The sequence below is a fragment of the Pleurodeles waltl genome, chromosome 1_2 (assembly GCF_031143425.1).
Source record: "Pleurodeles waltl isolate 20211129_DDA chromosome 1_2, aPleWal1.hap1.20221129, whole genome shotgun sequence".
Lineage (NCBI taxonomy): Eukaryota > Metazoa > Chordata > Amphibia > Caudata > Salamandridae > Pleurodeles > Pleurodeles waltl.
Window position 1 is genome coordinate 531,797,859 of NC_090437.1, and position 144,179 is coordinate 531,942,037.

A 144,179-nucleotide genomic window follows, 5' to 3' on the forward strand; every position below is an offset into this window, starting at 1 on the left:
CAGCCACAGACAATAGGAGCTTAGTTGTGATTTGATGGACCATCCTGGGGGATTTGGAGGGAGAAGCTGGGCACAACCTCACTTACACCTGAATGGGCTGCATCCTTCCGTACCCCAAGGTCTACATAGCCCCCTGTAGTGAGTCTGGAGGGATGGCAGGGTCTCCATGTGCTTCAAAGGCTTCTCTTGGTATAAATACTGGACCTCTGACACCACCAACTCAGTACACATCTGGACCTGTGACAACTCTGCCAGGACGAATGCCTGCTGTACTGCTGAAGGATTGTCACTCTGCTGGATTGCTGTTTTGTTGGGCTCCTGCTTTGCTGAGCTGCCCTGATGTCTGCTGTTCTGATTACTAGATGAAGGCTGGACATGCATAATTAGAACCCACAGTGATTCCAAGAGAAATCTGTCTAGCCTCCTGATCTGAAGTCTCAAGGACATAAAAGACTCCCAACTATCCTGTTCCTGCACCTTGACCCTTCCATCTGTGAGTCTGATCTGCAATGTGGTGCTACCTCAGTCCTGGACCCTTGGAAGTGGGCATATGGTGTTTGCTTCAGCAGAAGCGACATATCCACTGCTGTGTGAGCAGATTTGATGCATTGCTGCTTCTTCAAGGAATTGAACAGACACATCACCTGAATGAGTTGCAACCAATGCAACCAGACTTGCATTGCCACTGCACTTTACATCTTGGGACCGGTGCATCACTTTCAGAACCACCACTGCAAGGCTTTTCAATGCACATGGTCCTCACATCTCCTTTGATGGCAGCCTAAATGACGATGACAAAACTCTGCATCGCAGCTTCTGCATCATCGTAATCAATGCATTGCCTTGACTGCACAATCCATCGACTCTTGTCTTCGCATTGCAAGCTGCGGTGACTGGATCCTCGGCATAGACACAGCAGGAACTCACACCCTAGCCTTGCCGCATCTCTGAACTGACACGGTTCCACTGCTGCATGGAGCAGAACAGATGCATCACATGTACTGAGAGGTTTGGAACAGGCGCAACACTCCGCACCAGAGTTTAAGGTACTTTGGTTCAGCAGGCCTAACTTGGTCCCTGTAGCTGGTCCTGCACTCAGTCACTGTTGACCTGAACTTTTGACTTTGTTCTGAGCAGCACAATCACACATTGGTGGTCATTACAACCCTGGCGGACAGTGTTAAAGTGGCGGTAAGACCGCCAACAAGCCGGCGGTAAAAATTTTGCAATTACGACTGTGGCGGAAACCGCCAACAAAGACAGCCACTTTAACACTCCAACGGCCACGGCGGTCCAGACCAACAGCTTGGCGGTCACCACCAACAGACAGGCGGGAGAAAATGTACTGCCCACACTATTATGACAGGCCAATCTGCCCCTTTTTCCGGGGTGGATTCACCGCAGATAAAAACACGGCGAAAACAGGCATTTCGAAGGAAAAACGCTCACCTCTACACACTCCACGAGGAAGGAGGACAGCATGGAGCCGGAACTTCAAATTCTTCCAGCGCTAGTCTTCCTGCTCTTCTACGAGGATCACCAATGCCGGCAGCGAAGAGCACAGTGAGTACTGCACCTACGACATAGGGGAGGCAAAAAACAGGGACACACACACTCAACACCCCAAACCCCACCCCGACCCTCAACAACTACAACACACACACCAATGCTTATCTATACATTACAGTAACACCCTCCAACCCCCCCGGAAAAATGCAAAGACAAAAGAAAATTAGTGTAACTATTGTAATATATCATAAATCAGTAAGCAAAAATATACATATATATATATATATACACTATAAACAAAATATATACCACAATTATTAGTGCAGGTTTTGCATCATTCACAGTCCGTGGACCACTGGGCCCAAAATGCATGGGTGAGGACCACACAAGATACCTGAACATGACGGAGAGAACACTGCTGGGGCATCAGATAGAAATACAACAGGCACCTCAGGGGGAAGGGAAGGGGGGCACCTCAGCCGGATGAGTGCACGACGCCAGATCCACGAGGGGGCTCCATGCCCACTGTTCAATCCTGGGGAGTGCAAGGCCACAGTCTCACAAGTCTCTACAGTGGGTGGGTTGCCCACTGTACCATCCTGGGGAGTTCAAAGCTACAGTCTCACAAGTCTCTATAGTGGGTGGTTTGTCCACTGTACCATCCTGGGGAGTGCAAAGCCACAGTCTCTCAAGTCTCTACAGTGGGTGGTTTGCCCACTGTTCCATCCTGAGGAGTGCAAAGCCACAGTCTCTCAAGTCTCTACAGTGGGTGGCTTGCCCACTGCCATATCCTGGGGAGTGCAAAGCCACAGTCTCACAAGTCTCTACAGTGGGTGTGTTGCCTACTGTTCAATCCTGGGGAGTACAAAGCCACAGTCTCACAAGTGGATGACAGTATCCACTGGTTCTGGAGGGGGCATGGTGCCCAGAGTGCTTCATCCTGTTAAGGACAGAGGTAGTGGATGACAGTCTCCACTGGTTCTGGAGGGGGACTGGTGCCCAGAGTGCTTCATCCTGTTAAGGACAGAGGGAGTGGATGACAGTCTCCACTGGTTCTGGAGGGGGACTGGTGCCCAGAGTGCAGCACTCACCCCGTGACGGTCACAGTTGCGTCACTGCCCCTGCCCCTGCCCCTGCCGCAAATGTGCTAGCGGTGTTTCCCATGGCAGTCTTTGCCCTGTTCAGCGGTGCTTGCCCTGTTCAGCGGTGCTTGACTTGGCAGTTTCTGACCTGTTCAGTGGTGCTTGCCCTGTTCAGCGGTGCTTGACTTGGCAGTTTCTGACCTGTTCAGCGGTGCTTGCCATGTTCAGCAGTGCTTGCCATGGCGGTCTTTGATCTGTTCAGCGGTCTTTGCCCTGTTCAGCGGTGCTTGCCCTGTTCAGCAGTGCTTGACTTGGCAGTTTCTTACCTGTTCAGCGGTGCTTGCCCTGTTCAGCGGTGCTTGACTTGGCAGTTTCTGACCTGTTCAGCGGTGCTTGCCATGTTCAGCGGTGCTTGCCATGGCGGCCTTTGACCTGTTCAGCGGTCCTTGCCCTGTTCAGCGGTGCTTGCCCTTTTCAGCGGTGCTTGACTTGGCGGTTTCTGACCTGTTCAGCGGTGCTTGCCCTGTTCAGCGGTGCTTGACTTGGCAGTTTCTGACCTGTTCAGCGGTGCTTGCCATGTTCAGCGGTGCTTGCCATGGCGGTCTTTGACTTGTTCAGCAGTCTTTGCCCTGTTCAGCGGTGCTTGACTTGGCAGTTTCTGACCTGTTCAGCGGTGCTTGCCCTGTTCAGCGGTGCTTGCCATGGCGGTCCGTCATTGCCGAGCTGGCCTGTGGCTGGCGGTCCTTCATGGGTCAGATGGGCTGTGGCTTGCGGGCCCTCTTGGGCAGTGACGATGGGGCTGGCGGCCTCTTCCTGGGCAGTGACGATAGGGCTGGCAGTGGCCTCCTCCTGGGCAGTGACGATGGGGCTGGCATGGCCTCTTCCTAGGCAGTGACAATGGGGCTGGCGGTGGCCTCCTCCTGGGCAGTGACTACGGGGCTGGCGGTGGCCTCTTCCTGGGCAGTGACGATGCGGCTGGTGGTGGCCTCATGGGCAGTGACGATGGGGCTGGCGGTGGCCTCCTGGGCAGTGACGATGGGGCTGGCGGTGGCCTCCTGGGCAGTGACGATGGGGCTGGCGGCGGCCTCCTGGGCAGTGACGATGGGGCTGGTGGTGGCCTCCTGGGCAGTGATGATGGGGCTGGCGGTGGCCTCCTGGCCGGCGGGGATGATGGCGGGCTTCTCCGCCGTGCTGCTCCTCCCAGACTTTGCAGGTTTCCTCTGCCCCTTCCCCACCTTGGGAGGAGTCACAGCTGAGTCCACACTCCCCCCGGGACCCCTGTGAGCGGCTTGGCTGGCTGGAGTCTTCCCCCTCTCCTGCCGGGCACTGTCCAACTTCTGGTGCTTCACGGGGGAGGACTGGCTGTGCTGTGGCTCCGTGCCACACTGGCTGCCCTGGTGGCCGGTGCACTCCACATACCTGTAACAACAGGCACCACTGGTCCCGGAGATTTTTAGGCTGAGGTGCTAGTACGGGACCTATGAGTTGGGGGGGGGAATAGGTTAGGGGGGACAGGAAAAGTTTTTGGGACACACTGGGACGGGTAGCTGGAGGGGGTTTGGGAGTGGAGGAAGAGGTTGTGGTTGTAGGAGGTGTAAGTTTTGTGGATTTGGGTGCAGGTGCATGCGCTGGAAGCTGTCGTGAGGTGGATGGCTATTGGGTGGGTGTGTGCCTGCGTTTGTGTATCTTCGGAGGGGGCGTCACAGACACACTGGGAGAGGACACAGGGGACGTGTAAATGGTATTGGGGGTGGTGAGTGCACGTGTGCGGGGTGTGGTGGTGGGTTTGCTGGTGCGGGACATAGTGGCTGTAGTGGTAGTGCATGCAGGTGGGTGTGTAAACAAGACTGGGAGGGAGGAGGGAGACGAGGAGGAGGGGGACACAGTGGAGGCAGTGGATGTTGGTGGTTGGTGTGTCTGTATATGTGTGATGCTTGCGTGAGTGCCTCTTGGATGTGTGGTGCTTATGTTTGCCTGAGCTTCCCTTGTGTGGTGAGGTGTGTGCAGGCAGGTCTGATGGTGTGCTTGGGATAGGCAGAGGTACAGGGGATTGGGTCTGGGTGGAGAAAGTTGGAGGGGGGAGGTTAGAAACAGGGACAATGGCTGCCATCAGTGCTGAGGCCAGAGTTTGAAGGGTTTGATGAAGGGCAGCCTGACCAGAATGAATGCCCTCCAGGAATGCATTTGTGTGTTGCAACTCCCTTTCTACACCCTGGATGGCAATCAAAATGGTAGACTGCCCAACAGTAAGTGACCTGAGGAAGTTAATGACCTCCTCACTGAGGGCAGCAGAGGTGACAGGGGCAGGGGCTGAGATGCCTGGGGGGAAGGTGATGCCCACCCTCCTGGGTGAGCGGGCACAGGGCGAAGGCTGAGGGGCTGCTGGTAGGGCAGTGCTGGTAGGGGTGGTGGCTGCTGTACCTGTAGTAGTGGGGGGCACAGATGTTGCCGCCACCACAAGGGAGCTCCCATCGGAGGACGAGTCCGTGTCGCTGGTTGAAGATCCTGTGACCGCTGTGGTGCTCCCCTCGCCCTCCGTCCCACTGGTGTATTGTGAGTCCATAGTGTGGGCCTCCGTGCCTATGTGGGATGCAGCTCCCTCGTGCTCCGGTGCCACAGTACCTCCACCTGATGATGCTATTGCACACAAGAACAGGGAGACCACAAAAAAAGGGGGGGACAGTAGAAAGACAGGTTGAGTGCATGGCTTACCGCTACCATTGGCGGACAATACAGACACAGCAGCCCCCTGCAATATGTTGCGCTGTTGGCCTCTACAGTGCAATTCCTGGGAAATGGCCTACAAGGCTATGGACGACATCTGCACACATAGATGATCCTGGGGCATGAATAGCAGTACTTGGCACTCTACAGAGGTGGGGTGGGGGACCACAGGGCCATGCCTTATGAATGGGCCTAGCCTACGGAACTCGCCCTGGCCTAGGGGAACCCACAGCCCTCCTCCCCCACCCAGACACCTTCACTGCGCGCACAGTCAGCTGAATTAGAGTGTATTCACCCCCTTGTTTCTGCTGTGTTGCCCTCAAGCGCCCATCCAACTCAGGGTAGGCCACCGCCAGCATCCGGAACATCAGGGGGGTCATGGTTCGACGGGCACCCCTCCCACGTTGGGAGGCCATCCCCAGCTGATTCTCCGCCGTCTTCTTGCTCCAACAGCGAATGTCCTCTCATCTCTTCTGGCAGTGGGTGCTCCGTCTTTGGTGGACCCCCAGGGTCCGGACGTCCTTGGCGATGGCACGCCAAATATCCTTCGTCTGGTGGACGCTGATCTACATGAAATGTCCAGGGGAAGAAGAGAATTCATTAACAACTGCACCGTCAATGTGAGTGGCCCCATCCCTACCCTTGCCATGTGGCACATGCATTCACCGTCTTTCATGCACTCAGAACTCTGCCCCCTTCCTTCTTACAACAAGCCCTCTCCACACAGGCATAGCCCATACAACATGCTCCCTGTGTACTTACATGTTGGTCTGGAGGACCGTAGAGTAGCGTGTACTGGGGGATGACCCCCTCGACGAGCTTCTCCAACTCCTCTGCAGTGAAGGCAAGGGCCCTTTCCCCAGACGCACGAGCCATTGTCTTTTCCAGACCGAGGTCACAGCAGCACTTGCAGTGTAGGTCCTCTCCTGTCGAAGATCAGGTATCGAGTGATTAAACAGTTTGAAAATGGCAGTCACGTCCGCGGCGGTGCGTACCATCACCGCCGGCGTACATCGTCATTGGCTCCTGGGACCCATAGGGTCCAATGTTAACCAATGCAGCATTGTGCCTCGGTCTTTGCCCGCCTACCATGACGGTGTACAACGCCAGCGCTGTTACCTCACATCCCATTGTCCCGCTTTAGAGGTCAGGCAGCCGCCATTTCAGGGGCCCACATGGCCTAATTACCAACTGCGTCACACATATCTAGGCCTACTCTCAACACACATAAAGGCAACATTTTGTGTATGATTGGTGTTCTGTGTAGACTGTGGGTACATACCTCTGAGTTGTTTGACTCTGTGGTCGCTGTTGTCCTTCATAGGCACCGTCCGCTGGGACATGTGAGGAGATGGCGGAATCTTCCGGTGTACCGACCGCTGGTGGACCTGTCGACAATGGAGGAAAGACATTTGATCATCACCTACAGGTTTGACCGTGCCACAATCCAGGAACTGTGTAGCCAGTTGGAGCCAGACCTGATGTCAGCTATCCACCATCCCACAGGAATCCCCCCTCAAGTGCAGTTGCTATCAGTGCTCCATTTCCTTGCAAGTGGGACTTTTCAAACAACAGTGGCCATAGCATCAGGGATGTCCCAACCTATGTTTTCCAATGTGTTGTCCAGAATGTTGTCTGCCTTTCTGAAACACATGCAGAGCTACATCGTTTTCCCTCAGGTGGAGGATTTGCCTACAGTGAAAGGTGATTTCTATGCCCTTGGACATATCCCCAACATCATAGGTGCCATTGATGGGACCCATGTGGCTTTGGTCCCCCCCCACAGGAGTGAACAGTTGTACAGAAACCGGAAGCGTTATCATTCGAAGAATGTACAGATGGTATGTTTGGCAGACCAGTACATCTCCCATGTGAATGCCATGTTCCCTGGCTCAGTGCATGACGCCTACATCCTGCGGAATAGCAGCATCCCTTATGTGATGGGTCAACTCCAGAGGCACCGGGTGTGGCTATTAGGGGACTCTGGTTACCCCAACCTGTCATGGCTACTGACCCCAGTGAGGAATCCCAGGACCAGGGCAGAGGAACGCTACAATGAGGCCAATGGGGGGACTAAGAGGGTGATCGAACGCACCTTCGGCCTCCTGAAGGTGAGGTTCAGGTGCCTCCATATGACAGGTGGATCCCTATTCTACTCACAAAGAAGGTGTGTCAGATCATCGTGGCCTGCTGTATGCTTCATAATTTGGCTTTGCGACGACAGGTGCCTTTTCAGCAGGAGGATGGTCCAGATGGTGGTGCTGTGGCAGCTGTGGAGCCTGTGAACAGTGATGAGGAGGAAGCAGAGGAAGAAGACATTGACAACTCAGTCATCCAGCAATATTTCCAGTGAAACAAAGGCGAGAATACATTCCTGCCTACTACATGTACTTTTACACTTCTACCTCTATCCTGTCTGTCGATTTCACCCAGTGTATGGTCACTGAGTTGTCACTTTCCCTTAAGGTTTCACAGGTGTGGGTCCCAACGTGTGTCATCTGCTTAGATTCCTCATGGACTAGAGCTGTGTGACATAGGTATGTTGACATTACTAATTTCATGAAAAAAATTGTCACTGTCATTGCAAATACACTATTTAAAAAATCACAGACAGACTCCTGATCTTGGTGCTTTAGGTGTGTTTATTTAAAAGCAAAATATTGGAGGGGGAAGTTAAATGGTGAGGGGTGATGGCGGAGGAGTGTCCATGGCAGAGTCCAGTCTATTTGTCTCATAGGTGCATTGCCCATATGGGCATAGGAAGTGGAGCTGGGGCAGTTTAAGTATCGACAGGGTGACAAAGTGGGACAGTGGGTTGACAATCAGGGTGGTCTCATTTCTTGGCGGGGGTCTTGGCATCGTGCTCTGTCTTGTTCCTGGATCTCAGGGACCTCTTGCGGGGTGGTTCTCCATCTGCAGGGGGTGGGGTGCTGGTTTTGTGGTCCTGTGGCGGTCCCTCCTGATCATTAGCAGTGCCACAGTGTCCCTCCTGGTGTTTAGTATTTCCTTCAGCACCCCTACGATGGTGCCCAGGGCGGAGCTGGGTCTCCTGAAACTTGGCCAAGACCGTTGCCATCGTTTCCTGGGAGTGGTGGTATGCTCCCATGATGGAGGAGAGGGCCTCGTGGAGAGTGGGTTCCCTTGGCCTGTCCGCCCCCTGCCGCACAGCAGCCCTCCCAGTTCCCCTGTGTTCCTGGGCCTCCATCCCCCTGGACCGTGTGCCCACTGCCACTGCCCCAAGGTCCCTGTTGTTGTTGGGGTGGTGGGTTATCCTGGGTTCCCTGTAGTGGTGGACACACTGCTGATTGACGTGTCCTGGGTACGGAGGTATTGGCCCACTGGGTGGGTGCTGTGCTGGTGTTACCAGAGGGTGGAAGGTTGTGGTGGCTTGTGCCTGTGGAGGGGTACCGACTGTCCCGAGGCCCACGATGGTCCGGGCTGGTCATCTGGATCCAGTTGGACAGAGCTGCTGTCATCACTGTGGGCCTCTTCTGTTGGTGGGGTGGAGATGTCTGGACCCTCCTGTCTGGTGACGTTGGGTAGTGGTCCTGCAGGGGTGTTAAAGCTTAATTATTGCATCTGTGTGTGTCATGGTGGGCAATGGGTGGGTGACCACTGTACCCCAGTGCTTGCATTCCTTTGTGGGGGCTTGTGTGATGATGGTTTAGGGGGTTGTATGGGTATGTGCAGTGGGCATGCTTTAGTGATGGGTGTCCATGCATTGGGGTTGCATGCAGGGCTTGGTGTTGGGATGGGTGGTTTGTGATAGTGGGGTATATGTGAGTTGGTGGAGTGCTGAGGGTGAGGGTACGGGTAGGGGTGTGTGATGGCATGCAGGAAGGGTGGGGGATATATTAGTAAAGATATGACTTACCAGAGTCCATTCCGCCACCGACTCCTGCGAGGCCCTCAGGATGCAGAATCGCCAAGACCTGCTCCTCCCATGTTGTTAGTTGTGGGGGAGGAGGTGGGGGTCCGCTGCCAGTCCCCTGAACCACCAGGTGGTGTCTTGAGACCACGGAACGCACCTTCCCCCGTAGGTCGTTCCACCACTTCCTGATGTTGTCCCGATTTCTTGGGTGTTGTCCCACTGCGCTGACCCTGTCGACTATTCTTCTCCATAGCTCCATCTTCCTTGCCATTGAGGTGTGCTGCACCAGTGCTCCAAATAGGTGTGGCTCTACCTGGACGATTTCCTCTACCATGACCCTGAGCTCCTCCTCCGAGAACCTGGGGTGTCTTTGCCGTGCCATGGGGTGGTGTAGGTGATGTGTGGGGTGGTGTGTGTGGTGATAAGTGTGGTGATATGAAGGGGTGTGTGGTGTTTTGTGCGTGGAAGTTGTGTGGGTAATGGTGTTGAGTTCCTGTGGCCACTAGTTTGTTGATGGTGGTGTCTCTCTCTGGCCTGCTCTCTGTAATAGTGGTAGTAGGGGTTTGTGGGTGATGTGGGTGTGTGTTTTATATAGTATTGGGTGTGTGGGAGTGGTGTGTGTATGTGTCTCAGGTGTGTGTATTTCGAATTGTCCAATGTGGCAGTGTTTTGTATGTGTGTGTGTATTTTGAGCGCAGTGGTGTGTACTGCCAATGGAATACCGCGGTTGAAAGACTGCCGCGTGGATTTGTGTGTCGTGATAGTGTGGGTGTATTTCTGTTGGTGTGACGGTGGAGGTTTTGTTTTCGCCAGTTTATCACTGACCTTTGGTGTGGCGGACTTGTGTGGGTGTCTGAATTTTGTCAGATTTTGAGATGTGGGCCATAATAGCTGTGGCGGAATTCCGCAGCCGCGGCGGTATGTTGGCGGTCTTCTGCACGGCGGTAAGCGGCTTTTACCGCCAAAGTTGTAATGACCCCCATTGTCTCTAAAATAGGGCTGACTGCTCTGTGCTGAGCTACCAGAGGGTGAGCACAGGTTATCTTACGGTTTGCTTCATACTTACCCTGACTATGATTGTGGTTGCGACTTGACCAGGGTTCATACCCAAGTCAACCAACAACCCAATTTCAAGCCCATATGCTCACATTTTCTTTTGATAGTCACCAGTTGAACGTTTGTGCTCAATGAGCAAAAACAGCATCTTTGTTTTATAAATGTTAATTACCAGCATGTTTGCTCTAAAATATTTGACCAATTTACAAAAGATGTGGCACAGAAATACAGATTGTGACACCGCCACAACCACCAGCTCCCCCACCGCAGTTGGGGCAAAGTCACCGGAGAACAGCTTCACACCACCCTCTCCCAGGACCCCCGAGCGAGCCCACCGACCCTGACGCCGCAGCCTACAACCTCAGACAGTGGATTAACAACTGCACCAACATCCTCGCCCAGCTGAGGAAACCCCCCAGCAACCACACCAGCAAGAAAGCCTCCTGGTTCACTGATGAACTCCTGGCTTCCAAACGCGCCTGCAGGAAACTGGAAAAGAAATGGCTCCAAGAACGCACACCGGACAACCATGCAACCCTCAAGGACGCCACCCGCCAACACCACCACCTCATCAGGACCGCCAAGAGAACCTCCTTCAAAGACCACCTAGACAACAACGCACACAACAGCAAAGAGCTCTTCCGCATCGTTAATGAACTGTCCACCCCCAGCGCCAACGTCAACGACATCCCGCCCTCACAGGAACTCTGCGACTCACTCGTCGCATTCTTCCACAGCAAGATCGCCAACATCCACAGCAGTTTCAACACCCTGACACGGCCACCACCATCACCACACCGAACCCAAGCACCACCAACCTCATCACTGCCTGGGCCAACGTCAACGACGATGAAACACACAAGACCATGAACTCCATCCACTCCGGATCACCGACCAACCCCTGCCCCCACCACATCTTCAACAAAGCCGACTCCATCATCGCGCCCCAGCTCCGCAAGATCATCAACATCTCCTTCGAAACGGGCACTTTCCCGGAATGCTGGAAGCATGCAGAGATCAATGCCCTCCTCAAAAAACCCAAAGCCGACCCCAAGGACCTTAAGAACTTTCGCCCCATCTCCCTCCTTCCCTACACAGCGACAGTTGCAGAAAAGATCATCAACCTTCAACTGACACGCCACATCGAAGACAACGACATCCTCGACCCATCGCAAACCGGAATCAGACGCAACCACAGCACCGAGACCGCCCTCATCGCCGCCACGGACGACATCAGACGCCAGCTCGACCATGGCGAAACCTCGGCCCTCATCCTCCTGGACCTCTCAGCAGCCTTTGACACAGTCTGCCATCGCACCCTATTGACACGCCTCCAAGAAGCCGGTATCCAGATAAAGCCCTAGCCTGGACCGCATCTTTCCTCTCCGGTAGAACCCAGACCATCCGCCTCCCACCTTTTCCCCCAGAAGCCAACAACGTCATCTGCGGCGTCCCCCAGGGCTCCTCCCTGAGCCCGACGCTGTTCAACATCTACATGGCCCCCCTTGCACAAGTGGCCCGCCGTCACGACCTCAACATCATCTCCTACGCCGACGACACCCAGCTCATCCTCTCCCTCACCAACGACCCCGCCACCGCCAAAGCCAACCTCCACAAAGGTATGAAAGCAGTCGCCGACTGGATGAGGAACAGCTGCCTGAAACTGAACACCGATAAGACGGAAATCCTCATCCTCAGAACATCCCCCTCCACCTGGGACAACTCATGGTGGCCCACCACCATTGGAACGGCACCGACACCCACCGACCACGCTCGCAACCTGGGATTCATCCTCGACTCCTCTCTCTCCATTGACAGACAAGTCAATGCCGTCACCTCCTCATGCTACAACACCCTCCACACCCTCCGCAGGATCTACAAATGAATCCTGACCGACACCAGGAAGACAGTGACCCACGCCCTCGTCAGCAGCAGATTGGACTACGGCAACGCACTCTATGCAGGAATCCCAGCAAAGCACCTCCGACGACTACAACGCATCCAAAACGCCTCCGCCTGACTCATCACCAGCGCCCCCCGCCACAGCCACATCACCCCACTCCTCAAAGAGCTCCACTGGCTTCCCGTCAACAAGAGGGTCACCTTCAAGCTCCTCACCCACGCACACAAGGCACTCCACAACACCGGCCCTACCTACCTGAACAGCAGACTCAACTTCTACACTCCGACCCGCCAGCTACGCTACGCAAGCCTCGCCCTCGCCACCGTCCCCCGCATCCAACGAACCACCTCCGGCGGCAGATCCTTCTCCTACCTCGCCGCCAAGACCTGGAACACGCTCCCTACCTACCTACGACAGACCCAAGACCTACTAGCCTTCAGAAGACTCCTCAAGACCTGGCTCTTCGAGCAGTAGCAGTCAACCCCCCCCCCCTTAGCGCCTTGGAACCCTAACGGGTAAGTAGCGTACTCTATAAATGTATGTGATTGATTGATTGATTGATTCCAATGTCATCACCTTTTTCTACACAATTAGTGCCTACCTCTGCGGTCCAACCACCACAAAAACACCTAAATAATCAATGGGCTTTTACCAGGAGAGGCACAAGCACGCACAGTTAGAACATCCCCTTTTTCTTGACAAAAGGTTCTAAACATAGCCTTAGTCATTTATTTCACATTTTTTGACGTGTTTTTTTAAAAAACAATTCTTGCATAATAAATTACACCATTAGTGAGCGTCTACACAGACTTTGTACACTTTATATTTGATTTGGATCAATCGGAAAATTTACATTTGCATGCAATGAGTTTTTTGAATGAATTCACTAAACGCTAAAGTATTTCGACTATATTCTTAGCAAAGCTGGCAAAGCAAAATAGCTTACCATAATTAGCCATGAAGAAGTTCAATTTGGAGGAATTAAATGCTTTGGCTGCTGCTAGATGTCTTTTTAGATGCCATAGGTGAGATTTGGTTATACTTTGTGTTGAGTTTGTGTTACGTTTTTAATGCAGACCTGACGCAAAGTACACTGGAGGGATTTACAATCCAACACAAATACTGATTTGTGTTGTATTGTACCCTAAAGTAATGCAACATGGGATTACTTTGCATCAAAGAGGCATTAAATTGGAGGGTGCATGACCAATCTCAGTCAAATACCAGAGATTTTGTCACAAATCCCGTCCCTCTGTGAGGAAGGCGTCACAAGGGGAAATGTTTTCATATCTACTCGTTTTCTCCTCTTTGCATCTGTGCTGGATTGTACAGCACACATACAAAGATGAAAATGCCATAACTCACAGTTTTTGTACAGGAAGATGTAAGAGTATTGACTTTGTCAGAATACTACTTGGATCTCCTGACCCAGATGGCTTCATGGAAGAAATGAAATTCATTGCTACCTACCAGGTATGGTGTATAAAATGCTCTTTTGGTGCAAACACTATGTAGAACACATCCAATACCCAAACATTTAGACAATAAGGCCAGGTTGTCCATGGAACTACAAACGCTAAAGATTGGAGTGAGTACATTACCATTCTATTCATCAGGGACCAAATGTAACTTAGAATGGCCTCTCAGGTTTACATTATTCCTTTTTGTCCATTTTAACATGGCAAAATATGGTCTTCCATGCTTGAATCCATTTTTTTATATGGTCTAGTTATATACAGGCTTCAGGCTTCAAATTTTGACACATTCTTAATTGTTGTTTATGATATTAGTTTCTTCATATTAAAGCATTCATGTTTAAACCAAGTTTAGTCTCCTTATCTACTTTCTTTCCATTATTTCTACTATTTCTCAGAAGAGTTATCACAATATACAATTACCAGAGTTACCAAAATAACACACTAAGCCAGATGAATTTCAGCTGAGCTTCCTGGGGACAAAATATCAAAACTATTCACAATCTTCTCTTGCTCATTTATGGATTCCTTGATGGTAAGGTTCACCTGGAAAGTGTAATCCGCTACCTTGAGAATATTCAACCCTTCTTCAGTTCACATGTAATGGTAGGGTCTCACTTATCTCATTAAGCATAACTTCAAAGCCAGAGAGAGCCCAACATGCTCAATTGACACAACCAAATAGGCAATGGGTACTGTACTATATTCAAAACAATAAGTGGACTTAGCTGGATAATCTTTAGGGGCACAGTCATTCAAGCAAACCCTGGTCCAGCTTCAAGAAAAACTATGCAATGCAGCGCAGCAGCCACATTTGTTGCATTACGTTGCCTAAAAGGGAGGGAGCAGAACGGTACTATATGTGAGAAGAAGCACTGTCTTTTTCTCTCCCTGATCTTTAGGCTGCTGCAGGCAAATGATCACCCTAATTTTCTTTTCCTTTTGCTTCACACTCGTTTGGCCTTCTAATCTGCCATTAAAATGTGGGTCACTCTTGAATCCATTTGGTAGATTTTGTAAGGATAGATATAATATGTGTTATCAGGTTTGCTCATACATATTACATCTCTAATATTTAGGTTTGCACTATGAACCTTGTGGTCTTTCTGTAATCTGTCAGGAAGGGAGTACATAGTGCCCAGGAGGGGACTGCACAAAGGAATGCACGGTGCTGCAAACTAGGTTCATGCTAAGCAAATATGGTATCAAGTGTCAACTGAGGGTTGCACAGATTGAATTTAAGGCTCAAAAGTCTTTCCTTAAGAACAAGCTCCAGGGTTTTGCATCAGAGTGAATTTTATTCACACAGGGTAGTCTCTCTTGAGAAACAACATTACAAACACATACTAGTCTTGGTATCTGACTTCCTAGGCTGTGCGCTTGCAACCTGAGGTAGAGGTTGGATTGAGGGTGCAGCTGTCAGGGTCAAGCACTCCACTGTCATGTAATTGTGTCATTAGTGTAATTCAGGCAGTGTTCAACACTTGCACTGATCATGTAATAGTTTTTTTTCTTTTCTGAAGGTCACCAGGACAAGCTGTTGCTGAATGAAGGAACAAAGTCTGTGTAGCTGGTGGAATTACTGCAGACTGTCACGAGCTCTGTGGTGATGAGCAGGTAAGGCCTGGAAATGTCAAGCATCTCCATCTCTTGAGAAGTCAATTGTGAATTAAGGCGTGACACCAAGGGTGTGCCTTTCATAGCTAGGAGCCTCCCATTGTCATGCACAGTGTGGAAGTCTGAGGGAGGAAAGCACTTAGGGAGTGAGATTCTTTTTACCTTCCAATGAAAGATCTACAGAAATTCTTGATGTTTTTACTGGTGTGCATGTAATCATGTGGTTTTGATGAGGTGGGTTTGAATGGGAACATGCATGTTTATGTGAACATGCTAGTGACCAGAAGACTTTATTGGAATGCCTTCTCCATGCCGGCATCTTACTTGACCAGACTGGGGACAAAACCACTGATTGACCTTTTAGGAAGAGCCTGCAAACCCTGAATTTTCTGATGTTTTTTCTAATTCCCATGAAAAGCACAAAGCTCACCCCAGGGGGGTATCCTGGTGCTGAAGAAGGAGCTACGTGGACCCAGGCAAGATTGAGGCTAAGTGAAAAGCCAGGTCTTCAGTCTCCTGCAGATTTCAAAAACTGAGGAGTTGGTTCTGATGTGCAGGGGTAGGTCTCTCCAGGCTTTAGAAGCAAGGTAGGAGAAGGGGTGACTGTCGGATCTGGTTCTTCCTATATGGGATCTGTGTGAGTAGGAGTCCAGCTGCGTGAAAAGGTCTGGTAGGTTGTGGAAGTTTAAGTAATTGTTGAGGTATGAAAGGTGTTAGAAATGGGATATTTGGTTGGAAGTCAGGTTACCCACTGTCCAAGCAAGGATCCTCACTCTAGTCAGGGTAAAGGAGAATCACAGTCAGTTAACCCCTGCTCACCCCCCGCATGAGCATGCAGGCTTAACTCAGAGACAGTGTGTTAAGTATTTGTACAAACACACACAGTAATACAGTGAACCACTACAAAATGACACAACACAGATTTAGTAAAAATAGTCAATATTTTATCTAAATAAACAGGACCAAATACGGTAAAAATCCACAATGTACAGTTAAAAATACGAATGAGGATGAGAGGTGAGAATCCAAAACTGTTGAGGTGGACTTTACGATGGAACAGAACACACCAATGCTGATGGTCTGTCCAGATTCCTCCTCCTTAGTGATGAGAACTCCCATGAGGTTTGGTAGTTGCTTCCCACTTTCAGCTGGGGGACACACGTGTTAGACTTGGCATTCTTGGTGTGGTCTCCCCTTAACTTTTGCCTCTGTTTCCCAGGCTGTTGATGTGTGCTGGACTCGGTTTTTGTTACTCTGGGCACTTTACCACTACTATCCACACAGTAATACAGTGAACCACTACAAAATGACACAACACAGATTTAGTAAAAATAGTAAATATGTCATCTAAATAAACAATGCCAAATACGATACAAATCCACAATATACAGTTAAAAATACAAATTTAGCACTAAAAAGCAAGAAAACAATGCCTTGAGGCATAAATGCTGCAATATGGTATGATGCTGCAATGTGACAGAGTCGTTTCCTACAATGTCACATCAATGGTGGTGTTTACAGAGTCGTCTGACCCCTGGGTACAGTATATTAAGAAACAAGTAGAAAACAGGCTGGTGCACGGAGTCGGGGAGAGCGGCTTCTCTGGGTCCAATGTGGCATCAGTTCTGGTGCCACGGGGCAGAAGGACTGCAGCATCACGCAGCTTCTTTGGGCCCTCACTACAGGGCGGTGGAGGTGAAGCGACGTCAGATGTGAAGTCGGTCCCTTGGTTCTGGCAAATGGGAAGTCTAGCAGAGTCACAATGCTGCAGAGCAACCTCATGGGGTCACAGTGACATCACAGGGCAGCAGGCGCTGTGATGGCATTGGGTCATCACCGACGTTGGCCTTACGACACTCCGTTTTCAGCAAAGTCGGGCGGGATCAGCGGCTGCAGCGACATGAGCCCTACAGGGTCTTCGCACTTCTACAAGTCCACTACCTCGGGCAGGTGGCATTACGGTTCCGGGGTAGCAGCATCAGCTTACAGGGTCATCAGATTCATTGCACTCAGTGAGGTACATGGCCTCGGGGCAAGCAATGACATGGTTCCAGCCAGCAGCGTCTTTAACCAAGTCGCACTGCATCGTCCACCATCGTGACACTGTTTTTTCTCCAGGAATTCACTTCCAGGGGTCCAGGAACAGGAATGGCACCCTCTGGCCAGCTAGAGTCCACATCAAGTAGACTCAGATCTGGTTGGTGAAGTGTAAGGAAATGCCTCCTTGGCATGGTTACCCCCTGACTTTTTGCCTTTGCTGATGCCAAGTTATGATGTGAAAGTGTGCTGAGGCCTGCTAACCAGGCCCCAGCACCAGTGTTCTTTCCCTAACCTGTACCTTTGTTTCCACAATTGGCACACCCTGGCATCCAGGTAAGTCTGCAACTCCTTCAAACGCATCTTCCACCACGCAACTACCACGACCACCAGCCCACGTGCCATCAACCACCTCAAGTGCATCCTGGTCAATGCTCGTTCTGTCCACAAGCATGCCGTTGAACTCTGGGACCTCCTGGACTCCACTGCACCGGACGTCGCCTTCATCACGGATACCTGGATGAACGCCTCTTCGGCCCCAGACATCGCCACTGCCATCCCCGAAGGCTAGAAGATCTCCAGAAAAGACAGCACCAACCAAGTAGGAGGAGGTATCGCCATCGTCTTCAAAGACTCCATCAGCGTCACCACCTCCACCGAAGACACCCCTCTCGCCGCTGAACATCTGCATTTTCAGATTCGCACCGACCCCAGGACCACCCTCAGAGGATCCCTCGTCTACCGTCCCCCCGGACCGCGCGCCCCTTTCAGCGACTCCATCGCCGACTTCATCTCCCCGCACGCCCTCGCCTCGCCGGACTACATCCTCCTAGGCGACCTCAACTTCCATCTGGAACAAAACAACGACCCCAACACCACCGCCCTGCTCGCCAACCTCGACAACCTCGGCCTCAAGCAACTGGTGAACACCGCCACCCACATCGCCGGACACACGCTTGACCCTATCTTCTCCGCCAGCAAACACGTCTTCTTTAGCCACACCTCCGCTCTACACTGGACCGACCACAGCTGTGTCCATTTCACATTCCGACGCGAGACTCGCCACCTCCGCACCCAACCCATCCCTCGTCGACAGTGGAACAAAATCCCCGAAGATCAACTCTTCTCCGCACTCGCCGTCAACTAACCCACCCTCACCACCGACCCCAACGACGCAGCCCTCAGCCTCTCGAACTGGATCTCCAACTGCGCAGACAACCTTGCTCCCCTCAGACGCACGCATCAACAGGCCATCACCAAAAAACCTCTCTGGTTCTCTGACACCCTGAAAGAATCGAAGAAAACTTGTTGCGCCCTCGAGAAGGCCTGGTGCAAGGACCACACCGCCGACAACATGACCGCCCTCAAAAATGCAACCCGCGAACACCACCACCTGATCCGCGCTGCCAAAAGGAACTTTTTCACAGACAGACTGGACAAAAACAGCCACAACAGCAGAGAACTTTTTAGCATCGTCAAAGAGTTCTCCAACCCCAATGCCAACGGCAACGCCGTCACGCCCTCACAAGACTTGTGCAACTCCCTCGCCACCTTCTTCCATCGCAAGATCTGCGACCTCCACGACAGCTTCGGACACCAGACCCAACCAAGCATCACCGAACCCACACCCCCGACCATCACCCTCAATGACATGGGGGCTGCCTTTAAATGTCATTAAAGCACAGTTACCCTGTGGGAGCAGATAGAAGTTGGAGTTTAGGGTCTCTGAGCTCACAATTTAAAAATACATCTTTTATTGAATTTGGTTTTTAGATTGTATGTTTGAAAACACCAATTTTCTTGCTTAAACAATTCTGTGACTCTGCCTGTTTGTGGATTCCCTGTCTCGGTCAGTTTGACACCAAGGGGGCTAGGGTGTAGCCCACATATCTTGATGGGCCATCTGTGCTGGAAGGAAGGGGAGGAGTGGTCCCTTACACTGTGTGCAATAATCCACATCTCGTTGCTCCTATTAAATGTGTAATTTATTCTTAGATTGCCATTCACCTTATTGCAATGCTTTAACCTGTTTTTTACGTTTTCGGGTCACTATGGGACCGTCTCCCCCCCCCTAAAAAGTAACTTTTTAGCTTGCTTCTATCCAAAATATTTATTATATAAAGCTATCTCTTTTTCATTGAAATCCACATACAATATTAGTCCCAAGTGACACCTGGAAGAAATTCCTTTGAGCACCTGATCTGGACCACTGAACCGCTTTGGGTAAGTCTTTGAAGTAATATGTCGTTTTCATTGGAATTTAAGCCATCATTCATCATTCCATAAGGACCTTAAAATTTGCATACTTTACAAATTAAATTTCTTCAGAGTGTCAAAGGAACAGGATTTCACTGTTGCGCAAACACAATTACCTATGCTTCAATGTTGTTCTATATAATGCATGAGAGAATTCGGCCTTCCTTGTATAAGTTATGAGAAACCGAAAACCTAACATTATGAAACCCAGGAGGATTGCGTTTTTAAAAAAGTGTCAATCTAAAAATGTACTGTTCTTATTAATTGTTTGAAAGCATTTTCTAGCGCCCCTGTGGAATTTTTAACAATTAAATTCGTTAATAAAGCTACATTGTCCTGTTTAAAAATATCCAAATGTTAGATGTGGTTGTCAAAATTATATGCACTGCTTTTACAAGCATGTGAAGGTCGTTTCATTTTCATGTCTTTTGTTATGTACCCTGCTTTAGAATAACGTGGGGCCGTATTTATAGGCCCCTAGTGCCACAGGAGGGTCACCAGGGGTGGCGTAATCAGGGCGCTACACGGAGGAATAATTTTATTCCTTCTTGTTTTTTGCTTTTTCTATGCATGCTGCATTCCGCCGCACGCACGGAAAAAGCAAAATGCCAGAAATGATTGTTTATATGTGGGAAGGTGTCCCTTCCTGCACATAAATAATAATTTGTAAATGATGCTTTGGCACTTCTGTGTGTACTGCATTGTGCAGCACACACAGAAGTGCCAAAGCGCCATTAGTGATTGTTTATGTCTAGGAAGGGACACGCTCCCGCACATAAACAATCACACCCCTCAACACAGACCTCCTTGCACGATAGTGCAAGGAAGCCTGCATTGGCGGTGGCAGCTAAATTTAGCGCCAGTGCAGGGGGAAATGCAGGGGTACACCGTATTCCCTTAAATACGGTGCATCCCTGGATTTCTAAAGTGACGCAGCACAGCGCTGCCAATTTTGGCACAACACCGCACTGCTATACTTTTCTATAAATCTGGCCCTTGCCTTTTTATTTCCGAATGTAAAAAGAGTGCCATCTGCACACATATGCAGTTATGTATATGAATGTTATTGAAAATCTGTAAATGTGTGAAAATTTAGCGATTAATTCACAAAATTCCCTCTGACTCTTTCTAACCCAGGAAATGGTCCTAGATTTACTACTGGCAAGGGCAGGAGTATATTCCTTTTCGCAATGGCAAAGACATCAAAGGCACCCTCAGACAGGGACCTTTTACGGGAAAGATTTTTTTTTTCTGTGGGAATATATTGTGGATATGGAGGAGAAAACAATTATGAGATTGCACAAATTCGCTGATATTTGACAATATGCAATTGTACCTTTTGTAAAAATGCACAATTATCAAATACTTTCACCTGTGAAAGAACAGCTTTAAAAGGGACTTTCAGTGTCCAATGTATGAATGTTTGATTTACCAATAAATAATCTGAACGGAGGAGCCCACTCCTAAAAAGTAATGAAAATGACTTTTTTTAGAGAAGAATAACAACACATATGTTCATCAAACAACACAATTAGCGAGTGTTTTAGTTAAAATATTAATACGTTTGAGCATAAATGTGACAACAATTTCATATTGCAGATTTCTGCCAATGGGCCCAATCACCTAAAGCGATCTGGCAAAGTGATAATTTTATAAGGCACAGATGGGAATAGTTAAAAGCAAGTAGAGCATCAGCTCTGATGCACCACTTTTCTTGCTTCTCCCTGCACCCCCTAAGCTCACCATGGTAGCACTGTATTTACTAGACAGCTCACTGTGACGCACCTTAGCACAAAAACGTCATACTTTATGACACTGTTGTGGCACTTTGCTGGATTAGCGCCATAAATGATGGCACTAGTCCAGCAAAGCACAGGGAGGCCCTAGTGTGAGCGTCACTTTAATTCCTGCTCTGAGCAGGCATTAAAAATTATGGAAAAATGGCGCAGTGAAATCTTGTACCTTTCACTGCACCATATTTTGGGCCTCCCTGCGTGGGAATGCCCCCCTTGCATATACTATGCCTGGTGTAGGTATAATGTGGCACAAGGAGTTACAAAGTGGTGCAATGCATGCATTGCGCACTTGTAAATATGGTGCATGGTGGGGGCCTCCTTAGTGTAAATTTTTTTTTACGCTACAATGGTGTAAGGAGGCGCAAGGGGCTTGTGAAGATGCCCCAGTGTGTAATGTTTTCGGGCTGATTGGTGTCCTAAAAGGCTGAAGAGCAGTGGAATGTTCCACAACTGACAGAGTAAGAACGTACTTGGCATAGGTTTAGGGAAGCATGGATGAACCTGGAAATATCAATCGCTACCTCTTTACATTTAAACTTATTTTTAAAGTGTGAATACCCTCTAAAAGTGTTCTCTAGTCCCCTGGTAACACAAAGTAACAGAAAAAAAGAAGTGGTGGCATAACCAAACAATGATGGCATCATCTGTGATGGGAGAAAGATAAAATAACTAGTGTGCATTATATAGTCACATTTTCCGTTGTTCCCTAAAGCTAAAGAGATTTTTACTTCTCACAGGGATTGAGGTGAAGAGCTCCAGCAGAGCACCTTACACACTTAAAGAGAATCATTTGCAATTTTGTAAATTTCCATAGTAAAAGTAAATCTAAATGAATCAACATCCACTGTACTGAAAAATGAACTCTTATTTTTATTAATCTACCCCCTTTTCTAAATCCAAGCATTACTTTATTAAATCATGCGTGTCAAAAAGTTCAAAACTGACATATTAAGTACTAATAATAAATCTACTTCTCGACAATTCGTTGCATGTGTAGATCTTTGTTGTAAAATAAATATCACAACACAAACAGCTGACAGTCTTCATGCTGACATTCAGCTAATCAGAATGTTGTAGCCGTAACTCACGTGATTATTAAGGTGACACCAGCATAAGTAACTTAATTGAGGCTGCCTGAACACATTACAATGTTTCTCAGACATGGTTGTCTTATGGAGGCTGCTAATGCAGTCTGCTGTAATTAACAAAAGTAGACAAGGTCATGTCCGAAAACGAGTCCTTTAATTTCCAAAGTGCATAATTTACTATTCACCTGTCACTGAATGTCTTCTTCTTGATAGCGACTCCATTAAGCACTCTGCTTCTGCTCATGACTGGTTCTTATCATATGTCATGAGTCATATCAAATAAAAGTACGGTCTTTGTAGGTCACAAACGTAACTCTTTAGCGTTTTTAAACTAAACTTGTAGTAAAGGTCAGTTGTTCTGTGTGCCTTATATTACGCCAGATGTTCCGGTCGAATAAAGCAAATACTGGGTGTACCAGCCTTTAACCATTATCCTTAAATAAATGTTTAACCTATTATGTAATTAATGGAACAGAATATCAGTATGGCTGAAGTTGCAGCCTCTGGCGATCCAAGATGGCTATTTTGCTGCTGGATCATATAATGGTTACATGCTAGGTACAATTTTAAACATGGTTGAGTTATGCAAATCTGATTTACAAATACAGAAATATTTACAAGTGCACTCGGTTAGACAATGCCTTACTTTTTAAAACATTTATTACAAGACCACTGCTCTGGGAAATGTCAGAATTGTAATACAATTCAATTTCAAAACAATCTTTGTTCGGATTTTACTCCATAAAAGATAAACAATCTCTTTAAAATGATAAAAAGGATATACAATAAAATACTTCAAGAACACATTACTGATAAATAAATAAATAAAAACCTTTGCTGCAACAGATTGGGCGGTTATTCATTCTCATATCGATGTTTTTCTAAATACAACAGCTTTTTTCTTTGTTCTATGGCATGTAGGATAAATTTTATCACTGCTTCACATTTCTCATTGGTATCCAATTTAGATAAATAATTAAAAGCTTCTCTGCAATAAAATAATTTGTTAATAACAAATAAAGGTTTTAAAAATTGTTTCCAAATGTCATGATAGAATTTACAAGATACAATAAAGTGCATTGTAGATTGTGCAAATCGTCCCACACAGGGGCACTTCGGTAGGCTTTTGCTCCAAATCCTCACCTTTGGGAAGGCTACCAAAAAGTGCACCATTCTAAAACGCAATCAGGCCAGATAAAATCTATGCTGAATGTTTTCAACTGTCAGTAAGTAATTTGGTATTACCTCATTATTGTCAGTCATATAAAGTGCTACTGTTGATTTCATGCATTCTCTATTTTCTCTATCACTATCCCTCCATGCCATTAGTTGGTTTTTCAATTCTTTCTTACTAAATTGGAGGACAATACCTGGCTCCAAATTTGAAACTAGATTTATACCTTTCAACAGATCTTTTAAGTGTATGAACCATGGGATTCTGTCCCAATATTCTAATGTAAGACAATCTTTAATGATCTTTTGGGTAAAATGCGTCCCTTCTTTAGACCAAATGCCATGCCAAGCCGACAACGCATTGGTATATATTAGATCTTCCACGTATGGGCAGCCCAGTTCCTTATGTACCATGAATGTGGAGGTGGTATTTGGGACTGCAAGTAATCTGTTAAAAAATGTGTTCTCTAGCACTTGTAATGAATGGATCTCGGGCATCAGACCCCAAAGGGCAGAACCATATGTAATGCTGCTGATTGATTTGCTTTTGTAAATTTGCAGCATTTCCCTAAGGGGTTTATTACAATTTTTTTTTGAAAATCTAAAAACAGCCTCAGTTGTCCTAATATACTTCATCTTGATAATTTCTAGATGTTGTTTCCAATGACCCATATTAGAAAACTGTATACCCAGATATGTAAATCCATTCACCTCTTCACATTTATGGCCCTTAATAAAATAAGTTTTCTTCCTCGCCTTTCCCTGTTCACAAGTCATTACCACTGTTTTGCTGATATTCAACATCATATCTCTTTCCTCCATAAATTCCACAAAGCCCTCAATTAACCGCTGCAACCCATTTGCAGTTCGTAACAGCAGTACTGCATCATCTGCGTATAAAAGAATTGGGATAGAACATTCTCCTATTTTAGGGCTATCAATTTCTATATTTTTAGGTGGGCATCTACTCCATTTATATAGAGGGAAAATAGAAGAGGCACTAAAACACAACCTTGACGTATTCCTCTCCCTATCCTAAAACCTGGGGTACACTCGCCATTTCTTCCATATCTCACCCGCGCTGTTAGATGATTGTATAATTGCACCAAGAAGCTTATTATATCTGAAGGCGCACCCATATCTATTAAGACTTTCCACAGCTTAGCATGATTCACCAAATCAAAAGCGCTGCTAAGATCTGCAAAACAAAGGAACACATGACCCTTCCTTGCTATTGCATATTTACTTATTATTAAGTTAAGGTTTATGCATTGTTCCAGAGTACCAACCCCAGGCCTAAATCCCAATTGAGCCTCTGCGAGTATATGATTGTTGGTTGCCCATGATTCTAATCTTTCTAAGAGTACTCTTCCCAGCAATTTAACAGAGGTATCTAAAAGTGAAATTGGCCGATAGCATTTGGGGTCGCCTCTATCTCCCTTTTTAAAAATAGGAACAATTATACTTTCACTCCATGATGTTAAAATATATCCCTTTGTCACACTCAAAAAAACTTGGGTCAAAATAGGGCACCATAAATCGACATGTGTCAAATAGGCATCTACTGGCACCCCGTCGGGGCCCGGCGCCTTCCCTTTCGGGCATCTTGCCATAGCAGATTTCACTTCCCCTAGACTAACTGGTTTCAAGAAGGGTGGCTTGATCTCAATTATCCCAATATTTGATGGGTGGATAGTCAGATTATATGGGTTAAAAATTGAGCCAAAATGAGAAAGCCATTCCAATGAAGGAATGTGTACTGTTATTTCGGGTGCATCACTATTTTTTAGGAATGGTTGATTAATTGTTTTCCAGAATAGAGTACTATCTCTTAATGTCGTTGCTTGCTCAAGATTAGCCTATGCCCTAGCTCTCAGTTGTGCCTTCCTGGTCTTTAGTGCATGTTTGTAGTTAGAGCGCTTAATAATTACTTCTTCCCTATTTCTTGGTCGGGCCTGCAGGGCTTGTTTTAATTCCTGGATTGCTAATGAACAATTATGATCAAACCACCCCACTTTTTCACTCTTTTTTTTCCCTGATGTTCTCACTAGGCTTCCTGCAATGGCGTTTCTAAGCTGGTTAAAGGATCCTAGAATCTTGTGTGGATTTTGATTGTATTCTGTATATGTGAAAATTTCTTGACGGTGTCGTGTCACGACTTTATTCATCACATCTATTTCATTTACCCCAGTCCATTTAATTACAATTCCATCTTCCCTTCTTATTCCTATATTCATTGCTAATCGTTCACCTATGTTAAAGGGTTTAGCTAATCTCATAGTCAGTAACAAGGGGTGATGATCACTTTAAATAGTAGGCTCAATCTTCAGAGATTCGACCATATCCATATTACTCTTGGACATTAATATATGGTCGATTAATGAGAAATGTCCTCTTCCTATAAACGACGGAAGCTTCACTCCTTTATGCCCATCTTGTTCCATCAATTCTAAATCATGTCTAAATAATATTTCATTCAGTACAGTTCCATAGTTTTTATGCAAAAAGTGCAGCTGGGCGCTTCCCCCATTGTCGTTAAATCCACATGTCTTTCCTATAGTATTCTGGCATGTCCTGATGTTAAAATATCCAACCCATATTATTATATAGCTTGAAGGTATATCATTTACAAAGGTCTGTAGATCATCCTGAAGAGTCGATGCCACTACTCTATTGGTGCCATCAAATGTATTATTGTAATAGTTTCTTAATACAATTCCTAAAGTCCCATCTATCTGAAAATATAAAAACTGATAGTAAGGGGAATCAAGGGAGGATTTCACCAATGTATACGGTACCAGTGTTGAAATCAATATTGCTAGTCCTCCCTTTGCCCTACCCCTGGCTGAGGCTGGTGTGGAGAATATGTCATAGCATTCAATAAAAAAGGATCCTGTGTGCCATGTCTCTTGTAGGCAGATTATATGTGATGAACTTTTTATGGTCTGCCATTCCTTCTCAACCATTTTCGTTTTTACTCCAGCTATATTCCATGACATGAGTATAATTAGGTCTCCTGCTAGGGGTCTCCCATCTGTCTCAACGTCGCCATTACAACTTAAAGATTTTAATTTGGGCACTACAGTAATAGGTTGTGTTTTGTCGGGTAACGAAATCTCTTTTCTGTTCGTATTCTCCTGCAATCAGTCTAAATCTTCCATGTTACTCAGGGAAGCAAATCGGTTGGAATACTCTAGTTTATTATGCCTGTCCAAATTACTGGGTATATTCCCTATAGCCCCTGTGTCTCTTGTGCCTGAGATATTCATCATTCTATAAAAGTATCCTAGGGGAACAGCCATAATCTCCCTTCTCAAATTTTTACAATTTCAATGTCTTATGTCCAAATCCACTAGCAGTTGGCCCACAAAGCGAGGATCACGAAATTTGACCACGATACAATCTCCCTCTTCCTCCTCCAGATATCCCACCCAATCAACTCTCCTTGCATATAAAATTTCACAAAATAGTATATCTGGTGTACATATATTCCCTGACATCCAGTGTACTACTTTATTACGTAAATCTGGCCAGGTCTCAACGATGTTTGGTCCCAATTTGGGAACATTTTTGAGAATGATTGTATATGGAGTAGCATCTGGTGGTAGTTGTAATACCTCTTTTTCTAGTCAAGGACTGGCATCTATGATTTCTATCCAATTGCTCCATTTGATTAATCATAGGTGCCTTGGACTGGGGTATTTCTTCCTGTATGGGGTACCGACATTTCATACTTCTTTTGTTAGGATCTGCTTTCCCTGTCATTGCACTATTCCTTATATCTACAACCTCTTGACTCTCATTTGATATAGTATCACTACCAAGGGGCAAACTTTTCGCTTTAGTCATTGAGCTAACACTTACTTCTATCTTAGTTATGCGTTCTTTTATCTCCTTAAATTCTAACAATACTTTTGACTCTCTATGGTCTAACTTGCCATGCAATTTCTTAAAAAGAGTTTCCATACGTTTTTGTAAGGGACCATCGTTGTCTGATGATAGTACTACTACATGACCCCCATGCATTTCTGTACTTATTTTATCACCCTTTGGGAACTGTGGAGGTGGTAGCATAGACTTAGATTTGGTAATCTGACTGCTTCTTTTTTTCTTGGGTGGTGAAGAAATGTGGTCATCTGTACTGTTCGATGGATCGATTTCCTCTATTACGTCTGTAGGAAGTAACGAGCCTGATGAAAATCTAGGATCCACCCCAGTAAATTTTTCCTTTGGGGATTTTAATTCAGAGGTTAAGCCTACAGCCTCAAAGCTCACTTCGGTGATAGCCTCATGTAAGACATTTTTTGTTGCCACTAGACGTGCTTCAACATTGATAATTTCTCCATTTATTTTCCCCATTGCATCTGTAAGGTAATTGGTAATCGTATTAGTACTTCTCTGAGTTTTTGTATTAATACCGTTCCCTATTTGATTTTGCTTTCTTTTCCCCATTTATATATCTGGGGTTTACTATATTAGGCACTCTTAGCTAGTCACAGCAAGGTATATGCAAATCTCTAAACCAAATATCAACAGGGTGTGCCCAGCCCAGCCTCCTCCGGGCTCTGGTGGGCACGAGGCGGGAGCGCAAGAGAGTTATTAAGGGCTTCTGCCCTGTCCACAGAACCGGCACCAGTTACAAGCGCTCCCCGTAAGGTGGGAGCGCAAAAGAGTTGTTAAAGAGCTCCTGCCCCTGTCCATAGAACCGGCACCAGCTGCAAGTCTGAGTCCTTAAACGTCTCCTTGCAGCCCTGTAGCACACTGAGTCATGAAATCCATAGCGGAGTCAGCCTGATGAAGAGCACGTCCCAACCCTATATATAAGTACCCATACCAGTGAGTACCAAACAGATGTCAGACGGATGGCCTAGACCAGCCTCTGTCAGGCGCTGACGGGCTTTGCCCGGGCGCCGACCGCACACGTCCCGCGTAGCGGGAGTGCGAGTCTAGATTTAAAGGGCTGCCCGCCGCCTCCTCCTCGCAGGGCGGGAATGCGAGAGTTTTGAAATTAAAGGGCTCCTGCCCTCGGTTTCTCTGTCCTGCCACCTCCTCCTTTGTACGTGCTTCCCGCGTAGTGGGAGCGCGAGTCTAGATTTAAAGGGCTGGCCGCCGCCTCCTCCTCACAGGGGGGGAATGCGAGAGTTTTGAAATTAAAGGTCTCCTGCCCTCGGTTTCTCTGTCCTGCCGCCTCCTCCTTTGTACGTGCTTCCCGCGTAGCGGGAGTCTAGATTTAAAGGGCTGGCCGCCACCTCAGTTGCAGCAGTTCAGCATGGCTTATAACAGGAGTACACCTTCCTTGCATACATTATACCTGGCACAGGCATAATGTGGCACAAGGCTTTACAAACTTGCGCAATGTTCCCATTGTGCCAGTTTGTAAATGGGCACACTGTAGGGGACTGCTTTGCCTCATTGCTGTGTCAAAAAAAAATTATTCAATGGTGGCACAAAGGGCTTGGAAGTAAGACCCTTAGTATGTTATTTTTCCCTTTTAACTATTTGGGTACTTCTAAATGCTTTTGCACATTTTCTTAAATTAAGCCTATCTACTCAAATTACTGAAACTTTTACTGGGCCTAAGAAGAATACTGACCTTATTACTTGAGGAGGACTACCATGAGCCCCATCTAGTATTCTAGTTTTTGACATGGAATGTAGTTCATTTAATTGTATTTACTTCCATAAACATTATGCGAAAGTATATGTACTCCATGTGGTGGCTCGGTACTACTAAATTATGACATAAGTGTAAAAAGGGCACAGCTAAAATGGCAAACAGCTGAAATGTTGGGTGTTGGTCTTGGCCCTTTCTGCAGGGTTATACCCAAAGTTTTTTGCCTTCTTCCTCCTGTTTTCTGAACCTAGTTTTGTTGGCTCTAAGCACTCTCTGCAGTTTACCATTGCTACCCAGTGCTAATGTGTGTGTGCCCTCTCCACTAAATATGGGAGAATTAGCTTACACCAAATTGGCATAATTAATTTACTTGTATTTTCCTAGTAAAGTGGTACTACATGTGTACAGGGCCTGTAAATTAAATGATACTTGTGGGCCTGCAGCACTAGTTGGGCCACCCACTCAAGTAGCCACGCAAACCTGTCTCAGGTCTGCCATTGCAACCTGTGTGTAAAGGTTTAAATTGCCATTTTGACCTGCCAAAATAAAACATTTGCCAGGCCCAAACCATCTTTTTTTAATACACATAAGTCACTGCTAGTGTAATTCATAAAGAGACACAGGGCAGGATACAATGTATCTAAAAAGTAGGACATGTAATTTAAAAATGTACATGCCCTGGTAGTGTAAAATCCTTAAATCCATTTTTCATTACTGAAAAGCCATCTTCTCCCATAGGATTCAATTGGAATTACTTTCTTAGATTTATAAAGCTGTAACCTCCAAATAGGAGTAAATCAACAGGTCATGATTGGTGTGTTTGCAACTGTAATGCAAACCTCGTTTACAGTAAAGTCAGATTTTGAACAATTTCAAAAATGCCACTCCTAGAAATCTGGCATTTTCCTGCCTGAGCCATTTAATGCTTATAGCCTGTCTCTGGGTAACATGACTGGTTCTAGTTGTCAGTTGGTCTTTGTGTATGACTCCTAGACAGCACACATAACAAAGATCCTAGGTGCACCTGCCTGGTGCATCACTGTCAGAATGGGAGGGCGGAGGGGGACACAGGCCTACTTACACCTGGCTGTGCCCTGCATTCACTGAAAGGATTGCATAATCCCTGTAGATAGTTTCGAGCAAGGGCCGGAATGGAAATCTGTGTAATTCTTCTAGAAGAGTCTCCACTTTAAAGCAGGCACTAGGCATAAATATTGGACCTCATGCACCAACTCTTGAGTACATTCCTGGATCTGTGGATACTACAGAAGAAGGACTGCTGTGCTGCTTTGTTGCCAGAAGTACTTCAACTTTGCTTCCCTGCTACTATGCTGCTGTGCTGCCTACTGCCCTACTTGCTGAGAAGGAAGATTAGATCTTTACATTTCACCCTAAGCTCCAAGGGTCAGCCAGCTGACTGCCTTTTCTGAGCAGCAAGGTCATTACAAGCTCCAGAGGATCTCTGCAACTGCCCAGCTGACCTGCTGCCTGCACCTGCAACTGGACCAGCCAGTACTCTTCTGCCACTGCCTGGAGTGAGTTCCTGACCCCCAAGTGGTGCTCGTTATGTCCTGAATCCATGGTGTGGGCACAGTAGCACTCCCTTATTTTTTTTTAGCTCTTCGGCAATGGGCCGGTTTGCACCAAGATTATGTCGTCTGCTGTAAATGGTGCAGAAATATACCCTTGGCGAGGAAAGTTAAATGCCATCTGTGGACTGCAGGTCTTCTTTTGCAATCCACTACAGTGTCAATGAAAACATGACTTCACGTGCACCCTCTGTTGCATAGCAGCAGCAGCTTGAACTGTGCCGCACAAGCATGTCAAATTCCTCCTTTAAAAATCTGTTTTTCAATATTTGATATACACACCTTGTTGCCTACAAAGTTATGTGCATGATATTTGAGCATGGAGCATGTGTGGCAAGAGCAGTGACATGTTCCTCCAGTAAATATGTCCAAAACATACATAGCAGAAACAAAGTATAGATTATAAACTTTAATCTATGACTTTTGGCCTGTACCAGGTACAGGCTCCATTCAAAGACTTATTTTTATTTTTAATAAAAAATCATTTGAATGGTGAAGTTGGACTTTCAATAAATATCTGGAAAAAGTAGCTTTTGGAAAATTACCTTTAACCTGCCTCCTTATACTGGAATTATAATTTACATCACTTCCCTAGAACTCCCCAGCCTGAACTTGGCCCAATTTAGTGTGATAGGTTCTCTCAGAGCACATACAATGACATGGGTGTGAGGAGGTGCTTTCTATCCCTTACAAGAAGACCAGTTAGAGTAGATTCAGGAACTTCATTATTGTGAAGGGGAAATTCCTTTTCACAAGTGTAGGAAGGTGCTTCTTTTTGACATGGTCACCCCCACTTTTTGCCTTGTATTCAATGCAATTTTCACTTAAAATGCACTGGGTTCTTGCTAACCAATTCACCAGTGCCAGATCTCTTTCCCTAAAATGGTTCAATTGTTCCCCAATTGGCAATACCTTTGACCACCCTCTAAGTCCCTAGTAAATAGTTCCCCTGGTACCTAGGGCATGGGTGCCAACGAGAGTCCCCAAGGGCTGCAGCATGTATTGTGCCACTCTCAGCGACCCCTCATCTAACACATGCAGACTACCATTGCAGGCTGCATGCCTTGGTGGAGCTAAAAGTAAAAACACGACATGTCACACAGCCTGCGTGCCCTGTCCCCTAAACACTGCACGCCATATATATAAGTCACCCCTACATCATGCCTCACAGCCCTAGGGCAGGGTGCATTATATTACATAAGAAGACATATCTGCAGGAGCAGATATGCCCCTCCTATGTCTTTATGGATTCTCAGACATAGTGAGTGGACAGGGAAGCCATTTTAAGTACATGTGCTGGACACTGGTCAATATGAGCTCCCCAGCTATGTGATGGCTTGCTTTCAAACTTCTCGCATTAATAAACCCTCACTGAACCCAATGATGGATATATTAATGTATACATCCAGAGGGCCCCTTAGAGGTGCCTCTGAAATCCTACCCACTACCAGTGTGGTGATGAACTAGTTTCAGCCAGCCTGCCACCACCTGACATGGTTCTGAACTCTTAGGGTGACAGACTTTGCTCTTGGGCAGTCAGAAACAAAGCCTGCTATAGGAGAGGTGTTTACACACCCCACCCAACAGGATAAACCGAAGCTCTGCAGTTCAAGGCAGGGGGCTTCAAAGAAGCCTACTGCCCTTGGTATGCAGATCTGGCTTCATTCAAAGGAGAGATGCCAAGCTCCCTGCCACAGGTTCCATTTGGCACCTGAATAGGCGGCAAATTTAATATTCAGAGAGGTGTGTCCACCCCTTGGGTCAGTCTCATGCCTAAGGTGCAAAGCCTGATGTGGACACAACATTAATAAATCTGCCATCTTAGTGTTGACAGATCTGTGATCTCTGGGACAGGGTTATGCCCACTTCCCACAGTAAGTGGTCATATAGGGGGTGTAGTGACCCCAGGGGTAAGTAGCCCATTGGCTACTACTCAGCACTACTTCAAAATGCCCTAAATTCAGTATTTGGGGAGACCCTGGCACCAGAAAATCAGATTCCTACTGACCTACAAAGAAGGACACTCAAGAGTCTCAAAAACAAAGCCTGAGAAAGAGGCACCTGACTTGGCCCCAGCTCTACCGGCCAGTCGGCTGTTCCCACTGAATTGCAGCAAAGTTGACTCGTCCTGCAGGCTACTGTGCCTCCAAAGCCTAGGAGGAATGCCTGACTTCAACAAAGACCCAGGAACTCCAGTGGAGCAGCAGAGCTGCTTCCCAGCATCTTGCAGGCACCCAAGGAGACCTGAGAGGACTCCGGACTGCAAACACCTGACACCAAAAAGCACCACTGCACCCATGCCACCTAGCCCAAACTGAAGTAGGTCAGTGGTGCCAACATGGTCCCCCATCCCTCCAGAGACAGAGCCTACCTTGAACTTGACACTGTGAACTCCCTGACTCTGCCTGCAGCCTTTGCCCACTGGTCCCCTCAACCCTGAGTGTTCCTGATGAAGAAAAACACGCACCTCGGAACACCTCTGCACCCTTCACCATGGACCATGGAGAAGAGGACTTAAGGTGTCCCAACACCCCTCAGCATCTCAAGACTTGAACCTACCTGATGGTTCTCCTTGACTGGACTCCCTGTCCAAATCTGCAGCCTCTTTTCAACTGGACCCGTCCCTATTGACTTACATTGGGGACCCGACGCCTTACCACACCTCTGCACCCAGCCACCTCAGTGCCACCCAGTGTGACATGTGGGTGTGGTCCTGACCATTTCTCAATACTTACCTTGAGTTCAGGAGATTGGTCCCATAAGTTTCTGTACTGTACCTGATTGTTCTATTTGTTTTTCTTTCAGAGGATAAGATTGGAGTTTCCAAAAATTGCACAGCTGACTTTTCAAAAGTGTAAAGATTTTTCTTGCAAAACGTGCTTACCTGATGATATTGATTCTGTTGCTTGTTATTGTTTTTAAATGATGTGGATCTCTTTCTTGAGTATTGTGTCTCATGTATTGACTGTGTGCGTACACTACCTGATAAAAGAGCACACTGGGATTGCTAGAGCAAGCCCTTATCCATTAGAAAGGGAACCCTTGGACTCTTTGCCCAGTTTAACTCATTTTGATATACCATATACAGAGCCAGCTTCCTACAACAAGTCAATGTAAGGGGAAAATCTGGAGGCCACAGCCTATTTTCCCTCAGGTCAGGATGGACCCAAACCCAGTTGGAGGGAAGCCACCCCCAGAGCCAGTTTTGATTGACCACAGAGGAGATTGATGATAGCTTATCAAGATGGCCACACCTCTGGTGAGCACAAATGCTTTACATAAGAGGAGATGGGTTCACCAAATTGGATTTTGTGAGTAGGGGCGCTGTGGGATTCTTTGGAGAAGGGAAACCAGAAACTGTTGACAATGTGTGTAGGGGTGCTTCTGGAATACTTTAACCCATTGGTTAGGGAGTGCCAAGGGTCATCCCCAACCACTAGTTGGCGACAAACATAAATGTAGCACCCTCAGGCACCTTCCTTAAAACACTTTCTAAATGTATGGAAGAATGGAGGAGGACATTATCTGTTGTGACCTGAGAGAAGCCCCGAAGGACTGAACCTGCTCCCTCTTGAACCCAGGACTGAATTGTAAGGGCTCCAATGGTCAGTTGGCTGACGTTCTGTGTGGCTACAGGGACCCAACAAGCTGCAAAAGACAATTTTTCTAAAGTATCCTACTATCTGGGGGCAACTGAACTTGAATTTGCTGCTTTAAGGATCCAGTCTTCGGTTACTTGGTGAAATCTGCAATTTCAGCTATGTCCCTCTCACGGAGACCTTTTGCCATTAAAAATTGACAAAGTATGCTTCTGCTTTGGGACTTTGATGAAATGTCTCCAAAAAAGTGCTAAAGTCCTTTCTTGAAGTGGGACTTTGAAACGTTTTCAGAATTTTTTGACTTTCAAACTGTCACCGGGATCAATCCACTTGGTGTATATGACCAGGGCTCTAACACAGTCAGCCTGAATTCATGCCTAGGTCCCAGTCTACTGCTTCCATGGACTATTTATGGAAAGTTGCATTTTCTGGAGGTATTTTCACTCAAATTGTTAAAAATCTATAGCTTAAGTTCCCCTCATTTGATTTTTGTCATTGGGGTTTCATTTTGGTTATCACGTTATTACCTTGTCCTCAATGTTTATAAACTGGAGTAGCATTTTCATTGTACTGTGTCTTTGACCTTCAGTTTTGGTACTTCTAAATGCTCTACATATTTTTTCTATGTTAAGCCTGACAGCGTTGCCATAGTTACCTGGTACTGAGTTCAGGTTTAAGTTACTGAACTCTTTAAATAGACCTAACAAGTTTGTGAATTTATCACTTGTGGTGGATTCCCATTCACCCCAACTAATAATTCATTTTCTTACATGCATCCGATAAATTCTGAGGACCCCAGTGTGAGATTTTTAAGGGATGCAATAATCATGGCATCCAACATTGCAATGCTTCATAGGCCCTTACTGTCTACAGGGAGTACACAGAGGAGCAGATTATTTCTGAGTAGGGCAACATAGGAATGAAGAGTGGTGACTTCCACAATGCCTAGAATAAACTGTTTTTGAGTCCAGGGGAGCATCTTGTTCATAATTTGAAACTGATAGAATAGATGTAAACCACCAGTCTCCATGGAACAATGTATTTAATATGATAAATTGTGAGATTTATGTAGGGAAGGCTAGTTTCAATTAGCAATTGTAAGACATTTGGTTATTAATTGAGAGTGGGGAATCTCAGATAATACACAATCCTTCTCAGGGCGAACTTCTAGAATCATCAGTTAAACCTGTGCTTAAGCATCTGGTAGCTTGCCACACATGCAGTCAGGTTTAACTTAGGGGTGATGTGTAAAATATTTATACAGCTCACAAACAGTAATAATGTGACAACACAAGAAAAATACCAAACCAATTTAGAAACATAGAGTTGATTTTAATAAATAAAATGACATCAAAACAATCAAAATCCAATCAGTAGAACTGAAAACATATTTTTTTAAAGTTTCAAGTTAAAATAGCACCAAGATGGTCAAAGCACCACTTGCGGCTATTTTGTCAAACTAGACGGTGGAAAGACTCAAATTCAGGTTGACCGCGATCAGCCGGGGTCGGATACAGTAACCAAATTAGTCCAACTTAAAGTTACTTTTTCAAGACCAGCACAAAGGGTGCCATTTGCGTTGGTGGGTACCACAAGGAAAAGGCTTTCAGCATGAAGAACAGGATAGGTGTCACAGATGGTCATTGCTGTTGCATAAAGAGACTGTCACGGCTGGAGCTTCGCAATGGCAGTTATAGCAGGTGGTCGATTCTCACCATGAAGAGGTTGCATGGCAGTTGGAATGAGCCCAAATCTTCTGTTTCTTCACCTTTTCTTCAAGAGAAGATTCCACTGATGACAACCAAGTGTCCATGACCTGAGTGGCACCACCTGGGGATCAGGACTCACTCCAGCAGAGGCCAGCAGCAGGTTAAGGAAGGTCCATTTTCTACTGGGCAGGCCACTGGAAACTTGGTATGTCCCTGCAGCTCCTGCAGGACATCAGCCAACTCATCCTTGTATTCACTCTGAGTAGCCTGGGATCACAGTACACAGGTGCAATATTCCTTCTTCAGACAGCAAGGCAGTCCTTCAAACACCAGGAAAGTCAGCTGGGAGCAGAGCAGTCCTTTTTTTGACTCTTCTACCAGTCAAAATGTATTTTGTCCTGAGGGGGGGTTCTGAAGGCCCAAATTTAAACCTGATATCAGCCTTTGTGTGGGGAAATTCCCTGCCCTATCCCCAAAACTGGTTTTGATCACTTCTTTCCCTTCCCCAAGCCCTGGCTTTGAAAAGTTTAGGGTGACAAAGGCAAGGGCAGACCTGCATGCCAGCAGAGTCATTCACAGACATGTGAACCTGGACACTGGCAGAAAGGCAAAATTTGTTTGGATAGAAATATACTGACTTTCTAAAAGTATTGTTTCCAAATTTGGAAACTGAAATCTGACTTTACCATTAAAAAGTATAATTCATTTGAGTGTAAACATATTTTCTATAACTGCTCCCAATCTGTAGTTAGTACTTATAAGATGTAATAAGACAACACAGTAATCTGAAGGAGAGACAGCCTTACCAGAATGAAAAATGACTGCCCAGACATAGTAAACTTAAACCAACTGGTAAAAAATAATGTTTTTGGAAGGTCCCCATAACCCTTAATGGAAGACTAGTTTCCTTAGTCTAGTTGATCTGTTAGGATGACTTGCCATTCCATCTTATCTAGGATGTTTAGGAAGCCTTAGAGGAGATAGCCAGAGAAACAGAATGCAACATTCTCTATAAATGCTCACTAATATGTTTTTTTTTACCGCTTGATTTTTAATGTGAGCCATTTATGACTAAAGTGAGGTATAAATCAAGAAATTAATATATACCAGAGGTCTGCAGTTTATAACATTACAAGTTATTTGTTTTCATCCATATCCTTGAATTTTGTCTCCATCACATCTATTTGATTTCCTTTCTTCTATTTTTATATTATATGATGATAGGAAGGCACTTTTGATTTGTTTAGACAGGTCAATGGACATGCCCCCAAAAGTATTCAAGTGGACCTTTAACTGCATGCTCTAGTTTTATGAGAAAGTGGTAACTATGAGTAGAGGTGGCTGTTTTTCCAACTGAATAAAGATGTCAGGTTGAAATACAAAACACAATATCTGGCTGGCAAGATAAATAAATTACTTTCTTAAGACTGTAAAGAGCAGAATTTCATGTTCTAACTCTTATAATAAAAAAACATTTAGTTTAGTGTGGGCATTCATTACTTTCACACCTAGCATGATGGTTTCACACTAAACTTAAAACACTTGCTGAACAGAAAAACACAAATATGCAGTTAAACTTGCACATCCTGCATCTACCAAATTGCTCATATCTCCTCATTAATAAAAACGTCTTACTTGTTAGTGGATTGAAACATTCATTTGGTTCTATTTTCCCTTAAATCTCTATGCACACTTGAGTGGTAGTATGTCTGGATGCGCTGCCCTGCCTGCACTGCGATGCACCTTCAGTCAGGTCAGTGTGCCTTTATTACAATTATTGTGCTGCCCCAGGTAGTCATGATCTTGTGCCTGAAGAAGGGGCAGCATATTAATAAAAGGCAACTTAGTTGTTGGAAGAAGCCAAACCACCTTTCACTTGGCTGGTAGCAACTAGTCTGCACTTCAAAAGGGGGCAGTGATCCTTCGGAAGGCAGTTGAAGTGAGTGACTGCACCCGCCAGCAGAGGAATATCAGGGAGGGTCTAAAAGACCCTTTTCCTCCACTTTGAATACTAATCCCCGCAGTGGAATGACTGTGTTTCACCACTTTGCGGCTTCTCCTCACAACTTTGTTGCCTCTACATCCAAGACTATAATATGGCATGGGTGCAAAGGCAATGGCCCTCATTCTGACTTTGGTGGTCTTTTCAGAGGACCGCCGAAGCCACAGGCGCCAGAAGACCACCAGTGCTGGTGGTCTTCTGACCACATTACGTATACTGAAGGATTTCCACCACAATTTGGGTGGAAACCCTCCAGTAGTCGTGCTGGCAGTCGGAAACACCGGGGCTGTTCCACCACCAGCCCCGCCCCACCAAAAGGACTCCGCCAGCCATATTATGACCTGTAATATGGCTTGGCGGTGTCCTGATGGCAGGGCGCTGCCGGTGGAGGAAGCAACTGTTCCTGTTCCCTGCCAGATGACCTCCTCGCCGGATAAGGTAAGTCGATCGTCTGACAGGGGAGGGGGGTGAGAGGGTGTGACGTGTTGTGTGTGCATGTGTGAGTGAGTGGATGTTGTCTGCATGTGTGAATGTAGGCGTGTATGTGTGTGTGTATGGGTATTAGAATGCATGAATGATTGTTGATGTGAGTGCGTTGTGGAATGTTTGTGTGAATGCATGTGAATGAATGCAAGTATGGATGCATGTGAGTGAATGCAAGTATGGATGCATGTGAGTGAATGCATGTATGGATACATGTGAGTGAATGCATGTATGTAAGTGAAGATGAATGAGTGTATACGAGGTCTGTGAGAGTGTGTATGTGCATGTATGTGGGGGGTGCTGGTATGGAAGGGGTGGTGGGGGGGTGCTGGTATGGAGGGGGTGGATGGGTATTAGGTTTGCAGTGGGAGGTTGGGGGAGTTGTCTGCCAGTGACAGGAAAGACATTTTCTGTTACCAGTAGCCTTTCCACCAACATTTTCGTGGCTGTGCAACAGCCGCAGAAACCCTGCCAGAAAGCCGACTTTTTATACCGCCGGAAGTCTTCAGTGAACCGCCGGGCTGGAGATGCTAATCTACGGCCCACCTGTCCAAACGCCCTGATGATACATGCGGGGATGTGGCAGGTTAGCAGAGGCCAGCCCGTCACAGTCACAATGTGGCGATCTTCATCGCTAGCCCGTCGTCGGTGAGACTGCCACTGCGGCCTTCGCGGTCTTTGGGCCGCCAGGGTCAAAATTAGGCCCTATGTGTTGCCTCAGGTTTATAGGGCCACCCTGCCATGCAAATGAGGGAATGCCTCCTTGTGATTGCATATTGCACCATGCTTGCCAGCACAATCTGTATTACAGAAGCATTTGCATATGCATCTGCAGTACCTTCCCGATTAATAAACACTTTCAAAGCATATTTCATGCTCATTTATTTCTTTTTAGCTGCATTCAAATTAATACTAAGGGGGTTATTCTAACTTTGGAGGAGGTGTTAATCCGTCCCAAAAGTGACGGAAAAGTGACAGATTTACCACCAGCCGTATTACGAGTCCATTATATCCTATGGAACTCGTAATACGGCTGGTGATATATCCGTCACTTTACCGTCACTTTTGGGACGGATTAACACTCCTCCAAAGTTAGAATAACCCCCTAAGTGTACTATATTTAAGTCCCTCTGAAGCATTCAGTGGACAAGTTCCAAAGTCCAAAGGTGGACAGCTATTTGTTGGCATTGTGTAGTGTTAGACTGACAGTGCAAACACTGCATTGCCCATGTTGGTGCCAGGGCCAAGACATATAGGCCCTCATTACAACCCTGGCGGTTGGTGGAGAAGTGGCGGTCTTTCGCCAACAGGCTGGAGGTAAAAAAATTGGAATTGTAACCGCCATGGTCATCCGCCACTTCTCCGAACCGACCGCTGGGCTGGAGACTTGGGTCTCCAGCCTGGCGGCCGTCACAAGACTGCCGGCGGTATCATGACCCGGCTGACCGCCATGGATTTCATGGGGTTGGGCACCGCCATGGAATCCATGGCGTTAAGCACTATCAGTGCCAGCGAATCTCTTCCCTGCCACTGATAGGGGTCTCCCCCACCCCCCACCCCGAGTCCTTCCCCGACACCCCCCATCCCCCTGCCGCCCCCCAAAGGTGGCAGGACCCCCCTCCCCACCCCTACCCCCGATATCACTACACAGACACACACCCGACATGCATGCAGACACCACCAACACACATACCCGCACACACATGAACAAACATGCCAACAGACACACACACAGTCATACACGCACCCACATTCAGACATACACGCACACATCGATACAGACATACATACAGGCAGACACGCACACATTTCCAAACACACTACACCCCTGCATACATGCACGCACTCACACACCCCCTCTTCATACTCACACGCACACCCACATGCACGCACAGAACACACAACACCTCCTCACCTCCCTACCCTAACGGATGATCAACTTACCTGGTCTGTTGATCCTCCGGGAGGGGACGGGATCCATGGGGGCTGCTCTGCCACCAGCACCCCGTCAACAGAACACCACCAAGCCGAATCACGGAACGTGATTCGTGGGTGGTGTTCTGTTGACAGGGCCGTGGAGGTGGAGCAACCTCCACTTCCCTGCCGACCGCCAGTATGGCTGCTGGCGGCTATCCATCCGGAAAAGGACGGAGGGCTGCCAGCTGTCATAATTCGCCGAGCGGAAAACCTCCAGCACTGGCGGTCTTCAGCACGGCGGTCCCACTGCGGTCTTGTGAAAAGACTGCATTAGTCATCATCTTCACAGATTTAAACAGTGGAAACGTGCAAAGGCAGACAGACAAAAAGGGTAGGTAGCAGAAACAGTCAACACTAGATAGTGTAGAGCGTGCAGACTAAACACAAAACAGCAACACTTCCAATTATGAAGGCCTGTGGTCTGATTGGCTGGTTTGCATTGTTTCCTAAAGAAGGAGACATGCTAGAAGAATATTGTCGAAGACACTGAATAGGTACCCATAAAGAAAATGGCCAAAGATGAGTTAAATTACACTATTAAAGTCACCCCCAGAAAATCCCCCGTTTCTATGGTGATCTTGCCACAACGTTATTTGCTTCACCTACGCCTTTGTGCTATTGAAGAAACTGTTGTTAAAGCAAACTTATTAATTGGGAACACATGCTTATTTCACCTTTTTTCTGGATAAGCTTTGCTTTTAAGCCCTATATTTTAATATAGATCTGAGCAGTGCTTCTTTTTTAAACAGTCACATAGCTAAATAAAGTATGCTCTGAAGCAGTTTCAACAATATGCTGATGATCAACACACCTGTCATACACGTCTGTAATATCTACAGTGCTGATTAGATTGTGCATCTGTTCAGTCTTGCAATTTCACTAAAATGCTTTACTGGAACATTAAATCGGAACCAGAAAGGGAATTAACATATTTGAGAAATCACCTTTTTCATTAAAATTTATCTTCGAAGGAAATTTGTGTTATTTTGAAAAGAAGTTATTCACTGACAGCTATTTAATCACATAAATGGAAAAACATGCAAGCCTGTAACACATTAGAATGGTTCACGCATAGTCTGGCTGCTATCAATAGTACCACGATCCAAACATCACTACTTCAGGTATATGATAAAATTAGGTATTTCCACGAGACTGTCAAACAGGAATATACGAAATGAATGTCACTAAGTATGTGATGAAACGAATGATTCAAGGTTTGGAAGAAGTTATTAAAACAGCTCGAATAAACAATATGAAACGCTTCAATGCTGCAAACATAAATTAACTTGCACACAAGATTTATTTTCTTTGCAGTGTTCTTCAACATGTTATTTCACAGAAAACCTAGTGGCATATTTATAAGAGGTTTGCATTGCGTTTGGACCACGCAGAATGCAGCACACATAGAAAGATGAAAAAGCTTCTGAGGATGGTCTTCAGGAATTTGCCCGTTCCTGCACAAAACAGTCCTGTGTGCAATCCAGGCAACCTTGCACCATGGTGCATTCACTAGAAAGTGCTGGCTGAAAGACTACAGTGGAACCTCATAAGTACTCGATGGTCACACCTCACAACCAGTTAGATAGGAGACGTGGGGCAAAAGGCACATAATGTACATGGATGATCAACTCATTCTTTCTTTGAAAAACTTGCATCTACTTGATCAGGAACGCACTAAGGAGAAAAACCAATTGTGGTTTTTATCTCCTCCTGTAGCCAAATACCCCTGAATATCTGAATTCCAATAATCATTATGGCGTAATCAATGAATCGTATAACATAAAACCACTTTGATGTTAATTATTCTTCTCTCTTCGGGCTTTTGAACGTTCATCCAATCTGTGGGAAGTGTGGGCAACCAGGGAGGGAACCCAGAGACATAGTTTGTGTTCCTAGAGGTAGAAAGGCAGTGTTATCAGGACTATTGCCTTTATTAGGAATACATAAACACTACATTAAGTAGTGTTCATACAAAGATTACACTTGATATGGCGTCCCTAATTACCCTGACCATCAAAAGTCTCATACTTTTGTTTAGCACTCCTTTTTCTTAATGTCCCCCACCTGAAATTCAACATGTAAAACCAAGAGACTGTCCTAAACACAGATTATGGTAGCGCTAAAACAAGACAACACAGAACGTTTCATAGGTGTGTCCCTGTAGTAATGCTGAGTTCAGTAAGGCATTATAGCATTGAGGTCGATCTAGTTCTTGTATCACTGCGGTAGCCATTCATCCCTTTAAAGCTGTGAAGATCTGTATTCGTGCAAACAGGGTATTGTATAATCAAGTATCCGGGCAATTGATGACACTCGGAAAGTAGAAGATTGGGAAAGTGGATGGAGGTGGGCCTGTGGATTGATTTTAGTGATAGGATTGTCCTTGTGACAGGGTTGCATGAGTAATATCATGTTACAAAAGGCCGTTGTATTAAAGGGATTTATCATCATGACAACTACCTTCACAATCTTGTTGCTTCGTTGCTTTCTAATTCAAACTTCTGTCACTGCTCCCTTAATTTAAAACATAATTTAAAAACAACCATGAGTCACTGAAAATAATGTTAGTGTTCAGACTTGCAAGCAGGACTAAACAAGCATTGGCAAAAACAATAGGTCTGACCTTGGTAAACTCATGTGAAGGTGATTTTATTTTATGGAAAGCATACACAACAAAAATAATAAGAACAGAAACCGAATTGGCTGATTGTGCAGGTTATAGAATTTCAATAAAAAATCAAATAAAAAATTGAGTGACCTTTGCATTTATTTTTTATAGAGCTATGTGGGTGCTTCTAGCAAAAAAGTGTACTTAGAACAGTTGTTGAAACTGATTTTAGTTTTAATACTCTTCACATGAAACGATGATTGCTATTGGTGCACACAAAATGTACTCTTGGCTTTCAATTACTTTTACGTGAAACATAGTTTTAACCCACAAGTGTGACTAAAAAAGTACCAAAGGATAAAGAATGAAATGAAAAAGCATCAGCAAGGTCAATAATTGGCCCATCAACACTGACCCTGAAGTGCACTTCTTTTCAGGAGAATGTGCACTTATGGTCAGGTAAAATTATGGCACTCATGGGGCAAGAGAATCAAAAGTTGAAGTGGGCTAACCAGTTGACCCAAGGTCTATTAAGTGTGCTCTGGTGGGTGAAAACAAAATGTGAAAGACACTTGAACAGATCAACAAATGAAAAACGTTTTACCTAAGATCATTTCATATTTGTATGTATTTTGTTTATTACTGTTTTGTTAATGTGTCTAGCAAAAGAGCTAGATTTGTATCTAGGCCAGACCTGAAAACAGAAGCACATACGACCCTAATACTTATTAATATACACTTTCTGTTGAAAAAGATACCCAACCAGTGAACCGTATCAAAAAGTCTTGCTTGTGACTCACAATCTGCAAATAAATATACATGATTGAATTGGTCTCAATTGTTAACAATTAGGCATTGATATAACTCTACATTTTAGGAAATGTTAGTGAAGTTAAATAGTTGGTAGGGCAGTGTTTTATTTACTCTAATACATCTATGCATCTTTGTTTAATCAAGAGCTTAATGAAAAACATGGACAGCATTTGCTATGTTTATGTTACACCATATGAATTTTTTTTCGGTTATGTTACATTATCATAAATTCAAAAGTCCATGGACAGAGCTTCGATGCAACAACCTGTTTGTTGGAAATTGCCATTTCTGTAGGGTCATCCCCAGACTTTTTGCCTTCTTTCTCCCCTTTTTATGTCCAGTGGGCAAGCACTCTGATCTGTTGTAATCTATCTGTGGGCTTTTAGCCATGCCCACCGCACCCCCATCGCTTTCACTCGTTCGTGGGCTTGCCTTTCAAAATTTCTTAGTTATTGTTGGTAAATGCTCTATGTATGGTCATCCTTTGGGCAGTTTAGTTACCCCCTTGGACATCGACCCTGTTACATGGATTATTGCATGGTTACAGATAAGTTTGACTGCAAGTGAACTTCTTGTTCTTTTTATGCCTCTCCTTCGCGCTCATGCTCATGGTGGCTCTGGCACCTTAAATTGGCTCATTTATGACAACTGTTTTACTTTTCACTTTCAACTTAAGTGGCAAGAAAAGTCCAGTTAGGAATTTATAACGTGAACAACTCTAACTCGAGCAAACGTGAGACCCATTGCATTGCAAATGCTTATTGTCTTTACTTATCAGTAAAATACTGTTAATTGTTCAGTGATGTAATCTTCCTTCAAATAAACGGTATGTTTCATTTTCTCAGAGGTGTTCTCTTGACATCACGATTTTTCGCTTTCACCAAATTCTCTTCTGACAAACCTACCCTTATTAGGTGGTGGTGACATTGAACGCTGCAGAATAGTTGAAATGGTAAAATTCCCACTATGTGTTCCTGCAAAGGAGCATCCCTTAGGCACAGACTGTTCTGCTTTGGTTGCTAATATAGTCTGTGCTCATGTCTTTTAATATTGTGTGTCTTCTTGGCTTTAAATGTTATGGTTTCTGAGGCAGTGGCGTTCGCCAGGGGTTGCTCCTTTCCAGAAACCGGTAAGTGCTGTACGTATCACGAAGGCGTATTGGCACAGGACACAGCTGAAAAGAAGGGACGAAAACCTTGTGCGGTCTGCAGTACGTTCACTAACTTGGAAAATTGTAAGTAAAATGAGTGGTGCTTTAGAATGCGCAATTACACAAATCAGGCGGACTGCAATGCCGTACGTGAACGCACACCTTGATGGTACCTCTCTATAAGTTAATTTAAAAAAATGAAAAAATGAATATCATGCTACTGTGCCACAATTTATTGCAGAAATACTAAGAAAAGTATTCTGGGCCAGTAAGAGAGACTTCATTCTGCGGTTCTTTGAAATTAGGTGAGGTTTTTTGTTTTTACAATAATTAAGGTTGGAAAAAGTGCAAACAAATGTCCACTGAAGGTTCCAAAGTCATGACACTGTCATTTAAAGGATGACAGCTGTGAAATTTGATATTTTACGAACATATATTTTTCAGGCATAGATAGACATAATATCAAAATGTGGCAAAAATAGAAGCTGATATGAATGGATTAAGCCACAGAAGTACCCACCTTGATGTCATAGAAGCGGGAATAGACAAACTAGCTTTGCGGTTCGAGAGCACGTCTGTGTAATGCTTGACTCACCATCTTACTTGACAGCTGCTTTACATTGACAAGGGAATGTTTCAGGCTGCATTGTACACAATATGTTCGGCGGTTTAGAGAGGTCAGGGACAGGGTGCAAGCTGTTGTGGTGCAAGTAGCAGGTGTATTTAGATTGCAGGTTACAAACCTAACCATTGATTTTTTTCTGAATCTTCCACGACGGATCAAGTGGCTCAACAGATAGCAGAAAAATAACACATGCAGTACTCAAAGACTCAAAGTTTCAAGATACATTGTTGTCCTTCCAGATTTGCAGCAGAACTCTTGAAAAGGTCAATACATTGCTGTATAGTGCAAAGCAATTGGAAAATTCCGACATCCCGACCGCTTCAAAATGACAATCACACCGGATGGACGACAAAATAGGCAATTATTTTTGTAGCAATACATACATGTTGACAATATATGCAGAGCATTATAATTTTCTCCCACGGAATTAATGAGGTATACTGTGAACGCATCTGTGATGGGATATTATGCAATGTCCTAGTTTGAGTCAAAATGACTTTCACTATTTTAAAGCACCTATTTTTATGACAGGTACACGTGTTCATTTCTCATACTCAGCTAAAATCAGTAAAGCTTCAACTTCAAATGCCTTAACTTCCCATCAATAGAAAAGTTTAAATTACAGTAGCCAAGAAACCTCTCTCACAGTCAGTTAGCCAAAGTTTCCACGGGGACTAGAGCAGGCAGGCAAAGCTCATGGAGCACTAATTAGCTCAAAACCAAAAAAATACGTATATACAGAAGTTAATGCTTATTGTAGTATGAAAATATTCCAAAACGAACTTTAATCATTGCAGTCACTTCGTTCTCTTACCGGTTACAGGCATTTTACACAGACCCAGACAAAGCCTTAAAAACAGTTTAGCGGACATGGTTGTTTCACAAATGTCGGGATATCCCGTCTCCCTTACTACAAATTCATTAAAGCTTTGACACTTATAATACAGTGCCCAGAAAATCCGTCACGTTTTGACGGAGTATCATTTCCCCAAACTCTAAATAATGCCCAAGGTACCTTCTACTCCAAAAACTGTGCTGTAAGAATTGGATGGGCAAAAAAGTGGGGCTATTACCACTACCCAAACGTATGATGCCATAATAGAATTCTGGAGATAAAAAAACGATTTCAGAATCAACAACCTCATCATTGACCACATTGTGGGCTGCCAACCATTGCTGCTAAATTATTACACATTTTATTAGCTATCATTACAACAAATACCAGTACTAGTCTTAGTGGGTGTTTGTCTGGGTGTGTCATTGTAATGCACAAAGTTAAAAAAGCCAGGACACAAAAAGTCATCAAAAGCCAACAACTCAGTCAGAGCTTGAAACTGAGTCGCCTAATTACAAGCCCCGTGGCGCAGAGCAACACAGCAAGTGACATTGCCTTAGTGCCCTTGCCTCAGAAGGACTGAAATATGCAGTAGCTACAAGACACAGCACATTTCAGTTCTCTGCCCCAGCGCTGGTGCACATTGGGCTGCCTATCGCTGACGCAGGCACCCTTGTACCATGTTGCAAGGACATATGTGTCACAGACAAGGTTGTTTTTGTGCATCATGGGACACCTTCCTGCACAAAAAACAATCCAGAGAGGCTGCAGAGAGGCTATATGTGCTGCAGAAAGAGGAAGTAACAAGAAGAAATAAAGATATTACTCCTTTTGTATGCCCCCCCGGGAAGACGTTACATTTTGGCATATTCCCACATTTATAACTTCTTGTAAATCTCGGAATGCGTCACAATTCAGGAGAGTTGTGTGCGAACAACCACACAATGCCCATGGAATGCCTTCCCAGGGCAGAGTAACCCAACGCAGCAATTTTTGAAAATAAGTGAGTATACAGGTATACTTCAGACAGCGGCAAAAAGTAAAATAAAGAAGAAACTGTGACCAATTTAAAAACATAGCACAAACAGTTGTAGAAACGGCTTTCTGTTCTCAATAACATAAAGTCATGGTGATGACGCTGCTCTTCCAGCCTATCGGCAGCAAGTCCTCCGAACTCTGCAACCCTTTCTAATGTGTGACTGTCCCCTCAGCAACCCTTTTCTGCACCCCCAACCTGATCGTGTGAGTGCTTGGTTCTTTGGTTTGTGTTTGTTTGGGCAAATCCTCTGTCCGCTACAAAGTCAACTAATCCCAGTTGGTCCATCTGGGTCTTCGCTACGACTCTTGATCCTTTCTATTATCCTCGCACCAACATACCTGCAGGAAGCATCCGCATCTAATGTCATTTTCCTCATCATATACTCAATCTACAGTGGATCTTAATGGCCCCTGCCTGATTTACATCCATGCCAAAATAATTGTTTACTGACCTGAGCCTGCGTTTTTAATTCCCTGCCTACCACAGCTGTCCCAATATAGGACTTTTGATCTACATTCTTTCTTCTTTGGCCATTCCTTTTTCTCTCAGTCCTAATGATGATGACCCTCTATAAGAACACAGTTGAAACACCCTCAACGTTTTTGCCCCATGAGCAACTATTCATTCTAACATTTCGGACCATTTGTATAATGGAAAACTGCCCAGATTCCCTTTAAACATGCTGTATTGTGAACCGATTGGAGCTTTCTTGCTTTTTTTCATGTAATTGATGCTCTTTCATGTGTAAATGTATGCTAATTAGTCCATATTTTAACTGCAGGGATCTTGGTTATTTGTGTAATCAGTCTACTCCAGATTCCTTTCTAACTTTGAGCTCACCCTTGTCTCTTCTATATATGGTATTACCAGAAACAGCAGAGTGTGAGCTTCAAGAATAACGCTTGGACTGCAAGGAGTCAACCTTTGAGAGAGAAGGTAATAAACTAAATTCTACTAACCATCAGTGGTTGGAAAATGATCCAACACCGAAGTACACCAGCCTCCACAACACAGGGCAGTTCCATTTCAGACACACAATACATGCTGGAACGTAGTTTCAAGCTAATGAAAAAAAACGGATTGTTTTCTTCCACTCCTTGGGCATTCTTCAATGTTTGTGCAGGGTGTATGCTATACAAATCCCATAATATTCCTACATACGTTCTCATCTTCAAAAAAATAATAAGGGAGCACATTACTGTTCATGAAGTCGGCATTGTATACAATTAGAAGTTGTGGCTTATACTTCATGTTGAAAAGAGTACAGAACATGTCCTTGAAGGCAAATATCTACAGTCGTACACAATTAAAAATGTCTTTATGATATTCGAAAAGAAATTTGCAAATGAAACCCATAATATCTTATATATATATATATATATATATGTATATATATATATATATACATATATATGTATATATACATATATATATATATATATATATATAAAGAGAGAGAGAAAAGGGAGAGAGTAAGAGAGAAAAGGGAGAGAGTAAGAGAGAGATATTCACTGAAAAAAACCAAAGTCATGAGTGATGTATTATGTGAGGTCATAAGCAGTGCATTACGGAGTTATAATTAGATGAGGTTACAATAACTGCTGAATTTCACTGGTTTTACATGTGTGAAATGTGGGCGTAACTATAACCTCACTGTAACCCTTGGTTTATATCAGTGACTTTCTATGTCTTTTTTCTAAATTTTATTTTTAAACTATAATGCCCAAGTAACCTTCGGTATTTTCCGTTTATTTCTATGTTTTTTTTAGAGTAACTCATTTTTCGTTTTTTATATATTTAGCTTTATGAATCACAAACAGTGATGTGTAATGTGTCTACACAGTATGTTATATAAAAAATGGTGGGATGAAAATAGTACTCTATATCAAATAAGAACAAAAGATAATCAAACAGAAGTTAATTTTATTAAGTGGTGACATATAAAAAGGTATGATTTATGTTAAAAACTGTTTTATGTTTTAAAAAAAAAAAACAATTAGGATCCGTGGATTTTCAGCGAATCCGCAAATTATCATGTGAGTGAGCACCATGATTTTTGTTCTGAGTAAGTGCTGGGATTCAGATCCGCAGATTTGCTGATTTATTTTATAAATATTTTATGTATGTAAAAGCTTGTAAATTAAACTCTACTATATGAATAGATTTATTGCAGAGCTGTTAAATGATTGTGGTATTTATCTTTGTAGGAATGAGCAGTTTGAGAATACAGTGAATCCTCAGTTTTGTCACAAAATCTGCAGAGTCGGGGAATGCCAAAACAATATTCTGCCTTTCTTTCAGTTCACAAGAACCACACCCAACTTTTGAAAGAAACCACACCCCAGACATACATTTTGCTATTGTCTCTTGGTGAGGTAGGCTCATTTTGTCAGTTGGTAATCAAAATTGTTGAAGGAGGAGATGCTGCCAGCTCTGTAGTAATGGAGAAACTGAAGGAATGTCACGATACAGGTACCCAGAAAGAAAGTGATGTATGGACATGGTTCACCATATTTACATCAAAGAATTGTGTCTGTCTTTATTCTTGAGTGGAAATAGTACAGTGTTTGTTAGTGTTTATATTGGTGTATGAGTGTTTGTATAAGTGTATATATCAGTGACTACTTATCTGTGTCAGTCTGCGCATCAGTGTGGGTCTGGGTGTTCCACTGTATGCATCAGTGTATTCCTACGTGTGTGAGTTCATGCATTAGTGTGTGCCTAGATGTATCTCTATGTGCATTATTATGTCGTAGGGTGTGCCAGTGTATACATGAGTGTATGCGTGAATGTGTTTGAGTGGATTACTGTGTGCTTGGGTGTATCTGTGAGCATTAGAATGTGACTGGGTATGTTACTGTCTGCAGGAGTGTTTTCCTGAGTGTGTTAGTGCATGCATTACGGTCTTCTCAGGTGTGTGTGCTCAGATGTATTTGTGCACAGATGTGTGTGTACCTGGCTATGTTAGTGTATGCATCAGTGTTTACCTAGATATGTCAGTGTATGCATCACTGTGTGTTTGGGTGTGTTAGTGTGTGCATGAGTGAGTGCCTGGGTGTGTCACTGTATGCATCAGTGTGTGTGTGGGTGTGCCATTGTGTGCAATAATGTGACCTTGAGTGTGTCAGTGTATGCATCAGTGTGTGCCTGGATGTGTTAGTGTATGTACAAGTGTTTTCTGTATGTGTTAATGTATTTGTTAATGTTTATTTGGGTGTGTTAGTCTATACATTAGTGTGTGTTTGGATATGAGTGCATGCATGTGTTTGTGCCTGGCTATGTTAGTGTATGCATCAGTGTTTGCATAGGTATGTCAGTGTTTGTACTAGTGCCTGTCTGGGTGTGCTAGCATACATGTCAGCGTTTGCCTGGGACTGTTAGTGTATGCATCTGTGTTTGCTTGGGTAGGTCAGTGTATAGCTCAGTGTGTTTCTAGGTGTGTCAATGTATTGCTCAGTGTGTAGCTGGGTATGTTAGTGTATGCATCAGTGTTAGTCTTTGTATATGACTGTATCAGTGTCTGTCTGGGTATGTTGGCATGCATGTCAATGTTTTCCGGGGACTGTTAGTGTATGCATCAGTGTTGGAATGGGTATGTCATGTTTGTCTGGATGTGAAATTGTGTGCATCAGTGTGTGCCTGGGTGTGTCAGGGTATTCATAAGTGTGTGTTCGAGTGCATAGCTCTGTATATTAGTTTGTGCCTGAGTGTCTCATTGTGTGCATCAGTATTGGCCTGCCTTTGACAGTGTGTGTCTGTCTGGTTGTGTTAGTTCATACGTCAGTGTGTGCTTGGATGTATGAGTGTATGGATGAGTGTGTACCTGCCTATGTTAGTGTACGCATCAGTGATTGCCTGGGTATGTAAGTGTATGCATCAGTGTCTGTCTGGGTTTGTCAGCATACATGTCAGGTTGTTCCTGGGTGTGTTAGTGTATGCATCACTGTTTGACTGAGCATGTAAGTGCATGTATCAGTGTTTGTCTGGGTGTGTCAGTGTATGCATTTATGTCTGCCTGCGTGTGTTAGTTTATATGTCCATGTATGCATGTGTTTATGAGTGTATTGAAGAGTGTGTACCTAGCTATCTCAGTGTATGCATCAGTATTTCCCTACATATGTCAGTGTATGCGTCAGTGTCTGTCTGCGTATGTCAGCATACATTTCAGGGTGTGCTTGGGTTTGTGAGTGTGTGGATAGATGAGTTCTGGGGTGTGTTAGTGTATGCACCACTCTTTCCCCGGGTATGTCAGTGCATGCATCAGTGTCTATCTGGGTGTGTCAGTGTCTGCATTAGTATGTGCCTTCATGTATGTGCCTAGAGAAGAGTGTGCCTTGGTGTTTCAGTGTATGCATCAGTCTTCACCTGGATGTCTTACTGTGTTTGCCTGGGTGTGTTACTGTATGCATGAATGTGTGCATGGGTGTGTTACTCTACAAATCACTGTTCTTGGCTATGTCAGTGCATTGATAAGTGTGTCCCTGGCTATGTTGGTGTATACATCAGTGTTTGAGTGGGTATGTCAGTCTATACATCAATGTGTGTGTGGGCATGTCAGCTTATATGGCAGGGTGTATCTGGGTGTGTGAGTGTATGGATATGTGTGTATATTGGTGCATTAATGTATGCATCAGTGTTTTTCTGACATTGTCAGTGTATATATCAGTGTATGTGTGGTTGTGTGAGTGTGTGTATCACAATGTGCCTGCAAGTGTTAGTGTTTGCATTAGTGTGTGCCTGGGTGTGTTAGTCTATACGAAAGAGTGTGTTGTTGTGTATCAGAATATAAATGAGTATAAACCTGGCTGTGTTAGTGTATGCATCAGTGTTTGCCTGGGTATGTCAGCATATATGTCAGTGTGTACCTTAGGTATGTTAGTGTTTAGATAAGTGTGTACCTGAGTGTGTTTGTGTATGTGTGACTGTTTGGCTGGGTATGTTAGTGTATGCATCAGTGTATGTCTGAGTGGGTGTGTGTCAGCATTATTCTATACCTGCACTTATCTGTGTATGCATTAATGTGTCCCTAGGTGTATCAGTGTACGCATAACTGTGTGTCTGGGTGTGTCAGTGTATGCACCAGTGTGTGCCTGAATGTGTGTCACTGTGTGCATCAGTTAGTGCATGCATATGTCAGTAAATACATCACTGTGTGTCTTAGTGTATGTAGAAGTGTTTGTGTAGTTATATTATTTTATGATTCAGTATTTCCTGAGTAGGTTAGTGTATGCTTATTTATTTATATAGCTGTATTGCTATTACTGTGTTGGTGTATCAGTATACCTAACTATGATAACTTGGCTATATTTATGAATGGTGTCTCAATGAAGAAATATGTAATTAGTTACCTAAATTACTGCAATAAGTAGGTGTTTCAATCTGTGCAAAAAGAGACAAAACATAAATAAAATTAAACTTTAACATAGTGAAGTCATCTATTGAAAGTTCACAAGCTGTAATAAAAATGACATTGTTAATTACAAGTTACAACACATTTATATTGCTGAATAGTAATCACAAATATTATTTAAGCATGTTACATTCCCCAATCCACTGTTCTAAGAATCTTTGCTTTTGCACTGTAAATTAAATGTATATAGGTACTCATCCTTGAACAGTGGGGGGGGAAACAGTCATATGGACTGTAAAACGTCCCATAAGTTTATAGAATGTTATTTCAAATTAACATTACTATGTACAACACTCACCACAAATATTTACCAAACTCTTTTGACTATGCTTGCTAAATAATATAAAGTATATTATAGCTTCATAATTGAATTAATGTGCATAAATCATAGTAGTAGTTAATAATGTGTATAAAGACATCCCCCTTGGTAGGACCTGTGATGTCATAAAGTTTGGGAATCTGTTGAACAAGAGTACAGTATATCTGTAGTGTTATTAAGCTTATTATTTACCCAGCTCTTATGGAAAGACAAGTTTTTCTTTTTATCTTCTGTCTATGTTTACCCTAGTTGAAACCTTCTAATCTCTGTTTCCAGCCTCTTGGTACGTATATGGTTTCCTTCCAAGAGTCACAAGATTTGAAGAATTAAAATTCCTTACAAATACATCACCCTTGTTAGGCCGTATGATGTCTTATTTGGTTTTATTAAAAGCCCCAGACAAGTGCTATTCCATTTCTCCAGTTTGAACCCTTGTTAGAACTTTGGTTCAAGGAACAGAAGGTAAGAATTTGGTAATTTATAGGGTAATCTCCGCTGAAATGAAAGTTTGCTATCATTACACTCTGTTCATTCAGTGGCATTTTTATATAGATAGTGTAATGTCTAGATGTAAAACGTAATCCTTCATGGAAAATAATGTCTGTACTGGTATATGTTTTTTCAGAATTAGAAATCTGTCCAGCTTCAAAATTGATAATTTGAGTTGCTAATTTAGTTCCATCTGCTTTGCATCGTTGTAGCATTAAGGTGATGTATTTGACACTTTTTCGGATGTTCAAGTAGATAGAAGGTCACAGTTACACTTTATGAAGGTATTATTCTGTGATGCATCTTTAAACAATTTATCAACACTGACAGTTTTACAGTCTGGTAGAGTTAGGTAGATAAATCGTTCTAAGTCTATTTCTGTTTTTGAAGAAAAGGAAACTGTACTGATCCAGTGCACACATCTGCAAGATCTCTAATACAAGATGAAGAATATATTTTGGTCTATCACTGGACAGGCATTCTATCAATCTCAAGAGGGCAGATCCTAATATTTTAATTTTGCTGTTTCAGTTCATGCACCAGAGTAGGCAAAGAGAATAGTGCATTGAGGACTACATTTGCAAAGCAGTTGACTCCAGAGATATTGGAGAACTGGTAACCTACAATTTCAACATCAGTTTTACTATTCTTTTTCTCTAATACTTCTTCCTTTTCTTTTTTCTTCTTTTTCTCATGAACATCAGTCTGATCCCTTGAAATCTTTCATTTTGATAAGATTGTAGCCTTTTGGTAAACTGGATACTGTCCTAGATGTGGAGCATACAGGCTTCCCAAATTGTGGTACTCCAGTACACAAGTGAATCAGCATTTACTTTATTCTCATCAAACTTTATGAGATACCAACCAGACAAAGTTATAACCCAAGACAATGCTACATATGACATACCTTCTGTAAACACTGTGCTGCAAATAATAATAAATGGTACATAGACACTTAAACCTTTTGATTTATGTATTGTCACAGCATATTTTAAAGATATTGGAAACTGCTTTCTGTGACCATACAAGTCTTTTACAAGTACGAAATGTGCACCATACCTTGCTACCTGTTTTATACCTTCAACATCATCAAATTCAATTACTAGTTATTCAACCTCATTTCTGTTTGGACACAAAATGAAATCAATTTGTTTGCCTATAGCTCCATTAACTACTCCTCCTTCAACATTCAAATTATGCTGTAAAAATCACACCTTTCTACTTCCATGCTTTTGGAAGCAGACTTTACCAAAGGGTCAAGTTATGATTGCAATTTTCACTCAATAGTATTGTCCCTCCTTGGTATTCCATTTTCTCAATTAATGTGAGTTCTAATATTTGTTCTTTCTCCAGTTGTTGTAATTCCTCATTGAAACAGATACATTCTTTAAGAGAAGGCATTAGGGACACAAAGGATTTTCCTTTTGAATTAATTAAAACATTAACTGTGCTAGAGATGTTTTTGAAGGAAATATGTGCTTTAGAAGTCAGGTTTCAAAGCAACGTTTCCCTTCTTCTGACAGTATTCCTACTCTGGTATCCTTTAGAATATTTCCATATTGCATATCAGATGCTAGGCACATGTTTTGAATTAGTTCTTTGTAGTGAAAATTCAACCAAATCTTGACATTTCTAAAATCTCCTAAAGAATTATGAGTTTCACTCATGTAAGAGTGTTTTTACAGGCTGTCCTTTCACTTGGGTACGCTGTAACAAATCATCAAAAACAATCACACATTTTTCACCAAAAAGGGCATCATAATCTGTCTTCAATATCTGTTGCATTACTAAATTTACAAAGGCTAACATTAAGATTGAGACCATGGTCAACTCATCAATAAGTGAGTTTCAGTTTCTTCAAAACTCTGTAAACGTTGTGACAAGCTTCTCCAGTTAACTTCTGGTACTCCAGTTCATTATTATGTTCAAAAGGCAGCATAAGTAGATGATGCAAGGGAATTCCTTTGATATTGTGTGCAGCCAACTCTGTAGGGGCTGTTACTGCACATGCTAAAATGGAATCTGTAGTCCTATGAAGATAAGTGGTTAGAACTTTTCCCAGTACCAGCTTGTCCGCTTTCATACAAATTAATTGGATTAAAACTTGAACATTTACATTGATTCTTTTCATAGAGGAATCCGCATTCTATTTTTTCTTTAACCTCCATGTATATTTCTTTCTTCTCTTCATTGAGTCATTCTACTAAATGTTCTAAGTCAACATTTTCTTCTCTTGCTTGTTGGATTGCTGTCTCCATCCCATTTATCGCTATGGCAGCTCCATTTTTGATTATGGGCTGTCCAAGAGGATCTTTAGCGAGAGGTCCAGAACTCTGGCAGCTTTGTAAACTATCGTTTGCTACCTCAGTAGCAATTATCTCCTCTTCTTCAATTTCGTCATTCAACATTCTTGGATAATTCAGTAATATTGGTCACTCAATGCTGTCTTTTACAGCATTGAAATTGTCTTCATGGAAGTCATATTGTCCAAGTAACTGTGTTTCAGAACACCAAGGTTTGACTACCTAGAGAAGTGCTAAGTAGAAAAAATATTTTTTCTCAGCAGTTTGACAAATACGTTTTCTATGATTTATTAAGTTACCTTTTGGATGCTAAACCAAACAACCATCACAAGCAGCGACACCATATTTTCATGCATCAATGTTTTCTGAAACATTATCTTTGTACCCATAGTGCTGCAGAATTTCATAAAGACACATATTTCTAAGCTGTGGACTCCTCCTTGGATAGTGAGTATCCAGCATACTTGTTTTTACAATAAATGTGCTGTCTGAATCAAACTCTGCAAAGTATTGCATTTCCAGATATGATTTAAAGACTCTGTTTCTCATGTTGACAATGCCTAGACTATCTCTAACAATTCCGCTAGACTTTGAGAACAAACTAGCTGAACTCAACCTATCACAAAGCTCATAAGAGCGTATCACTTTATGTCAGAGCATTTTGAAGCTGTACAATTTGTTTGATAGAGATTTTTCTGCAGAAATCTCCTCCCATGTTTCCTTCATCCTTCATTTTTTTCTGATTGTGTAATGTTTCAAGTGACATAGCAAGCAACAGAAATGGAATTGTCAGCAACAAACTGTAAATCCGTGTTTGCATTCCATAATTTTAGGATCACAGGATTATAATCATTAATATATTTGGAGGCCTCTGATCCTTTTAGATTGTATGCATTTTTGGGTGCTTTGCTTGTCAAAGTGTGCCTCACTGCAGATAAAAAGCTGTTGACTCTTCCTTTTGAAATGATAGGTCTTGGAAATCCAAAACAATACCTTGTATAAAAGTTTCCTTTAGATCAAGAACAGGCGTTAAAAGGGGGCTTTCATTCTTTAGAATGGAGCCCTAGGTACTCTGCAGGAGTAGCACTAATATTTTGGCTCTACTCCTGCAGACTACATCAATAGGGTCATGTGAAATGATGCTATTGGTCCCTACCCAGTGCCATGGTGCACCGTATTTTAAATACAGCACACACATGGTGGCGATAGGGGGGTGCTTAGGGGCACAGGAAAGTGGCGCTGCATTCGGTGCAGCACCACTTTCTATAAATCTGACCCTTAGTCTCTTAAAAATGTAAGCAAATCATCCCATGCATTCTCTGAGCAACTAAGAGTTACAAAACAAATAGGTAGATCTAAGTTACAGAGCATACATTTAAGTTCTCCATGATGATGATACCAGTATTCATTAGTGCCATGTAGACATGCCATTAAATAATTAGGTTGCACTCTAGATTTTCATTTTTACCTTGTATTTTATCCACATACTACCTTGCTGAAAGATTTTGCAGATTGACTCGTCTAAAGAATGTGGTTCAAAGCATAAGACAGTCCTGACAAGTCACTTTCAAATAACAGATGGAATATGTAGGGAACAGATTTATGAAACTTAGGGTCCTCTTAAAATAGTCCTGGTGAAGTATATTCAGAAGCTGGTATTTGTATAGGTCTCTCATTGTAGCACCCACCTTCTCTTGTAGGAAATATCTGTGGAAAACCACGAGCCTCAAAACTTTTTTCCCAGACACTCATTGGTGCTCCTCTAGCTTGTTTCATTTGAAACAGATCACTATCATTACTAGCAACTTCTTTTGAATGTAGTGGATGTTATTGTGCTCATATATTTGTTTTGATTTCTGTTTATCCACTTTCTCAATTTGACCACTTAATTGAAGTGCTTCAACATCAGTACAACTTTCTTCTCCAGTGATATTCACGGTTGTAAAAGAAATTATTTTCTTTCAAGTATATTGTAGCTTTTTTTTTACTTTATTCACATCCACTAATTCTTGCCAGATTTTCCTACTTTTCCTAGGTACTCCATTTAATAACATAATAAGTGGTTCACCTATATTTTGTTCAACGCCAACAGTATCAACGTTGTTTTTAAAATCTAGAGGAAAATATACAACTCTTCTTTTAAGTCTTTCTGTAGTTCTTTTGGTGGCAGTTTCCCTGTTGTTGGCTCCATTTGAATAATTGCCTCAAAATGAGTGTGCAGTTTATACTAGAATTAATTCATACACAATTAATTAATTAAGTTCTTCTACAATTGGTACTAACTCAAATCGATTATGAATTGGTCTAGCTGTCTTTATATCATTCTCCAATTTGTTATAGCAATACTTACATATTTTGTTTTGCATCTAAATTAAACCGTTCTTCTACAAATAGATATGCACCAAATTCCTTTCAACTCATCATTGCTGTTTTCTCCAGTTTTAGAAAATACAACTACATTACAAGTTTGTTTTTTGTAATGAGTATGACAACAACAGATGCATACATACTCAGGTTTCTCAGAACACACTGCATTGAGCTTTTCTACCTCCTGTGTAAAATTGTCAGTACTCATCTGTCAATCCACTTCTTCTACAGCTCTGGACACTTTCGCCCCATTTTCTCTGTTATGTTCTTTAGGCCCAAAGAATCAAAATTGAATATCTTCTGAAACTTTCTCAACCTCTGCCACACTACCATGTACCAGAGCTCGATTCAGTTTTCCTAAACATAAAGATGGTCATTTGTTTACAAACTATAGGCCGAGATTTATGAGGACCTAGCACCATATAACGATACATTAGCATCATTTTTTTACGCTAAGGTGGCGTTAGATGGCCAGAAATGCTGTGCCATATTTACATATGTGGCATAGTGCATGCATTGCATCACTTTGTAACCTCTTGTGCCACATTATGCCTGTGCCAGGCATAATGTATGCAAGGGGGCATTTCACCATTGGGTGGACTGCAAAAATGGCACAATGAAATCCAAGAGATTTCTTTGCATAATTTTTTCCAACATGTTAACACCTGCTCAGGGCACACATTAAAAAGGGGCACACCATTATTTATATTGGGATCCTATGTACTGTTCACATAGCACCACCTAACAGTACATCAATAGCCTAAAAATTCTGATGGTATTGCCCCCTACCCTGCACCATAGTAGCCGTATTTGAAATGACACATACATGGTGGTGGTAGAGGAGCACTAAGGGGTGCAAGGAAAGTGGCGCTGCACTGGGTGCAGAGCCACTTTTCTTAAATATTCCCCATAGTCTTCTAACTAGTACTTGTCTATATGGCTGACTAGTTTGTGTCAGAACCTGGCTACATATCTGAGTGACTGTATGCGTCCCTCAGGAGTGTTCCATGAGATGTTTTTAGTAAATATGAGACTTTAACACTAGGGGTTTTACTAACTCTATGAATCTGTACATGTAAATTTGAGTGACTTTATAAATAAGTTACTTTCTGTTTTGATTACTACAATAGTATGCAACTCTCTCTGCACTTCACTCATATACTGCTTCCTACATGTAGATATGTGCATGAATTTATAAGTAATCATTTCACTATCCATAAAAACTCACTATACAACTATGTGTGTTGCTGTAACACTGAATGTGAGACTGCCCAGATGTCATATTGGGAGTCAGAATCTGTGGGTGTGAGAGTGGCTGTCAGAGTCTTTCGGTGTGAGACTGGATCTGACAGACTCTCTCTAGGTGTGAACTGAGTGTCACAGTTTCTGTCTTGATATGTCCCTCTCTAGGTGTGGGCATCAGTCTGAGAGTGTCTGTATTGCTAATAGATTGTATGTGACAGTGTCTAAGTGGGTGTCAGAGTAGACAGTGACAATTTGCCACATTGACAGTGCAGCTGACATTCTCTGTATGGATGTAAACTGGGTACAAGAGCATCTCTCTGAGCGTAGGACTAGGTATAACAGATCTCTGCTAGATATAACAATGTGTGTTTGAGATTACTTGTGACAGTCTATGTCTAGGTGTGGCAGTTACTAGGACATTGACTGTGCATATGTGAGAGTGAGTTAAACAGTGTCACACTACTTTTGCAACTATGTATCTGTGAGAGTGGATGTGAGAGTCCCTATCTGAGTGTGAGAGTGTGTGTGAGTTGGTATTTCTGGATGTAAGATTGGATGTTAAACTGCGTCTGTGGGTGTGACAGTTCATCTGTCAGTGTTTTCCCCTTTTCTTAATAGATATACCATTAATACAAGAATCTGCACACTGCGTTTGTAACTGACCACAGGGCTCTGCAACTGCATTTGTAACTCAGTGAGACTTACAAAGATATCTATATTTTTTTTAACAGGAACCATCCTGCTATATATTCTAACTACACAGTAGCTGAGTGCTTGGTTTTGCATAGTAAAATTACACTTTCAGGATTTTCAAGCAGTCTTTTCTAATGAAAGCTCTACCTTACAGTAAAAGTGCACATTTACATTCTACATTAGTAGGCCTGACCCAACTAATACTTGTTTAGATAGCTGAGTAGGATCAGCCAGTATTTCTCAGTATTATTTCTTTATACCTGTGTGAGTGTATCAGTGCCTCTATGAGTGTCCCACCAAATGTCTAAAGAAATACTTTCCATACAGATATGTGTAACTTGCTTCAATACTGCTAGAAGCATAACTACGGTTGAGCTTTTCACATGAGTGTATAAGCAGCCCTCTTCGTATGTAAGTGTTATATCAGTGATTCTATCCCTCTGTTAATAGCAATGTGACTTGTACTTTCTATGTCAGAGTTCATAGATATATGAGCATAATATTCTGCAAGGCCTCATACAACTCGCTTAATCCTAGAACAACATGGTTCATCTCTTATAACAAACTCCAAGCTCTATAACTACCTGTAGCCTATATAAGGCTAACTCTTCTGTGCTAAAAAAAGGTAATGTAATCTATGTTTCCTGAGTAGTATATATTTATTTATTTTTATTGCATAGATCTTATTTATGTTCCGTTTTAGTCATTATGCATATACTACTCATACTCATATATCTAATATACAATTATCTCTATAGCAATACAGTTTAATTTAAAAGATATCATACTAGACATACCTCTTAAGTATTTTTCTTGCTTTGTATATCTGTGTTTCAGAATTAGTTTGGAATTTTTACACACTTAAAATATGCAGAAAACAAGCAGAAGAATGGCACAACACTCTCAAGTAAGTAAGGGAACCAATGAATGCCAACCTTTTCAACTTTCCTTTCAAGGTTTCTCCATCACAAGCCCAATCAGAATCTCTCTTTCACATGTTAGTTATGCTATCCATCTTCTCACTGGATATGATAGTAAACCCTTTCTCACACTCCTCAAAAGATAGCCCAATTCATAACAGTTTTTGCTGGATCTGTGGATCCTCCGCAGGGCTCAGGGCAGGCTCCCTTCCCTGTTTCACTCTGCAAATGAATCCGCTGATCTACGAGGGAGACCAAAACGTATTTTTAGTATGTATTGTAAAATAATGCTCTATATTTATTCCTCTTTGAAAAAACAAATATACTGTCACCTAAACAGTCTTTTAAGCACTTTGTGTGCCAGTGGAACTGTAAATATCCAGTCACATTCTTGTCTTTTTTATAGCCTCCCCACAATGTTCCTCTAGCTATGCTACCATGGTAAAGTACTTTGCATCATTTTCTTGCAGCAGTAGGTCAGAAGTTCATAACTGTTTCTGCAAACACCATGCTCAATTTAAAATAGCAGGTTTGGTTGACATTTTGAAATAATACACATATCACCATCAACAACACTTTTTCTGCATTCTCAAAAGCCAATCCCATATCTATTTTCTTTTCTCACAATATGACTACATACATTTATACATCAACATATTTAGAACAACCAATAAAAAGTGCTGTTTCAACTTTTAAGCATTACTCTCCATTTTCAACTGCATGTCTGCATTTCATTTCAACACTGGCTCATTCAGCTGCTGCCCCAGAATGCTGAGAGAGTGGATTGTTTTGACATAGATATGTATTTGTGGCCAGAGACAATGCAAGAAAGAGTGACATTGACAGGGATCTTGGTTTATCTAATGTGGGTACTACTTGCAGAGAGGGTTAAAGTGGCATTGATTGCTCCCTTTGGTTGAAAGCACTAAGGATTGCCAATATCCAGACATTATGATTGTGCACTGTGGTGCCGAGAACCTATGCACAGTTCCGGGGTAGGATTCAACATCCTTAGGAAGGATGCCTTTAGGAAATTAATGGCACTTTTTCCACACACACACATTTCAAACATTTGCCAAAGATAGAAGTGGAGATGATGAAGTGAATTCTGTCCACAACTAGACAAATCCAGGAAACATGTTAATAAAACTGTTTCTGCGTTCCTCAGAGACTATAACATGGGTTCTACATACCACAATAGCTTACGGTTTGATATGCATGATATGTACTGAAATGATGTAATTCACCAGACAAAGGCAACAGGGTGTTCCTGCAGAACTTGAGAGACTGCATCCTGTTACATATCGAGTTATCAAATACATCCCATAAACACAAAGGCTCTTCTTTTCAAGGATTCTTGGTATTGTCAACTGGCCGGGACAGTGATGGGGAGTTGCTTTGCCCCAAGTTATGCTGGAGTCTTTATGGGTTGGTGGGAGGCCACTCAGATATGGATAGAAGAGAATGAGAGATGGAACAGACATATCCCAATGTGGACGAGTTATATTGATGATCTTTTTATGATCTGGGAGGGAACGCAACAAGACTTGGAGGAATTTTTAGATCATATTTCTGATAACAATTTGATTTTGAGATTTACCAGGAAGATACATCCAACAAAAATGGAATTTTTGGATGTATTGTTGGAAGTGCAGGATAATACACTACAGACGAGGTTATACTGCAAGGATACAGCTAGCAATAGTATCCTGCATGCGAGCATTCATCACCCCACCAATCTGAAATGGAATATCCCATATTGTGAGTTACTTAGGGCGAGAAGGAATCGTAGTACCTAAGAATCCTATAAGGATGAGGAGAGTAGGATGATAAAAAGATTGCGAGCTAGGGGCTACCCAGATCGGGTGTTACGTATAGCTAGTGAGAAGGTAACTAAAATTAAGAGGGAAACCTTGTTGATAAAAACTTATAAACAGAAGATGATGATCCCAGAGACGAGAATGATAACCACTTATAACAATGCGAGTCTGGCAATCAGGAAAGCAGTAATGAAACATTGGTATCTAGTCAAAAATGATCCTGTAATGGGGAAGGTGCTGGCTTCTCACCCACAGTTAACATATCGCAAATCCTTGTGTGATATTCTGGTCCACAGTTATTTGAATACACAGACTCATCCACCAATTCACTGGTTTGGTCAACAGAAGGGCTTTTATAAATCTGTCAGATGCAAAGCATGCAGTAATAGCAAGAATGTTAAGTTGTACAAAACGGCCTTGGGCGAAACTAGGAAGATTAATAAAGCTATCTCCTGTGGGTCGGATTATTGTATATATGTTTTACAATGCCCCTGTGGGTTGCAATATGTTGGCAGTACAATTGAATTGGTCCCGTGAAAAAGAGGATTTTGGAACATTACAGAGCTATTAAAAATAATAATGTTTCATATCCAGTTGCTAGACACTGGTCAAAAATGCATAACCGTTATCCTCATAGTTTAAAATTGTATGGTATTGATAAAATTGAGAGAAACATTCGTGGAGGGGATAATGAAAGACATTTGAGGACAAGGGAGTCAGAATACATTATACTTCTTGGGACCAAGACACCGAGGGGATTGAACGAGGATGAGGAGCTTCAGGTTCATGTAGGATTAATGTACTAATGCAATGGGGCACATTAGGTGAAATGGTGATTCTGTAATGTTTTTCCTTATTAGGTGCTACCACAGATTTTGATGTATAAGAATTTATAGATGGATGTAAAAAAATATATATATATTTGATTTATGTTTATGGTTTCGTGAATTATTATTTATTATTATAGACATGATTGGATTGGGGAGGTTTATTGACCATCTGGCTATTTTGAAATTATGTAATATGGATTGAATACTTGTCAGAGGTTATATATATTGTTTTTCTTCCTTCCTTTTTTCTTTCTTTTTGTTTCTGTTGAAGAGTAGTCAATATGTTTAAATATAACAGTGAATGAAATAATGTGAAATTTTAGAGTAGGGTACTAAAAAGTATATTGTGGAACCATGAATTGTTATTTAGTGAGGAGAGTATTTTTTCTATATTTATGCATGGGTAGTATAGGAGGCCAAGAGGAAATGGCCAGTTTTTTCAATTTGGCTGTGATGAAGACATGTAAGTGTCGAAACGCATTGCCATTAAGAAATGCTTGCAGAATTTATGATGCAATAAAGCCTATTTGTTTAAGACGCTGACACATTGGGTGCAACGTATTTTTCTGCTCTTTAATGCAGTAGCAGAAATAAATTCATTTAAATGAATAAACGGCTGCCACAACCGTTGTCTACACCAACCTCGTTTGGTTGAAGTAGCCATTTTTTTCATGGGACTATTATTTACATATATATATATATATATATATATATATATATATATATATATATATATATATATGTATATATATATATATATATATATAATAAAACCAATGGCTGTAAAATATATATATATATATATGTATACATGTATATATTGTTTTTTGGGTGGTAAGGGCATTTTAGGTTGGGTGGGTATGAGCTTTTGGGAGTCGTAAGGGGGTTTTTAGGTTTTAGGGTGGGTGTAGGTTTTTGGGTGGTAAAGGCATTTTTAGGTTTTAGGGTGGGTATGGAGTTTTGGGTGGTAAGGGTGTTTTTAGGGATCAGAATAAGTATGGGTTTTTGGGTGGTACAGGTTTTAGGGTTTAGGGTGGGTATGGGTTTTCGGGGGTAAGAGTATTTTTAGACTTTAGGTCGGGTAGGGTTTTGGGTTACAACGTACCACACATATGCCAATACCAACTATGCCTTTCTGAAATATTGGTAAGTAAAGGCATGCTTAGTAAAGGCATATGTATAGTAAACATTTTCATTGTAAATGCATGTGCGGTAGTGACACATGTCTTGTATTGACTGCATTGTAAAGGCATGCGTGGTAATTGCATGCATGGTTTTGTCATACAATCCATGGAGGTAGTCAGGGAAGGAAGAGACTCAGAGCTCAAGTAAACAAACAATGTGCACACTTAGTGAATATCAAGATCAGTTATTTTCTTTTAAGAATAAATGTGTACTTTAACTACATGAACATGTAACATGGCACATAACAGAGAGGTACCATTACAAGGATGCACACTCCATGTTCTACGAGGTTCACCATAGAAGAAAAGAAAAAGTCCCAAATTTAAACACTGGTACAGACTCACTATGACAAAGTGCAGCGGCTTTCCTTTTATCTATGACCCCCAGGCCAGTCTGTAGTCCTTGACTAGGCACATCCTGTGAGTGGATTGTAGTTATCTTTCCGACCAAATCTGTTTAGTCAATCGTTGGACCGGGTCCTTTCTGCAGGGTCACCCCAGCTATTTGTCTTACTCTGCTGAACCTATTTTTGTTGGAATGAGGTCTCTGTGCATTTCAACCTGCTAAACAGTTGTAAAGTGCTTGCGCTCTCCCACCACTGATAAAATTAATATAACCCTTGTGGTACATTCATTTTACTTATAAGGCCCTAGTATATGGCACTGTATGTGCCCAGGGTCAGTAAATTAAATACTACTAGTGGGCTGCAGTACCCATTCTGCCACCCACTAAAGTAGCACCACATAACATGTATCAGACCAGCCACCGCAGCCAGTAGTGCAGTTTTAAAACTGCCATTTCGAACTGGCAACATAAATCTTTTGCAAAGTGTAAACTTTCATTTTCAATGCTTAAAGCTCACCTCTAAAGTAAGCCCTAAAGGTACATAGGGCCAGGTGTATGGTAGTTAAAATGCAGGACATGCATATTTCAGGGTAGATTGATGGCTGTGGCCACTTCCTTTCTGGCTTCTGAAGGTGTCTTCCCTGTCACTGGCTAATGCAGCTCACATCTGGGCCTGCCTGCCCTTTGTCCTCATAGACAGATTGGAGCCAAACCAAGGAAAGGGGGAAGATTAGAAAACTGTGGCATGTCACCTCTCACAGACTGGCACTAGGTATAAAAGTGGAATCTTCAGAACCTCTCATCAGAAATCCCATGGTCCTGTGGAAGATTCAGAGGAAGGACTACTGTGCTGTCTGGAGAAGGAAGATTGGACCTGCTCGCCTTCAACCCAGGCTCCCCAGAAGTGGTTCCAGGGGTCAGTATGCTGACCTCCTGATTGTGTCCTGCTGCTGGCCTCTGCTGGAGTGATTCTTGATCAGAAAGAGGTACCTCCCCAGGTCTTAAACCACTGGCCGGCATCGAATTGTATTCCCACTGAACTCATCGTTAAAGTCCAGAAGTTTTGGGTTCCTTGTGACCTAGAACTATTCATGCCAAATGAGGACAATGTGTGATGTTGGCCTGCGTGAATCTCTACAGACTACTCTTTGCATCAGCTCAACAGTCTGCATCAGGATCTCTCAGGGGTTGGTGTTCGACATGAATGCTGTACACAGGCGTGCAGTTATTGTTCTTATGAGGTGAACAGTTACACTCACCATCACCAGAGCATGTCTTAGTGGCCACACCATCTTCTCTGTGCATTGACTAGTTAAGTCTGACAACCCATGAAGTGAAAACACCTCTGGTATATGTTGTTGGATCTAGTTTCTTGAGTCCCGCGGAGGCCAAATCAGCACTGGTCCTCCATCCTCCTCTGTGGCCATTTCTGGCACAGACTCTCTGGGGAATCATCACTTACCAACTATAGGGGCTATTCATGAAGGTAAGTTACACTTGTTAGTAATTAGCAAGTTTAAATTTACTTTTACAATTTTGAGTAATTTTACTACTTGTTACCATTCACAAAATTCCAGTGCAAAGTTGTTCAAAAGTGTAGACTTGTCTACACCACCTGAAAAAGGAAGTGGAGCCTAACTTAAGAGTGTAAGTTACAACTAAAAAAAAGTAGTAGAAAGTTTGAGCATCATATATAGCAAACCCTTGGTACTGAAACACCCTCCCATAAATATTAATGTAGGCAGGGGCTTAAATGTACGACCTATAGGAAATAATGTTAAATTATTTACAATAGTTAAAAATATAAATACATATCATCTAAAGTAAAAAATAAAAATACTACATATTTTGTTCTTAATTATACAATAAATTAATTTACTTTTTGCATTTCAGTTTAATTAAACTATAGTTTTATTAAGTTCTATTTACATTACTTTAAATAAAGTCTGTGCATCACTTCTAACAATTATCAATGCATAATAAAAATAATCACTATTTTACTTCAGATCAGAAATAAGTTTATGTTAATTTTAGAAAACATCTTTGATTGTAATGTAATTCATCTTAAATAATCAATTTTTATTCAAGATCCAGTTAATTGTACTGTAGCATGTTTTTCTTCAGTAATATTTAACATAAAAAATGTACAACCTTTTTTAAAGTTTAATATTCATTTTTACGATTTCCTATATTTTACTATGTGTAGACGTCTGCAACCGGGGTTGTAATCTCCATGTGGTAAAAAGTCGATATCTTCTCCCTATACTTTACCACATGTAGATTTCTGCCCCCGCCTCAGCGATATCCCTATGGTAAACAGGAATACTTCATATACTAACAAAAATACATTTAATAAAAAGAAACCATGACCAATGAATATGAAAGAATGACCCATGTGATTGCTGCACCTTGTACATACAAGATACTGAGTGTTTTCTGTCTACATTAATTTTGTAGACATTTCACAACAAGATTTACACAGACATACTATATGATAGTGTTTTCAGCAGGTTGATATCTCTTCCATGACTTCCAGTTTTCCTATGTCCCTCCAACTATGTTCTTCCGTCTTTTTTCCTATTCTTTACCATGGTAAGTAAGTACGTAACTAATATCTTTATCTGTGCGATTATTTAAAACCATTGCAATTGTAAAATCATATTATATTTAGTTACAACCATCTTCAGAATCTGACATTTACATTGATCATGTACAAAATTTAAAATACTGCTATGGTATGATAAAAGCCTCTGAGACCACAAAAGGCCATATGACCAACAAGAAATGATGTGCAAAGCCAGAGACTTTTAAAGTATTTCTGCAGATAGCAAGAGCAGAGCCACAGAAAAAATGATTTATCAGAATAAAGCCTAAAAATAACAATTAAAAGGACATTTTGGGGGATCAGGAGGCTATTTGTGTAGACTACAAAAGCAAAAGTGCAAAGGTAGCAGACTTTAAGCTCTTACAATAGGTGGCATCACACTAAGCAGACTTTAAGCTCTTAGAATAGGTGGCATCACACATTGCGCTGAGGGGCAGTATTTAATTTCTGTTTGAGTGTGCAAGTTAGCAGTTAATGATCAGTTCCTCTATTCTGTAAGCCATTATGTTTCCCTGGTTCCTATGTCATCCTTGGTTCCAATGTTTGGTCAAGATTCATCAATGTCAGTCAATCACTGTTCTATTCAACTGAGAGTTGTTCCAAATGTTTTAGTTTCTTTTCAGCAGTGCTCAAGAATCATGCAAAGTGGCAAGCTAGCTGAACTTGGCCATCCACAAAACATGTTTTTACTGCCTGCCTATATGATCTTATTCCCATGGCTTAAAGAGGAGTTTTAAAAATGATCTAAGTGCATGTGTAAGTTTGTCACATATGCACAGCACGTATATTATATCCTCTTTCTCTGTCCACAATCAATCAATCAGAAATTTCTAAAGCATGGCTAATCACCCATAGGGTCTAAAGGTGTTGTTTGTGGGTGTGCTTCTCAATCGAAAAGCCAGGTCTTGAGGTCTTTCCTGAATTGCTTTAGTGATGGGGTCTGTCTGAATTTGAGAGTTAGCATGTTTCATGTCTGGGCTGCCAGGTTCGAGAAGGATTTTCCTCTTGCTGTGCTTTTTCAGATCTTGGGAACACTGTGAGCTGTGAACAGCTGTGAGCTGGGAAGAACGGGGTTGTCTGTTGGGTACATAGATGGCGAGGCGGTGGTTGAGGTATTTGGTCCTATGTTGTGTAGTGCCTTGTAAGTGTGGATCTGGAGTGTGCATGTGATGCGCTTGTTGACTGGGAGCCAGTGTAGGTCTCCAAGGTGGGAGGAGATATGGATGTGTCGGGGGAAGTCCAGGATGAGTCTGGCTGCTGCATTCTGGATTCTTCGTAGTCTTGATTGCAATTTCTTGGTGATGCTGGCATAGAGTGCATTGACATAGTCCAGTGTGCTAGTGACAAGTGCGTGGGTGACTGCCTTCCTCGTGTCAAAGGAGATCCACTAGAAGATCTTTCAAAGGAGTCAGAAGGTGTGGAAGCATGACGATGAGAAGGTGTTGTCTTTGCAAGTCATGGAGATAGAGGAGTCCAAGATGATGCCCAGATTGTGTGCATGGTCCATGGGAGTGGGGGAGTTTCCCAGTGTGATAGGCCACCAGGAGTCATTCCAGGCAGAAAACGTGGAGCCCATTATGAGGATCTCCGCCTTGTCGACTTTACTTTGAGGCAGTTGGCTTCCATCGAGGCAGCGGCTGCTCTCATCCCATTGTGGAAATTTTTCTTGGCCTTTACAAGGCCATCAGACAAGTAGAGGATCTGTTGGGAATTGTCGGCTTAGGAGATGTTGTTTAGCCTGTGTTATTTTATGATCTTGGATAACGGGGCCATGTAGATGTTGAAAAGCGTTGGGCTGAGTGATGATCCTTGGGGCACTCTGCAGCAAGTATCTTTGAGTCCTAAGGTGAACAGTGGTAGTCTGACACTCAGTGTATTTCCAGTGAGGAAGGACTTGATTCATTCCAGTGCTTCATTGCAGATGCCGGCATCGTGGGATCTAGCGCAGAGGGTATAGTGGGAGATGGTGATGAATGTGGCGGAGAGGTCAAGGAAGATGAGTGAGGCCGTGCCTCCATGGTCTAGTGTGGCGTGTATTTGTCAATGGATGCTAGAAGAGTTGTTTTGGTGCTGTGGTTGCTCCTGAATCCAGAATGGGAAGGGTCTAGGATTTGGTGTGTCCCGAGGAATTCAGTGAGTTGCAGGTTGACAGCCTTTTCTGTTACTTTGCCTGGGAAAAGGAACAGAGAGATGGGTCTTTAGTTTTTCAGATCCCTTGGGTTGGCAGTGGGTATCTTGAGTAGTGAGTTGACCTCGGTGTGCTTCCAGTCTGATGAGAAGGTGGCGGTCTCAAAGAATCAGTTGATAGTTTGGCAGAACTCAGGTGCTATGGTGGCGCTGGCCAGTTTGAAGATGCAATGAGGTCATGGATCCAAAGGTACATCAGAGTGGGTGGATTTCATAAGTCTGGGTGTCCTCTTTGGTGATGGGGTGAAGGCCTTCAGGATGTGGTGTGGTGCTAGATTCATGATGGTATTTGTGGGTGGTGCAGTCGGGTTTTGGTTCTTGAGGCCTTAATAGCCTCTATTTTTCAGTGGAGGAAGGTGGCAAGGTCGTTGTAGTGGTCTTGGGAGCAAGGGATGGATGAGGTATCTGTCCTTGTTTTGTAAACTCTTTGAAGATGGCAAAGAGCACTTTGCTGTTGTGAGTGCTGGTGCTGAGGCGTTCTTGGATGGCAGCCTTTTTGGCGGCTCTGATGCTCTGGTGGTGCATGGTGAGTGCGTTCTTGTAGGCCATGCGATCTTCAGTTGATTTGATGTTCCTCCATTTCCGTCCAAGTCACAGACAGCAGTTGAGTTCTGATTGTGTGTATTTCCATGGTGGTAAGTGGAGAAGATATAAAAGGAAACACTCACTGTAGGCACACACAACAAGCTGACTCAGACATGGAGATAGAGTTGGAAATAATGCCAGTGCTGCTCCTTGCCATATACCACCACAACTGTGACCGCAGACGAAGATGACAACCGTAAGTACTGCAACCTAGTACACATGGGAAGAAAGGGCACAGTTACACACCTACCCCACCCACCCTGCAACACACTCCCATCCCCTCCCACCATCCCAAGCCATACACACCATAAGAAGATGGACTTACCAGACACAAATACCTGCACCAAAGTACACACATGTGCACACCACACCCCCACAGTGAAAACGCTGTACAACCTCACTATATTGTGCCAACAGCACTACTGGGCACTGACATTTTATTTCCACCAAAAAACCATACTGTCCGAATAAGGTCATAAGCCAGTTCATTTTAAAATCCTTGAAGGCCCAATATAGGCCAAACTTGACTCTCACATGTGCAAAGTGACTCAACCTGAAAGGGGCATCAATGGGGCAGTCAGGCACCTCAGGGAACAGGGGTAGGGCGTGGAGGGGGCGTTGGGGGTGGGGACTTAATTCTGGAAGGGGGGGCTTGGGCTTAGGTTTGGGAGGTAGAGGGAGTTTGGGCTTGCCCTTGGAAGGAGGGGGAGTGGGCATGGACCGGGGGGAGGCAGAGGGACCTGGGGCAACATGGGGCTTTTTCTTCCCTGGGGAGGGGGCACAGGAATGGGAAGGGTAGACTGGGGCGGACTTGGATGTGGAAGGAGTGGACTGGGCAAGGAGGTGTGCACGTTTAGGGATTCAACAGGCTGGGCCAGTGGGTTCGAACAGGTCAGTACGGGAGAGAAAAAGCTTCTTAGGGGAAGTCGGGGGATTTGGAGGCAGGTCTGGGAATGGAGGTTGAGGGGGTGATTGTAACAGGTGTAGATGTGCCGGACGTGGATGCAGGTGCCTGTAAAGTATGCTGATGTGTGGTGGATGTGTATGGTGTGGATGTCTGTGAATGTGGTGGACAAAGTGGGACAAGGCAGGCTGCCAGTGTACATGGATGTTGTCTGGGTGTCTGCAGGTCTGGTGATTGTGCTGCAAATGTCTGTCAGTGTAGTTGTGGTGAGTGCAGGAGTGGTGTCTGGGGTGCATGTCTGGATGTCAGATGTTGTGGTGACTGCATGAATGGGGCAGCAGCAGTGACTGAGTGTGCAATGCGTGTGGGAGTGCATGGTGAGGTGACAAGGTGGCGGGGAGGTTGACACACTGGGGGAAGTAGATGTTGTGTGTGCTTTGGTATGTTGGGTGTGTGCATGCCTGTGATGGGAAGTGTGGTGCTTGTGTTTGTCTGTGTGCTTCTTGTGTGTTGGTCTGTGTGCATGGCTGCCTGTACTTGTGCTTGGGATGGGTGAAGGGAGTGGGGTGCTGGAAGGGGTAAAGGTGGTGGGAGGGGGGACCAAAAGACAAGGGACACTGGCTGCTGTCAAAGAGGAGGCCAGAGCCTGTAAAGATCTCTGTAGGCCAGACATGGCACCGTGAGTGCCCTACAGGTACGCATTGCATTGCTGCATCTAGGATTCTAGCCTCTGGATAGCATTTACGATGGTTGTCTGCCCTACAGAGATGGTTCCCAGGAGGTCAATAGCCTCCTCCGTTAGGGCAGCAGGGCTGACTGGGGCAGGGGATGAGGTGACTGTGGCGAAGGAGACGCCCACCCTCCTGGGTGAGCGGGCACGGGCAACTGGGTGGGGAGCAACTGGGAGGGCAGTGATGGAATAGGGGGTAGTGGAAGATTACATAGAATGGGTGTGCCCAGTAGGGTTCGCCACCACCAGGGAGCTGCCATCGGAGGAGGTATCAGAGTCACTACCGCCAGTGGTAGTTGCCTCCCACGTGGTACTCCCCTCGCCCTCCAACCCACTTGTCCCCTTGGCGTCCGCCGACTCTGCCTCCTTGGAACCATGGGCTGCTGCATCCCCACTCGCCAGTGCCACTGCTCCCTCGGCAGATTATGCTGATGTACACAAAGGACACAAGAACACAGGGGTAGAGAGACAAAACATGGGAGAACTTTGTAAATACCTGAATATATGTACATCTCTGGCTCACACACACTCCCATCCAGATCACACACCTACACGCAGCACCTACAACATGTGTCATGACTGTGCCCCTGACTAGTGGCCATTACCACAGAATACGCATTACCCACAGGAAACAGGGACCTGCTAAACTGTGTGGAGTACACCCATAAGAGACCATGGCCAAACAATGCACTTACTAGTCGATGAGGCCACAAAGCATACCAGATGACAGAAAGGGGACCCCTCCTGGGTCTATTGGGACTGCCCAAACATCCACTCACACCATCCTCTGGACATTGAGGGTCAGGACTGCAGGAACACACCTGTCCAAGTGCCTGGCACTAGAAAGCATACATACCACAGCACCAACATACATTCATCAAAGCAGTTTGACAACAGTGCCTCTTGTGGCTGCTGTGCTGCCTTCAAGCACCCATCCAAATCTGTATAAGCCACCGCTAGAATGTGGGCCATTAGGGGGGTCAGGGTCCGACGGGCACCCATCCCTATTTGGGAGGTCTTCCCCAGCTGGGCCTTTCCGCTCTTCCTGGCCCAGCACCTCAGGTCCTCCCACCACTTCCTGCAGTGAGAGCTCCACTGGTTGTAGACCCCAAAGGGCCCGCACTTCCTTGATGATGGCTTGCCACAGACCTTTCTTTTGTTGGGTGCTGACTTGCATGGGACACAGAGCAGAAAAACAGACATCAATATGTGTGCACTGAATACAGATGACATGTCGTTCCCTAGGAAACGGCCATTGTTGAAAGCCATGTTATCAACTCACATATAGTACATGCCATATAGTCTACTGCCGGGCAGTTACAAATTGAACCCACATGCATACAGGCATCCGCCACAATCACACACATCTAAGGATGACAAACGCCAACTCACCTGCACCTCTGGTAATCCATACAACTTGGCATACAGGGGTAGGACCCTGTCCACCCGCTTCTCCAGCTCCTCCGTGGTGAAGGCCAATGCACTTACTAGTCGATGAGGCCACAAAGCATACCAGATGACAGAAAGGGGACCCCTCATGGGTCTATTGGGACCGCCCAAACTTCCACTCACACCATCCTCAGGACATTGAGGGGTCAGGACTGCAGGAACACATCTGTCCAAGTGCCTGGCACTGGAAAGCATACATACCACAGCACCAACATACATTCATCAAAGCAGTATGACAACAGTGTTGGTACTCACCCCCTTGTGGCTGCTGTGCTGCCTTCAAGCACCCATCCAAATCCGTATACGCCACCGCCAGAATGCGGCCCATTAGGGGGTCAGGGTCCAACGGGCACCCCTCCCTATTTGGGAGGTCTTCCCCAGCTGGGCCTTTCGGCTCTTCCTGGCCCAGCACCTCAGGTCCTCCCACCACTTCCTGCAGTGAGAGCTCCACTGGTTGTAGACCCCCAGAGTCCACACTTCCTTGATGATGGCTTGCCACAGGCCTTTCTTTTGTTGGGCGCTGACTTGCATGGGACACAGAGCAGAAAAACAGACATCAGTATGTGTGCACCGAATACAGATGACATGTCGTTCCCTATGAAACGGCCATTGTTGAAAGCCAAGTTATCAACTCACATACAGTACATGCCATATAGTCTACTGCCGGGCAGTTACAAATCGGACCCACATGCATACAGGCATCCGCCACAATCACACACATCTAAGGATGACAGACGCCAACTCACCTGCACCTCTGGTCATCCATACAACTTGGCATACAGAGGTAGGACCCCGTCCACCCGCTTCTCCAGCTCCTCCGTGGTGAAGGCCGGGCCTGTTCCCCTGTGAGCTGCACCATCTCAGGGACCAGAGTCAGGACACAGCAGCACACGCATTGGAGTACTATCCCACACGGGAATCAGGAGTCAAGTTTCAAGGGTCTAACGACATGGCGTAGGTTCCGCGGCGGTGAGATTCATCTCCGCCGGCGGTGATCATGATTGGTCTTGGTTCCCCATTGACAACCATGTAATCCAATGATCGGGTGCACGCGCTGAACACCGCTTTCCGCCATGACGACTAACGCCAGCAGAATGAAGTCACTTCCACTCCCTCATACCTGGATGGCAGGAGGCTGCCATCTTGCTACCACCACGTCATCATAGCCTTGCCAGGGGCCTAATCCAGGGCCTCCTAATCTCTGACCTTAGTCGCTTGCTAACATGAGTTTAGGATCCTGACATGCACCCATCTTTGGAATTGTGTCCACACTAGGATGCCATTATAACAGAGATGACTCTGCACACCTATGCGTGACAGTGTACTTAATACTTTGCATCTGTGTGTGTTACCTACGAGTCGCACTTACATTGATACAGTGACATCATGTGACATAGGTGTATGTTTATCGTCAAGAAGTGTTCTTTCCTCCACCATAGGTACAGACCCATGTGGCAAGGGAGGGCTCCATCAGTATACAGACTTTTCGTTGATTTGGAAACGATGAAAGAAATTCCCATCATTGTCACCTACAGACTCAATAGTGCTACAATCCATGACCTCTGTGCTTTACTGGATCTTGTACTGAAACTGGCTAATCGGAATCAGCATGCCATCCCTACAACTGTGCAAGTGCTATCTGTACTCCATTTTTTGGCTACGGGCTCATTTCAGGTGACAGTGGGCATGGGTGCAGGGGTATCACAGCCAATGTTTAGACTCATCCTGTAACATTTTCCTGGATACATTCGTCCAACCCCTGCAAACATATGCCCAGTTCCCCCAAAGGGCTGAACATCCTGCCATCAAATCCGGATTTTATGCCTTTGCCAACATCCAACATGTGATTGGTGCCATTGATGGAACCCATATACTGTAGCTCTCATACCTCAAGATTGAATGAACAGGTGCACAGGAATTGAAGGAACTATCACTCCATGAATATACAATTGGTGTGTACTGCTGACCAGTACATATCACATGTCAATGTCAGGTTCCCAGACTCAGTCCATGATTCCTTTCTACTGAGAAACAGCAGTGTACCACACTTGATGGGACAAATACAAGGGGACAGAGGATGGCTTATAGGTGAGTGTGTATGACACTGGATCTCTACATAGCTGACAGTCAGCCAATATGCATGTAAAGTCAGTTTATTATGTTCCTGTTTCACCCACTTTTGCTGGCGATTCTGTCTACCCCAAGTTGCAATGGCTCCTGACACCTGTGAGGAATCCCAGGACAGATGGAGAGAGGAATTATAATGTTGCCCATGGACATAATAGGAGGGTGATTAAGCATGCTATAGGTCTCTTGAAGGCTAGACTTCATTGTCTCCATCTCTCTGGGGGATCTCTGTACTATGTCCCTGACAAGGTGTGTAAGATAGTGGTGGCCTGCTGCATGCTGCACAACTTGGATGTGAGGAAAACGATCCCACTTCTGGAATAGGAGGTTACTGTCTAGCTAGCCCTGCAACCTCAGAGAGGAGATGAGAGTGATGGTGAGGAAGAAGAGGGGGAGGATCTCAACTCAAGGAACTAGCTGATCCACCTATACTTCCAGTGACTGTGAGGTACTGTTCACTGATGCTGATGTCTCACTGCATAGCTTCAGTCAGACTCATGTGATTGGTAATGTGGTATCTATAGTCATTAACACTGTTAACTGATGAATAAAATGACATGTACCAAGGAACCCAATATTGTGTACAGTGTGACATACTTCAGACACTACAGTGCGTTGGATCACCTCCTGCAATAAAGGGAAAAATATGAAATTGACTGGCTACTGCAAACACACAATTGATATCTCATAATAATGATGAGGGACATATGATTTGAGTGCATAGGTGTTTTTATTAAGTGACAAAATACACGTATTTCGTTGGACAGTGATAGGGAGTGGGCACATGGTGCATATCCATACTCAGGTGTATATGCTCAGCTTTTGGTGGAACTGTTTTTTTCCATGTGGCCATTGGTGGATGGTGTGATGGTAGTGGCAACTCAACAAAGGAGCACAGTGGCACACAAGGGAGACAGTTCAGGGCAGAGTCACTTCCTAGCGGAGGGCTTGGTCTTGGCTGGTGTTCCAGTGGCATGTCTGAGTCTGAGGGCACGTTTGAGTGACTGGAGCTGGGCTGCAGGGGTATGGGTACTGTTTTCCTGTGTCTCCTCTGGCAGTGCCACCAGTCCACTAACTGCTGCAGATGTAGATGGCAGGGAAGTGTCCTGGCTAGTGGTAGGGGTTTGCAGGTGGGTGGACATCTCAGGCTAGCTGTGGTACTAGTGCTGCAGCACCCCTGCAATGGTGGCCATGGTGGCATTGAGCTGTTTCCATTGCTCCATGGCCTCTTGGTGGTGTGCTACGTGCAGCCTCTGATTGTGCTCCAAGGTGGCAAGGATCTAGCTCATCCTGTCCTGGGTATGGTGGTATGCTCCCAGGACCTCAGATATCACCTCCTGGGCTACTACATCCATCCTTTGGCTACCCTCCTGGGACACTGATGTCCTCCCACTGGCCGTCACCCCCTGTGCCTGTGTCCCCTGCACAGGTCTGGCAGTCCCACTTGCACTGGGCCCTTCATCATCCTGCCTGATGAAGGGTGGAGACTGTGGCCTCTGTGAATGTGGCCAGCCAGTCTGTGGCCGGGAGACACTGGTGTGGGGTCGTTTGGCCAGAGCTGATGTTGGTGGCTGGGTGGTAAGGCTGTCAGTGGTATCCTGGATGGGGCTGCTGTGATGGGCCAGTGTATTCCTCACTTTCTATACATCCCTCTCCAGTCTCCTGAGTTGGGCCTCTGTCTCCATGTGGGGTGCTGACACTCCTTGGCCTTTCTGTCCGGGTGGCATGGGTGGTGGTGCCTGTGGGGGGGAATGGACATGTAGGTGTCATGTAATTTTTTGGCAATTGATGCACAGCTCTGCCCTATTTTGTGCTTTTATTGTCCTATCGTGGCATGCATAGTCCCTTTGTGTACATATCTTTGCATTTTATGTGGGGGGTGGAGGTGCATTGTGGGTGCCATAGTGCCAGTGGGAAAACCATGTAGGGGTAGGTAACTGTGCACAGGGGGCAGGATGGAGGTCTGTTTGTGGGATTGTGGGCATGCAGGGTAATTGGATGTGGATGTTGTGGACTGGGTGGGGATGGGGTCCAGGTGGTAGTGAGAGGAGTGGGATGTTTCATTCATTACAGGTGTGCTGGCTGTTAAGGTATTGTAGTTCACTTACCCAAGTCCAGTCCTCCAGTGATTCCAGTGAGGCCCTCCGGGTGCAGGATAGCAAGGACCTTCTTCTCCCAGTCGGTGTAATCGGAGGGTGTAGGTGGGGGACCTCCACCAGTCTTTTGTACATCAATGGTGTGCCTGGATGCCGTAGACCTAACCTTCCCGCACAGGTCGTTCCATTTCTTCCGGATGTCCTCTCTTGTGCGTGGATGGTTTCCCACTCGTTGACCTTGTTGACAATTTTCTGCCATAGCTCCATCTTCCTGGTGACAGGTGTCTGCTGCACCTGTGCCTGAATAGTTGTGGCTTGACCCTGAGTATTTTGTCCACCATGGTCCTTAGCTCCCTATCTGTGAAGCGGGGGTGCTTATGGGGTGCCATGGTGTGTGTTGTTCATGGTGTGTTTTGGGTGTATTGGTGAGGATGCTGTTATGTGGTTATGTGTGTGGCTTATAAGGGTGTTTGGGGTTTGTATGTGTTTTGGTTGTGTATTTGTGCGTGTGACTTTTGTTATGTTGTGTTCAATGAATGCTTGTTGTGTTGTCAGTCTCAGTTGTGCTATTGGCGATGCAAAGGATTGTGGGGTGTGTATGTGTGTGTTTTATAGTGTTTTAGATGTGTGCCAAGTGTGTAGATTTCAAAGTTGCCAATGTGTGCATATGTTGTTGGTGGATCCCATTGCTGGCCGTGGCGGTCTGTACCGCCAATGGTCGTTCGGCATCCACTATCTGCCACATTGATTTGTGCTTCATTATTTGGTGGGCAGAGGATTTGTCTGCATGGCAGTGGAGGGGTGGGGTAGAATACCTTTTTTGCCATCGTAGGCCCTGGTGGTGGGTGGAGGTTGCAGGATTTTTGAAGGCTTGTCTTTTTTGCATCATAATTCGGCGGTGTCCAGTCTTCCGCCACTGGCAGTCTTCTGTTCACCGTCACCAAGGCGTTCGGCGGTGATTGCCGCCAAGTTCATAATGAGGGCCTTTGTATGGCTTTGATGCCTCCCAGGGATCCTGTAGGCCTAGTTGATCTATTGACTCTTGCAAGTAGGACTTAGCTGCTCTGCTTATTTTTTACTGCAGTTAGTTCCCTATGTGAGCATTTAAGGAGCCAGGCTTAGCTCTCTTGATCTTGAACCAGCTTTTAATACACGTGCCTCTGCGTGCAAGTTGTCCATCTGCTTACCGAACTCCAGCCTCATTTGTGCCGGAGAGGTGTATTTTGGTAAGTTTAAAAATCGTCTCATTGCACATATTACATTGCTGTTGAGTGTGCTGGCATCCCTGCCCCTCATACATTCACTCCTATAGGTAATGAAAGGGATGAGTTTTGCCAATATTACCTAGATCAGCGGAGTTAGGCTTGGACTGGCTGTTTTGATCTTAAGATTTTTTAATGGCACTTCTGTTGCAGTTCATCTGCTTTTTAATGCCTCTTTCTGAGCCATAAATGTACATTTGCTGTCTATTATGACCCTCAGATATTTAAACTTTTCAACTGTTTCTAGCCGTAGTCCTGCCAAGTGCCACTGACATTTTCATGTAACCCTTTTTACAGCATTACCTTGGTTGGTTTATGCTCAGTCCATTTTTGACAGAGTAGCTTTGAGTGGCATCTTGTGGATATTGGAAGCAAACCAGAGTCTGGCTGATAAGCCCAAGGTAGTCAGCTTATAGTGGATTCGAGAGGGCGAGTCTGCCCATCCTTAGGGTGTGGGAGTTCCAGTTGTCCAGTTTGGATGACAGGTCGGACATGAAGAGATTGAATAAGATTGGGGCTAATACACAGCCTTGTTTCACCCACTCTGTGGTTGGAATCCTTATTGATAGATGGCCACCTGCTCCCAGCTTCACTTGGACTCATGTTAGTGTGTAAAAGAACAAAGTGTTTCAGGAGGCCCGATGAAAAAATATCTTTTAGTAATCTTGCCCCACAGGTTTTTCCTGTCTACATGGTCTAAAGCTGAGGAGTAGTCGATAAAGCAGACATATAATGGCATATAGGCATCTTTTGCGGTGTCTAACAGGAGGGGAAGAATTAGTATATTTTTTATTGTCCCCATATGCTTACTGAAGCCTATTTGATTAAAGGGGATGACTTTGTTTTCTGTCGCCCAGTCTATCAGTTCTTCTGGAATACGATAGGCATAGTATTTGGCATCTTTGTCTATTAAAGGGACCAGCCTGTAGTTTTTTGCATTGCTCTTGTTGACATTCTTATACATTGTGGAGATTATTGTCCCCCCTACAAGATGCTGGAATTGTTTCTGTGTATGAAATCTGCTCGAAAACTGGTTTGAGTGCTTCCACTAGTAGTCTGCCTCTAGTTTAAGCAAGAGCGGCGGATCCCGTTTGGGCCTGGCCCTCCCTCACTCATGCCTTTGGCCATCTTACTTAGAATCTGTTTGACCAAGATAGTGATTGACGATCTTGCCTGGTCACCTTTTGTGTCATGATATTGTCTTGCTTCTGTAGAACCTGCAGTCTCCTCTTCCCTTGTACTGCTGGGGGATTCTGTGTTGAAGTGATTCCTAAGAAAGCCTGCCCAGGAATCCTCTGTCAGGGGGGAGTTGACCCCATGGTCTGCACGATTCTACGATCTGTTTACTATGTGCCAGAATATTACGCAGTTGTTACTTTTTATATCAAAAAGCAGTTTGGCCCAAAGTGACTCTTCTGATTCCCTTTTCATCTGTCAAACTATCTTATTCTTGGTAGCTTTTAATTGCTGCAACTCTTTTAGGGTGTTAATGTCCGGGCTGAGTAGGTGAAGCCTTCGCAGTGATCTATTTATTGCTTTCTTAAGACATTGAAATAGCCTATATTGTGAGGTTGATGAAGCAATTGCCTGGCATGTTTTGCAATATGGGTGGATTCTTGTGACAAGATTTCTCTCATATCATCGGTCATGGAACATCTCCTGAAGCTTTCCCAGCTAGTTGTTATTTTTGGGCCTTCTGTTCGCTTTTCCTCCCAGAGCTTCTTTGTCAGGGCCGGCAGTCATTCTGGGTGGTAAGTCTTACATTTGATCCTTTCATTTTTTACTGTGTGTACGGAGCTAGGGTCCTCCACTGGCCGGTTTGGATTTGCAACCTGCACTCTCACTGTGATTTCTTGTGGGGGGTAGTCACTGTAATCCTTTGCTCCTAAACAGAAGTCTACTATTTTCCCAATCAGGGGGAGTCATACAAAGTTATAGTCTAGCTGATGCACTGTAGGAGGCTGGCCTGGTTTGTAGTGGGTACCACAGGTACTTACACCTTATGCCAGGTCCAGTTATCCCTTATTAGTGAAATGTGGTCAGTGTCTAGTATCCAGGCTGTCTAGAGGTAGCTGTAGGCAGAGCAGCCAGGGCTAAACTAGGAGACATGCAAAGCTCTTGTAATACCACTGTAGTCAGTACTCACACACATGAAAGACAATACTCAGTGTTACCAAAAATGAAGGCACTTTATTTTAGTGACACAAGGCCAAAAATACTTTGGAGACTATACTCCCTTAGATAGTAAGTATATTACACAATATATACACTAGTAACCAGAAACAGGTAAGTAAACTGTCGGAAAATAGTCTAAATAGTGAAAATCAAAATAAGTTGCAGTGGGCCTAGGGGGAACACAAACCATATATTAAAATAGTGGAATGCAAAATTTGGTTTCCCTTCTAGGCAAGTGTAGTGTGTAGAGGAGTGCTAGGAGTGTAAGAAAACACCAAAGGTAAGTAAAATACCCCACCAAAGAGCCCAGGAAAACAGGAGTAACGCACAGCAAGTTTCCTAAAACACACTAGAAGTTGTGGTAAAATACAGTGCAAGAACCAGAAGAGACTGCAAGACACCAACAATGGATTCCTGGACCTAAAGACATGTGGAAGAATGGTACCAAGTCCAAGAAGCACTGAACAGTCCAGGGACAACAGGAGCCCCTGCTAACCCGGATGAAGGTACAAAATAAGTACCACTTCAGAGACAGTCAGTATTGCACCAAAGAAGATAGATGCGAGTTCCTGGTTGGTGCAGAAGATGTCCCACGCTGGACGGATGAATGCAGTCTGATTTGCATCACTGTATTCCACAAAAAAGCCTTGGTAAATGCAAAACTTGAGCTTCGCAGATAATGGCGCTGCCTGGGCTCAGGAAGGACATGGTCGACTCGACCGAGAAGAGCGAGACAGAAAGCTCTCAGCAACTCAGAGAGTCCTCAGACATCCAAACAGCATACACAGGAGTCCCACAGCACGGGGACAAAGGAGTTGCAAATGACAGTCAGCGCAGCACTACACAAAGGGATCCCATGCCACCAGAGAACAACTCAGGGAGATGAGCATCACAGGATAAAGTGCGGGTGTCCTGGGCTAGGCTGTGCACAAAGGAATTCATGGAAAAGTATGCAGAATCCCTAGGAGGTGCAAAATACATGGTGCACAGGGGTACTGTCTGGCACGGAGAGGCAAGCCTTTACCTCCACCACATTTGGACAGCTGGACCTTTGGACAGTCGGAGTTGCTTTAGTCCACGACCTGTGTTCCAGGATCCATGCTCATCGTCAGGAGAGAGGAACCAGACTACCAGTTGCTGCTGCAGAGAGGTGCCTGCTGAAGTGAATCCATCACTCCACTGGAGATTCCTTCGGGTCTTCTGTTGCAGGATGAAGACTGGAAGTCCTCGAGTATGCACAACCTGGAAACTGTTGCAGTTGCTGGCAGGAGCGGAAGTTACAAGGTCTCAGAAGTCATCTTTGTTGCAGTTTTGTAGTGTTCCTGGAGCAGTCAGTGGTTGACATGTCAGTAGAAGATGAAGAAAAGGATGCAGAGGAGTCCTTTTGGAATCTTGCAAGTCAAATCTGAGGACCTACCCAAGAGAGAGACCATAAATACCCTGAGAGGGGTATTGGTCACCTAGCCAGGTAACACCTATCAGGAGGGGTCTCTGACATCACCTGTTCGCACTGGCCACTCAGATGCTCCCAGAGTTCCCTGACCGTCCTGAAAACAAGACGGCAGAATCCAGGGACACTCTGGAGGAGCTGTGGGCACCACCCCTGGAGTGGTGATGGACAGGGGAGTAGTCACTCCACTTTCCTTTGTCCAGTTTCACACCAGAGCAGGGACTGGGGGTCCCTGAACCAGTGTAGACTGGATTATGCAAGGAGGGAACTATCTGTGCCCTTCAAAGAATTTTCAGAGGCTCTGGGAGGATACCCCTCCATGCCTGCAACACCTATTTCCAAAGGGAGAGAGTGTAAAAGCCCTCTCCTAAAGGAAATGCATTGTTCTGCCTTCCTGTGATTGAGCTGCTAAAGCCCCAGGAGGGCAGAAACCTGTCTGTAAAGTGGCAGCAGCTGAGGCTCCAGTGGAAACCTCAGAAGGCTGGCATTGCAGTACTGGTGTGCCATGGTAGATCCCCCAGAGTGAATGGGATTGTGCAACCAATACTGGAATCAGTATTGGGGTACAATTCCCAGTTGTTAGACACCTCACATGACCATATTTGGGTTTACCATTGTGAAGCTACATATATGTATAGACCTATGTGTAGTGCACACTTATAATGGCATCCTTGCACTCACGAAGTCCGGGAAAATGGGCCTGGATGACATGGGGGCACATCTGCTTGTACACGGGTGCCCTCACTCACAGGTACAATGCACCTAGCCTTCAGGGTCTAAACTAGACCTATAGGTTGTTTATAAGTGACCTGGTGCTGTGAAAACGGCTGTCAAATAGTGCTTACACTATTTCACTCAGACTGCAGTGGCAGTCTTGAAGAGTGTGTTTGTTTGGTGTCGTTATGGGTGGCAAAAGAAATGCTGCAACCCATAAGGATTCCCTGGAACCCCAATGCCTTGGGTACCTAGCTACCATATACTAGGGACTCATAAGGGGGGGGGTCCAGTATGTCAATTTGGTGTAGAATACTGGGATACCAGTATGTAAGTACAAATTTGGAACGAGGGAGAGCATAAGCACTGGAGTTCTGTTTAGCAGGACTCCAGTGACACAATTAAGCACACTGACAAAAATAGTGAAACAGACTAACAAGTAGGCCACAAACCATAAGCACTGGTGTCCTGAATAGCAGGATCCCAGTGACACAGTCAAAACACACTGACAAAAAGGCCAAAAATTGGGGTAACCATGCTAGAAAGAGGCTACTTTCTAACATGCGCTATGAAAGGATGCTGCAGGGGGTTGTTCTTCCAGAAAGTGTCTGTTCAGTGCGCAGAGACTTAGGTGTTCAATGTCGCTTAGGTGGTCATTACAACCCTGGCGGTCGGTGTTAAAGCCAACAGGCTGGCGGTAAAAAATTTGCAATTACGACCGTGACGGAAAACGCCAACAAAGACAGCCACTTTAACACTCCGACCGCCACGGCGGTACAAACAAACAGCGCAGCGGTCACCGCCAACAGACAGGCGGGAGACAATGTACCACACACACTATTATGACAGGCCAATCCACCACCTTTTCCGGGGAGGATTCACCGCGGATAAAAACACTGCGGAAACAGGAATCCCGAAGGGAAAATGCTCCCCTTTACACACCCCATGAGGAACGAGGACACCATGGACCTGGAACTCCAAATTCTCCCTGCAATAGTCTTCCTGCTCCTCTACCAGGAGCACGAACTCCGGCGGCGAAGACCACGGTGAGTACTGCACCTACGAACCAGGGGAGGGAGGAGGCAAAAAACAGGGACACACACACGCAACACCCCCACCCCCACCCACTACAACACACACACTAATGCATATCAATACATCACAGTTACACCCCCTAAACCCCCCGGAAGCATGCAAAGACAATAGAAAATGAGTGTAACCATTGTAATATATTAAAAGCAAGTAGGCAGAAATATATATATACACCATGTACATAATATATACCAAGCATAGTAGTCCAGGTAGTGCACTAAGAAAGTCCATGGAACACTGGGAGCACACGGTATGGGCGAGGCCCACACAAGATCCCCGACCATGACGGAGAGAACACTGCAGGGGCATCAGAGAGCAACTAAACAGGCACCTCAGGGGGAGGGAAAGGGGGGCACCTCAGCCTGCTTGAGTGCACAAGGCCAAATCCACGAGGGGGCCACATGCCCACTGTTCAATCCTGGGCAGTGCAAAGCCATAGTCTCTCAAGTCTTTACAGTTGGTGGGTTGCCCACTGCCATATCCTGGGGAGTGCAAAGCCATAGTCTCTCAAGTCTCTACAGTGGGTGGTTTGCCCAGTGCCATATCCTGGGGAGTGCAAAGCCACAGTCTCTCAAGTCTCTACAGTGGGTGGTTTGCCCACTGCCATATCTTGGGGAGTGCAAAGCCACAGTCTCTCAAGTCTCTACAGTGGGTGGTTTGCCGACTGCCATATCCTGGGGAGTGCAAATCCACAGTCTCTCAAGTCTCTACAGTGGGTGGGATGCCCACTGCCATATCCTGGGGAGTGCAAAGCCACAGTCTCACAAGTGGATGACAGTCTCCACTGGGTCTGGAGGGGGCATGGTGCCCAGAGTGCTTCATCCTGCCAAGGATTGGGGTAGTGGATGCCTTTCTCCACTGGTTTTGGAGGGGGCTTGGTGCCCAGAGTGCTTCATCCTGCCAAGGATTGGGGTAGTGGATGCTTTTCTCCACTGGGTCTGGAGGGGGCATGGTGCCCAGAGTGCTTCATCCTGCCAAGGATTGGGGTAGTGGATGCTTTTCTCCACTGGTTCTGGAGGGGGCATGGTGCCCAGAGTGCTTCATCCTGCCAAGGATTGGGGTAGTGGATGCTTTTCTCCACTGGTTCTGGAGGGGGCTTGGAGCCCAGAGTGCATCATTCACCCCGTGACGGACTCAGTTGCGTCAGTGCCCTTGCCGCTCATGGGCCAGCGATGCTTGAGACGGCGGTGCCCTGTGCAGCAGTGCCTGAGATGGCGGTGCCCTGTTCAGCGGTGCTTGAGATGGCGGTGCCCTGTTCAGCGGTGCTTGAGATGGCGGTGTCCTGTTCAGCTGGTGCTGGTTTGGCCTCCTGGGCAGGTGGGCTTGTGCTGGTTGTGGCCTCCTGGGCAGCTGGGCTTGTGCTGACGGTGGCCTCCTGGGCAGCTGGGCTTGTGCTGACGGTGGCCTCCTGGGCAGCTGGGCTGGTGCTGGCGGTGGCCTCCTGGGCAGCTGGGCTGGTGCTGGCAGTGGCCTCCTGGGCAGCTGGATTGGTGCTGGTGGTGGCCTCCTGGGCAGCGGGGATGATGGTGGTCTTCTCCGCCGTGCTGCTCTCCCCAGACTTGCCGGGTGTGGCTCTGTGCCACACTGGCTGCCCTGGTGGGCAGTGCACTCCAGATTCCGGTGACTACAGGCACCACTGGTCCCGAAGATGTTGTGGCTGAGGTGCTAGTTCGGGACCTAGGAGACGGACGGGGTGGGGGAGGTGTGGGAAAGAGGTCAAGGTTGGACAGGAAACGTTTTTTGGACACACTGGGACGGGTAGCTGGAGGGGGTTTGGGAGTGGAGGAAGAGGTGGTGGTTGTAGGAGGTGTTAGTTTGCTGACTTTGGGTGAAGGGGCATGCGCTGGAGGCTATCGTGAGGTGGATGGCTGTTGGGTGGGTGTGTGCCTGCGTGTGTGTATCTTGGGAGGGGGCGTCACAGACACACTGGGAGAGGACACAGGGGACGTGTGAATGATAGTGGGGGTGGTGACTGCACGTGAGCGGGGTGTGGTGGTGGGTGTGCTGGAGAGGGACGTAGTGGCTGTAGAGGTAGTGCATGCAGTTGTGAGTGTAGACGAGACAGGGACGGAGGAGGGAGATGAGGAGGAGGGGGACACAGTGGAGGAGGTGGATGTTGGTATGTCTGCATGTGTGTGATGCTTGCGTGAGTGCCTATGGGATGTGTGGTGCTTATGTTTGCCTGAGCTTCCCTTGTGTGTTGACGTGTGTGCATGCTGGTCTGTAGGTGTGCTTGGGATAGGATGAGGTAGAGGGGATTGGGTCTGGGTGGAGGAAGTTGGAGGGGGGACGCTAGACACAAGGACGATGGCTGCCATCAGTGCTGAGGCCAGAGTCTGAAAAGCTCTCTGAAGGGCCTCCTGACCAGAATGAATGCCCTCCAGCAATGCATTGGTTTGTTGCAACTACCTTTGTACACCCTGGATGGCAATCAAAATGGTAGACTGCCCAACAGTGAGAGACCTGAGGAGGTCAATGGCCTCCTCACTGAGGGCAGCAGGGGTGACTGGGGCAGGGGCTGAGGTGCCTGGGGCGAAGGTGATGCCCACCCTCCCGGGTGAGCGGGCACGGGGCGAAGGCTGAGGGGCTACTGGGAGGGCGGTGCTGGAGGGGGGATGGCAGCTGTACCTGTAGATGGGGGTGGCACAGATGTTGCCACCACCACAAGGGAGCTCCCATCAGAGAACGAGTCCGTGTCACTGGTCTCAGCTCCTGTCCCCACTGTGGAGCTCCCCTCGGCTTCCGTCCCACTGGTGAACTCCGAGTCCGTAGTGTGGCCCTCCATGGCCATGTGGGATGCAGCCCCCTGGTGCTCTGGTGCCACTGCTCCTCCGCCTGATGATGCCAATGCACACAAGAACAGGGAGACCACAGAAAGTGGGGGGTGCCAGAAGAAAAACATGTTGAGTGCATGCATTACCGCCACTGTTGGCGGACACAACAGACACAGAAGCCCCCTGCACTATGCTGCGCTCTTTTCCGACAGTGGGTGCTCTGTCGTGCTAGACCCCAGGGTCCGGACGTCCTTGGCGATGGCACGCCAAATATCTTTTTTCTGGTGGGCGCTGACCTACATGAAATATACAGGGGAAAAAGAGAACTTATTACCAACTGCACCGTCAAAGTGATTGGCCCCCATCCCTACCCTTGCCATGTGGCACATGCATTCACCGTCGTTTCATGCACGCCGCACTCTCCCCCTTCCTTCTTACATCCAGCCCTCTCCACACAGGCATAGCCCATACATCATGCTCCCAGTGTACTTACCTGTTTGTCTGGAGGACCATAGAGTAGCGTGTACTGGGGGAGGACCCCATCCACGAGTTTCTCCAACTCCTCTGATGTGAAGGCAGGGGCCCTTTCCCCAGACACACGAGCCATTGTCTCTTCCAGACCGAGGTCACAGCAGCACTTGCAGTGTAGGTCCTCTCCTGTCGAAGATCAGGTATCGAGTGATTGAACAGATAGAAAATGGCGGTCATGTCCGCGGCGGTGCGTACCGTCACCTCCGGCGTACATCGTCATTGGCTCCTGGGACCCATAGGGTCCAATGTTAACCAATGCAGCATTGCGCTGCGGTCTTCGACCGCCTACCGCGACGGTTTACACCAGTGCAGTTACCTCACATCCCATTGTCCCACTTTAGAGGTCAGGCAGCTGCCATTTTAGGGGTCCACATGGCTTCATTTTCAACTGCGTCACACATACCTAGGCCTAGACTCAACACACATACAGGCCACTTTTTGAGTATGAATGGTGTTCTGTGTAAGCTGTGGGTACGAACAACTGAATTGTTTGACTCTGTGCTCGCTGTTGTCCTTCATAGGCACCATCCGCTGGGACATGTGAGGAGATGGCGGCATCCTCCGGTGTACTGACCGTTGGTGGACCTGTCGACAATGGGGAAAAGACATGTGATTATCACATACAGGCTTGATCGTGCCACAATCCAGGAACTGTGTACCCAGTTGGAGCCAGACCTGATGTCAGCTATCCGCCATCCCACAGGAATCCCCCTCAAGTGCAGGTGCTGTCAGTGCTCCATTTCCTTGCAAGTGGGTCATTTCAAACAACAGTGGCCATAGCATCAGGGATGTCCCAGCCTATGTTTTCCAACGTGTTGTCCAGAGTGTTGTCTGACCTGCTGAAATACATGCAGAGCTACATCGTTTTCCCTCAAGGGGGGGGGATTTGCCTACAGTGAAAGGAGACTTCTATGCCCTGGGACATATCCCCAACATCATAGGTGCCATTGATGGGACACATGTGGCTTTGGTCCCCCCGGCAGGAGTAAACAGGTGTACAGAAACCGGAAGAGTTATCATTCCATGAATGTGCAGATGGTGTGTTTGGCAGACCAGTACATCTCCCATGGGAATGCCAAATTATCTGGCTCAGTGCATGACGCTTACATCCTGCGGAATAGCAGCATCCCTTATGTGATGGGTCAACTCCAGAGGCACTGTGTGTGGCTATTAGGTGAGCACCTGGAAGCAAGTCAGTGGGAATGGTTGTCTGGGTCTGGGGATATCACTCCAGGTTAGTGTGTGTCTAACAGTTGTCCCTCGCCATTTGCAGGTGACTCTGGTTACCCCAACCTTTCATGGCTACTGACCCCAGTGAGGAATCCCAGGACAAGGGCAGAGGAACGCTACAATGAGGCCCATGGGCGAACACGGCGGATAATAGAGCAGACTTTCGGCCTCCTGAAGGCCAGGTTCAGGTGTCTACATATGACAGGTGGATCCCTATTCTACTCACCAAAGAAGGTGTGCCAGATCATGGTGGCCTGCTGTATGCTTCACAACTTAGCTTTGCGAAGACAGGTGCCTTTTCTGCAGGAGGATGGTCCAGATTGCGGTGTTGTTGCAGCTGTGGAGCCTGTGGACAGTGAAGATGAGGAAGCAGAAGAAGAGGACATGGACAACAGGAACTCAGTGATCCTGCAATATTTCCAGTGAGATACAGGTAAGAGTACAAACCTGCCTACTACATGTACTTTAACACTACTACCTCTCTACTCTCTGTCGTTTTCACCCAGTGTATGGTCACTGAGTTGTCACTTTCCCTTACGATTTCACAGATGTGGGTCCCACTGTATGACATCTGCTTTGATTCCTCATGGACTAGAGCTGTGTGACATAGGTATGTTGACATTACCAATGAAAAAAGCTTTTTGCCACAGTTATTGCTAATACAGTATTCCGAAATCATAGACAGACTTTAAGGGTGTTTATTTAAGTGCTCAATATTGGAGGGGGTAGTAAAATGGTGAGGGGTGATGGTGGAGGAATGTCCATGGCAGAGTCCAGTCTATAGTCTCACAGGTGCATTGCCCATATGGGCATAGGAAGTGGAGCTGGGGCAGTTTAAGGATGGACAGGGTGACAAAGAGGGACAGTAGGATGGCATTTCTTGGCAGGGGTCTTGCCATTGTCCTCTGTCTTGTTCCTGGATCTCAGGGACCATTTGCGAGGTGGTTCTCCCTCTGCAGGGCGTGAGGTGCTGGTGTGGTGGTCCTGTGGCGGGGCGTCCTATCCACTAGCGCCAGCGGAGGTGGTGGGCAGTTTATCGTCCAGGCTAGTGTCAGGGTCCCCTTGTAGTGCCACAGTGTCCCACTTGGTGTTCACGAGTTCCTTCAGCACCCCTACGATGGTGCCCAGGGTGGAGTTGATGGTTCTGAGTTCCTCCCTGAAGCCCAATTACTGTTCCTCCTACAGGCGCTGGGTCTCCTGAAACTTGGCAAGTACCGTTGCCATCGTCTCCTGGGAGTGGTGGTAGGCTCCCATGATGGAGGAGAGGGCCTTGTGGAGAGTGGGTTCCCTTGGCCTGTCCGCTCCCTGTCGCACAGCAGCCCTCCCAGTTCCCCTGTGTTCCTGGGCCTCCGTCCCCTGGACCGTGTGCCCACTACCACTGCCCCCAGGTCCCTGTTGTTGTTGGGTTGGTGGGTTAGCCTGGGTTCCCTGTAGTGGTGGACACACAGCTGATTGACGTGTCCAGGGGACGGAGGTATGGGCCCGCTGGGTGGGTGCTGTGCTGGTGTTTCCAGAGGGGGGAAGCTCTGTTGTGGCCTGTGACTGTGTCAGGGGAACGGACTGTCCAGAGGTCCCCGATGGGCCGGGCTGGTCATCTAGATCCAGTTGGACAGAGGTGCTGTCATCACTGTGGGCCTCTTCTGTTGGTGGTGTGGACATGTGTGGACCCTCCTGTCCGGTGACGTTGGGTAGGGGTCCTGCAGGGGTATAAAAGGATGGTTATTACATCTGTGTGTGTCATGGTGTGCAATGGGTGGGTGACCGTGTACCCCAGTGCTTGCATTCCTGTGTGGGACCTCGTGTGATGATGGTTTAGGGGGGTGTTTGGGTATGTGCAGTGGGCATGCTTTAGGGATGGGTGTCCATGCTTTGTTGTTGCATGCAGGGCTTGGTGTTGGGATGGGCGGTTTGTGATGTTGGGACATTTGTGAGGAGTTGGAGTGCTAGGGGTGAGGATGAGGGTGGGGGTATGTGACGGCATGCAGGTATGGTGGGGGATGTAATAGTTAAGATTTGTCTTACCAGAGTCCATTCCTCCACTGTTAGACCTGACATGCCTTAGGGTGGTCACCCCTAACTTTTTGCCTGCCTCCCTCCACTTTTTGGACCCTGTTTTGCTGGCTTTTAGACTCTGCGCACTTTAGCACTGCTAACCAGTGCTAAAGTGCACATGCTCTCTCCCTTTTGTAAACCTGGTAACTTTGGATCATACCTGATTGGACTATTTAATTTACTTATAAGTCCCTAGTAATGTGCACTATATGTGCCTAGGGCCTGTAGATTAAATGCTACTATTGGACCTGCAGCACTGGTTGTGCCACCCACTTAAGTAGCCCCCTTAACCTTGTCTCAGGCTTGCAATTGCAAGGCCTGTGTGTGCAGTCTCACTGCCGCTTCGACTTGGCATTTAAAAGTACTTGCCAAGCCTAGAACTCCCCTTTTTCTACATATAAGTCACCCCTAATGTGTGCCCTAGGTAACCCCTAGAGCAGGGTGCTGTGTAGGTAAAAGGCAGGACATGTACCTGTGTAGTTATATGTCCTGGTAGTGTAAAACTCCTAAATTCGTTTTTACACTACTGTGAGGCCTGCTCCCTTCATAGGCTAACATTGGGGCTGCCCTCATACATTGTTGAAGTGGCAGCTGCTGATCTGAAAGGAGCAGGAAGGTGATATTTAGTATGGCCAGAATGGTAATACAAAATCCTGCTGACTGGTGAAGTCGGATTTAATATTACTATTCTAAAAATGCCACTTTTAGAAAGTGAGCATTTCATTGCACTTTTTGTCTTTCTGTGCCTTAAAATCCACGTCTGGCTGGGCTTGGTTGACAGATCCTTGTGCATTCACTCAGACATACCCCAAACACAGGGTACTCAGCCTCACTTGCATACATCTGCATTTTGAATGGGTCTTCCTGGGCTGGGAGGGTGGAGGGCCTGCTCTCACACAAAGGACTGCCACACCCCCTACTGGGACCCTGGCAGACAGGATTGAACTGAAAGGGGACCTGGTGCACTTCTTAGCCACTCTTTGAAGTCTCCCCCACTTCAAAGGCACATTTGGGTATAAAACAGGGCCTCTGCCCTACCTCATCAGACACTTGCTGGAGAAGAAACCTGAACCAGAAACTACATCCTGCCAAGAAGAACTGCCTGGCTGCTCAAAGGACTCACCTGTCTGCTTTCTACAAAGGACTGCTGCCTTGCTGTTGGCCTGCTGCCTTGCTGAACTCTTGTCTGTCTGTGAAAGTGCTCTCCAAGGGCTTGGATAGAGCTTGCCTCCTGTTCCCTGAAGTCTCAGGACCAAAAACACTTCTCTTTTTCACTTGGACGCTCCGTGCGCCGAAATTTTCGACGCACAGCTTGTTTCGAGGTGAGAAAAATGCCGCACACCGATGCTGATCGACGCGACGCCTCGGGACGACCGGAACTTCGACCTGGGACATCTGGTTATCCCCGCGATCCACAGAAAGAGACTGTCCACGCGCCGGAAAACGACGCACGACTTCCCCGCGTGGAAAATAACGACGCAAGTCCGTGTGTGCTGGGGAGAAATCGACGCACACACAATTTTTCCACGTATCTCTTCTTCTGTGGCCTTCTGAGGAGATTTTCCACTCCAAACCAGGTACTTTGTGCTTGAAAGAGACTTTGGGGGTCATTCTGACCTCGGCGGTAAAAGGCGCTTACCGCCGGTCAGAATTTCGCCATACTACCGCCGCGGGCGCGGTAAACCGCCACGGTCATTCTGACCTCCAACTGTGAAACTGCCAAAAACCCGACATCCACGGAAGCCCGCCTCATCAGCGGGCAGCGATAAACTGGAGATGACCAAACCTCCACCGCCACGCCAACACAAACACGCCCATGCCATTCTGACCCACGAATCCACGCGGCGGTCTTTTAACCGCGGTATTCTATTGGCGGTACACGCCGCCGCGGTCAAAATACACACACATATACAAAACACAGCCACATTGGACAATTTGAAATACACACACCTGATACACATACACACAACATTCCCACACACCCAATACAATATAAAACACACACCCACATCACCCACAAACCCCTACGACCACAAATATCTGAGCGAAGGGGCAATACACTGAGAGAGAGCACAGGGAACGCAAAGCACAACACACACAGGAACCCAACATCATCACCCACACCACATCTACGCACACATCACCACACATCACCACGCACATAACCACAAACACCACCCCACACCTCATCCACACCACCCCATGGCACCCCAAAGACACCCCAGTTTCTCGGACCAAGAACTCAGGGTCATGGTGGAGGAAATAATTAGGGTAGAGCCCCAGCTCTTCGGCACACAGGTGCAACACACCACAATAGCCAGGAAGGCAGAGCTATGGCAAAGGATCGTAGACAGGGTCAACGCTGTGGGACAGCATCCCAGAAATCGGGAAGACATCCTAAAGCGATGGAAAGACCTACGGGGGAAGGTGCGCTCGATGGTGTCGCAACACAACATCGCTGTGCAGAAGACTGGCGGCAGACCCCCACCCACTCCACCCCAATTCACATCCTGGGAGCAAGAGGTAGTAAACATCATGCATCCTGATGGCCTCGCTGGAGTACCCGGAGGAATGGACTCTGGTAAGTCGATTCACAACTACTTCACCCCCCCCCAGCATGCCAACCCACACCCCCACCCTCACCCCCAATCTCAACCCCCAGCACACATCCTCACTGCCAATGTCTCACCAGCACAACCCATCCTAAACAACACCAACCCCTGAATGCCAACACAAACCATAGACATCCATCACCAATGCATGACCACTGCACATACCCATCCACCCTCCCCAACCACCCTCATAACACCTCCCACAAGGGAATGCCAGCACTGGGGGACAAGGGCACTCACAAAATGCACGCCATGGCACACACAAAAGCAATAACCATACTCTTTTACCCCTGCAGGGCCCGAACGCCAACACACTGCCACGGAGGGTCCAGATTTGTCCATCCCACCCCCAGAACAGGCCCCCAGTGAGGACAGCAGCTCTGTCGACCTAGAACCTGATGACCAGCCCGGACCATCGGGGACCTCTGGACAGTCGGTTCCCCACACACAGACACAGGCCACAGCAGACCCAAACCCCTCTGGGAATAGCAGCACAGCTCCCACCCAGCGGGCCCATGCCTCTGTCTCCAGGACGCGTCAATCAGCGGTGTGTCCGCCACTACAGGGCACCCAGGCTGACCCAACACCCCAACAACAACAGGGACCTGGGGGCAGTGGTAGTGGGCACACCGTCCAGGGGTCAGAGGCCCGGGGAAACAGGGCAACTGGGAGGGCTGCTGTGCGACAGGGGGGGGAGGACAGGCCCAGGGAACCCACTCTCCAAGAGGCCCTCACCACCATCATGGGAGCATACCACCACTCCCAGGAGACGATGGCGATGGTACTGGCCAGGATTACGGAGATCCAGGCACAGCAGGAGGAACGCTACATGGGGTTCAGCAATGAACTCAGGAACATCGGTACCGCTATGGGGACCATAATCCAGGCCCTCAACCGGATAGAAACCACATTGCGGGACCATGTGGCACCACAAAGGGCCCCTGTCACTAGCCAGGACCAGGAACAGCCTACCACCTCCGCCGGCGCTAGTGGACAGGAGGCCCAACCACAACGACAGGCCACCAGAACCCCACCTCCTGCTGAAGAACAACCACCCCGCAAGCGGAACCTGAGATCTCACAGGAAGACAGAGTAGGATGCCAAGACCCCCGCCAGCATAAGATACCCCCTGATGTCATCCCACTGTCCCACATTGTCACCCTGTCCAACCTTGAACTGCCCCTGCTCCATCCTTCCACAGGCATATGGACAATGCACCTGTGAAACTGAGAACTTGACTCTGCCATGGACATTACTCCACCATCACCCATCACCGTTTTAATATCATGTACCAATATCTAGCACTAAAAATAAATCACTCATTGCACTGAAATTATTCAGGAGTCAGCCTGTATTTTTTACAAATGTATTACACATTACTGTTCAATAATGTTCAGTCAATTTGTGATGACAACATACCGATGTCAATAAGCTTTAGTCCATGGGCTAACCAAGCAGAAGTCACGCAGTGGGTCATACAGCACTGAAAAGGGAAGGGAAAATCAAAAATCAGTTAAAAATAACTGGGGGGAAATACACAAAGTAGAGATGCAGGAGGCTTTAAGTAAATGTTAAATGTCGTGGGTGATTCTTTCCTGTGTGCTACTGAAAATACTGTTGTATAACTGTGTCCCTGTTGTCTGTGTCGTCCCCGTCGTCTTCCTCCTCTTCACTCTCCACAGGCTCCACAGCTGCTACAACACCACCATCTGGACCATCCTCCTGCAGGAAAGGCACCTGCCATCGCAATGCTAGATTGTGCAGCATACAGCAGGCCACGATGATCTGGCACACCTTCTTTGGTGAGTACATCAGGGATCCACCTGTCATATGCAGGCACCTAAACCTGGCCTTCAGGAGGCCAAAGGTTCTTTCTATGATCCTCCTAGTTCGCCCATGGGCCTCATTGTACCGTTCCTCTGCCCTGGTCTGGGGATTCCTCACTGGGGTCAGTAGCCATGGCAGGTTGGGGTAACCAGAGTCACCTATTAGCCACACACGTTGTCTCTCTAGCTGTTCCATCACATAAGGGATGCTGCTATTACGCATAACATACGCGTCATGCACTGACCCAGGGAACTTTGCATTTACATGGGAGATGTACTGGTCAGCCAAACAGACCACCTGGACATTCATAGAATGGTAATTTTTTCTGTTTCTGTACACCTGCTCATCGTCTTTTGGGGTTACTAAAGCCACATGGGTCCCATCAATGGCACAAATGATGTTGGGGATATGTCCAAGGGCATAGAAATCACCCTTCACAGTGGCCAAATCATCCTCCTCAGGGAAAACAATGTAGCTCCGCATGTGTTTCATCAGGGCAGACAACACTCTGGACAAAATCTTTGAAAACATAGGCTGAGACATTCCAGATGACATGGCCACTGTTGTCTGGAATGAGCCACTTGCCAAAAAATGGAGGACTGACAGAACCTGCACTAGAGGGGGAATTCCTGTGGGTTGGCGGATGGGGGACATCAGGGCTGGCTCCAGCTGGGCACACAGTTCATGTATAGTGGCTCGGTCAAGTCGGTATCGTAGTATGATATGGCGTTCTTCCATTGTCGACAGGTCCACCAGCGGTCGGTACACTCGGGGATTCATCCTTCTCCTCGCAAGTCCCAGCGGACGGTGCCTAGGAAGGACAACATGGAGTATGGAGTCAAGCAAATCACAGGTACGTTCACCACAGCTTGCATAGCACACAATTATCTATGTATTGAAAGGCGTGTATGTGTGGCAATGCAAGGCCTAGGCCTGTGTGACGCAGTACAAATTATGGCATGTGGGCCCTTGAAATGGCGGCTGCCTGACCTGTGAAGTGGGACAATGGGATGTGAGGTCAATGCGCTGGCGTGGCACACCGTGGCGGTAGGCGGTCGAAGACCACTATACGAAGCCGCATTGGTTAACATTGAAGCCTATGGGTTTCAGGAGCCAATGACGATGTGCGCCGGCAGTTGCGGTACGCACTGCCGCGGGCGTGACCGCCATTTTCTATCTGCTTAATCACTCGAGACCTGATCATCCACAGGAGAGGAGCTATACTGCAAGTGCTGCTGTGACCTCGGTCTGGAAGAGACAATGGCTGCTGCGACTGGGAAAGGGCCCCTGCCTTCACGTCTGAAGAGTTGGAGAAACTTGTGGATGGGGTCCTCCCCCAGTATGCGTTACTCTACGGTCCTCCAGACCAACAGGTAAGTACACTGGATGCACATTGAATGGGCTATGCCTGTGTTGAGAGGGGTGGATGTAAGATGGTGGGGTGGGGGGCGAATGAGGAGTGCAACGCACGACAGATGAGAGCATGTGCCACATGGCAAAGTTGGGGAGGGGGGGGACAATCACATCTAACATGCAGATAAATGATGAATTTTCCTTTCCCACCCTGTTCATGTCAAATAGGTCAGCGCCCATCAGAAAGTTGACATTTGGCGTGCCATCGCCAAGGAAGTCCGGGCCCTGGGGGTCCACATCAGACGGGGCACCCACTGCCGCAAGAGGTGGGAGGACATCCGCCGCGGGACCAGGAAGACCGCCGAGTCACTGCTGGGGATGGCCTCCCAACCTAGGAGGGGTGCCAGTCGTACCCTGACCCCCCTGATGTCCCGGATCTTGGCGGTGGCCTACCCTGATTTGGATGGGCGCTTGAGGACATCACAGCAGACACAAGGGGGTGAGTATCAGCACATTCTGCTATCTTTATGCGCAGTGGAGGCGTCTGGGTGGGGGAGGAGGGTTGTGGTTGACATTAGGCCAGGGCGTTTTCTGTAGTGTAGTCCTCTCCTTTAGGCATGGCCCTGTGCCCCCGCCCCCCACCTCTGTAGGGTGCCAAGTACAGCTATCCATGGTCCTGCATCATCCATGTGTGTATTTGTTGTGCATAGACATGTAGGCCTGGTCACAAGTACTGAGTAGTATACCCCGATTGCACAGCGTAGTGCATGAGGCTCCTGTGTCTGTCCTCTCCACCAACGGTGTTGACATTGCATGCACTCAACCTGTTTTATTATTTCTCCCCCCAACCCTTTTTCTTAATCTTCTTGTGCATGTGTGCATTAGCATCATCAGGCGGAGGAGAATTGGCATCGGAGCACGAGGGAGCTGCAAGTCACAAGGCCCCGGTGGGCCGTGGTACAGACACCGAGGGCACCAGTGATACGGAGGGCGAGGGGAGCACCACAACGGGTTCCGGTGGTGACACCAGCGACACCGACACGTCCTCGGATGGGAGCTCCCTAGCGGTGGCGGCAACATCCGGGCCCCCCGCCTCTATAGGTACAGCCGCCACCCAGCGCACCAGCCCCGCCCTCCCAGCAGCCCCTCAGCCTTCGCTCCGTGCCCGCTCGCCCAAGAAGGCGGGCATCTCCTTCGCCCCAGGCACCTCAGGCCCTGCCCCTGTTACCCCTGCTGCCCTCAGTGAGGAGGTCATTGACCTCCTTCAGACCATCATTGTTGGGCAGACGACCCTTTTGAATGCCATCCAGGGGGTAGAAAGGGAGGTGCATCGGAGCAATGCCGACCTGGAGGGCATTCATTCGGGTCAGGCTGCCCATCAACGATCGTTCAATGCTCTGGCCTCAGCACTGACGGCAGCCATTGTCCCTGTTTCCAGCCTCCCTCTTCTAACTGCCTCCACCCTGTCTCTGTCTCCTGTTCCTCAGCCTATCCCATCCACACCATCAGACCAGCCTGCACACACCTCAACACCCAAGGGCAGCTTATCCAGACACAAGCACCACAGATCCCACAAACACTCACCCAAGCAACACCCAGATGCAGACATGCCAACAGTCACTACCACCTCTGTGTCCCCCTCCTCCTCGTCTCCCTCCTCCCTCCCTGTGACGTCTACACTCACACCTGCATGCACACCACCATCAGCCCGTGCTTCCATCACCAGCACACCCTCCAGTACAGTCCGCACACGTGCAGTCACCACCCCCACTGCCATTCACACGTCCCCTGTGTCCTCTCCCACTGTGTCTGTCACCCCCTCTTCCAAGACACACAAACGCAGGCAGCCACCCACCCAACAGCCATCCACCTCACGACAGCCTACGTCACAATCACCTGCACCCAAAGACAGCACACCTGACTCTCCTACAACCACATCCTCTTCCTCCACTCCCATCACCACTACTCCCACCATTTACCTTGGTCCTAAAAAACTTTACCTCTCCAATCTTAACCTCTTTCCCTCCCCTGACCCACCCCCTCCATCTGCTAAGAGTCCCAAAAGCACCTCAGCCACCACCAGCCCAGCTTCAAGTGTCACTGTAGTGCATGGGTTCTGGAGTCCACCCTTTGGCAGCAGTGACACATCTGTCAGCAACAAGGGGACAGCCAGCCCCCCCCCTGGAAAGAGGACCAGGAAACTCAAGGGCCGCCGTGAGAAGACTGACACGGCTGCCCCCAAGGACCAAAGTTCGGCCACTTCACCTGCCACAAAATCCAGGGGAGGCAAGGGCCAGAGAGCCTCATCTAAGGAGCGAAAGGGCAGCAGGGCGGAGAAGTCAGCCAGCAGGAGCGCGGAGCAGGAGGGCCCCACAAGCCCTATCCCGGGTGTAAGGGAGGACACCCAAGGGCCCAGGACTCCGTCACCTAAGGGTCCAGCAACTGCACGGTCGGAGGGCGACTGAGCAGGGAGTCCAGGCCAGGTCTGGCTCCGTTGAATTACTGGACAAGCACCGCTGAACAGGGCCCCGCCGTGCAGAAGAGCACCGCTGAACAGGGGCCCGCCGTGCAGAAGAGCACCGCTGAACAGGGCCCCGCCGTGCAGAAGAGCACCGCTGAACAGGGCCCGCCGTGCAGAAGAGCACCGCTGAACAGGGCCCGCCGTGCAGAAGAGCACCGCTGAACAGGGCCCCGCCGTGCAGAAGAGCACCGCTGAACAGGGGCCCGCCGTGCAGAAGAGCACCGCTGAACAGGGCCCGCCGTGCAGAAGAGCACCGCTGAACAGGGCCCGCCGTGCAGAAGAGCACCGCTGAACAGGGGCCCGCCGTGCAGAAGAGCACCGCTGAACAGGGCCCGCCGTGCAGAAGAGCACCGCTGAACAGGGCCCGCCGTGCAGAAGCGCACCGCTGAACAGGGCCCCGCCGTCTCAAGCACCGCTGAACAGGGCCCCGCCGTGCAGAAGAGCCCCGCTGAACAGGGCCCCGCCGTCTCAAGCACTGCTGAACAGGGCCCCGCCGTCTCAAGCACCGCTGAACAGGGCCCCGCCGTCTCAAGCACCGCTCCGCTGGGCCCTTCCTGTCAAGCACCGCTCCGCTGGGCCCCGCCGTCTCAAGCACCGCTCCGCTGGGCCCTTCCTGTCAAGCACCGCTCCGCTGGGCCCCGCCGTATCAAGCACCGCTCCGCTGGGCCCCGCCGTCTCAAGCACCGCTCCGCTGGGCCCTTCCTGTCAAGCACCGCTCCGCTGGGCCCCGCGTCTCAAGCACCGCTCCGCTGGGCCCTTCCTGTCAAGCACCGCTCCGCTGGGCCCCGCCGTCTCAAGCACCGCTCCGCTGGGCCCCGCCGTCTCAAGCATCGCTCCGCTGGGCCCTTCCTGTCAAGCACCGCTCCGCTGGGCCCCGCCGTCTCAAGCACCGCTCCGCTGGGCCCCGCCGTCTCAAGCACCTCTCCGCTGGGCCCCGCCGTCTCAAGCACCGCTCCGCTGGGCCCGCCGTCTCAAGCACCGCTCCGCTGGGCCCTTCCTGTCAAGCACCGCTCCGCTGGGCCCCGCCGTCTCAAGCACCGCTCCGCTGGGCCCTTCCTGTCAAGCACCGCTCCGCTGGGCCCCGCCGTCTCAAGCACCGCTGGCACAATGACAGTGCCGGTTCTGTGTCGAGCTACTGTTCACGGTTCACTGTGCCCACCATGCCTCCTCCATGACCAGTGGTCTCTGTAATCCACCTGATGGACTGTGGATTTGCACTCCCCAGGATGGCACAGTGGGCAAGCCACCCACTGTAGAGACTTTGAGAGACTGTGGCTTTGCACTCCCCAGGATGTAACAGTGGGCAAGCCACCCACTGTAGAGACATTGAGAGACTGTGGCTTTGCACTCCCCAGGATGGCACAGTGGGCAAGCCACCCACTGTAGAGATTTGAGAGACTGTGGCTTTGCACTCCCCAGGATGGCACAGTGGGCATGGTGGCCCCTTCGTGGATCTGGCGTCGTGGACTCATGTGGCTGTGGTGCCCCCCCTTCCCTTCCCCCTGAGGTGCCTGTAGTTTTATCATCAGATGCCCCAGCAGTGTTCTCTCCAACGGACTCAGGTCTCCTGTGTGAGCTTTGCCCTTGTGTTGATACACTTTGGCCCACGGACACTTGGAATTTCGTTAAATGTGCAGGACTAATTGCCTCGGTTTATCGATTGCACAAAATATTTATTTTCTTTTTTATTATTTTTATTGCTATTTGACCATGACTTATCAGAGGCTATTTTTTACATACATTTTGTTTCTCTATTTAATTATGTCTTTGCATTTTTCCGGGGGGTTTGGGTGGTGTCACTGTGACTTGTTGCTCTGCATTGGTGTGTACATAGTTTGGGGGGGGGTGGGGGTCGCATATGTGTGTGGCCGTAAACTTTTCTCGTCCCCCCCTGTGTCGTAGGTGCAGTACTCACCGTTGTTGTCTGCGCCAGCGTTCGTACTTGTGGTAGATGAGCAGGTAGACGAGAGCAGGTAGGATGTTTAATTCGGGTTCCATGCTGTCCTCCTTCATCGTGGAGTGCGTAGAGGTGAGCGTTTTCCCGTTCGTAGTCTGTTTCCGCCGTGTTTTTATCGGCGGGGCTCCCGCCCCGGAAAAGGTGGCGGATTGGTGAGTTGTGATAGGGTGGGCGGTACATTGTCTCCCGCCTGTCTGTTGGCGGTGATCGCCAACCTGTTTGTGTGTCCCGCCGTGGCGGTCGGAGTGTTAAGGTGGCGGGCTGTGTTGGCGGTTCCCGACAGGGTCAGAATTCCATTTTTTGGACCGCCGGCCTGTTGGCAGGTTGGCCGCCGCTTTATCACTGACCGCCAGGGTTAGAATCACCCCCTTTGTTTGCTTTTTAAAGACTTAAGACACTTTATATCACTTTTTAGTGATATCTCTACAAATTGACATTGCAACTTTATTCGTTTTGACCTACAGTTATCCTGATAAATATTATATATTTTTCTAAACACTGTGTGGTGTATTTTTGTGGTGCTATATGGTGGTATTGTATGATTATTGCACAAATACTTTACACATTGCCTTCTAAGTTAAGCCTGACTGCTCGTGCCAAGCTACCAGAGGGTGGGCACAGGCTAATTTTGGATTGTGTGTGACTTACCCTGACTAGAATGAGGGTTCTTGCTTGGACAGAGGGTAACCTGACTGCCAACCAAAAACCCAATTTCTAACATCCACCTACTCCTGCGAGGCCCTTAGGATGCAGAATTGCCAAGACCTTCTCCTCCCATGTTGTTAGTTGTGGGGGAGGAGGTGGGGGGCTGCCTCCAGTCCACTGAACCGCCAGGTGGTGTCTTGACACCACGGAACGCACCTTCCCCCGTAGGTCGTTCCACCTCTTCCTGATGTCCTCCCTATTTCTTGGGTGCTGTCCCACTGCGTTGACCCTGTCCACTATTCTTCGCCATAGCTCCATCTTCCTTGCAATTGAGGTGTGCTGCACCTGTGATCCGAATATCTGTGCCTCTACCCGGACGATTTCCTCCACCATGACACTGAGCTCCTCCTCCGAGAACCTGGGGTGTCTTTACCATGCCATGGGGTGGTGTAGGTGATGTGTGGGGTGGTGTGTGCGGTGATAAGTGTGCCGATATGTAGTGGGGTGTTGTGTGAGGTGCGTGGAAGTTATGTGGGTGATGGTGTTGTGTGCCTGTGGATGCTAGTGTTCTTGCTGGTGCTGTCTCTCTCTGGCTTTCGTTTGTGAATTGTTGTCGTAAGGGTTTGTGGGTGATGTGGGTGTGTGTTTTATATTGTATTGGGTGTGTGGGAGTGGTGTGGATCTGTGTATCAGCTGTGTGTATTTGGAATTGTCCAATGTGGCTGTGTTTTGTATATGTGTGTGTATTTTGAGCACGGCGGTGTGTACCGCCAATTGAATACCGCGGTTGAAAGACCGCCACATGGATTCGTGGGTTGTGATAGTGTGGGCGTATTTCTGTTGGCGTTACGGTGTCAGTTTTGTTTTCATCAGTTTATCACTGACCTTTGGTGTGGCGGACTTGTGTGGGTGTCTAGATTTTGGCGGATTCCGAACTGTGGGTCATAATAGCTGTGGCAGAATTCTGCGGCCTTGGCGGTGTGTTGGCGGTCTTCTGCACGGCGGTAAGCGGGATTTACCGCCAATGTTGTAATGACGGCCTATGTGTTAGAATTCTAGATGTTACATTATATGTGCATAATAAGCCCCTTAACACAACTCCTATGGTGTTACAGAAAACGTTCAGATTATTTCCTTGTCCTCATGCAAAAGACTGTGTTTGATTCTGAAGACATAATTCGAGAGGGTGCTTATGTTTCTAGTCAATGTGTAACAATTCATTAGGAGGTTTTATTGAGAAGTTGTGTTAATCAGTCTTAATTTCTTCCCAGGTAACCAAACGTCTTGAGGCCTAGTTAATTAGTCCATGCTTAAGTTATCCATGGTTACAATATGGCAATGCTTAGAATCATAGACTAGTAAAGATTAATCTGATATAATTTTGATATTGTGTGTTCTAACCTTTTGCTTCCTACAGGTCTCTTTACCAGCTGTTCCCTACCTAATCCCCTTTTCCCCACTTAGACTCTCTTAGACTCTGTGACATTCTATTCAGAGTATTGGAGCTGTCTTGTGGTGGACATGTTGGGAATGTGCGCAGACCCCGAGGATCTGGCGACTCTGACACTTAGTAGGCATTTTGCTGTCCTGGTTTGTCTTCCCTACTTGTTGCCTTCTTGTTTCAGAATGTTGCATGTCAACTGATGTTCTTCCAGGAAATGATCCTCTTCTGGTGGGCTCAGCAAGTGCTTGTTCAAGTCACTCATTAGTTTGGCTTAGGGTCTGTCATTAGTAGCCTTGTTAGTTCCCCTCTCAGGAGTTTCACTCCATTCACTTTATCTGATGGGTGCAGGTACACATTTGTGAGCACCAACGGTGCTTTGTTGTTTCCACTTCTTATGTCCACTTTGAGTGCTGGTGTGGCATTAGGACTTAGGCCCTCATTTTGAGTTTGGTGGTCATTTGCAAAGATCGCCAAAGTCACGGGTGCCAGAAGATCGCCAGTGTTGGCAGTCTTCCGCCCACCAGATCACAAGTACTGAAGCATTTCAACCACATTTTGGGTGGAAATCCTCCGGTAGTTGTGCTGGAGGTCGGAGACGCATGGTCTGTTCCACCACCGGCCCGCACTGCCAAAAGTACTCCACCAGGCCATATTACGAGCAGTAATAAGGCCTGGTGGTGTTCTGATGGCGGGCCTCTGCTCTCCGTGCACCCCCTCGCCAGACAAGGTAAGTCGGGTGCCCGACAGGGGAGGGGGAGTGGTAGGGTGGGGGGTTTTGTGTGTGCATGTGTGTGGGCGTGTTATCTACATGGGTGTATGTATGTGTGTATGCATGTGTGTATGGGTGTGTGAATGCGTGGCTGAATGCATGTATGGATGTTGAAGTGAGTGCGTGTATGGATGTTGAAGTGAGTGCGTGCATGGATGCTTGTGAGTGAATGTGTGTATGTCAGTGTTGGTATATGAGTGTATGAGGGGTGCGTGTGTTTGTCTGTGTACATACATGAGGGTGGTAGGGGCGCTGTACTAGAGGGTGATGGGGTGCTGAACTAGTATGGGGGTGAGGGGTTCTGATATGCGCTTGCATGTGGGGTGGGGGAGTCGTCTGCCAGTGACAGGAAATACATTTCTTGTCATCTGTAGCCTTTCCACCAGGGTGGAAAGCCAGCTCCTAATACCGCTGGCAGTCTTCATTGGACCGCTGAGTCGGAGATGCTAAACTCCTACCTGGCGGGTCCAACCGATCCTGGCGTTACAGGTGGGGATGTGGTGGGTTGGCAGAGGCCAACCTGCCACATCTAGAATGTGACGGTCTTCACCGCAAGCCGATCAGCGGTTTAACCGCCATGGTCATAATGAGGGCCTTAGTGTCCAGCACCTTGGATGAGCTAATGCTCTTTATGGAAGTATATATGTCAAGCCCTTCTTTTGGATGACCAAATTTGGAGCTTTTAACCGCAGTGAGATAGTGTGTTTTGAATCCTTGTAAGTGGAGGCTTTGTTCTAACCAGGTTTCTTGTAGGAAGATGAGGTCAAAGGTTTAAATATATAACAGCAGCTGTGTATCCATTGTTTTGTTTTCCAAGCCGTTTATGCTTCAAGAACATAGTAGTAAGTGGGTGTTGTCTGTTGATGGTGATCTTGATTTCAGTCACGAGTTGTTGCTCTGGAAATTTCTTGTTCTAGCTAGCCAGTGCCAATCGTCTGATGCTGAAGTATCTGTATTAGCTTGCTAGCCCCTCAGTCTTCAGTATTCTCCTTGCTTTCTGGGGGTGAGTTCTGTGCCCCTTTCAGAACAGATTGATTCTTCTCCATTTTACGAACTGGGCGATGGTCTGGTTGCTCGCTGTGTTTTGGTAATAAGGGTTCTGGGTAACCTATTTTTTGGTAGGGCATCAGTTTGATCCCCCAGTTTTTTGATTGTACTTGCTCATCCATAATCCTCTTTGGTGTTCCCAATGTTGTAAAGGTTGCTTTTGTCACCTCATGCACCAAGAGGTTTTTATACTCTTTAAACTTGAGGTAACAGGATCTTGGGTACTACAGTCTTCTGATTGATTTTAGCAATCTAAGGATACTCCCTCTGTTGAGGATGTCTGCCTGGCTTCTGAACTTGTATTCCAGGATGAACAGAATGATGTGGATTTCTAGCTGCACCCGCATGTCTTTTAGAGAGTTGTCTTGGCAGGCCCGTTCTCCCAGTTCTTGAGGGTTTGTCACCACTGTCTGTGCTGATTCCAGGGAGCCTTCAGTTTTTGGAGTTAGATTTGGAGGTTCCTCATTTGAAGCTGCTGTCTCACCCTATGTTACACTGATTGCTAAGTCTTCCTGGCTAATTTCACTCCAATCCCCTTTCAGATTCTTCAGCTGTGTTGATGCTCATGCCATGCTGATATAAATTATTTTGCATATTCATTGTTGTTGCCATGCCATTTACCTCCTGTATGGTGGTTCTTGCTGCTAGGATGTCAAAGCCTGTTTTGCAATATCCCATTATAGTGTTCTTCATTTTCCTGCCCTACCTCCTCTGTTACCAGTGTTGCTTTGTAGATGATCGTGCTATTATTCCAGCCTCCTACTTCTCAAGCTGCCTTATTCAGTAGAGTCCTTGATAGTTTGCTCCTCGATGAGCATGGATTGTTGCTCACCCTTTGTTTGATTTTCCACTATTATTTGTCAATCATCGCTTAGTTTTTGAATTTGAGCATGTTCCCTGCTGGTTTCGTCCTCCTGGCCTGTCATTTGTTCAGTTGTTGTTTTACCTATCACGTGGGAGATGGCCTGGGACGCTGCCTTTGTGGTTTGGGTTGCCTCTTTTATGTCAGACAGGAGTCTGGTAGCGTTGATGGATAGTCGACTATTGCGACGCAGGTGCAGAATGAATGCAGAGTAAATTTGTTTCGTTCCAGCCTGAGCTCTTCTGATCAGATTGTTCATATCATATAGTTTGGTGTCGATATTTAAGACATGCATTGCCAGGTAGGTTAGGAGAGATAGTTGTATATCCATTTTGTCAGATTGATAATGCATTGCGGTGATAGACAGTTGCGTATCGTTTTGCGGGAATGTCCAAATATTGTCTGTCCAGTTATGCTTCTCCTCAGTGTCCGTTCTATAGGCGTTTTGCTGCCCTTCTTCTAAGATAGTGGTGGAGTGTATGAAGCTACGAATTTTTTCCACTCTTGTTTGTGAGATATGTGCTGGTAGTGTCGCTGTCTGCTGTCACGATATCTGGCCTCTCTGTCCACTCTTGCTGGAAACTGTTATCAGCAGCTCTAATTGGAGACAGCTTTGTGGGTAAAAGCTTGGCCGATCGGGGTTCACTGTATATGCATCCATTGCTTGACTTGCCATGGGGTGAACCCGAATTTGTGGTGCTCTGTGGGCTTTTGCCTAAAGATGGGGCTTTTGTGGTGCCCGTGTCATCTGAGTTGCATCCACCTGGATATCCTTTTGCTTCCTGGAGTTATGAAGTGGTGCTTGCTATGGGTAACACTGATTCCTTTTAATGATCCTCCAGAGAGGTTTGTTCTTTGCTATGAGTAGATATCTCTGTCTCTCCTGGAGATACTGAGGTTGCACAGGGGTTTGGTGGAGATTGGCTGATGGTATTTGAGTTTGATAAGATAATGATTGTTGATTCAAGCGGGGCTTCTGTGATCCCCCTCCTTTCTGGGAATGTGGCACTGTTATAGTCATTTTTCTGCATAGCGTGTGCTTCTTGAAAGGTTCCACCACAGGGCAATTGAGAGCAAGCTCACTTGTGTTTTCCAAAGTCATGTTTGTGTCAGTTCTTTGACCTATTGGCACATTTGCCCGTAGGTAGCGACCATTGCCCATTGTGTCTATTGGATTGGTTTGTTGCCTTCGTTGTCTTAAAACCTTGTTCCTGTCTTGACGATCCTCCGATCAATGACCACACAATGCAATGGGGTGGAAAGCCGTTGAGCCCCTCATTGCTTGAGCATAACACTGCCCCAGTGTCCTTCAAAAAGTAAAATTCTTCGTAGATTTTTTGCTGGAACCTCGTTGTTGTGGCTGTTGTGGTAGATTATATGGCTACCAGAGCTGGGTATGGGAGTGAAGCTAGAGCACCTCCTGCTGTCAGTGTCCTTTTTTACTTGCTTCTATTGCCCCTTTGCAGGTCCTTTTCCTTTTGTTTGCTACCATTTGTCTCACTTGCATCTCTCTCCCTTACCTCATTGTGGTGCGATCAACCTGTCCAGGCTGCTTCCTGAGCTATCCTGCTTTGACTTTCCTTACAAGATGGGCCACTGGTTGGGCTAGTGAAGCTGGTAGGAGACAGTGTGAGGGGTGGGCAAGCAATTTTAAAGGAGGGTGCAGGGCCTTGAGAGGAGTCTCATGTGCTAGGGGTCATGGGATGTCCTTGTTTGATGTCACCAAATGTCCAAGGCCTTGTCCTTTGAGGCTTTGAGCTTGAAGGTTGGAACATCTTAACCAGTGTCTTATCCAGCTCCACCATATCCCCACCTAGGCACATTTCCCACCAAGGCTTGGGGGGACACAAGCATGCTGGGTCGCTGGGAGTAGCTTGGAGTGCCTTGACCAGCACTGCCACTCCCTACTAGGTGTGTTTTCCACCAAGGTATGTTCAAACCAAAGTTAAGGGGTCGTTGGTGGTTAGCAGCAGTTTGCTTCCTCACAGCCTCATTGCATAAATCATCAAATTTTCATGTTGTAGAAACAGTAATGGGTTTGAAATGAGCTATGCCCTAATAATGAGTTTGTCTGGCTTCCTTTGACTTGGTGGTTTGCTGGTCTATTGAAGTGTTATTATATTGGTACAGTTGCTGGGTGTGGTTGGGAGTGAGGACACTTTCGCAGACACAAGGCGCACCGGACTAGTGCTAGCCGCTTCTGTGAACCACCAGGAGCCTCAGCTGCCTAGAGGCTTCCCCCTCCTCTTTTGCCTCTTTCTGACAGTTTCTACCAGAGATGGTGCCAGTATTGGGGACCAAGGTTGCCTTTAAATGTGTTAAAATTGAGGCTGGGTTTGAGGCGGGAGGTGGAACATGAGGCCAAACATGTAGGTCCGGTGGTCGGAACCTGGTAATTGATGAACTTGCAGGCCTAGTGATCAAGCTGGCGAGCAGGCTGAAGGCGGGTGGGTGAGCAAGCAGGCAAGTGGCCAGGATGAGTAAACACAGGGTGAGGCACAATTGAGGTAAGGGGCTAGGCATGCTGCACTGCTGCTGTCCCTCCTGCTGCTTTTCAGATTCCTCTCTGGACCATTCAAGTAGAAATCTGATTTGAGCCACTTCATAATATTGTTGTTGATTTGGGGCTCCTAAGCTGCCCTCACCTCGAAGACTGAAAGAGAAAACGTTTCTTAGGAAGAATTGTCATTTTGATGGCAGCCACTCTGCCCTGCCAGGAAAGGTGCAACGAGGACTATCTAGTCAGGTCAGCTTTAACCTGACTCTGTAAGGCAGCATGGTTGAGAGATGCTGTGTCTTTGGGAGTGGGGCGAGTTGGATCCTTAAATAAGGGATGGATGTGGGTGCCCATTGTAAAGGGTAAAGTTTTGATAAGGCTATTAGCGTGTGTGATTTGAGGGAAAGACTGAAGGCCTAGGACCTGTGGACGTTCTCTCAAAAACCTGCCGCCTGACCAAAAGAGTCCATTTCAGTCAGGAAAGCCAGGAATAAGAGCAAAGATTCCTCCAGTACCGCAGGAACATTGTCCACATACAGGCTAATAGTGTGTTCCTCCCTTCTGAATTTGATCCCCTTACTACCTGGATTATCATGAATTCTCTTGGCAAAGGGCTCCATGTAGAGAGCAAAGAGCAGGGGGGAAAGGGTACACCCCTGACAAGTATCCCTTTGAATGAGGAATAGAGCCTATGTCTACCCGTTCACCCTAACAGTAGCTACAGTGTGGGAGTAATTCCTTAAGACCCACAAATGGGATTGTTCTCCAAAACCAAAGTGTTTTAGTGTAGCATCGAGGTATGGCCAATGAACCTGGTCAAATGCCTTTTCAGCATCGACTGGCAACAGCATTCGCTCTTGGTCCGAGCACTGCACCTTATCCAGCAAATCCAGAAAACCTTTCATATTGTTGATGCATTGGCAATGCGGAACAAAGCCTGCCTGGTCTTGGGCAATAAGAGATGGTGGACGGGGGCCAAGTCTAACATTCAAATTCAAGATTAATATCGGCCTGTATGAGGCACAGAAGCGTTTATCTTTACCAGGTTTTGAGAGGACCACAACGGGTGCCTCTAGCATGGAGGATGGAATAGAGGGAATATCTTTGAAGGAGTTGAACAGTCTGGTATGCAAGGGTGCTAGGGTGGGGTAGAAGCAACTTCTGCTTCAAAGTGACAGAGATCAATTCTTCAATTCTGTTCGGCCTATCTAATTCAGATGCTTGTGTCATCGTAAGTTTGGAGGTGCAGGCCCCGTGAAGAAGGCTAACTGGTGCACCATCTGGTAAGTCCTGCCAAGCATAGAGGCCTGTATAGAAGTCCTGAAATGCTGAGGAAATTTGGTTGTCCGTAGTGTATTCCAGACCGTTCTTGGCTACAATCATCTGGATATTTGCGGCCTGACATTGGATTAAGCTCTATCGAAGTCTCTGCTCACCAACTGTTTTCTTGTTGTCTCTAACTGGCAAAACACTCAGGGGGGCTCCAGTGTGTTTATGGATGTGCTTGAGTTTTGTGACATGGCATGGCAATTGGTCTCTCTTATCCTTGCGTGTTCAGCTGCAGATATCGCTATGAGTTCACCTCTAACCACCGCTTTCAAAGTTTCCCAAAGGGTTAATATCAAATCCTCTGGAGTGTCATTTGTAGTCAAGAAATCTATAATTGTTTTATTAAGTTGTATGACAAATTCCAAGTGATAAAAGAGGGTGTCCCTCAACCGCTATGGCTGTGGGGAAACCTACAGAGGAAGTAGAGACAGAGCAAGGGATACAGCAGCGTGATCTGACAGGGAGCAAGGTTCAACTGCACAGGATGTAACCAGGGATTAAATGTCTGAGGTGCCCAAGATGTAGTCAATTCAGGTCCCTAACTTGAGGGTGTAAGGTGTGCCAAAGGTCTCTCAAACCCATCTCCTTAAGCCAAGATTTCCCATCCCATAATAGAGCCCCAGAGTACCCCTGGCTTTGTGCATATGTGCCCAACAGATTATCCTAAACTATGTTTAGGTCCCCACTCCCCAAGAGTACTGAACGATTCGACGTTGCTGCAACCTCTCTCACTGCCCGACGGAGAAAGAGTTACTGCCATTTATTAGGGGTATATATGGTACCTAGTGTAAAGGTGACCCCACCCATGGAGGCCGAGTAGGTGATTAGCTTGTCTTTGATCTCAGCCAGTTTGGGGCCAATCTTACCCCTGAATGAGCTGGATACCAAAATTGGCACCCCTGTTGTCTTAGAGGAACTGGAAGAGAAGAATTGGTGCTGAAAGACTGAAGAATGCAATCTTAGCTAATTGCCTGACAATAAGTGTATCTCCTGAAGTAAGCAAATATGTGCCCCAGAGTGTTCCAAATATGAAAGTATAGCCCGAAGCTTGACAGGATTATTGAGACCCTTCACATTTAGGGATAGGATCTAAAGAATATGGTGCATGTGGTAAAAAGGTTAGGCTGCTAGTGATCGCATAATAGGTGAAGAGTCGTATCTGCAAATCCCTTTAGAGTTGTGACTCTAGGAACATTTGATAGTCTTGTATATGTTTACCCCACATGAATACAGATGGCAAGGGGTGTGGTGCAGCCTCAGGACCCAGTCCTCCTACAACCCCCTGCTGACCCTCCCACCTGAAGCAATATAATTGGGGGTTCACAGCTTAGTTCATGGCAAGGCACAGCCTGGTGTGTCCCCTGAGAGAGTCTTTAATATTGCCTGTCTGTCTTAGCCATGGTTTCTGAATCCGGCCAAAGCCAGTGGACTGTTCCCCCGCCGTTACACGTTGTTGATGCCTTCTAGCCCCTTGATCACATCTATTTGTCTTGGGTAGATCATCTTCTACACCCAGGAAGCTATAAGCTCCTGGTGGAGTTTGCCTTGCCATCTAAAAATCAATCAAAAGGGGTGGCCCCATGAATATGAGGTTCCCTCCTGTCATAGGCGGGTTGTGACTGGATGAAATCTTCTGTGCTTCTGAAGTTTGGAAGCTGCCAAATAGGTCATGGGCTTGAGTCCATTGATCTGGAGTAGGTGTCTGTCCCTGACACTATGAAGATATGTTCCTTTAGTTGGAAATCTTGGAAACACATTAGGATGTCTGCCAGAGGAGCAGTGTCTGGTTGCTTCGGGCCCACTCTATGTGCCCTGTCCAGCTTGATAACAAACTCAGGAGGCTCTTCCAAGATCGATCGAAAAACATCTGTATCAAACCAATGTACTTCAGCTCCTTCATCCGCAAATGATTCATATATTATTACATTGTGAGTGATTTTCTAAATCCTCTGTGTAGGCCTGAAGATCTAGATGTTGGTCCCAGAGACAGATGATTTCTTGCTGCAGTTGTTTGATCTCTTAATTCTGGGTGATCTTGCATTCTTCAATGGAGGAAACTCTGTTACTCAAGCTGTCCAGGTCACAGTGGACTCCTTTGAGATCATTGGAGAGGTCCTTCTTCAAGGTCTGCAGGTTATCTCTTAGGGAAAAGAACATAGCTTCTAGAAAAGGACAGGTGACCTGCCCATCTGTCTCCCCAGGGGTCGTTGCAATATCCACATTTAAGGGTTGGGTAGGTTCAGTAGGTTGTGATCCCGGGGGCCTGGTGAGCATCTCTTTCAGTGTCTGATCTTTTTTGCCTCATCTGGTAGCCATAACTCTCTGCTTTTTGGAGCACACCTGTGGAGGGAGGAGAACCTTGATCAGTGAGTGTGCAGAGGGTGCATCTGGTGCCACAAGTCAGAAATGTCGTACTGCACTGGTGGGGTGGTAAGTGAGTCCCTGGAGAACTGGACTACCAGGGTGTGTTGATCTCAGAGGTCTGCCAAGATCTTTTATTCCCCAAGTGTGATACAGGATGTAAGCTTCTCAATTCAGGTGTCATGTCTCTCTTGCACCGCTTAGGCCGCATTGCAACCCAAATTAGAGTATGAGGCCTTTCAGGGGCCACCGTTGCCAGAGTTTGTGTTGCCGATCTCGGGCAGGTTTTACTGCAGAAAAGGGTGCATCAACCATCCATGCCCATTCACATGGGAGATGTACTGGTCTGCCAAACACACCATCTGCACATTCATCGAATTGTAGCTCTTACTGTTTCTGTACAACTGTTCACTCCTGCGTGGGGGTACTAATGCCACATGTGTCCCATCAATGGCACCAATGATGTTGGGGAAATGTCCCAGGGCATAGAAGTCACCTTTCACTGTGGGCAAATCCTCCACCTGAGGGAACACGATGTAGCTACGCATGTGTTTTAGCAGGGCAGACAACACTGTGGACAACACGTTAGAGAACATTGGCTGGGACATCCCTGATGCAATGGCCACTGTTGTTTGAAAGGAACCACTTGCCAGGAAATAGAGTACTGACAGGACCTGCACTAGAGGGGGTATCCCTGTGGGATGGCGGATAGCTGACATCAGGTCTGGCTCCAACTGGGCACACAGTTCATGGATTGTTGCACGATCAAGTCTGTATGTGACTGTGATGTGTCTCTCTTCCATTGTCAACAGGTCCACCAGCGGTCTGTACACCTGCCCCAGCAGATGTGCCCTATGGAGGAGAACAGTGAGCAGAGAGTCACCCAACACTGAGGTCCCAAAATGTAATTTGCACAAATGTATTAATCCGCAATGTGCCTGTAACTGTGTGTATTCCAGGCCTACATGTGTGTGACGCAGTTATTCTTAATACCATGTGGCCCCCTGAAATGGCAGCTGCCTGACCTGTAAGGTGGGACAAGGGGATATGAGGTAACTGCGCTGGCGTTGTACACCATCACGGTGGGCGGTCGAAGACGGTGGCGCAATTCTGCATTGGTTAACATTGGGCCCCATGGGTCCGAGGAGCCAATGACGATGTATGCTGGCGGTGACGGTACGCACCGCCGCGGACATGACCGCCATTTTCTGTCTGTTCACTCACTTGATACCTGACCTTCAACAGGAGAGGACCTACACTGCAAGTGCTGCTGTGACCTGTGTCTGGAAGCAACAATGGTTCATGTGTCTGGGGAAAGGGCCCCTGCCTTCACTTCGAAGGAGTTGGAGAAACTAGTGGATGGGGTCCTCCCCTAGTACACGCAACTGTAAGCATGCTGAATGGGCAATGCCTGCTTTGAGTGGTGTGGCTGGAAGAAACATAGGGGGGGCTGAGGCCTACATGTGCTGATGGGGAGTTTGTGTGCGTCCTGGCATTGGTGGGAACTGGTGGGCAATGAGTATGACGGTCCAGACAGTTGAGGAGTATCCTTTCCCCCTCTACCATTCCTCTAGGTCAGCGCCCACCAGAAGAAGGCTATTTGGCGTGCCAACGACGCCCGGACCCTGGGGGTCTACCACAGACGGAGCACCCACTGCCGTAAAAGATGGGAGGACCTGCGCCGCTGGAGCAAGAAGACGGCGGAGGCCCAGCTGGGGATGGCCTCCCAACGTGGGAGGGGTGCCCGTCGCACCATGACCCCCCTGATGTTCCGGATCCTGGCGGTGGCCTATCCAGAGTTGGATTGGCGCTTGAGGGCATCACAGCAGCCACAAGGGGGTGAGTACACTCTCATTCAGCTTACTTTGTGCGCATTATGAGGTGTCTGGGCGGGTGAGGTGGGCAGTGGGTTCCCCTAGGGCAGGGCGATCTTGGTAGGCAAGGTCCCTTGTGAGACAGGCTATGTGGCACCTCAACCCCACTAGTGGTTAGAGCCATCTACACCTAGTCAGCCTCCTGTGACTTCCAGGTATGCAGCAATTGGGCTTAGGCCTCGTACCCCATGGGCATGTGATAAATCTAGGAACTATAAATGCATGGCGTATTGCAGAGGGCTGCTCACTGTCTGTTGTGTCCGCCTACAGTAGTGGTGTTGCATGCACTGAACATGTTTCCCCCCCCTTTTTGTGGTCTCCCTGTTCCTCCCTGGCGGAGGAGCATTGGCACCGGAGCAGGAGGGAGCTGCATTCCACTTGGCCCTGGAGGGTGAAGCAACGGAGTCTGAAGCCAGCAGTAGGATGGAGGGTGAGGGGAGCTCCACAGCGGGGACAGCAGCAGAGACCAGCGACAGCGACTCCTCCTCTGATGGGAGCTCCCTTGCGGTGGCTGGCCCCTCTGTGCCCACTGCATCAACAGGTACAGCCGCTACCCCCCTACCAGCACTGCCCTCCCAGCAGCCCCACAGCGTCTGTCCCGTGCCCACTCACCCAGGAGGGTGGGCATCTCCTTCGCCCCAGGCACCTCAGGCCCTGCCCCAGTTAGCCCTGCTGCCCTTAGTGAGGAGGCTATTGACCTCCTGAGATCCCTCACTGTTGGGCAGTCTACCATTCTGAATGCCATCTAGGGTGTTGAGAGGCATTTGCAACAAACAAATGCATACCTGGAGGGCATTCATTCTGGCCAGGCAGCCCAACAGAGAGCATTTCAGGCTCTGGTCTCAGCACTAATGGCAGCCATTGTCCCTGTGTCCAGCCTCCCCCTCCAACCTCCTCTACCCAGACCCAATCCCCTGTACCTCAGCCAATCCCAAGCACACCATTAGATCAGCATGCACACACATCAACACACAAGAGTGGCTCAGGCAAACATAAGCACCACACATCCCACAGGCACTCACACAAGCATCATACCCATGCACACATACCAACATCCACTTCCTCCACTGTGTCCCCCTCCTCCACGTGTCCCTCCTCCCTCCCAGTCTCATCTCCACTCACACCTGCATGCACTACATCCTCAGCCACTACTTCCATCACCAGCACGCACATCACCACACACCGCTCATGTGCACTCACCACCCCCACTACCATTGACACATCTCCAGTGTCCTCTACCAGTGTGTTTGTGAGCCCTCCTCCCAAAGTACACAAACGCAGGCACACACCCACCCAACAGCCATCCACTTCACAACAGCCTCTGGCCCATGCACCTTCACCCAAATTCAGCAGACGTACACCTCCTACAACCACTACCTCTTCCTCCACTCCCAAACCCCCTCCATCTACCCATCCCAGTGTGTCTAAAAAACTTTTCCTGGTGAACCTTGACCTCTTCCCTTCACCTCACCCCCTTCCTTCCCCTAGGGCCAGGCTTTCCATGTCCCAGCCCAGCATCTCAGCCACCACATCCCCAGGCACAGTGGTGCCAGCAACTGCGGGGTCATGGAGTGCGCCAACCATCAGAGCTGGCAGTGTGCCACGTAGCGAGGGCACGGACATTCCGCCACCTGCCAAGGTGAAAAAGGTGCCCACATCCCGGAGGGAGAAGCCAAAAACACCAGCCACCAAGGGGTCAGCGAAAACGAAAGGGGATAGTGGCAAGACAACTGCGCCACCATCAAAGGTGGGGAAGGGCCAAAAACAGAAGGGCAGGTCAGGAGAAGGCATGGTGGCACAGAGTAAGGGACCAGTGTCACACCTTCTGTCCACGTCCATGCCAACCTGCATGGCGGCGAACACCGCCACCTTTCCGCCTCCGGCACGTCTACAGCCGCTGCGACAGTCCCCAGCCTCTTCCCCGGTGTGGGTATGTCACTGCCTCCATGGCGTATCATGCTACCTGTACCTCAGCAATCTCGTGGCACACACACCCAGGTGAAGGAATTGTACCAGCCACACTGCACGTGGAGCACTCTGGGCACCAGGCCCCCTCCAGAACCAGTGGAGATTGACATCCACTACCTCAGTCCTTGGCAGGATGAAGCACTCTGGGCACCAGGCCCCCTCCAGAACCAGTGGAGATTGACATCCACTACCTCAGTCCTTGGCAGGATGAAGCACTCTGGGCAGCAGGCCCCCTCCAGAACCAGTGGAGACTGTTATCCACTTGAGAGACTATGGCTTTGTACTCGCCATGATAAAGCAGTGGGCAAACCTCCCACTGGAGAGACTTGAGAGACTGTGGCTTTGCACTCCCCAAGATAAAGCAGTGGGCATGGAGCCCCCTCATGCAGCAGTGGTGTTGTGTGTTCATCTGGCTGAGGTCTCCCCCTCCCCCTGAGGTGCCTGTTTCATTTCGATCTGATGCCCCTCCAGTGTTCTCTCCATTTCCACTCAGGTATCATGTGTGGGCTTCGCCCATGCATTTTGGGCCCAGTGGTCCACAGACAATGATTGGTGTACTATCCGGACTTGTGTTGTTGGTGTACATAATTGTGTTTACTGGATTTTGAACTTTGATAATGAGATTTCACATGATTACATTCATTCAAATAAATTCCTTTTGTGCTTGCGTTCTTCCAGGGGATGGGGGTGGTGTATGTGTATTGTTACTGCATGTATTTGTGTGTATGGTTTTTTGGGTGTGGGTGGGGGTGGGGGTTTTGAGTGTTGCGTGTGTGTGTCACTCTCTTTTCCCTCCCACCTCCCCTGTGTTTTAGGTGCAGTACTCACCGTGGTCGTCGCCGCCGTCGTTGGTGCTCCTGACAGAAGAGAAGGAAGACCAGCATCAGCAGTATCTGCAATTCGGGCTCCATGGTATTCTGGTTCCTCGTGGGGTGTGGAGAGGTGGGTGTTTTCCCTTCTGTGTACTGTTTCCGCTGTGTTTTTTTTGCGTTGGTTCCGCCCCGGAAAAGGTGGCGGATAGGCATCTTGTGTTAGGGTGGGTGGTACATTGTCTTCCGCCTGTCTGTTGGCGGTTACTGCCGCCCTGTTTGTTTCTAACGTTGTGGCGGTTGGAGTGTTAAAATGGCTGTCTATGTTGGCGGTTTCCGCCATGGTCATGATTCAATTTTTTTCCGCCGGCCTGTTTGCGGTATTACTGCTGCTTTAACACCGACCGCCAGGCTTGTAATGAGGGCCCTAGTGTCTTCTTCCTGTGTCTGAATACACATCTGGAGTGGTGACAGCTGATCTTTGTGCATTCCCTCTAGACAGTCATACACAAGGAGCTTAGGCGTGACTGACTGGCCATCTGCATGTTGATGGCCCATCTTGGGTATATCTGGAGCAAGTGCAGGAAGGGCAGAAACTTTGTGCACTTCAAAAATCTCTCTTTAAAGTCTCCCATACTTCAAAGACACTACTGGGTATAAGAACTGGACTTCTGACCCTACCAAATATATACAGTTCTGGATCTGAGGACATTCTGAAGAAGGACTGCTGTTCTGCTGAAAGGATTGTCAGTCTGCTGGGCTCTTTGGAACTTTGCTAGACTTCTGCATTACTGTACCTGCCTGCTGCCCTCTTTGCCTGTGAGTGAGAGGGACTGGACCTGCATCTCTAAATTCCCAGAACCAAAGTGACTACAAGGGCTTGCCTGCTTGCCTCCTGTTCTGAAGTCTCAGGAATATTAAAACTTCACTCAACCCTGCTACAGCTTCTGGGCACTGTTAACTGTAAGTCAATCAATGCTAAGCTATGCCAATCCAGTCCTGGGCCCTTGGAAGTGGATTTTACAGTTGTTTCCTACAAAAAGCCATGCATCACCATGACTGCACCGATTGGTACCGCTGCATCTCCCCTCAACACTGATGCATTACCACTGGCACTGAGGACGAGGACATCACAGTGCCCACTGCGAGGCTCAGAATTGATGCATAGCCCTCAGCCCTGATGAATCATCTTTGCATCACCAGCTGCACAGCTCAACAATGATCCATTGCTTTCATCGCTAAGGGATTGCTGACAATGCATCCTCGACTGCACAGGTCAGGAACCGGTGCATCACTTAGCTCCTAGCATCAGGACTTCGATGTTGACGCATCTTCTATTCCAAAGGTTTTTTCAGCAAGACAAGGTTGGTTCCTGCGGCTGGCCCATGCTCCTTCGGGGGTTGTCCTGAACTTTTGGATTTACCCTGGTCTAGCGTAACTTTAAACTTCTAAGCACTAGAATTGCAGTTAATGTCTAAAAATTCATATCTCAACTTTTACTTATTGCATTTTTGTTCTTTTGGTCTTGTTTTGTTCAATACATTTATCTCTATTGTTCTATTTTGGTATGGATTATTTTTGTGTGGTATTATTCTTTTTTTACTAGTTTAAGAGTTGTGCAAATGCTTTACACATTGCAGCCTGACACACTGGCCTTGATCCTGACTACACTTTATAACACAGCCAGAGCATCTCGGGATCTCCCACCCACATTGAGGGAGGCCTTACTAATGCCCTGGCTATAAAAGGTTAAGAATAGTGATCGAGTGATGTTTTATAGACCTTTTCCCATATTGAACACGGATTATAATATACTCAGTAAAGTCCTGTTTAACAGACTACTTGCACATCCCATCACCCTTATACTTAAAAATCAGACAGGATTTATACCCACATGCAGCACGGTCCCTAACATCTACCAAATACTGTATATCATACAAACCCTATTACTGGATTACCCCAAAGCACTTGCCATTTCTATAGACATGGAAAAGGTCTTCAACTCCTGGGATTTCTGTATTGTCCAGTGGCCAGCATGGAGCTGGGAAGTGTCTTCGTCACCTGGACGTGGTTGTTGTACTTTTCTCCCACAGCCCAAATCAAGAGTTGGAGTAGTATTTCAGCCTCCTACAGAAATGAATGTGGCACATGTCAGAGCTGTCCATTATCGTCAGTGTTGTTCGTTGTGGCTATAGAACTACTAGCCTTTCAGATTGGCACTGGCCAGTACTATTAGGGAGAAATGATTGATGGTCACCCCTCTGCATATCCCTATATGCTAATGAGTTGTTGTTCTATGTACAGGGTAAGCAGTCGGACGTAGAGGGTGCCTGTAATGCTTTAGAAGAGTATGGTAAATTGTAAGGATCCTGCGTAAATTGGGATAAATCATACATGTTTACAGTCTACCCTCCAGAAACAACCACTGCCTCACCAGAGGTAGGGCATTACCCCTGCCAGAAGCCCCATACTTTTTAATACCTGAGTGTCCCTATTTACCATACGTTGGCTGATGTACTAGAGGATAACCTGCACCGGGTATTGGTATCCCTCTGATCCTCCATTACTTTATGTCTCACCCTTCCTGTTGGTAGTGGGCAAGGTCACCCTTACCGAAGATGGTTTTCCTACCCCACCTTTTATATTACTTCAGAGCATTGCTGATTCAGATCAGAAGACCCATCTTCAACAAGATGGACTGCCTGTTGCTTCACCTCATTTGGTGTTCAGGATGCAGAAGACTGGCATTGGTCAAGCCTCAGTGGCCTATTGATGGCAGAGGACTGGCAGTCCCAGATCTGGAACTTTATTACCTTGTAGAACAGCTCAAATGGGTGGCCTACTGTAAAGAGGGCATATTTTCAGGAGTACATTTCATCCTGCATCACAACACTTTGTTATCTATATTGATTAAGCGGAAGTATGAACAGTGAGCTGACCACCCAGGACTCTTACTGGCCACTCTTCCATTTGCATGGCTCAGGACCTCACAGCATAAGCAGAGGATTAACGCTTATGTGAAGGTTGTCCCACTGACAACATTACTGTACCACCAACATGCAGGAAACTGGTCTGGGTTGCTCGACTGGGAGAGAAGAAGTATGACAGTGCTAGGAAGATGGTATGAGCATGGGAAACTGCGTGGCTTGCAGAGATCATTGAGGATTATGAGTTACCCACCCACCATTTCGTACAGTATGGGGCAATCAAGGCTAGTATGTAGAGGGCATGAGGTGAAGATGGACAAGAACTATTTTGTAGTCCCAGCTTCTCTGAACCTTATACTGCCCAGTGAGCAAAGACAAAGACGGTCATAAAAACACAGACTTTGTGTTGTGCATTTTGAAACTTTAAACATGCTCTTTTTCTCTAACTGTGACTGTTTAAACTTATTTCTAAGCTTCTGTGCAATTCATACTTTTAAAACTGCTGTTGTCTTCTACCCTTGACTGTTGCTATTACTCTCCTGATTTGGGCCCTCATTATGAACACGGTGGTCGAAACCGCTGTGTTCATGCTGGTGGTCAAACTACTGGCCGCCAGCGTCCCCAGATCCCCGCCAGCCATACAATGAACATTCCTGTGGGCCGGCGGGTGGAAACATTGTTTCCCCCCACCGGCCCACAGGAATGCCTGGCCCGGACATTGACTGTGGCTCCACATGGAGCCGCCACCAATGCCTTTGTGTGGCTGGTGCAGCTGCACCCGTCGCACAGATCACTGCACAAAAATCGGGCAGTGACCTGTTTGATGAGACACTGCACAGGGGCCCCGGCACTGCCCATGCCAAGTGCATGGGCCCCCAGGGGCACCCCCTCCATCAGCCTTTCCCTGGCAGGGAAACCCGCCTCGGAAAGGCTGGAGGATTAGGGATCTTTATCCGAAGGCCAGCACTGCTGCCCTGTTGGATAATGATTCTGACCGCCGCCAGGCTGCCTGACGGAGGCAGCCTGTCGGTGAGTGAGGCCCGCTGATGGCGGCCCTCTTAGTGTTCACTATGTGGCAGTGTGGCCCGCCATGCCGGCTGGCGGGTTTTCCCACCACCGCCAGCATGGCCTGCCACACCACCATGTTCAAAATGACCACCTGCATCATATTGCCATTCAGTGCTAATGCCTCTAGAAGGCAAGCCAACACTCTCCCCCTTTTTAACAAGCTAAAAAGGCAAATAAACCCCAAAACCTAACCAGACTGCTTAATATGCTTGTTGGTTTAAATTTGGTTTGGAAAGTATATGTAGCACTCATTTCCGGCTAGAAAAAGGCGCTTTAAGTACATGAAAAGTTGCATTTTTTTAGTGGCTTTTGATTGCTACGTTATCTGCAACTACAAAGTGTGGATTCCTCTTGTGTGTATCCATGGGGATTCTGGCTTCAGAATCACCTCCCTGCCCCCCCACATCAACCTGTGCTTTAATGGTTGGTCATTAAGCTTTCAAGCAGCAGTTTTGAGCCATCCCCTCACACCTGCACAGGCCCTTAAGTTTGTGGAAGAGATCCCAAGACAGACACCTCCAACTTGTAGTCCCAGCTTCTCTGAAACTGCTGAGCGTGCAAAGACAAAGAAGGTGGTAAGTACAGAGATTTTGTGTTGTTTATTTTACAACTTTGAAACTGTGCTTTTCCTCTGTCCATGACTTTTTACACTTATCTCTTGTTTTCTGTGCACTTTGTAATACTGCTGTTGTCTTCTACCCTTGACTGTTTACATTTCTCCTCTGGTTTTCCACTATACTCTGCTAAAGCCTCTAGAAGGCAATCCATCCCCTCCCTTTTTAACAAGCTAAAAAGGCAAATACATCCCAGAACCAAACAGTGTGTTTAAGAGACTGCTTACTCTGCTTTGTGGTTTAAAGTATGTTTGGAAAGTCTATGTAGCACTCATTTTGGACTACAAGTAGCTTCATATTTGGGCCATAGCTGCAGGTTTGAGCAGGAACTACAAGGTGTAGATTGAGTCTGTCTGTATCCAAGGAGATTCTAAATTCAGGAGAATATCCCTGCCCCCTGCACACCAGCCTAGGCTTAAAGTCATATGCCCTTTATATAATTGTCTTACTGGTTTTGTATCAGTGCTCTGACTGGCTTCTAGGGATAGGGCTTCTATTGAACCTTGGGATTAGGGGGTGAGTTCTGATTGCTAATAAGACCAGGTTCTGATTGGTTGATAGGGCTAGCGTTTCTATTGGACTTGGATTTTGATTGGCTAAAGGGGGTAGTGCTGGAATTGGTTGACAGGGCCAAGTCTCTCACTGCATCTAGGCCCATATTTATACTTTTTGACGCAAAACTGCGCTAACGCAGACAGGAGTCATGCCCCCTTGCCCAATGGCCATGCCCAGGGGACTTCTGTCCTCTGGGCATGGTCATTGGGCATAGTGGCATGTAGGGGGGGACAAGTCAGGCCCGCCTATGCCACAATTATTTTTTTTTTTTAAACTTACCTGAACTTACCTGAATGTCCCTGGGATGGGTCCCTCCAGCCTTGGGTGTCCTCCTGGGGTGGGCAAGGGTGACAGGGGGTGTCCCTGGGGGCATGGGAGGGCACCTCTGGGCTCCTTCAGAGCCCACAGGTCCCTTAACGCCTGCCTTTTGCAGGTGCTAAAAAACGGCGCAAAAGCGGCCGTACGTCATTTTTTTTGACCCGCCCACTCCCGGGCGTGAATTTTGCCCGGGAGTATAAATCCGACGCACATGCCTCGGAGTCGATTTTTTAGACGTGAACGCCTATAATTAACGCAAAGTAGGTGTCCACGCTAAAAAATGACGCTAACTCCATGGACTTTGGCGCTAGACGCGTCTAACGCCAAAGTATAACTATGGAGTTAGTTTTGCGTCGAAATTGCGTAAAAAAAAACGATGCTATTCCGGCGCAAACGGAGTATAAATATGCCCCCTAATGTTCTAATTCGGTAGGGTTAGGTCTAGGGTTCCCATAGGTTGGAGGTCACTTGACCTAGGGTTATTTAAGTTTAAGGCTGAGGGCATCTCAATCCAGGCACTGAGGCTAAGGGCAGAGAGGAAACGGGCAGTTGCCTGTTTGGGCCAGATTGTGCCCAGGGCCAGAGATGCTGCCCTACTTCCATTCACCAGCTGCCACCTTAACCCATTCTCATCCACAAACATATTAACATACTCTCAGCGAATGCATATTACTTACAGCAAACAAACCCTATCCACAATTGAATGTCTCATCAACCGCTACAAAACCCCACAAGCCACTTTCATATATCCTTCTACCCTAACTGCCACACAATGTCACCTCACTCCCTCACAAAACACCACTCTGCCCTATACCACTACCAAATCTACACATCATCAACACAACACAAACCCAGTTTATATATAACCCTAGTCCCTTCAAATATACATTCCCTGCTCAACAAAACTACTCAATCCTCTAGCAAACAAAGTCAAATCACCACCAAAACACAATCCCTAGACTGCGGTAATGGCTGGGTCCAAACTGGAATGGCATGGTGAGCAAAAAAACTGATGGATTGAATCCAGGTCTGTGACTGAAGGTGAGTGTTTGAAAAGTTTCAGCACTTCTTCCATCATCCTTTTGTGTTGCTAAAGTAACCCTAAGTGGGAAGGGTATGCTTAGATGTGGGTCTTGTTCACACTGTGCCACTGGATTCAAGTTAGCCTGGCTGATGAGGGGTGATACCCCAAAACCGGTCCCAGGATGCTTGTTTCTGGTCCAGGGAGGACCTGGCCCAGTAGTTCAGGCTGGCCTGTTGCCTTGGGGAGCACGGTCAAGACTGATTTGTATGTGGCTGGGTCCAAACTAGGATGACATGATGAGCAAAAAAGCAGATGGATTAAAGCCAGGTCTTTAACTGGGGTGAATGTTTGATTTGTTCTGCATTCTGCCCATCATCTGTTATTTTTGCAAATACAACTATACAACATATAAATATGTATAATTGGATAGCAAATATGTGCATGTAAACGATATACACCACTTACAATATATATATATATATATTACCTCTACCGGGCACCACCGCTAGGTAGTTAAAGTAAGGACCATGTTTCCATAGAAAAAGCGTACATTTTCTCAAAAAAGTGTGCCAGTGACTCTTGTTTCGGGTGGAAAGTTTTGGGTGACCCGTCAACCAGAGGCCGAGAAAAAGGGGGGCAAAAAGGTTGTGTTTCCCATGTTAATCTCCATACGACCATTGAACACAACAACAGCCCGAATCGCTGGATGAAGTTACACCAAATTTGGCAGCAAGTTAGCTTTCGGTACGCGGATTGTGATTTTGCTTATTTGGTATGAATCTGTTCAGTAGTTTTTGAGATATTAAAGGGAGAATAAATGTGCATATCTAGGAACGCGGGTACTTTGTGAATATTTCATGAATAATTCGGGAAAATATATGAATTTTTGAGAATGCACATTCGAAAAATAGCGCTGTTAATGGCTGAACGTGACCTGACTAGAAAGTTGTGGTTGCCATTTTATTTCACGAGACACGGTCTTCAGGGGTGAAAATTCAAATTGAAAGTGGCATAAGGGGTCAGGGTGAAGGTACACTGACCGCAGGAGAGTGATATAGGTGTGTTTTAAGGTCAAATTTTGGGTTTAAATTTTTTTTTCATCTCCATGTGTGATATTTGCAAAAATTCACAAATGTTCGTAAATATGCGCAATTAGGAACACATTTAAAAAACAAAATCACAGTCATTCATACACTAATTCATTCACTCATACATGCACTCAGAGACACATGCACCCACTCAAACACTCATGCACCCACTCACAGATCTACTGAGAGAGACTGGCTCTGTGGCCAACCTCTGCTGGGCACGGCCTAAGGCTTTGGATGGTAATAAGGGCTTGGCCGCACGTTCTGGCTGCAGGCCAGGCCTTGTGACCAACCCCGACGTGCACAGCTTTTAATGGGGTTGGAAAAAAGTATATTAATTTAAATTACTTTATGTTCAAAAACCATAGAAATTCACTGAAAAAAACAAAGGTTACAGGGACGTTATAGTTAGGTCCTGGATTTACTCATTTCAAGTAACTATAACTTGTGCCCTAGGGTGACTATAACTCAGACCTTAGCCATGCACAGCTAACTTCTCCACATATGTCATTGACGAGATCTTGTATGACATCTTTGATATTATCACTGCAACATTTGCAATAAAATTATTGGTAAGAAAACTGTGCATGTCAAGGGCATGACTCCATTCATTTTTATTGGAAGGTGTTACAGTACTACTGGTTGGCCATGTGTGGTGCTAGACGCATTTCACATCTGAGGTGGTGTACTTTACTACCGTTTCAGGTACCTTTTTGGCTGTAGAAACAATAGAAGTGCAGTTTGTGAATGGCAATGAGTTGACTCTTTTGGAAGGGTAACTGTCCCTCCTTAAACCCCTCCCTGACCCTTTCTTAACCCCTCTTTATACATCCTTATTCCTTTCTTCTTCAGCAGAGAGTATTATCTATTTTCCATCCATTCCCCTATGTCACCCACATTTAATACAAAAAGAATATTCTTAAATGTGAGGAGACTAGACACTTGGGGTGGAGATCTCTGCACATAAAAACATAAGAGATGTGCAGGCATAATCTTGTGAGTAGCATTATATAGCTCTTTTTATAGTACTATGAAATGTAGTTTGTGAATAGGCCTCTTCATTTCTTGGTCAGGCAAGAAGGTCGGGAGACCCTTGCCAGGTCGAATTGGTAGTTTAAAACTGCACACACAGACACTGCAGTGGCAGGCCTGAGCCATGTTTACAGGACTCCTAATGTGGGTGACACAACCGTGCTGCAGGTCCACTAGTAGCGTTTGATTTACAGGCCCTGGGCACCTCTAGTGCACTTTACTAGGGAATTACTAGTAAATCAAATATGCCCATCATGGAAAAGCCAATTACACATAAACTTTACACTGGAGCACTTGCACTTTAGCACTGGTCAGCAGTCGTAAAGTGCCCAGTGTACCAAAAACAGAAAAAGCAGAGTCCAGCACACAGTCAAAACATGGGAAGCAGAGGGAAAAAAGACAGAGGAGGCCACACCAAGGATGCCAGGTCTAACACTCGATTTCACATAGGACAGCTCCGGACACAATCCCTTGTTGATCTGCTTTTCCAAGGTTGCTCCTCTCCTCGGACTTGAGAGCTGAGCTTCTGTTCCATAGGCAGTCATATTGTGTGGATTAAGGCACCCCCTCTTCTTTATCAGCAGGCAGGGTGACTCCTAGGTGTTAGGAAGACCCACAGCTTCTCCAGCAGGATGTGCACAATTCAGCTGTTTCCAAGCCAATGGAAGACTGATTGACAGCAAAACCAGCCCTGGATCACAACCACGTTATGAATACTGTGCCTAGTGGCGCTGTCCTTGGTAAGTGAAGCAGTCTGGACCTGATTCATAGTGGGAAGGTTTGTGTCCCACCTTTCTACATAGTTTTCAGACTGGGGTCATGGATCCACTGTCTACAATTCAGGAACCGGTTTGGGGGGGATTCTACCTCATAACTTAGGCCCTTATTACGAGTTTGACGGTAGGACCGCCAGACCGCCATGTTGGCAGGCCTGAAAAGACCACCACACCAGGGGTCTTCCAGACTTCCCTATTACAAGTCATACAGGCAGGACCGCCAAACGCGTTCTGGATATAGGCGGTCTGACCTCCAGCGCTCTCAGTGATACGGCCAACTACCATTCTTATTACAAGCACACAGCTGCTGTGACGCTCCCTTTGTGGTGGTCAGCCAATGGCAGTCAGGACCACAGTGGTTCGCGGTCAGTAAAGTAACAGACAACTGGACATTGGATGAATTTAAAATCAACACAACTGACACACATTGACCAAGTGGACACACCTGTAAAGAACACTATAAATAGCACCTCTTTACAGACCATAAACCTTTATACTTACACAGCAAGACAAAGAAGCCTGAGCAACTGAAATCCATTAAGTATATAGTTTAGACAAACCTTTTTTTACCATCCCATTGAACACCCTGCACACACTTTTGTCCATTTACACCCTATTGCACTTCCCCTGTTAAGTAAGTCACTGTCACACTCATTAGTGTTTTTTCCACCATGTCACATTCCAAAAATCCCTGTTTTTCCGAAGATGAGTTAAGAGTTATGGTGGACGAAATCATAAGAGTAGAGCCACAATTGTTTAGAGCACAAGTTCAGCATTATCCTCCGCTCAGTAGGAAAATGGAAAAGTGGAACAGGATCATCAATAGAGTGAATGCTGTAGGCAGCACCCTGCGCACAAAGGACGACATCTGGAAGAGGTGGAACAACCTCAGGGGCAAGGGCCATTCTCTGGTCTCCAGGCGCCAGCTGCAGGCCAAGAAGACTGGTGGTGGCCCTCCTAGTGCCCCATTAATATTCTTTCCCAGGGAGGAGAAGGTCTTGGACATCCTGCATCCTGAGGGCTTGAAAGGAATACCTGGGGTAGTGAAGACTTGTATGTCGCAACACAAAAATTTCACCATAATGCAATCTCATGCATGCTCATAGCTCAGCTTTGCTCTCTTGTCTGATTCATGTCCCTCACCAACATTCAATACCCAGAGTATCTGAGTGTTAACACTGTCAATGCATATTATTTGACCCAGCATCACAGGTACCAAAGCCCATCACATGTCATATGTCCAAATCGGGCCTGGGAATCTCACAGTACCGAAAACATCTAGGATCCATGACATGCCCCAAAATGTAAATATATGCACAAACATCAATGCAGCCGGCACACATATATGTAAAACAAAACAGTTGACAAGTAACGGGAGTAGTGAGAGTGACCTGACTGCAACTCCCAGCAGGCCCTGTTTCAGCAACTTCAACCACCAGCTCAGTGCCTTCTTGTCCAAAGACTTCTATTTGTAAACTCTGAAATGAAGTTTACTCACTGGGGGAGGGGGGACATTGGTCAAGTATGTGTAGTACAGGGAGTGACTTTGACTGCAACTCCCAAGAGGCAAGTTTCAGCAAATCCAACCACCAGCCCAGTGCTCTCTTGGCCGTGGACCACATTTGCCAGACTCAGAAATTGACTTCTTTCCCCTGGGGGGAAAACATTTAAATAGTGTGTGTAGTAGAGAGAATCACATGACTGCAACTCCCAGGAGGCACTGATTCTCTAATTCCAACCACCAGCCCAGTGTACACTTGTCCATATTAGGCCTGGGCGAAGTTCACAGAGTTTTGCTACATGAAACTCCTTTAAGTGCCAAAAAACGTACTGTTTGCACTGATTTTCAGTGGCAGGAGTTTCTCCTATGATCTAAAATCAGTGTGAATGCCATCACGTGGAGCGCCAAAGGGTGCTAACGTCTTTCTGCCACTCAAGTAGATTTTCTACTCGAGTGGCAGCCTCCTCAGTGTTAGCGTAGCATTCTCAAAGCAGGTGGATACAACCTGCTGTGACCGTCCACGTTCAGAAATTTTGATCATGCTCACCAACATAGTGATTTCTCTAGCTCACAAGAGAGAAAAAACTCCATGCCACTTTTCAGAACTCTGTGTTCCCCGCTGGCGGAGCAGAATTCTTCGCCCACCCCAATTCCATATACCCATGTTTAGTAACTCTCAATTGAAGTGTACTCACTTGGGACTATGCCATATGTGTAGTGTGTATAGTAGAGAGATTGAGCTGACTGCAGCTCCCAGCAGACCCTGTTTCTGTGACTCTAAATACCAGCCAGTGTGCACTTGGTCCACTACTTCTCTTAGTGAACTCCCACATGAACTGTACACACCTGGGAGGATACCATTTGTATGGTGTGCACAGTATAGAAAGTGACGTGACTGCAACTCCCAGGAGGCACTGCTTCAGAACTCCCAACACCAACCAAGTGTCCACTTGGCCGAATACATCTGTTAGTGAATGTCCACATGCAATTTACTCACCTGGGAGCATACCATATAACAAGGGTTGGAAGTAGCAGGAGTGACCTGATTACTAAGGCCAGAAGGCTCTGCTTCTGTACTCCAAACACCAGCACAGTGTACACTGGCTCAATTACACTGTGTCTTAACTCTCAATTGAAGTGTACTCTCCTGGGGGGATACCATTTGTCAAGTGTGTGCAGTACAAGAAGTGACCTGACTGTAACTCCCAGCAGGCCCTGTTTCTGTTACTCCAACTGCCAGCACAGTGGTCACATGCCCCAATACACTAGTTTGTCAACTCTCAATTCAAGTGTTCTTACCTGGGGGGGATACTTTTGTCAAGTGTGAGTAGTACAGGGACTGACATGACTGTAACTCCCAGTAGGCCCTGTGGCTGTTACTCGAACCACCAGCACAATGGTCACATGCCCCAATACATCTGTTTGTCAACTCTCAATTGAAGTGTACACACCTAGGGGATACCATTTGTCAAGTGTGTGTAATTAGGGAGTGACCTGCCTGCAAGTCCCAGCAGACCCTATTTCTGTTACCCCAACCACCAGCACAGTGGTCACATGCCCCAATACATCTGTCCGTCAACTCTCAAATAAAGTGTACTCACCTGGGAGGATAACATTGATCTAGTGTGTGTAGTAAAGAAAGTAAACTGGCACAGTGTCCTCTGGTCCAAAGACCCATGTTTGGTAACTCACAAATGAAGTGTTCTCACCTGCAAGTGAGCAAGCACAGAGCATGCTCAATTCAGAGAAGTATCTGTCTGCATAGTTTCATCTTGACTTGCTAACCCACGATGAAATTATTGAGGACAGGAAGGACAGTTTACCCAGTGTGTTCAGGAATTATTTCTAAGGTCTCAAGATGCATCACCACATTGGCAGCAGCAGACACATTGACCCAGCACTGTGCACATGATGACTCCAGTCACTCATGCAACCAAGTTCTGGGTCTTCCTGCATCCCACTCAACTAGGCGTCCAAATGGTCAAAGCCATAGGTTGCCTCTCTACTGTGTTGGCTTCAATGGTGGCAAGATATCATTTTCATATCATCCTCCCAAGTGCAACTGATCTGCACATCTCAGCAGCTGTTGGAGTCTAAGGCCCTCATTCTGACTTTGGCGGGCGGCGGAGGCCGCCCGCCAAAGTACCGCCGTCAGAATACCGCTGCGCGGTCAAAAGACCGCCGCGGTTATTCTGAGTTTCCCGCTGGGCTGGTGGGCGACCGCCAGAAGGCCGCCCGCCAGCCCAGCGGGAAACCCCCTTCCATGAGGATGCCGGCTCCGAATGGAGCCGGCGGAGTGGAAGGGGTGCGACGGGTGCAGTTGCACCCGTCGCAATTTTCAGTGTCTGCTTGGCAGACACTGAAAATCATAGTGGGGCCCTGTTAGGGGGCCCCTGCAGTGCCCATGCCATTGCATGGGCACTGCAGGGGCCCCCAGGGGCCCCACGACACTCGTTACCGCCATCCGGTTCCTGGCGGCGAACACCGCCAGGAACAGGATGGCGGTAAGGGGGTCAGAATCCCCATGGCTGCGCTGCCGTGCAGGATTCCCCAGGGCAGCGGGAAACCGGCGGGACACCTGCGGTCAGAATGCCACGGAAGCACCGCCAGCCTGTTGGCGGTGCTCCCGCGGTCGTTGGCCCTGGCGGTCCATGACCGCCAGGGTCAGAATGACCCCCTAAGTGACTTGGCATGCTTCACACGTCATGTCACTACACTCAATACCATGGTTACTTGCCACAATTGGTTTAGCTACAACTTAACTTTGTACAAGCGTTCTGATTACTGTAACTCTAAACCTTTGGAGGTAGATGTCACAATACAACCAGTAACAATGTACATTTTACATCAGCAGGTGGTTCTGCAGCTGGGCACAACGAGGCCATGGAACAGACTGCCACTACCCCCCTAGATGAAGCCATCAGTGAAGATAACACTCCTGGATGTCTGGAAAAGGAAAGTTCTGGCCCTCCTGTGCAGCCTAGTAAGATCGCAACAGTGAATCTCACTGTGCACACAAACTCACCGCAGCCCTTTTGCTTCAACATCACAGGCAAACATTTGCCCCCCAACCTGTGGCCTCAGCACAGTGTCTACCATCTTGTAGTCTCCAAGCCAGGATCCTGAGATGCAGTGCAACACTTCGGACAATGAGGGTCCAGGATCAAGTTGGGGGGGACCCTGTGACAAGGGCATAGGTCTGTGGGGGTAGGGTGCATGAGAAGGATGCTATGGGCCAGCGGGGTGAGGCCACTGGTGCTGTTCTTGGCAAGGACACCATTAGCCATCTATCAGGAGTCCCAAGGCTTGATGGACCAGGGATTGACCTAACTCTGGGAAATCAAACAGCTACAGAGGGACATTTATGGGACATGAGGGAACAGATGGAGGCCCACAATAACCACATGGTCTCTCTGACCGTGGTGTTGTGGGACATACATACTAACTTAAGCAGGGCATTTCAACACCAGTCTACCCCTTCCTTTGGCTAATCAACAGCAGGCCCAGCAACATTGTCAGCCACTTGAAGAGCAGCCCTTCCAGGGGAACACCAAGGCCAAGACACCCCTGCCTCTGAAGGAACAGAACCCTAACCCCACACAAGCGGGGATGTCCAGAAAATAATCTAGGAGGTGCGGATGGCAAGACACCCACCACTGCCAGTAGTAACCCTCTTCCTTAAGGATCTCCTTTTTGTGTTACACATTCACTATGGTTTGAACCTGAACCACCTACCATTTTTAATGGGAGAAGTGCTCTGGACTTTAGACTCCCAGTGGTGTGGCATCTACTCCAATGACTTCATTCACCATGACTGATCCCTTCACATTTGAATTTTTGCTGAGTCATGTCACATATATCTTCTGTTCTTCATAGTTGCACAATAAAAGTACCCTTCACAAACTCTTTATCTGCTAATTTTGATTTCATATTTCGCTATGTAGAAATGTCAGACCTTGTGAACCATGTAATGATGATCCAAGCTACTTGTGCAAGATAGAATATGTTGCATGTACACAGTGCCCATCTCAGGATTAAAACCCTCCCACACAAACACAGTGTCTGCTCAAACTAACATTTTTATTACATGTGCAGCATACAGGCTGTCAATTCGTCAGGACTATAGGAGAGCGAAAATGATTGACTCATACTAAGTAAATGAACATGTTGACAAGTACAGACTTCCAGACCACGGTAGAAGGGGATTTTTCAGACATTGTTCTGTAGAATAGACAAACATTGATATGGTTTATGTCAGAAGCTTGATCTTTATCACATATTACTCCAAAGTAATCCAACAACATATAATCCAAGATACAGGCAGGTGGCAGGTAAACAGTCCCTGATCACAGTGCCATCATAAACCAATGTCCATGCATCTGGTGGTATTACACAAATATATTTCAGTGTTGTGGCACAGGCAATGTGGCCTGCAATGACAAAGCACATCTACAGCTACATGCAGGTCAGACAAAAAGAGTGTTTGGCCAATGTGAAGGAAAAATTACTAGGTTGTAAGCTAGAACTCCATATTTCATACCCACATTATGACACACATGATGCAATCAACCCACCAAAACACACAAAACAAGTCCTGTATCCACTTCTGATCTTCCATCCAAACACTGTGCAAGCTGTCTTGGCACAGGCCTCAAACCCCCAAACTCTGTGACCTACATTTCCGGAAACAATCCTTGTTGACTTCGTATGTCAGAACAGCATCACATACCTGCCAATGTCACAGCTCTGAAATTCCCACATGAAGATGTCATGGAGAAGGTACATGTACAACGAGCAAAGCAAGGAATATAGGCTTGAAATCATACATATGACACAAGTCACATAACAAGCTTCTGGAAAACAAAGCACATTGCATAGAAACTGACACAAACAAAGCAACATCATTAAGGTGGAGATGTGTAAAAAGCTATTTCATCAAGTAGCATTTGGCTAATTACTGCCGAGCATTAGCTCCCTAGCTATATCCAAAACAATCATCTCTAAACATTCTCACAACTACAGTTCATCACACAGTCATGACATCACAAGACATACCTACATTTGTAAGGAGTAGCTGTGGATGAGATCTTCTCGTAGGTCAGCTCCTTCCTCTTCACTACTGTCATCTTCAGTTTGGCATTTCAGTATTCTCACCTGTGGTACTGTACGCTCCGCTTCTTCTGGGATGTACAGGATATTCCTCTGCAGGGTGATGTTGTGGAGCATGCTGCATGCCATGGTGATCTGACACAATTTCTCAGGTGAGTAGAAGAGGGCCCCACCAGCCCTGTCCAGACACCTAAATCTGTCCTTCGGGAGCCCAAAAGCACACTAGATTGGCCTTCATTTTCTTCGCCTCAATGAAGTGGACTTCCCCTGGCATAGTTGGATTCCTCAGCAGCGCCAATAACCAAGGACAGTTTGGATATGCTGAGTCTCCTGTTAAGGAATGGGACATAAGTAAACTAATGAGTCCCTCACTTCATGATTGTAGCACCTGACACTGCTCACACAAGATCAGTGCAGACATGGCTTACCAACCAGTCAGACTCTCTCTGGGTGCAGTTGTTACATAAGCTGGGGTACGGTGCTGTTCAGCATTATAAAGGAGTCATGTGCTGAACCCGGATAACGAGCATACATGTGAGATACAGAGATCTGCCAAAGAGACAACTTGCACTTAGATGGAATGGAAGCTCTTTCTGTTTCAATAGACTTGTTCAGTGGCCTGCGGTGGCACCAAGCCAACATGTGTGCCATAAATGGCCCTCACCATATGGGAGGCTTGCAAAACCATCAATGTGTTTTGCCATTGCTGGCATGGTCTGGCAGTGGACGGTAGATAGGAGGTTGTTGCATCCTCCTTCTCCAAGGTACCTACGTGTGACAAGACATGATTTGTAACATTAGTCAGTGTGTCCACAGCATCATACATGATGCATTCCAATTATATCACGTGACAAAGCATTTCTGACTGAATAGACATGATACCCAGTACACATCACAGCTGGCAGCTACACAAGGGTCTCATGTCACCCCCATGGTGTCAACACATTTGTCCACAACATGGATTTAGATGAAACTCAACTATCTGCTACCCAATCGCCCCTTGAAATATGACTGTATTTTCTGACTTCCAAAAGACCGTTGGTGGTGGTGGACCATGCACTGCCATCAAATGCCATCTGTGCCCTACAAAACACTACACTGGTGGGCATGTAGAAGGACCTACATGACAAGAGAGAAAACATTTGTGATGCTACAACACATATATTGTAGATGTGATGCAATTTAGAAAGTCAAATAAAAAAATTCTGGCTGTCAAAATGGCAGATGCCTGACCTACTCCATTGGACATTAGGAACAACCCGCGACCACTGGCAGAAGTTGTCTTCATGGTAGGCGGTTCCACCTGCGGTGGACACAGCCATAGGCTATCGTTGTTGCCTGTGTCAGTCACGGCCCAATAGTTGTGTCCGTCAGCAGTGATGACTGCATACATGGCGGACGTGATGGCCATGTTGTGCAAATTCATTCACTTTACTTCTGACACTACTGCAAGCAATACCTCCGCTACTGCTGTGTGCCGCTTCTGGGAGCACTCATGCCACATACAACAGTTGATAGGGCCCCTGCCTTCTCTCCAGAGGAGCTGGAGAGGTTTGTTAATGAGGTCCTTCCCCTGTGTGAACAGCTAAATGGCTCACCAGAGGAGCAGCTAAGAACCTCAGTGGCACAAGTGACTCTGTTCAACACCATCCTTTCCCTCCTCACAGGCTACAATGTTTCCTTGTGTGCCAGTTATACTTCTTGTGGGCCTGTTGTTGCAGTCTGTGTGGCATCAGTGGGATGTACATTGTGCAAGTATTTGTGGCCAGTACTGTCAACATCAGGACAGTGCGCGCTCTACAGGCGACAAAAAAGCAAAAACCCAGCCTTTATGCAAGAGCATAATTCATGCAGTGTTTATATGCAGTATGTTAACCTATTGCATTGCAGACTTTAACCTTGAAAAACACTATTAATGATGTTTGCAATAACTGTTCATTTGCAAGGTATTGCTGCAGGCTTACTGAGTGTGTTAGGGTGTGGTCCCTTTCTAGGACCGTCTAGAAGCTTTCCCTGCACCATGACTGGGTGTGGTTTGTGGGCTGGGCCAGACTCTATATAAGGGAGCCAGCCCAACTCCACGTGCTCACTATTCAAAGGTCCCAGTGCAGAGCAGCAGCAACTTCCTGAGCTCCTGTTCCGGAGGCCTGCCTTGATGTTCCAGGCCTGCCCGCATTATATTGGTGATCCTTGAGCAGGGCGGTAAGGAGGAGGTCTGGCTGGGCCCCCGACCCCCTTCTCAAAGACTCTCGAGTTTTGGACCTACTTGTGAAAATTTCAGAGTGCGCGTTTCATTGCTCTCATGTAAACCTTGCTATTCAGATCGGCAACAGCTTGTGCGGTCATTTCATGGCATTTGCATATTCTTGTTCGAATCGGCAGTGTGCACGATTCATTTCCAGCATGTAAAACTTGATGTTCAGATTGGCAACAGCCTGCACGATCATTTCATGGCATTTGCATATTCTTGTTTGAATCGGCAGTGTGCGCGATTCATTTCCAGCATGTAAAACTTGATGTTCAGATCGGCAACAGCTTGCGTGATCATTTCATGGCATTTGTATATTCTTGTTCGAATCGGCAGTGTGTGCGATTAATTTCCAGCATGTAAAACTTGATGTGCAGATCGGCAACAGTGTGCGCGATCATTTCATGGCAATTAAAACTTTGGTGTGTTGTGTTTGTTGAGGTGCACACATTTATCCCGAGCTTTTGGATTTTCTGTGAAGATGCTAAATTCAAAATGTGACATTCTTTGTGCATATTAAGTCCCTAGTACAATTCCTATTGTTTTCCAGGGAATGTTTCAGACAGCCTTTTGTCCTCATGTAAAAACGCAATGTTTTTTCTGAAACATTATTCTAGAAGGTTCTTGTATTTCTAGACAGTATGTGATATTTCAGGAAAAGCTCATATGAAACATTGTATTAACCCATTCTTGATTTTTTCCAGGTACCTAGATTTCTTGGGGTCTACTTATAGTCACTTCTTAGGTTATCCATGGTTACAGTATGAGAACTCTAAGAACCATAGTCTATTGAAAGTCAATGTGATTATGTCTTCATATTGTGTTGTTCAACCTTTTGCTTCCTACAGGTCTCCTTCCCAGCTGTTCCCTACCTAATCCCCTTTTCCCCTACTTGGACTCTCTCAGGCCCTGTGATATTTCTATCAGAGCTTTGGAGCTGTCTAGTGGTGGACATGTTGGAAACGTGCGCAGGCCCCGAGGATCTGGTCTCCCTGACAAGTACTATATGTTGTGTTCATTTACATTGTGTTCTGTGAGGTTTTTTGTGATCCTATACCTTGTATTGGATGCACATAACTAGGCAAGGACACTTTACTGCCATTAAGTTACATCTCTTTCTTCATGATTGGTGTAAATGACAGACAACATATATGTGTCTGACAGCATGAGTTGTGTGTGCATCTTGCATGAATAATTTGAGGATCTTGTAAGCAATGTGTATAGTACCAACCCAAACTGTTGTCTGAAAGCCGTATCTTGACTCACTCTTCCCTTCAGGTTGCCACAAAAAGCACATGCCAAATTGCTGATGGCCACATGATGTACTATTATGCATGGAAGTGATGGAAATGTGGGTGACATGTAGGTTCTGTATGCCCAGCCTACAGAGACCAGGGCCTGTCACATGTACTTGCAGGTTGGGACCTAGTCCAGGCTGTGGGAGAGTCACTGTGGCTATGCAACTCTGTGACTGTGCCCACTCCCTGTACACAAGCAGATCCTGGCATGTAGAAATTATACTGCTCTAGTGGCAAAACATGACCGAATGCCTCAGTCAATTTACTTGATTAGGAATGGGTACTGAGGTACATCCCAGAAGTAGTCCATATGTGCATTTTGCGTCATTACCTTGTGTGTCTTTGACTCATGACAGGTACCTTACTCCAACAGCTCTGTTGTCAACTTCACATAAGTCATAATTGTACAGCACAGGCTTATTGCACGAATGACAGTCCAACAGTGCAGACGTGGTATAGATTTCAGGGAAGCCATGACATGTGAATCAGTCCCTTGGTCACATAGCAGAAACTGTACAATGCATACCTTTGTGTTTTGGATACCATTTCTGTAGGATAGACATACATGTCCAAAGGAGTGTTCTGTGGTATAGGTACATACCACAGAACCCACCCCCGGAAGTTGCATGAGCCTGCATTTGGTAGGCCACAGTTCCACACATGCATGGGGAAGACACTTTCTGTACCCACCGTGACAGCCCCTTTAATGTCACCCTAGTGTAATGGGGAAGTCTGTATTATGGAAGTTGCCTGTTGGGACTCTATGGAGTGAGTTGATCTCACAGAGTGCGAATGTGTTGGTCAATTCAGGCCTAAGATGTTTACCGTTTAATTGCCACATATATATGTAGTGTTTCATTGTGGTCACATCACAGTACATGTTGCTGCAGCATGAACTACCTGATGCTAGTAAACTTGGTTAGTCCTGGTTTGTCCTGAGCAGGGTAGTGGTTTAGTCTAGAGATGGATATAAACATATGTAGTCATGTTCCTGTACTCATTGGCTTGTGTGCTTTATACGAGTGGTGTGTTGAAAAATTGAACATTTGTAGCTTGGTGTTTCTGATATGTGTGTGACTCAACCATTTGTGCAAAAATTTGTGATTGTAATCTCCTGATTTGTCTCTTGCATTCAGGTAAACGCTTATCAGGAGAAGGGGACATGGAGAGCCCTCGTCTGTAAGGTGAGGACCCTGGGGGTCCACAACTGGTAGACCGCCCACTGTTGCAAGAGGTGGAAAGACCTGAGATGCTGGTCCTGGAAGATCACAGAGCTTCAGCTGGGGCTGTTCTCTTAACTTGGGCAGGCTGCATGTCAGACCAAGAACCCCCTAATGCCCTACATCCTGGCGGTGGCGTACACATACCTTGATGAGAGCTTGAGGAGACCACAGCAGCTGCAAAGGGTGAGTACAGGGCATATTCACATTGCCAAGGTAATGTGTTAGGTTCTGACATCTCCCCCTGACGATTAGGGATGAGTCATGTGTGACACAGTAGATGAGTGACTGTGTAGATGTGTGATGTGGTGCATTCTGATGTGCCTTGCCAATTGGCCCAGGGACCTAGACACAACTGTGTACAATCCACAAACAAATTGTTCTCCAGGGACAACACATGGCTGTGTACATTATCAAAGAAGTTGTTATTGTGGGTCTAAATTCTATGCTACAGACCACTACTCCTCAGTGTTATAGGCCAAAGGAAAGAAGGTGATCACTGTCCTCAGCAATGTGTTTGGTCAAATGAGTGTATTTGCATCTGTCACACAGAGGCTATTTTTCTTCTGCATGTGATGGATACTGGTGCATCACTATTGTCTGTAAGGTGAATATGGCCATCATACATGTAACAGAGCACACATTGTTATTTGGGTCAGCTACATATCAATAATTTCTCTTTGCAGTTGGGGAATGTCCATTGACACTATTTGTGTGCCATCACTATTGCCAACATTCCTTGTGATTATGTAAGCATGTGTCCCTTTCTGTTTTGACAAAATGTGTACACTGCTTTTCATGCATGATCTGCCTGTGTTGATGGGATGATTTCTGTATTCTCTCACATTTATGTCCATACCAACCTGTGTTTGGAATAGGACATTTACAAGTGGGCTACATTTCATGTGGCGCCGCAGACAGGAGTGTGTCAACATTGATTGTTGGCTGACACATACCCTCAACCGTCATTGCATGTCATTTGCCATGTACAACTGCAGTAGCAATGAGATACATGACTGTTAGAACTAGAGATTTTAGCCACAATGTGCATTTCCATGCCATTGGTGTGGCATCATGTGCAAAAGTGCAGTGCACATGTGTGATGGGGAAGGTTTGTAATCTGACTGTAGGCATGAATCATGGAGTGGCTTGCAGATATGTTGGAATCATATTTGTTTGGGGAAACCCATTTATCCACAGACATCTGGGTTTGTAGGACCAAAATGGAGACAGTGGTGTAGCTTCCTATTGGGCAACATGTTAAGGGCCTTCTACAAGTACTTGCAAATCTCTGTGCCTCTCCAACATTCAGAAGACTAATTGCATCTACTAATGCAATCAGAGTATGTCATTGTAAGGGGTGCCCGACTTTAGTGGTGATTTTTCTGGGGCTTGCTGATACATTGTATTGTGAATTTTAGGGACATATCTCCCTGTCAATTCACACCTTTTGTTCACAGTGTACATTTCTATGCCAAATGTGTGGCATATCTGAGCAACATTACTACTATCTCCTTGACTCCATTGGGCCATATTTCACTTGGTGAAGTATGCATTGTTGATATGTTTCCAGTGTGACATGGGTATTTCCATGTCATCTTCTCCAGGCTACTGTTCTGTTCTCAGCAACATGGCATGTTCTGGAAGCACATTGTTGTGTTGCTGTGTATGTGACAAATAGAGGTGTGCATGACCTTGTGTGGGTTCTGTCGGAATTAACTTGGCATTGGTCTAATATTGTATGACAACAGGTAATTGAGGTATGCTCCATGAGGCAAAGCTTTGGAGGTGATGTGGTCTCCTACTTGTTCAATAGTTACTGTGATTCCACAACTTCATACATGCAATTGCAGTTGTCTGAGATCCTGATTTTTTGTGGGCAACTGTTAAGTGTTCAGATTGCATGAATGCTTAGGTATGGTACATGTACAAGCTTTTTTAATGTGGTTTGTTGCTGGGACCTACTTGACATCATAGTAATGTTTGCTGATCACAGCTGTGGTTCAAGTGCGCTCATAAACATGTGGTGACCCTTTTCTCATTGTATTTGCAGTGTCATCCTAGGCAAGCAAAGGACACAGGGCACAACCAAGTGGGGAAACATCTGGCCACAGAACCTCTGGTCAAGACACCACTGACATGGAGGGACCCAGTGGCCCAGAGGGGGAGGGGTGTGCCATGGACGAGACCAGATCTACATCCTCATCATTGGATTCAACCTCCAGTGGCAACTGCCTAGTTGTGGCAGACACATTGGGACTACTCCTGTACCATTTTTGCCTGCCATTCCCTGTTCTATCACCACCCTCCCTATTGCTCTCTACCCAGTTGGCCATACCTGCTCACCTAGAGGGTGGAAGTCTCCTTTGCTGCAGGTACCTCCTCGCCAGCCCCTGTTACCTCTGCTGCCCTGACTGAGGAGGCTATTGATCTCCTGAGGAGTATCTCTGTGGGTCAGACTGCTATTGTGAATGCCATCCAGGGGTTGGCCATCCAACATCAGCAGACCAATACTTTCCTGGTGGCATGTCTGGCCTATTGAGATCTTTTCAGGCTCTGGCATCCTCACTGACCATAGCCAGTCAGCCCCCACATTACTCCCCCTCCACCTCCGTCCTCCCTACCCAAATTCCCCATTTTCCTAACTATACAAAGCACACAGACACATCAGCATGCACCCACCTTAACACACACAAGCAGCACACATAAACACAAACACCACAAGATACACCAGCATGCAGGCACTCAACATACACTCACAAACACAACATCAGCCACCACTTCCCCAGACATCCCCACCACCCTCACCGACCCACACACCACATCTAGCATACCCACAGGCACCACCACAACAGCCAGTGACACATCCACCACACCCACCATCCCCACAGACACCACCACAACAAACACACAAACATCTACTCATCCACCATACCCACAGACACCACCTCAACAGACACACAGACATCCAACTCATCCACAATATCCACAGACACCACCCCAACAGATACACAAATGTCCACAACATCCAGCATACCCATAGACACCACCCCAACAGACACACACACATCCACTACTCCCACATCACCCAGTACCTCTACCTCCCAGCCCCCCAAGACTTGCACATGCCCACATTCACACAAACAACAGACACCACCCAAACAAAAGCATACCTCACACATGCACACACCCAAGACATATACACTCACACACCAGTTGACCACTCCCTCAACTTCCAAATACCCAATCCCTTCTTGTGACCGTCCTCATGTTCTGAAGGAGAGTTTCATTTTTGAGCTTGCCCTTTTGCCTGTTCCCTCCTAACCCCCTCCCAAACCCAAGAGGCTCCCACCCACATCCCAACCCATTCCTTCTACATCCAAGTCCTCCTCGGTCACACTTCCCCCTGCAAACACCTATACCCCTCACCCCCTGGAAGAAGCCAACCCCACTTAGGAAACAGTTCACCCCTCCCAAACCCACCCATCTCAAATCTGACCGCCCCCCCCTCCAAGGACAGTCCCTGAGGTGCCTGCCTGCCCACTTGAAGCAGAGCAATGTGAGAGACCTGCCCAAAAGGGGGCATTTAATGGCTGTGAATGTGTCCTTCTTTGTGAACACAGTGACACGTGAACTTGGTGCCTGTAGCATGAACTCCATATCAGGTGGATGACAGCATGACGATCAGTTGTTGAGATTAATAACACAGACAGTTAGTTGTGTGTACTTACCATCGGTTTGGTCCCAGGAAGTGGATTTTGGGTACCTTCGATGAGCACCAGCCGGACGTGTGTGATGGGCTCCATGGTGGCACAAGACTGCCTGCAGGTGAATTATTCCCTTTATACTCTCCGTTTCTGCCTGCCGGGCATGGTGGTTGGACCACCTTGGCACAAAGGCGGTGTGCAACATCATAATGTGTCCGGCAGAAACACTGGCTCTGCTGGCCTGTTTGTCTTGCCTCATCACCATGGCGTCTGCTTTGCCTGTCGGTGCCGGCAGAACAACAGGGGTCCTTGCACCATAGACCCGCAAGGGTCGTAATTCATTGGTCCAACTGCCAAGTCCATGGCGGTTGGACCTTCTCCACCACCATGTTGGTGCACGGACTGCCAAAATAGTAATGAGGCCCTTAATCTTCTTTTGCAATAGAAACATATTTTTGCGTAAGGTGATGGTATTGATGATGCAGACCCTGACCAGGAGTATCCATACCTTGAGCTCAATAAGTATGAAGCCTTTGACTTGGCTGCTGTCAGCTTTCCTGGAAGGACCACTGGAGGAGAGCCAAAAGATCAATGAACTAGTTAGAATCTTCTCTTCCTCAAACAAATGAATCTGCAGACTCACCTTCACCCAAATAGCATTACTTCAAAAGGACTTATCAGCGATCCTCTGCTAATGTGCTCACATGGAATTTCTAATGGCAGCCCTGTCTCCTTCCATTCCACGTCAGTGTCTGAAACTACACTCTCCAACTCAACAATGCAGGCAATATACTCCCTGGGAAGGTTGCTTCACAGCCTCCATCTAATGCCATTTCAAATCTCGGTATGATCTATAATATATTATACTGGCTACAGAATGCAAGCACTCACAAATAACATGATGTCCTGCTAGTAGGAATCATGCACAGAACACATACTTGTCACTTGCAAAGGGATATCAGCAAAAGGTCTGAACATGCTTTAAACTAGCAGGACAGTAGGCATTGCCCTCTTTCTCAGAACATGAAAAGAGGTCTCCTCAATAGCTATGGATTAAAGAAGTGTATGTTGTAACCACAGTTTACTTTAATTCTCCCAAGGACCCACACAGTCATCTTGAATTAGTTAAAAGGTAAACTTTTTAGCATTGCCACTTAACTGCAGAGCCAGGATTTTTATTTCATGGTCAATTTCAGGTCTAGGCCTCAGTGTGCATGTAGGATCGCATACATGCTGGCAATAAGAATGTAATACTACCAGATTGACTCGCAGTTGGGTTACTCAAGGCTGGGGAGCAGATCCATCTAATATGCAGAGGGCATTCCAGGGCTACCAAAGGTGATACTGATCACATTATGAATAATACTCCAATGTCAATTTCAGAATAAGCACAGTCAAATGGAAGCTGGTGGTTTGTCTCCCTGAAAGACTTTACCTTCAGGTTTAAACCTGTTTGTGGGTCAGAGGTTAGTAGCAGCAAAAGACTAGAAGTTGTAGTTGGCAAATACTTCAAAAGGACTGATAAAATCATTAAATGGTCCCACTGCATCTTAGAAGGTCAACGGGCTAGGATGAAGGCATGCTAGGTTGAATTCACACAGAATGTGTATTTCTTTTGAATATCCTTGGTTGGACATTGGCTATCAGGAGGGAGTTCTTTGAAATTTAAAACATTTTACAATATCTTATAGGCCTACTGCCTAAAAAAAGGCATACAATTCTCAGGATGTACTCCTGAATTCAAATCTACTTTTCAGTTTACAGGAGAGGACCTGTAACTTTGGGCCTCATTACCAGTTTGGCAGTAGGACCACCAGACCAGCATGTTGGTGGTTCTAAAAGGACTGCCATGTTGGCAGTCTTACAGACTGCAGTATTACAAGTTAGACAGGCAGGACCGCTGCCCGCCAATAAAAAGGGAGACTGGCAGTGGCAAGGAGGCCTGGAAATAGGTGGTCTAACCTCCAGCACCGACAGCACAGCGACTAGCCACTGAGCATATTACAAGTCCAAGGTTGCAGTGTCAGGCACCAATGACGGTCATGGCGGTTCACAGTCAATAAAATAATACACAATGACACATTGCATGGATTTGAAAACGACTTATCTGACACATTGCCAAACTGGACACATCAGCAAAGGGCACTATAAAACACACCCCTTCACACACCACAATCCTCTGCAGTTTCATAGTAAGCGCAAGCGAGACAGAGCATCTTTTTCGCATGCTGCACAGCACCATTATTTTTTCACCATCCCATACAACACCAAGCACCCTCAAGGGAGCCAAGAGCAATGGC